Source organism: Cibotium barometz, chromosome 49, assembly GCF_041138505.1.
Source record: "Cibotium barometz isolate CiBa-2024 chromosome 49, ASM4113850v1, whole genome shotgun sequence".
Taxonomy (NCBI): Eukaryota; Viridiplantae; Streptophyta; class Polypodiopsida; order Cyatheales; family Cibotiaceae; genus Cibotium; species Cibotium barometz.
Genome location: NC_141094.1, coordinates 4,849,376 through 4,993,554, shown reverse-complemented (window position 1 = coordinate 4,993,554; position 144,179 = coordinate 4,849,376). Strand labels below are relative to the sequence as shown.

The 144,179-nt window shown below is 39.7% G+C and overlaps 1 protein-coding gene across 2 annotated transcripts; it reads right to left on the bottom strand.

Moving 5' to 3' along the window:
• Positions 1–81,486: 81,486 nt before the first annotated feature.
• Positions 81,487–138,748, bottom strand: LOC147610218 (transcription factor ORG3-like). 2 transcript variants are annotated; one of them, XM_086786309.1, is made up of 3 exons: positions 138,342–138,748; positions 81,775–82,131; positions 81,487–81,632 (listed from the first exon to the last, which is right to left on the bottom strand). In XM_086786309.1, the coding sequence occupies exons 1-3, from the start codon at positions 138,540–138,542 to the stop codon at positions 81,561–81,563; spliced, it is 630 nt and encodes a 209-aa protein (XP_086642435.1). In that variant the 5' UTR covers positions 138,543–138,748; the 3' UTR covers positions 81,487–81,560. The 2 variants fall into 2 exon arrangements, with proteins under 2 accessions (XP_086642435.1, XP_086642433.1); XM_086786307.1 differs by lacking the exon at positions 138,342–138,748 and adding an exon at positions 82,306–82,709.
• Between the last annotated feature and the right edge of the window lie 5,431 nt (positions 138,749–144,179).

Genomic DNA, 144,179 nt, shown 5'->3' with positions numbered 1-144,179 from the left:
ACCTCTTCAAAACTCAAGGCTCCTTCTCAGTCCTTCTCTGCGCCCAGCTGCGCTGGCTGCGCTTCCTGCAGCCTCACACCATAACACACCCGGCGTCTTCTCTTCGCTCCCAGGGCCCCCACACGCGAGCCCACACGTCGGCTCTTCAGCACTCACGCCTGCATGCTCCTCACAAACACTGAGAGGCCCCCACTGCTGCTATCCTCTCGCAGCTTCCAGCTGCGCTCTCCCCTCGCCTCAGAACCCCCAGAGAGTCTCTTTCCTCTCCCACATAACTCGGTGGCCCCCTACCCTTCCAGCTGCGCCTGCAGGTTCCAGAAGCACCCCAGCTGGCGGCCCACTTGATCTTCCACGCCACCTTCCAGAAATAAGGCCACTTTTATTTTTCCTAATTTATTTAATCTTGAAAATTGGCCACCCATATTGCTTTCACATTGAAGCTCAAGCATACTATCCACACCAATATTTATGGCCCAAGCTTCCATACACCTTCAAACACAGCTTCGATGCCCTTGTATTTTGACGTGCCCACACGTATCAAAAAGCCGCGCACAAATACGAGCCATCGAACAACTGATACTGCCTTCAGCCGAGCACGCTCCTGACAAGCGACACTCTCAGAATTTCACCATTTTCCTGCATATTCACTTCCATCAAAGCCAGAAGCCTGACTGCCGCATCCACAACGCCCACACTGAGTCAATGGGTGCTCCCATGACTTCACCACAACACGAACAACACTCATGTACACATGTACAAGTTGAGTCGGAGGTTCCCAAAAAACTACACACAGCGTCTTCCCCCCTTGAGGTTTCAAGTGACCAATCAGCTACTCCCTAAAACTTGGTATGAATGTGAGTAACTATTCCACCAATATGTGTATTGGCTAGCCACTTCAAATCTTCCCATAGATCATATGGGTGGTGTTCTGCCTCTATGAGCCTTCTTGGGTAATCTACTCGTCGTCTTGCTGATGTGCTTTGGCACATTCTTTCAGCCCTGGTGTCTCCACACCTTTCATTGGTCGTTGCATCTTGATTAGCAAGGCCACTTTGCCTTATTTTCCTTCCTTGGGTTGTGATTCTGACCACCAACAAATTGGCCTCTGCTTTTTCGGGTGCTTTTTTTGGTAATGCCTCTGCTTTTCCGGGTGCTTTTTTTGTAATGCCTCTTTGGCTTGCTACTCCTCCACCCAAATAGATACTTCCGTCTCTAAACTTCGTGTTGTTCCTACAAGTGACTCCTTTCTACAAGTGACTCCTTTCTACTTCCCCTTCTTATCCCCAAGGTTGGTTCTTGTGCCACCTCTAAAGCCTTGGGTTGCATGGCTCTGGTCATCACCATGGTTGATGATTCGGCCCCCTGTGTGGTCGGCCAAAGTAATTCTTACGCCTCCATAGCTTGGAATTCCACCGCATCAATGGGGTTAATTAAGTACAGAAGCCTGTGTGCTCCCTCTAATTTTGCTTTATGCTTTTTCCATAGTTCACTTCTAGTGGCCATGGCCATGGCAATAAAAGCATGTAAAGACAGACCTTGCAGAACCAGTGGCATCTTGGGGAGGAAAGTTTCAGTGGGGGTGGAATTGGGATATGTGGAACTGATCGAGCATAGCCATGGGTTGGGTGGCTTGGACTACGGCCACCGCTAGAGGTTGGAAGGGGCTCTCCTGCCATTGTAGTGGCAGGCTTCATGTGTGGTCATCCTGGAGATGGTGCACCAGAGTTCATTCAAGCTGCATTCATCGGCTCCACACCACATGTCTGACCAGATAGTAGGATTGGGATTCACACCTTCTCACTGGCCAACTGAGCCATGGTGGCTGTGCAACCAATTCCTTGGTTATCTTCCTTGCCTTCTTGCCCTTGGACCTAGTCCTGCAATGTTCCTCCTCCTCTTTCGATTCCTCATTGGCTGTGGAATCATCGGAATCATTCTCCTCATCCAAAGATCTAGATGAGGACTTCTTGGATGACTTACTTTTACTCTTGGACTTTTCCTTGCTTTTTTCCAGGCCTATTAATACCCTCTCTTCAAGCTGCTCCTCCATGGTGATGGTAGCCAGGTCAACACTAGCAAATGGAGCATTTGAGTTCTTGCTGAGGCCCTTCATGAAATCAGAATTGAGAATTTCCTCCGTGGGCCAATTAGCTGCATCTAGCCTGTGGATGAGTTTCTAGAACTTTGCAGCATAATCTTCTTATATCATTCTCCTCTAGTTCATTTTGCACATCTTATCTAGCACATGCACAAATGTCTTGTCTTCTTTGAAGCATTGAAGGAATGCATCCTGGATGGCATCATAGGTGGGAAAATGGACGTACTCATACTGAGCAACCCAAAGAGCGATACTCCTCTAGAGTGTGGGAAACCGAGCCAGGTACATTGACATGCCAAGCAGTGTCAAACATCAAGATGTGAGCATCTGCATCATATAAGGATTTCTCGCAAAATTTGGGGTGCTTTACATTAATAGCTGGTTGGTGCATGGTGTTGAGGTAGTGAAGGAGATGAGGCTACAGGGGTGGTAGTGTTGGTGTTGGTGGTGGAAGTGGTATTAACAGTGGTGTGGTGAGGTCGGGGTAGTAGGGGTGAGTGGTTCTTCTTCTAAGTAGGATGCGGGTTGTTCAAGCTCAGATTCATTGGGTTGGTCTTCAAGATTGGGTTGGTCTTCAAGATTGGCAAACAAGAATTGTCAAGCTTGGTTGTGCTGCAAGTAGCAGCTTTCACGTGCTGACATGAGATTCAAACACTACAGCAATTAAGCGCAGCAAAGCGAAATGGCAATAACAAGAAGCAACAAAAAACATCATGGTCACCAAAGTATTGACAAGGGAATATGACTGCTTATTCCCATTACAACCCTGAGGGTGAGCAATCCCATTCTCCGAGCAACCTTCTCCGAGCGAGGTGAAAATTAGAGCCAAACTTGGCAATAAACCCCAAACAAATTGTTATTTTTTAACTATATTTTACAACACAAATGCAATTAGAAAACAATGCTTCACTTTCGCTTCTCCAACAAGCATGAGACATATGCACTTACATAATATCTCTCCATTAACCAATTGAAAGACACCAAAACTGCATGAACCACCAACACATAAAACCGATCTATATCATAGTGCATATGTAAGTGACCTTTCTTACATAACCACCACAACTACATTGGAAGATCCCAAAATTGCATGAACCACCACCACACAAAACCAATCCATAATAAAGGCAGAGAAAACATTGTAACCACCCAAAACTAAACCACACAAAACATTCTAACAATCCCATGTCCTATATACAGACCCCAAAAAGGCATAAACATCCAATGAAACATAACCACATTCAGTCGCGCTCTTTCAAGATGCGACATTTGATCGCCTTCCTCCAAGTGCTTGAAACAACTCAATTTTTGTTAAAGCTACCTGGTGAATAAACTTATAAAAGCAGTCGCATCCAAACCAAGGACCTGCAAGTAAACAAATTACATGTGCTTGCATGGAATGTAGTTCCATACCATACATTGCAGAAGCACTCCTAGATAGCGGTAGCTCATAAGCAACATATCCACCATATGATGGGGGAAACTTATCCATTCTATGTATATTGATGGCACTATGTAATGCAACATGCAAACTACTATTGAGAGGAAGATCCCTAATAGCATCTAACACACTCAAAACATTTTCTTTTTCAGCAATATTTTTATCCTTGTCAACAAAAAGCTTATAAAATTGAAACATATCTGCATCAAGCTCAAAACCCATTTCACCTATATTTAGCCAAACGGGGTCCAGTTTCAAATGCTAAGAGCTTAGAGAAAGGGGCTTCAGTGCAATCGAAAGTCCAGCCATATCAAAATAATCACAGACTGTAGATAATTTTAGCTCAAAAAATCTATCATTAGAAACTAGGCATAGTTTTTGTCTTGAGTTGGAGCCATACATAGTAATATTCCTACTCATTGTATTCTTCATAATCGCAACAAACTGTAGATAATTTTAGCTCAAATAATCACAGACTGTAGATAATTTTAGCTCAAAAAATCTATCATTAGAAACTAGGCATAGTTTTTGTCTTGAGTTGGAGCCATACACAGTAATATTCCTACTCATTATATTCTTCATAATCGCAACAAACAGTGGGAGAAAAATGGCACAGAACAGGCTCAAAGAAGCTCAACCTAGACTTTCAAACTAGGTGGTGAGGATAACACAGTTACTCCTCAAGAACTCATTGAAGTCAAAGATTTGTCCTATGTTCCACATGAACCTAAAAAGGTACTTGAATTCAGGGGAAGAAAACTTTGTAGTCGCCTAGTCCCTGAGGTTAAAATTAAGTGGAAATACAGGGAAATTGAGGATTCGACTTGCGAGTTAGTTGAGAACGTTCAGCGCAGTTTTCCTTCTTTTCATTGTTGCAACAAGAGTGCAATGTTTTGAGAGAGGGGAAGTATGTTATGTGCACATTATATGTGCATATACTAGGAGGCTAACCCACCCCTAAGCATGTGAACATGGGAGCATGGGAACATGCTCTAGTGGGGCAAGGGTTAGGTCTAACCTTGGGTTGAGGTTAGGGTCATGAAACCAAGCTAGGAGGCTAACCCACCCTAGGCATGTGAACATGGGAGCATGGGAGCATGCTCTAGTGGGACAAGGGTTAGGTCTAGCCTTGGGTTGAGGTTAGGGTCAGGAAACCAAGGGTCACACATGGAAATGGAGAGTCAAGAGTCACTTGAGAGCCCTCCTATATAATGGGGGCATGGGGAATTCTCAAGGGATGTAATCTGGTGTAGAGCATTGTGTCTACTCACTTGCCATTTCAAGTTAGAGCTAAGTGCTGTTGGAGTGAAGTCATATCTCTTGTTGGTATAGGACACTAAGGTAAGATATGTGATACTTCATTGTATTTATGTGTGCACCCTTGGGCTCAGGGATGGTTGGGTGGATGAGTATATGCCTGATTCATGCATGTTTATGCATGGTTATTAGCTAGAGAGATCTTTAGGGTTTTAACAAGGCCTAATATACTAGTAAAGAAGGTGATGCTTTGTTGATGGTATCTTGGCCCTAGGGCCAAGCTAGGGCCAAGCTACGAGCAAAGATGATGTATATTTTTCTTGGTTGAGTATATGCCTGATTCATGCATGTTTATGCATGGTTATTAGCTAGAGAGATCTTTAGGGTTTTAACAAGGCCCAATATAGGTGATGCTTTGTTGATGGTATCTTGGCCCTAGGGCCAAGCTACGAGCAAAGATGATGTATATTTTTTCTTGGTGGCTTGGCCTTAGGTGGCTTGACCCTAGGGCCACACTAGATTCTCTTGTGTGGTAGCTAGATTTTGTTGGGTTGCCAAGGGCCATTCTCTTAAGATTTCATGCTAGAATGGCCCTTGGGCTCATCTTTGCATGTGCATGGCAAGAGTGACTCTTGATGCAAGAGCCATGTATATTTTTTCTTGGTGGCTTGACCCTAGGGCGCCAAGCTAGATTCTCTTGCATCAAGGGTCACTCTTGCCATGCACATGCAAAGATGAGCCCAAGGGCCATTCTAGCATGCAATATTAAGAGGATGCCCCTTGGCAACCCAACAAAATCTAGCTACCACACAAGAGAATCTAGCGTGTCCCTAGGGCATGGCCATAATAAATAAATCTACAAGCAAATATGGTGTTGCTTTGTTGATGATAGCTTGGCCCTAGGGCCAAGCTACCGACAAAGAGGATGTAGATTTGTTCTTGGTGGCTTGACCCTAAGTAGCTTGTACCTAGGGCCAATCTAGGTTTCTCTTGCAAGGGTCACTCTTGCCATGCACATGCAAAGATGGGCCCAAGGGCCATTCTACCATGAAATCATGCGAGAATGGCCCTACAGAACCTAGAAGAATCTACCTACCACACACTAAAGAATCTAGCTTGGCCTTAGGGCCAAGGTACCATCAACAAAACAACACCATCTTTGTTGATGGTACCTTGGCATTAGGGCCAAGGTACCATCAACAAAACAACACCATCTTTGCTTGTAGATTGGACCTAGGTCTAATCTAGGGCCAATCTACCACCAAATTGTTGAGAGGTAGCGATTGCGTTTGTGCAATGCTACATTGATGGGTGATGAGTGACTTGTGGAACACGGATTAAGAGGGATTGTTGAGAGATGTAATTGCAGTGTTGTGTGTATGTGGGAAAGTACCCTAGAGGTGCAAGATATTGTGGTAAGATAAGAATGCCACATGTAATATTGTATGGTGTGTGAGTGTTGACCAAAAGAGTGGAAAAGGGAGTGCCATATGGATGATGATGTGTAAAGTGGGACAAGGCTATGAAAGATCCCTATCCCCACCGCGCAGAATTCATGGGTGCTAGCAGCGGAAGTAGCACTTCTTGCACAGGGTAGGGTCCTCACTCGGGGCCTCACCCACGGATATCCGGACAAGAGACTAATCCCTCGGTTCTTCCAAAATCGAATCCGGAAAAACTTCCCTCGCTCGGAGAGCACAGGCAATTCCTCCAAGATATTTTTACTCTAACGTAGGCAAGAGCCTTAACTAACTGAACCGATCTAACTGAACCCGTAAGTCCCATAGTCAAATGAAGGAAAAGATTGCACTTAGATCATAGAGGCCAACGCTTTTTTTCTCATTGAGAGGCACAGCCGCCGTTGATTCTTTTCCATAGAACAATTTTTATCTGGGATTTACTTCATCTATCGTACCATAACAGAATTGAGTCTCAATTTAGGGATCCATCAGCCTAGCCTAACCCCATCCAGTGTCGTGGGTTAGCCAACGCCCAACCACTATAGTGATGGGATCCATTTAAGATTTTTGGTTAGGTTTTATCCCGGGTACCAAGGAAAAGAGTTTCCAGGCCCCCTAGCCAGATATTCATGCAAACTTAAAACTAGTCACACCACTTACACACCCAATATGAAATTGCCTTTTTCATAGATTTAGCTGTCTTTAAAATAATATTTTAATGAAACTATAGTATCACTGATCATAAACCTCCAAAATATCCGGTTGAATCCTAATTTCCAATTTTCCCTTCATCGGTGTACCTATGGCATCATTGGCAACCAGAAAGCTCACAACCTGTCCACTCAGGGGCCTTTTTGATAGTTTAATGAAACTAAAGTATCACTGATCATAAACCTCCAAAATATTCGGTTGAATCCTAATTTCTAATTTTTCCTTTATCGGTGTACCTATGGCATCATTGGCCACCAAAACGCTCACGACCTATCCACTTAGGGGCCTTTTCGATAGTTCCTAGCTCATAGTAACCAGCAATATTTTTAATTATAAAAATAAAAATGGAATCTTCATTGAAGATCAGTAAGATCAACCAACAGATCCATATTAAAGATCCATGGACTCATCCGTTGAGGACCAGTAAGGTCAATCAATCAAATATCCATGCCCGAATTGAGAAAACAACTCTTACTCCTTGTTCCAATATCTTCCAGGATGCATGTGTGGGTATCTTCGGTGACCTAGAGCCCGAGCACCGTCTGGTCAGCACCCTCTAGGATCCTTCATAGGCCACCTAGCGCTTCACTCATAGGCTGCTTCCTTGGTCCCTCATCCACCGTACCGGAAGCTCACCATTTAAATTGAACCGAGGCTGGTCAAGACCTCGGCTGACCTTGCTACGCAAGACTTCCTCCATTGATTCTCCGTCAGCTATTGCAACTTTATCAAATTAGATCTCCACGACCTCACTCACAAGACTATCAAAATGCTTCCCCAGCATTCTTCACATAAAACAGTCATTTAAAACAGGTCATAAATACAGTTTCTATAATGAACTCTCGTCTTTCCATATTCTTCCACATCAATTCTCATTTATTTCATACATATTCCTATTCTCATCACGTCATTTTCCATCTCATCACATCTTTTCTCATCCACATCAGATCTCATCCACTCGCATCTACCCGTATCCACATCTCATAACATCATATTCGTTCACATCACACATCATATCTATGGGTTGTTGCAAGATCAGGGTGTCCAGTTTTATCCAGTTTATGCTGGATTGGGACAATGCTTGGAGAGAAAACTTTGAGGGGCAAGGTACTTAAAATGGGATCAAGCAAATAATAGAAAATACGCTTGTCCTAAAATTAACCCAATATAACTTAAATTAATATAAATTAGTCTAATTAATCAAAGTTAATAAAAATATGATGAAATGATAAACAAATGATCTTTCCATACTTAGAGTGATCCAATTTATTTTTCCCATAGATGCACCATTACAAGTACACTAGTCCCTATAGGTTTTAGATGATTCACATTAAAAATGTAATTTTACTAATTAGATTATTAATATTTACAGGCCTTCTTATAGTCTGGAAGAATTTTGAAAAGAGATCATTAAAAATCCAACCATTGGATTTGTAATTTTTACTAACCACAACATTCTACTAATGTCTCAGTATCTACCCACTCTTTTGTCTACAAGATTGAGGACTTTAAGTGGTAGCTATTGTGGATACAAAAAGTGGCGTATATTATAACACTTTAAAGACCTTGAAATATTTAAAGAAAATAGACAAATATCTTAAAATTTTTGCGAAAAATCAAGTTAAGCTCCATATTATGTGAAGATCTAAGGTACAAAGTGGGAATCTCATATGAGTTTATATGTAAAAGCTATTAGCATTTTATGGAATGAGTTCAAATTTGGGAGTATATACATTGAATTTGTACCTAAGAAAATGAGGACTTTTGACTATCTAATTCTTAATCAAATTATGCAACTATATTTCTAACTTTGAATATGAGGTTCTAACAAAAGAACTTGAAACGAAATTCCTTCATTTACTAGGAGAGATTAGCCACTAAAGGTAAACAAATGCCTGTTTTTTTATTGTTTACAGGGTGCCTGAGTGACAAAACTCAGCACCCTGATCTTGCAACCACCCCTATCTCCATTTACATCACACATCATATCTATCTCCATTTACATCACATCACATTCATTCATATCCATCACATTCATTCGTTCATTCGTTCATATCCATCACATTCATTCGTTCATTCGTTCATATCCATCACATTCATTTGTTCATATCCACCACATACATTCTCATAACCATCCCATCACATACATTCTATCCACATTATATCACATCACTTTTATCCACATCATATCTCATTCATACACATCTCATCTCATTCATCCACATCCATCCAATTGTTCACATGTACGACTTCTCACATCTATCCATACATTCTTATCTATCACTTCACATCCACATCACCTCTATTCACATCACATCCATCCATTCATTCATTCACACCTATCTGATTCTCATCATCTCTATTCACCTCACATCTCATCACCTCTATTCACATTCATCCATCCATTCATTCACATCTATGTGATTCACATCACATCTCATCACATCTATTCACCTCACATCTCATCACTTCTATTCACATCAATCCATCCATCCATCCATTCATTCATTCACATCTATGTGATTAACATCACATCACGTCCATCCATCCATCCATCCATCCATCCATCCATTCATTCACATCTATGTGATTCACATCACATCTCATCACCTCTATTCACATCTATGTGATTCACATCACATCTCATCACCTCTATTCACCTCACATCTCATCACCTCTATTCACATCACATCCATCCATCCATTCATTCACATCTATCTGATTCACATCACATCTCATCACCTCTATTCACCTCACATTTCATCACCTCTATTCACATCACATCCATCCATCCATTCATTCACATCTCATCCATTCATCCATTCATTCACATCTATTTGATTCTCATCACATCTCATTACATCTATTCACCTCACAGGTTTGGGTCCTCGATACTATTGCGTGATGAGATCAAGGCATGGTGGGTTTTCTGAGCGGGTCTTCTTACTTGCGTGTTTTCTTCCTCACCAGAAGATATGCCTTTATCCCATTTTCGGCTTGCCTCTTAGAGGTCCTTTTATTAGGTCACCTCATACCAATGAGATAGGTGCTACAATAACCGGCCGAATTATTCCCATAGATGAGTTACCTTATACGTGTGCAGCTTGTGAGTGCTGCTTTTGTGACCATATGATGGATGGGCTTATGGAATTGTAAAAAGTTCTTCTATCTTTACTGTATATGTTCCAAGAGTGAATGAAGTTGAAATCTTGTTCTTGTCTTGAGTCTTGCTCTCTTTGAGACTTTTCTTGGTGGTTACTCTTAATTAAATTTTCTCTTAGTCTCATTTTCTGGCATCTTGCGGGATTACCCCCAAATTGCGAGATGAGGGCATCTCGCGTTTTTCAAGTGGGAGAGAATGTAAGATTCCTCCACAGCCTCTCAAAATGTCCAGCATCTTCCCCTTGTAATCAATCCCCTCTTCAGAAATATAAAAGATCTTGTCTGTGCCTGTTTTGACTTAGAGAGAGAAAATATTCTAGAGAGAGAATATTCAAATTTTGAATATTTTTAGATAGAAAAATTTCTCATATTATTGAAATGAATTTCCCTGAAACAGAAATTCAAAAAGAACTTTCCAATGTGCAATTGAAATTAATTGGAAATGGGTATAAAGGACCTTAGCCTAAGGGTCTAGATTTTCAGAAATTTTTGGATTTTGGTCTAATTAAGGTTCCCATGGGCCAGTAGGATCAATCCATGTGTGGGGAGGAGATAAATCCAATTTGTAAAAGAAGATACCCAAAAATGAGTAAATGCTCACATAAGATGGAGTTGACTATGTACAAGGTTTATTAGTAAGAAACTATGAGTAATATCAAAAATATGAGATATTTTGGGTATAATGATTCCATTTTGACACATATGTAAGGAAGGGGAGTCCCTTTAATGAGGTGTCTACTTCACATGTGCAATTGAGTTTTAAATCTTCAAAAATTATGATATCTTTATCTCTCCTCTCTCTTGAACCAAACCAAATAAAAATGGAACCAAACCGAATCAAAAAGGAACCAAACTAGCTCCAAATCTAGTCCAAATTCAACCAAACTGAAATCTAGAAAATTCTATAAATTAGTTAGCTTTGGTTAGAGCTTCCCTCTCCTATAAATAGAACATGAATCCTTTGAAAAAAATAGGAGAATTTTACTATACTAGAATTATGCTGAAATAATGCTAATTTTTACTGTTCTCTGAAATTCTCTCCAAATTGGAGAAATTGGAGCTTCCCTCTTTCTTCAATCCCCATTGGTGGCTCCATCAACATACTAAACCAATTGATTGGTTGGGGGCCTCTACCGTGAACAAAGAATCAAGTAATTTGTAAGGTAAATGGTGAATTTTGATCTTTTTCTACAATTTCTCAATGTTTCTCTCTTCTCAACCCCTCTCAAGCTTGAGAAGCTTAATTGGAATGGTTTTTTATTGCTATTGAAGTTAATTGATGTGAATGGTAGTGAAGAATTACATAATTTGATGAATGTTATTGAAGTTAATTGATTAATGATAGTAAAGAATTACATAAATTTTCATTTATGCTTAATTCTAATGGTTTTTATGTAATTTCTCTCTCTCTCACTCAAGAAATGGTCATCCTCATGACCCATTCTCAATCCAAATGAAGCTTTTCATAAAGCTTTTCCTTAATCCAAGATTAATCTATGCTTGAGGCCAAATTAATGACTTTTTCTATGCTTTTAGTTTATGTATTTCATGAATATTGATGATTCAATCCATTATGGGTTCATGATCCAATTAGGGATCATTTTAATCATTTCCTTAATGATAAGCTTTATCCTTCAAAGTAATTTGAGATTTATCAGTCATAGCAGCGGAGCTATGGTAAATTTTTTATAAAAATTACACATAAAATAATTTCATTCAAAGCATGAAAAGATGACTTCCTACCATATTCTAGGAATTATCATCCTAGATTAATTGAAAGAATTTTATTGTAACCATGAAGAATTTTTTTTAATGTTATGCATAATTGATGAATTAAGAAAAAGAGGATTTCTAGTAATTAAATTTTATGCTAAAAGAGTAGTTCCTATCAATTCTATACTCTAAAAGTATCTTTTTTATGCATAGAAGATACATATTGATTATTATATTTGGATTTCATGCATAGAGGTATGCACAAAAGATTATTATTTTAATGTAAAAGTATTACTTTTATCATAATTGGATTTCATGCATAGAGGTATGCGTAAAAGATTATTATTTTAATATAAAAGTGTTACTTTTATCATATTTGATTTTCATGCATAGAGGTATGCATAAAGGATTATTATTTTAATGTAAAAGTGTTACTTTTATCATATTTGATTTTCATGCATAGAGGTATGCATAAAGGATTATTATTTTAATGTAAAAGTGTTACTTTTATCATATTTGATTTTCATGCATAGAGGTATGCATAAAAGATTATTTTTTAATGTAAAAGTGTTACTTTTATCATATTTGGATTTCATGCATAGAGGTATGCATAAAAGATTATTATTTTAATGTAAAAGTGTTACTTTTATCATATTTGGATTTCATGCATAGAGGTATGCATAAAAGATTATTATTTTAATGTAAAAGTGTTACTTTTATCATAATTGGATTTCATGCATAGAGGTATGCATAAAAGATTATTATTTTAATGTAAAAGTGTTACTTTTATCATATTTGGATTTCATGCATAGAGGTATGCCTAAAAGATTATTATTTTAATGTAAAAGTGTTACTTTTATCATATTTAGATTTCATGCATAGAGGTATGCATAAAAGATTATTATTTTAATGTAAAAGTGTTACTTTTATCATAATTGGATTTCATGCATAGAGATATGCATAAAAGATTATTATTTTAATGTAAAAGTGTTACTTTTATCATATTTGGATTTCATGTATAGAGGTATGCCTAAAAGATTATTATTTTAATATAAAAGTGTTACTTCTTTCATATTTGAATTTCATGCATAGAGGTATGCATAAAAGATATTTTTTTAATTCTAAAAGTGTGATTTTCATCATAAATGGATTTTATGCATAAATTAGATGCATAAGAGAAATTCTTTTATTCTAAAAGTGTAATTCCTACTAAATTGGATTTTATGCATAAATTAGATGCATAAGAGAAATTCTTTTATTCTAAAAGTGTAATTCCTACTAAATTGGATTTATGCATAAATTAGATGCATAAGAGAAATTCTTTTATTCTAAAAGTGTAATTCCTACTAAATTGAATTTATGCATGGAAAGATGCATAAAGAATTTATTTTAATCCAAAAGTGTCATTCTCATTTAAAATGAATTTGTGCATAGGAAGATGCATAAAAGATTGATTTTTATTTCGAAAGTGTTATTCTCTTAAAATGGAATTTATGCATAAATAGATGCGTAAAGAAATCTTATATCAAATATAAGAATTCTCTTGTATTCTATAAATAGATATTAGGATGTGATAAGATGTGTATGAGATGTGATAGGATGTGATAAGAGGTGTATGAGATGTGATAAGATGTGATAAGATGCATATGAGATGAGTTAGGATGTGATAAGATGAGTTAAGATGTGATAAGATGTGTAGGGGATGAGGTAAGAAGTGTATGTGATGGGATAAGATGTATATGGGTTGTGATAGGGCGAGAATGGATGTGATGTAAAAGAATAGATGTGAAGACATATGTGGTTATATGAATGGGAATGTGGAAATGGATGTATGAATGTGAATGTATGGATGTTAATGTGGATGTGGATGTGGATGTATGGATGTGAATGTGGATGTGATGTGGATGTATAAATGTAGATACGGATGTGGATGTATGCATGTGGATGTGGATGTATGGATGTGAATATGGATGTATGGATGTGAATGTGGATGTGGATGTGGATGTATGGATGTAGATATGGATGTGGATGTATGTATGTGGATGTGGATGTATGTGGATGCGGATGTATGAATGAGGATGTGAAAATGGATGTATGCATGTAGATGTGGATGTATGGATGTGAACGTGGATGTGGATGTGGATGTATGGATGTGGATGTGTATGTATGAATGTGAATGTGAATGTGGATGTGGATGTGTATGTATGAATGTGAATGTGAATGTGGATGTGGATGTGGATGTATGTATATGGATGTGGATGTATGAATGAGGATGTGAAAATGGATGTATGCATGTAGATGTGAATGTATGGATAGGAATGGCTCCTTTTGCATTGACTTTGCAACAGATAAATTTGCATCCTTGGAAATGTCACGAGAAATCTTGGGCGGGCAATTTACAATTATCTTTGATCTCCTAAACCTAAATTGCTGATGCAGTTGAGGGGTCACTTTAGTCGTATTTAGAGCCTACAAGCTTTTTGCAGCACTAATGGAGTGTTGACCAGAGATAATCCAATATTCAACTTTATGAATATCTTCTTTTGCGAGTTTATCAAGGGGTTGTTTCGTAGCACAATTACAGGGCATCAAAATTGCAAGTATCTCATCCTCTTGCTTTGGGTCCTCAATAAAGTCTTGGATCAAAATACGAACCCAATCCTTATTTAACCTTCTATACACATAGTTTGAAGGAGCAGGATAACATTTCATCACATCAATGCTGCTGAAGACCTCATTTAGACCAAAGGGATAATATTCCTTCTTTATTTCTAATGAGATCATTGCTTTGCTGCCCTTGTTTGGAGTCTCAACCTCCATTAGCTCGTCATCGGACGCATCTATCTCCTTTGAACCACTTGTTGGTTTTGTCCTTTGCCTCTTTGAAGAGATTTCTTGAAAATTATAGAGTTCTTTGCCTCAACCTCCATTAGCTCATTATCGGACACATCTATCTCCTTTGAACCACTTGTTTGTTTTTTCCTTTGCCTCTTTGAAGAGATTTAATGAACCTTTGTGGAGTGCTTTGCTCAACCTCCATTAGCTCGTCATCGGACGCATCTATCTTCTTTGAACCACTTGTTGGTTTTGTCCTTTGCCTCTTTGAAGAGATTTCTTGAACCTTTGTAGAGTGCTTTGCCTTTCTCTTCTTTGCAAGTGCTTGCTCCTCTTCTTGCACCTGAGAGCCTGCCATGTCTGCTATTGTACTTACATCAAGGACTTTTGTTTTGTCACCCTCCTTTTTATGTTTTGAAGAAGTTGCACCAGCATTTCTAGATGCTTCAAGTGCACTCTTCACTATGGCCCTACCTTTTTTCTCCACAATTTTCCTAACTTGAGTGGTTGTTGTCTCCTTTTCAGGTATGGACTTTTTTCATGAATCCAAAGCCTTCTTTGCATGCCTCACCGCTTTCACCAGGTCCTCTACATTATCCACCCCTGAGTCTTCTTGATTGGAAAAGTCAATGATCTTCAATCCTAGCTTTACAATAGAATTGTCCTTTCCTAGTTTACTGCCAGTCATGTCTCCTAGGTGAAAAGTGTCCAATGATAAGCAAAACTTATTTGCTTTTGTAGTTTGTCCTTCTTCTAGCAATACATTGCATGTGAAGCATGGGTTTGCTCTTGCATCCACATTATCCTTAGCGCCTACCACAATACCCATATCTCCATATGATGTATCACCTTGAGACAGAAACAAATGGAGGACTCCTTTGAAGTTTGCACTAGCATCGTAGCTATCCACAAACCATTTTGCTCCTTCTTTGGTACTCAATTCAAAGGTTTTATCCACCTTAATTCTAGGAGTGACACTTTTAGCTTGAGTTGTTGTTTCGAGAGCATCCAGAGTAAAGATTGGTGCACCATGTGGTTGCGAGGTAGCGGGCGCTCTCTGCTAGCTTCCATTCCTGTGAAGCAGAAAAAACGTTTCAAAACCTTAGAAAAAAATGGATTTAAATGCTACATATCAAATCAAAACCTATCAAACTTAAGAAACTTAATGCATGCTACAATTATTGATGCTTCATTTAGTTTTCTCTAATAGCGGGGGCCTCACTTGCATTTACTTAATCCATACAGAAGCTCGACTTAAGCTAGAGCCTAGATCCAAGTTGTGCACTCATATGCTAGGTGTATGCTAGCATAGAGAGGTAAGGTTCAAACTCAAGTTTGAGCCTTAAGGCGAAGTTCCATGTATGGGAGGCTTGAACTTAAGCTGGAGTCTAGATCCAAGTTATGCACTCATATGCTAGGGGTAGTATATTGGAGCCTTAAGGCCAAGTTCCATATATAGGGGAAACCCAAACTTAAGCTAGAGCCTAGATCCAAGTTGTGCACTCATATGACAGTGATACACCAGCATATAGAGACAAGGCTCAAGCTCAAGTTCGAGCCTTAAGGCCAAACTTTATGTAGGAGAGGCTTGAACTTAAGCTGGAGCCTAGATCCAAGTTGTGCACTCATATGCTAGGGATACGCTAGCATAGATAGGCAAGGCTCGAACTCAAGTTGGAGCCTTAAGGCCAAGTGCCAGCATGGAGAATGAGCCTTGCATGGAGAATGAACCTTAACACATAAGTTCCATGTAGGGGAGGTTCGATCTTAAGGTGGGGTCTATATCCAAGTTGTCCACTCAGATGCTAGGGGTGCACTAGCATGGAGAGCAAAGGCTCAAACTCAAGTTCAAGCCTTGAGGCCGGAGTACACAAGCATGGAGAACAAAGGCTCAATCTGAAGTTTGAGCCTTAAGGCCGGTGTACACTAGCATCGAGAGCAAAGGCTCCAACTCAAGTTCGAGCCTTAAGGCTAGTGTACACTAGCATGGAGAACAAAGGCTCAATCTGAAGGTCAAGCCTTAACACCGCGGTGTACTAGCATGGAGAGCAAAGGCTCAAACTCAAGTTCGAGCCTTAAGGCGGGGGTACACTAGCATGGAGAACGAAGGCTCAATCTGAAGATCGAGCCTTAAGACCGGGGTGTACTAGCATGGAGAGCAAAGGCTCAAACTCAAGTTCGAGCCTTAAGGCCGAGGTACACTAGCATGGAGAACGAAGGCTCAATCTGAAGTTTGAGCCTTAAGGCCAAGGTACACTAGCATGGAGAACGAAGGCTCGATCTGAAGTTTGAGCCTTAAGGCCGGGGTGCACTAGCATGGAGAGCAAAGGCTCAAACTCAAGTTCGAGCCTTAAGGCCGGGGTACACTAGCATGGAGAACGAAGGCTCAATCTGAAGTTTGAGCCTTAAGGCCGGGGTGCACTAGCATGGAGAGCAAAGGCTCAAACTCAAGTTTGAGCCTTAAGACCATGTGCACTAGCATGAAGAGCAAAGGCTCAAACTCAAGTTCGGGCCTTAAGGCCGAGGTACACTAGCATGGAGAACGAAGGCTCAATCTGAAGTTCGAGCCTTAAGGCCAGGATACACTAGCATGGAGAACAAAGGCTCAATCTAAAGTTCGAGCCTTAAGGCCAGGGTACACTAGCATGGAGAATGAAGGCTCAATCTAAAGTTTGAGCCTTAAGGCCAAGGTACACTAGCATGGAGAGCAAAGGCTCAAACTCAAGTTTGAGCCTTAAGACCGGGGTACACTAGCATGGAGAGCAAGGGCTCAATTTGAAGTTCAAGCCTTAAGGTCGGGGTGCACTAACACGGAGAGCAAAGGCTCAAACTCAAGTTCGCGCCTTAAGACCGGGGTGCACTAGCATGGAGAGCAAAGGCTCAAACTCAAGTTCGAGCCTTAAGGCCGGGGTGCACTAGCATGGAGAACGAAGGCTCAATCTGAAGTTTGAGCATTAAGGCCGGGGTGCGCTAGCATGGAGAGCAAAGGCTCAAACTCAAGTTTGAGCCTTAAGACCGGGGTGCACTAGCATGGAGAGCAAAGGAGCAAAGACTCAAACTCTAGTTCCCTTAAGGCCGGGGTGCACTAACATGGAGAGCAAAGACTCAAACTCAAGTTCGAGCCTTAAGGCCGGGGTACACTAACATGGAGAACAAAGACTCAATCTAGGTTGAGCCTTAAGGCCGGGGTGCACTAACATGGAGAACAAAGACTCAATCTAGGTTGAGCCTTAACACATAAGTTCTATGTAGGGGAGGCTCGAACTTAAGGTGGATTCTATATCCAAGTTGTGCACTCAGATATGTGACACATATACCATGTTTATATAGGGAACCCTTGTCATTTAGATTATATAATGTGCTCAAAGATCAGTTTTATAGGTTTTCGACATATGTGAAGATACAAAAGAGAGCAGCAAGAAGTGCAAACAATCTACAACGAGCAACGATTGACAAATGGCACACGTAGCATGTAATCAAGTAAGCGTTTATATTGATTACTGTAATCAATTAAAGAAGGGCTTGTTGTGTAAAGTATTCAATTAGATGAGGGAACACACGAAACGTAGATGGGCACACGAAAGTCTCCGATGTCGCATAGACGTGACGGATGCTTGAAGTTTCCGATGGCATGTGGGCGTGATGGTTTTGCAGGAAACAGAGGTCAGAACCAACGCAGACGTGTCGATTGTGGGAGGAAAAGAAACTGTTTAAAACGCAGGGCGGTTGAGCGATGCATATGATGGCATGCACGTGGGGGGAAGGGGGGGAAATTTGAATTTCAAAGTTGGGGGGGAAGGGGGAAATTTGAATTTCAAAGTTGGGAGGAAGGGGGGAATTTCAAAGGAGAGGGGCGGGTGGCGGAGCGCCACGAAGGGGGGAATTTCAAACAACGACGGGTGGTGGAGCGCCGCAACGAAGGGGGGAATTTCAAACGAGAGGGGCGGGTGGTGGAGCGCCGCAACGAGAGAGACAGGATGGGGCGGCAGCACTCGTGCGGCGAGGAGGGAGACGGGATGGGACAGGCGACAGCAGCACGAGACTTGCAGATGAAAGCTACAAAGATGGATCCCACTACTCTTTTGGGGTTTTTCGTAGCTTGTTTTACTTGCTGAATTGCAAAATACCACATTTCAATCTCTCTCTCTCTCGGACACCACATTGAGGCCCAGAGCAACTTGCTGGCTGCCCTCCCCCCCCGAAGGAATTTTATTGCTCATAGAAATTCAGTTCGTACAAGTCTAATGCACAGGCTAAATTCATACGTGAGGATAACTCACAATTTTTGTTACATTTAGAAGTGAATTTATTTTTATGCAAAAAGAGAAATTTTCATGATATTTGAGATCCAAGTAATTAAATGGTAAAAGAAGAATTTTTGGCATAATTCAAATTATGAGTATTTATCAAAAGTAAAATTTTGAGCATTATTAATTTTATTGAAAAATATGGGTAGAATTATACCTCCTCTGGTGTATAAGGCAATAGTCTGAGTGCATCCTCACTATGATATGGCATGGGTCTGTTATGGTTAAAGCTGGTAATGATATGTGGATTTTGGTGAAGGACAAAGTGTTACTTTAATTCAGAGACCATGTGATATCCTTAAAGGTTCTTTTGTGAGTAAAGGTTTGGAAGAAGTATTGTAGCAAAAGCAAAAGTTGGAGAAGGAGTTAGCAGCATTGGAAGAAAATATATGTTTGAAGACTGCAGCACTGGTTCGACACAGGAAACTAGGAAAATTTTGAATCTGGATGATCAGAATGTGAAGAAAACTAGTAATTTGGATAATCATGTTCAGAAGCATGTGAAAAAGATAGGGAAGGAAATTGAAGCTGATGAGTTTACAAGCTTGGTTAGTGATTTTTTAATAGATTTATATTATGACTCTATTGAGCATGCACAGTTGGTTAATCTAGGTGGTGTGCAGGAATTAGTTAATCCAGGTGGTGTGAAGGAATTGGTTAATCTAGGTGGTGTGCAGGAATTGGTTAATGGGGATTCTCAGGGAATGTCTACTACTGCTGAAAATGCTGATGATGGAGGGGACATGCCTTTGGAGCATATGGAGAAGTAGATGAAGCATATGGAGAAGTAGATGGAATGGACATGCCTTTGGAGCATATGGACAAGTAGATGTTTCACATTCTCTTCATCAAGACATTAAGAAATTTTAGAAGTCATTTGAAGGGCCTTTTAGAGAGAAGAGAGAAATAGAGCGCAACCAATGAGGAAGAAGCAAACGTAATGTTGAAAAATAGCTCAATTCATTAAAAAATTTCAAAAAATAGTCACGTTCACATTCAATGAGGGTATCTTAAAAAAAACGATTGAGTACACATTCAATGCGGGTATCTTTTTCAAATGAGGTAGAGTTACTTTATTAAATACGGCTTACATCATCATTGGATAAGAAAAAGAACTTCCAAGCTAAACTTTGTAGACACTTGAGTCTATACATTTCTTTTGATGGTATTTTGATGTAGAATTTGATGCTTTTGATATCACCATTGCATCCAGAGCGGCCAAAAACCTCCGACTTTTGAATCACTTAAATCAGACACCTGGAGAGGCAAAAACGACCAAAAGAAGGGGAGAAGAGGCTTGTGCAATTTGGCGGGCATAGAGGCCTCCATTCCAACCTCCATTTGGAATGGAGGCCTCTATGCGCGCCAAATCGAACAAGCCTCCAAATGGAGGCCTCTATGTGCGCCAAATTGCACAAGCCTCTCTTTCCCTTCTTTTTGTTGAAAGAACGGTAGAGGGGGAGGAGACACACACACAGGAGCAAACCCTAATGTATATTGCAAACCCTAACCATAGAGAGAAGCCATCTCCACTCTCACACAAAGCATAATGCACTAATCCATAATCCACACAACACACAATGAGTTGTGTCCACACTCTACTAACCCTAGCTAATGTCCACACACTATGACCAGCTGGACACGCGGTCATTTATGTCTCACACATGTTCCTACCTAATCTTCCAGCACATAGCATAGCTGGCTCACACTGACATCGAGCTTGAATCTCAACAGCCCCTCTCAAGCTCATGATGTACTGCCGATGAAGATGTAGATGAGCTTGAATCTCAACAGCCCCTCTCAAGCTCATGATGTACTGCCGATGAAGATGTAGATGAGCTTGGGATATCAAGACTCTCAACACTCCCCCTCAAGCTCATCCCATGTACTCCCAACATAGTCCGGAAGTACTCAAACTAGACCTCCTGTCATATGCGCTATCTGCCCAATTAGCATCTGTGTAGCCATGTATGTCCAAGCTTTTACCACTCTCATAAAATAAACCATAATGTGTTGTGGTCTTCACATATCTCATGATGCGTCTCACTGCATCCAAATGTTGTTTCTTGGGGCTCTGCATAAACTGGCTTACTAGCCCCACATCATAACTCAAATCCGGGCATGTGATAGTCATGTATATGAGACTACCAACCATCTTCTTGTACATAGAAGGATCATCCAATTCCTCACCATAATCAGCCCGCAACTTCACATTTTGCTCCAATGGTGTACTCATAGGCTTACACCCTGTCATGCCATACTTTGCCAACATATCCAATGCATATTGGCGCTGTACTAACCAAGTACCTGCATGATCTTTGACCACTTCAATTCCAAGGAAGTATCTCAACTCACCAAGATCTTTCATGTCAAATTGCCTACTCAAAGCTTTCTTGACATGCATCACATCTGCACCATGATCACCTGTGATAATCAAGTCATCCACATAGATGACGAGTAAAACAATCCCATGCTCTGTCTTCTTCACATAGAGTGAAGAATCTGCTGTAGAAATCTGAAAACCAAGTGAGATAAGATATCTGCTCATCTTATCACTCCAAGCACGAGGTGCTTGCTTTAGACCATATAATGCCTTTTTCAATCTGCATACGTGAGTGGGATATCTAGGGTATACATACCCTTCTGGCTGTACCATGTACACTTCCTCTTGTAGATCTCCATTCAGAAATGCATTTTTGACATCCATCTGATGCATTTCCCAGCCATTAGCTGTAGCCATAGCAATGACCGCTCTCACTGTGCCCATCTTAGCCACTGGACTAAACGTCTCATCATAGTTCAATCCTTGGGTCTGTGCATAACCCTTTGCTACCAATCTTGCTTTATGTCTTTCAATAGAACCATCAGATTTGCACTTCACTTTGTAAACCCATTTATAGCCAATAACATTCTTGTCCTTTGGTAATGCAACCAAGTCCCATGTATCATTACGGACCAATGCGTCCATCTCAACATCCATTGCTTTCTCCCATAAATGCTCTCTAATTGCCTCTGTATAGCATGTAGGTTCCACATGCTTCACCATAGATGTCATATATGCATAGTGCATAGCAAAATCTCGATATGTCAATCTGTCAACGGGATATCTGACCCTCTGGGATCTCCGCAATGCATGCGGGTCACTCTGTACACCTGTAACTCTAGCATGTGGTGGCACATATCTGTCCTGCCTAGCACCAGGTGTGCGTAAAACAGGTATGCCAAGCTCCTCATCCAAACTCTCTGAACTAGATGACTCATAACCTGTGATTCCAATTCCTTCGACTTTCTTCTTGCCTTTATCCATAGCACTACTCTCAGTGCTCACACTCTCATGCCTCAAACGTCCTGACCATGGACGTACACTGCTACTCTCAGCCTCTGCTCTGCTGGCCCCCCAGACATAGTAGTAGAACTAGAACTTGCTTGAGGTGGCAAGTTCACAGGCACAAATAGCCTCAAGTGACTCAATGACTCCCTCATCTTTTGCTTTGTACCAACTAGCAAGCTCATCAAACACCACATCTCGTGAGATGACCACTTGTCTAGTTTGTGGATTATAACATTTGTAGGCCTTTCGATCCTGTGCATATCCAACAAATACACATTTCTCTACCTTAGGATCCAACTTCCTTCTTCTTTCATCAGGCACATGTACATAAGCTATGCATCCAAAAACTTTGAGATGTCCAATGTCTGGCCTGTAACCTGTAAGCCGCATCTCTGGCGTGCTTCCGTAAGTGTTTTGTTTAATATATATACTGCAGTAGCACATGCTTCTGCCCAATAGCAATCTGGCATGCTCTTTTCATTAAGCATCGCCCTAGCCACTTCACATATGACTCTATTCTTTCTCTCAGCCACACCATTCTGCTGAGGTGTATACCTGCAAGTCAATTGTCTTCTTATTCCATGCTTCCTCAAGAAATGCTAAAAATCTTTTGAGGTGTATTCACCACCTCCATCTGTCCTCAGACATTTAATCCAACAGCCATATTGCTTTTCTGCAAAAGCTTTGAAATCCATGAACTTTTCCAACACTTCACTCTTCTCTCTCAGAAAGTATATCCATGTCATCCTGCTAAAATCATCTATGAATGTAACATAGTATAAACTGCCTTTGATAGATGGATTTTGTGCAGGACCCCATACATCACTATGTACTATCTCAAGTGGCCTGTTACTCATATTTCCTTCTCTAGGAAACCTCGACCTTGCCTGCTTTCCAAACTGACAGGCTTCACAAACATGCATATGTCCATCATATTTGAACCTAGGCAATCCATTGACAATGCCTCTTGTTTGCATGTTCTTTAATCTCTGTATATTGACATGTCCAATCCTCTTATGCCACATATCAATGTCCTGTAAGTACCACATTTTTACTTTTGGAGAACATGGCTGATTTTAGCTCAAGAATTCCAGCATCCAGCTTAAACAATCTGCCTTCTTTCTTGCCTTTAGCAATCACTCTACATCCATGTTTGAAGTCCTCAACGAAGCAACCATGCTCGTTAAACCGAACCTGTAATCCCTGTTCCACCATTTGACCAACTGAGGCCAAGCTTTTAGTGATCAAAGGCACATACAGCACATATGACATAGACTTAGTTTGACCATTGTGCATGACCAATGGTACACTTCCAACATGTGTAATGACATGCTGGGTATCATCACCTGTCTCCACATAGCCTTTTACATCCATAGGCTTCATATGCTCAAACCATTCACCATGACATGTCATATGGTTTGATGCTCCTGAGTCCATATACCATGTGTCATCATTCTCAGCATTTGTCGTCATAGAACCCACAACATGCTTCATGGAAGACAAATGATTTGCAGTTCCATCATTACTGCTTGATGCATAGTTTCCACCATGTTGTGCATAATTTCCACCATAATGACAACCACGTTGTGCTCTACCCCCTCTCAAATCATTCTGTTTGCGGAAACAATCTCTCGCCATATGACCATATTTGCCACAATAATGGCATTCCACATCTTGCATAGAATTTTGTTGGCCTTGCCAACGTCCTCTTCCATGGGGGTTACCTCTGCCTCTCTGAGGTGCATATCCACGACCACCTCGAGCACCATATGAAGGCTGAAAATTCTGTTGTGGAGGCCTGTCCTGCCATCCACGACCATTACCACCACGTCCACGTGATGCGAATCTCCCCCTGCCTCTAAAGCCTCTCTGTGAGTAGAAAGCTTGATTTTTGCCATCATCATGGCTAGTAGATGCATCCAGAAATGAATCACTGAGTTTGATTTCCTCAACCAACAAGAGTGAAACCAACTCATCGAAGTCGGGTAAACCTGTACTCCTCACGGAGATAGATGTATCAAATGATTTATATTCCTTGCCAAGACCACGCAAGGTAATATCCACCAAATCATCATCAGGCATGGGGGCATTTATTGTGGCCAATGCATCTGCAAATTTCTTGATTTCTTGCACATAATCATGTATGCTCCTTTTATTCCTTTTCACATTATGTATCTACTGCCGCAACTGAGACTTGCGAGCACTCGTATCTGTACCAAACATCTTGACCAAAGTATCCCATGCATCTTTGGGATTCTCAGCATCCTGTATGTGTATGAGCATAGCATCAGAAATACATATAGACAAATAATGCAGCACTTTGAATGCTCTCTCTGACCATTGCTTATGAGCAATAAGCTGCTGCTGTGTAGGTTGTCGAGGTAGCTCAGGCTCAGGCTCAGCACCTAGAATGAGATTCCAAAATCCTTTCCCTTTCAAGAAACTCTTTATCCTGTACTTCCATGCCTGGAAGTTCTTCCTATCCAGCTTTTCACCAACAATCTGAATTGGATTATCCGACATGTTTGCTCAATGCATACACCTTCCGCACACTTCAAATTTGTAAATGAGCCTTCCTCAGCTCAACCACACTCCAATGAATGTTCCAGATACTCCAAGGTATCCAACAAACTCCAAATTTGATGTAGAAAATCAACCTGTAATTATCCAAGATGAACTTGCTCACGCAGTCCGAGATACCCTGCTTTGATGTGCTTCCACGGCTCCAAATCACAATGTAGTGGTGCAATCAAGTATGGGAAACTTGCATTGACACCTAAACAACCTCAATGTAGAGTATCAACACCATCTGACATGTGTACATATCAATTTTTGAAAACCCCTTTCTCTGTTTTTAGAAAAACTAGAAAAACCAAAAAAACCAATAGGAAAATGGCTCTAATTTCTTCAATATTTGACCAAATTGAGCAACCAAGCATTCATTAGCTTAGCAATAGTGTCCATCAACTCCATGTAAGAGGAATTTGTCCAATTGTAAAAGACCAAAGATTAATTGCTCAATTAAAAATGCTCTGTTTCTCTGCAACCAGTGGACAGCCTGTTTTAATCAGCTCATTCCCAGCTCAATTAGGCATAATTGACCAAACAAATCACATATCCCTCTTCTCCAAAGTATAAAGCATCCAATTGCTAAAGAAATTGTAGAAGATATCAAGCACCCAATGAGAAATTGATCTCCTCGTAGGCAAAAAATACAAAATCTGCTCTGTTTTCACAGTTCTGGCTGCGCCGCCTGCATATGAGGGGTTTGGGAAGGTTTGAGATGCTAAATGATGATGACTATAGGTGCCCAACACACCTAGGCATGTGTGTGACCCAACAATGCTTTGATTTTTACCAAAATCACATTCCAAATGCATCAATTTTGGGCTTCCTTCTCTCTGTTTTGTGAGAGCTCAAAAACCAGAGATTTTCACACTTTGAAATGAATTTAAATTGCTCCAAAATTTGTTCAAGGCTTGCATATGGGTTGCCAATGTTGAGATATCGAGCTCATCTAGTGAGGCGGTGGCCACTGATGACCCGCCTGTGGGATAGGCCCCACACTTACACCACTGGCATGGTTGGTGAGATCTTGGGAGATATGCGGCCAGTGGGATGACAGGCTGTGTGACAGCCATTCTAGAGACTGGCATAGTTATAGCGCCAGCTCATTTAGTCGGGTTCACACTATAGAGAACCCGTGTATGTATTGGTTGAGTACCTTTCATATTATGAGTACTCTTATTCTTATATATGGTGTGTTGAGTGTTGAGTAGAGAAAAAGAAGATTTCAGCCTCTCACTTTGTGTGTTCTCTATTAGGGTTTTGTGAGTGTGTGTGTGTGCTTGCAAGAGCTCAAGCTCTCTTCCCCCCTACATCTTTTCATGGTATCAGAGCCTGGTTCGTGCTAAGGGCTGAGCTGCAAGCAAGAGAACCATAGGAAGCGGTACGAAGGTAAGAGCTTCAACTACTCTTCCCTATTGTGTTGGTGACTACACCCTTGTCGGGAGCTCTACGGGAGGCACCGGCAAACAGTCTCTGATTGAGGAGCTTTCTTCGCGGGAGTAAAGCTATAGGGCAACTATATAGTCCTTCGGACTGAAATTTCAGGGCCGAAAATGCGTTTCGAGCGCGTCTGGACCTCTGTTTTTCAGAAAGCAAGCGATTTCGAGCACTGCGGGTAAGTCATCGATTCTCTACAGAACTCTGTTTTAAGAACTGCAGGAAGACAGATTGACTGTGCAGACACTGTGGGTGCTGCAAAGAGGTCTACAGTTGCCATTGGGTGTATGTATGCACATTGAAGTCACTGGTTGTGACATTTGAGAGTACTACAGTACCGCTGTGCAGAAAATACAGCATTTGTGCAGGAAAAACCAGAGTGCAGTTTCTGGTAAAATTGTGTGTTTGGCAAGATGTCTAATGATGGCATAACACAGATTGTGGCTGAGAAGCTGGATAAGAATAACTTCCATGCTTGGAGGTTCAGGTTGCCGAATTTACTAATGGAAAAAGGCTATTGGGACTACATAGAAGGTGAGCATGAAGAGACACCGGAGATACCGACTGCTGCAGATGTGAAAGAATTTAAAGACTGGAACCAAGGAGCCAGGAAGGTTATGTATTGGCTCTCCATTAGTATACAGGACACCATGATTGGGCATATTCAGGATGCTAAGTCCCCCAAGGAGGCGTGGGACACCTTGGTAAAGCTCTATGAAACAAATACCAAGGCACGTAAGATACAGTTGAAGAATGAACTTCATACTGTGGAGAAAAAGAGCATGTCTGTGAATGACTATGTGCTGAAGATAAAGGGTATTGTGGAATCCCTTGCATCTGTTGGTGTGTCAGTAGATGATGATGACAAGGTGGAAGTCTGTCTACGTGGTCTCGGGCCACAATACAAGGCGTTTAAGACGTCTATTCAGACTCGGGAAAATATTCCCAACTTTACAGATTTGGTGTCTATGCTGATTATCGAAGAGAAGAACTTGGGTGAAGACCAACAGTCTTCACAAAGTAAAAACAGTTCAGAGCAACAGGCCTTCTACACGAGTTCAGGAAGAGGACGAGGTAGAGGAGGCCGTGGACGCGGTCAAGGAGGTGGCCGAACAGGTAATCAAAATTATGGCCAGCAGCAGCAGCAGCAACAACAATAGTCCCAGAATCAGCAACAGCAACACGCAGGTGGAAGAGGTAAATTCAGAGGCAGGGGGAGTCAAAGAGGCCGTGGAAATTGGCAAAGGCAATATAATGATGCACGTGAATGCTATTATTGTGGTAAGCCTGGACATGTGCAGGCAGAATGTTATAAGAAGCAGGCTGACATGCAAAATGGGAAAATGCAGCAAAACAACTATGCATCCTCAAGCAGAAATAATGAGGATAATGAAATGTTGTTTGTTATGCAGCATGTTGTGAATGCCATGTCTGAAAATGTTGATGCAGCACAAAAAGATAATGTATGGTATGTGGATTCATGCGCTTCGAACCACATGACGAGTCATGGGGAGTGGTTTAAGGAGATGAAAAACCCGGAAAGACCAGGTTTTGTGGAAACAGGGGATGACACTGCTCATCCAATTGCCCACGTTGGAGATGTGCCATTGTCTATGCAGGATGGCAAAGTGAAGTACCTTGTAGATGTACTTCATGTACCGAACATAACAAAGAATCTGGTTTCAGTTGGCCAGATGATTGAGTAGGGTTTGCAGGTTCGATTTAACCCTGATGGGTGTTATGTTAAAGATTTCAAAGACAAGTGCAGGTTGGCAAAGTGAAGTACCTTGCAGATGTACTTCATGTACCGAACATAACAAAGAATCTCGTTTCAGTTGGCCAGATGATTGAGTAGGGTTTGCAGGTTCGATTTAACCTTGATGGGTGTTATGTTAAAGATTTCAAAGACAAGTGCAGGTTGGTTGCAAAAGGCAACAGAGTGGGCAGAATGTTTACGTTGAATGTAGACATGCCTGAAATGAGTGCTGCAATGTTTGCAAATGGTTCAGGAATTGTTGCAGACACAGACATATGGCATAAAAGAATTGGACATGTGAATGTGCAGAGATTGAAGTCTATGCAGACAAAAGGAATTGTGACAGGGCTGACAAAATTTAAAGTGGAAGGTATGCATAAAATTTGTGAAGCATGCCAATTTGGGAAGCAAACAAAGCATGTGTTTCCACGTAACAGATATGTGAGCAGAAATGCACTAGATGTTGTGCATTCAGATGTATGGGGTCCTACGAAGACCATATCTATGGGAGGCTGTAGGTACTATGTGACTTTCATTGATGACCACACAAGGAAAGTGTGGGTATATTTCATGAAAGAGAAGAGTGAGGTGTTCACTCACTTTCAGAACTTCAGAGTTTTGGTTGAAAAGCAAACAGGGAAATATGTAAAGTGCCTAAGGTCAGATGGAGGGGGAGAGTACTTCTCCAATGAGTTCTCTGAATTTTTGAAGAAGAATGGTATTCGGAGACAGTTCACATACAGATACACTCTGCAGCAAAATGGAGTTGCTGAGCGAAAAAACAGGCACATCGCTGAGATTGCGCGAGCATTGATGGAAGAGAAGAATATGCCGCATTGCTATTGGGCTGAGGCTATTTCTACAGCAGTATACATCATGAACAGGACTCCAACTGCAGCCATACATGATGTAACTCCAGAGGAGAGGTTTACTGGCAGAAAACCAGATTTGTCTCATCTGAAAGTCTTTGGATGCATTGCATATGTGCATGTGCCAGATGAGTTGAGAACTAAGCTGGATCCGAAAGCTGAAAAATGTGTGTTTATTGGATATTCCCTTGAGCAAAAGGGATACAGGTGTTATAACCCTGCTACACGTTGTCGTGCCACGGCACGTCTATGGTGTGAAACCATGCATGTGAGGCTGTTAAATACAAATCCAGATGCATGGGATTAAGTGTCTGTGTACATATGGGATGTATGGCGTGTGGAGGGTTTTGCTTTTGAGGGCATCGCCAGGTGTACAGGTGAAACGGTTTGGTGTTGAGCTTGTTACAAGCCTGTCCGGTGAGAGGTCAGCTGGGGATGGTTTCAGCTGCTCAGTCGTCTGAATTTGTGGGCGCGTCCAAATACAATGGGCACTCGTGAGTCAGTATATGGAGGCATGGATATTAACACTGAGACAGAGGATTTTATGGTACATAATGGTTGCGGTCTTGATCGTATGCTTTAGATGGCAAGGTTGTATATGCAGTAAGGATACCGAATGAAGCCTTTTGATGTGGTGTGGGAAACCTTAGCAAGGATAAAGGTTGATTTTTTTTAATATGGTTATTACTTGAAATGTAAATGTGTGGGATGATAGGCGCAGTGGAAAAATTAAAAATGGAAAAAGCTTGATTATAGCTGCAAAAGGTGGTATGGGCCGACGTCCTCGCGGGGAAAGAGAGGAAGTTGCAGGCGGCGCTTATCTAAGGGGCTCTGCAGAAAAAAAAACGAGGAAAGGGGAACTCTCTGGTGCAATTACAAAGGATAGCCGCTGCAGACAATAGGGAAGGAAGGTCGCTTTGTTCTTGAGGCTCTGTGGGCGGCTGCAAGAGAGAGCAAAGAGAGCGTGGGGGCTCTAAAGCGTGTGCTGCCAGCGCAAGTGGAACGCGGTGGAGGAGCCAGTGTGTAGCTGCTGCAGGTATATGAAGTGGAGCCTCCCGTGTGCATAGTGAACGTGGAACGCTGTGAGGCACAGCTGGCGTCAAGACGTGCGAGTTGGTTGGAAGCAAAGGAGACAGCGCAAGGAGAAAGAGAAAGGTTGGCGCTGGGGGTTCAGGCTGGCGACCATCATCAAGGAGCGTGTGTGACGACTGGTGGGCTGGCGTCTACAGGCAGCAAGGCAGGTGGTGAAGGCCACCGTTTGGGCTGAAGCGTGGAGCCTCCCGTGTGAAGTGCAGAGAGGGCTGGAAGGTCGCAGAAGGCCGGTGGCTGGGGAGCCGCCTCTGGAAAAGCGGGAAGGTTTGAGCATGCACTACTAGTCAGTGTGCTGCTGAGCAGCAGTGGAGATGAGCAGCAGTGGAGATGCCCATCAATGCAGGGATACTCTGGAAGGACTGTGGCACAGGCTACCAGAAGGAACATGAGAGCGTCTAAGAGCACATGAGGTTTAGGAGCTGCTGTGCTGGTGCTAAATCGAGAGGTCTGCAAACTCATAAAAGTGTGCAAGCAGGTCACTCCAACGTAAAGAGCAGGACAAGATAACGTATATGTCAAGAGGGAGCCAGCGATGCTAGACGTTGGTTTACTACTCTGGCCAGAGGAATCAGCCGTCAACAAAGGGAACCATAAGATGGTTGGTTTGGTCATGTATATGAGGTGTCTTTGTTTGCTTTGATTTTATAGTTTGTTTGATGTTGAGCCTCTGATGCTCCATGATGGCCATGTATATCTTCATGTGAATACCACAAGGTGATGCCCCTTGAAGAAATAAATATTCTGTTTCTTTGCTAGAATTTGAAACTACTCTCACAGCCAGACACCCAGTGTGTTCCCGGCTAGACCGCACACGTCACGACAGCTTTGGTGAACCCGACGTGAAACCGTTGGGGTGAGAGTACGTAGAGATGGCTAGCAAAATGGAGCATTTATATGCAGAAATGAAAGAGCTTGAAGAGCGGTTCAGGAATATTGAAGAAGAAAAGCGAATTCAGGAAGCCGTGGAAATTGTGATGCAATTGGTATATGACAGGGTCAATATATTTGATGGTTACGATCCAGAAAGCTATCTAAGGTGTTACGAGACAGAGATGAAGGATCAAGGGGTTCCAGAAAACATGATGATTGCATCTTTTGTATACCTTGTAAGTCCTGATTTAAAAGATGAAGTGCAGGAACTAGTAGAGTATCACTGCAAACGATGGAGTGATTTTGCAGATGCACTTATTTATGCGAGTTCCAGGTATAATGTGAGCTGTGATAGTGTTCCAGCAACAATCAGAGCCAATTTAGAAGTGGTTGTTGATGCATGTCTTATGGAGGACAATCAATTGCTATTCAAGGCTGATACAGAGATTGTGGAGGTTGTTTATGCTAAATTGGGATTGCAAAAAGCCATTAGTGAGCAACAAGGCCTTCACAGTGCAAAAAGGGATGCTTTGCTAACAGCCTCATAAAGATGCAATGGGTGAACTGTGCAAGTATAATCTGTTTTCTGAGGGTGCAGACATACAGGGTCCTATGATCATACCACATGATGTATGTATGCCTATGCTTGAGGAGACACTTGATTCAGAGAGCTTCAGGACAGGTGTTTCGAAGGGTATTCCTCAGGTGTCGTATCATATGTGTGATGAACAGCAGGAACCAATGCTTCTTGTTGAAAGCATGATTGCAGAGTTTGAAGGTCTAAGACAAGAAGAAGATGCTATCATTACTGCATTCTTATCTGGTTATGATGCTTATAAGCAGGATGATGTACATGAATATGCAGACGGGCCACAAGTATGTGTGATTGATTTAGAGGGGGTGAGTGATATGGGTGATTCCAACAGTGATGTTGCTTCTGAGGCTGGTTGCCAAGGTTCTTTGGATTTGGGTTATTCTGGTATGCTAACAGGGTGTTCCAACAATAAACAGGGTGATGCTATGTCATCAGTGTCAGGGTTACCTTGCAACCACATTTGTGAGCAACAATCTCGAGCTTGGAAGCCTGTTTATGATGATGATTTGGAGAGGGAAATTGAATCTGTCTTTTTGGATCATGCAGGGTTCAATGATATACAGATTCAAGGGTACTTGGGTGAGGGACCCATAGTTCTAAGCCCATCTGCAGACATGTATCAAGAAATACTGGGAGATAACATGCAAGATATGCAAAGTGTGGTCACAGAGCCTCAAGAGGCTGCATATGAGCAACCAAATGGATATAGCTATAGGGGTATGAATGTTCATGATAATCAACATGTGGGATTGCAAGATGATAATGGCTTCAATGCGATTGATCCTGGATTGGATGCTATCTTAGATGATGCATTGGATGATTTCATGGTATATAATAGATCCCCATCAGCTTTGGGCTCTTCTATGCTTGATGCTAGTCAACTGTTGGTTGCAAGTGAGGATGTGCATGTGTTATGTGAGCCAAATGATTGTGATGAGATTGATTCAGATCTGGAGGCTATTCTCGATGATGCCTTGTTGGATTTTGTATGTGTTGATGCTTTTCCGTCTTTGGATGAGAAGAATAAATGTTTATCAGTGGGGTGAGCTGGATCCGGGCATGGTAGATTTGGATGGGATGTTACCAAATGTGTGTTCCATGCTGTTAATGCAGTTGCTATTTGGTGTGGCCATACAATATGTGGTGCAAAGGCTTCAAACATGGCCTGAGGAAAATTTTGAAGCAAATCATTTTGAAGAGCATCCCACTTTGAATGATGAGGATAATTATGCATATGCAGAGAATCTAAGTGAGGATAGGGCTTCATATGAGCAAAGAATATGGCACATATGCCAAAGGCGATTGGTATTTGATCCAGGTGGGAAAGCAGAACCATTTAGATGTGATTGCTGATGCTTGTACATATACCAATGTTGGTGTGCAAATAATGCCTGGGCAGTGAGTTCCAGGACCTGTGTGGCACATACCAGAGGATGTGCAGGTTTAGAGGGGGTGGATGTCGTGCCACGGCACGTCTATGGTGTGAAACCATGCATGTGAGGCTGTTAAATACAAATCCAGATGCATGGGATTAAGTGTCTGTGTACATATGGGATGTATGGCGTGTGGAGGGTTTTGCTTTTGAGGGCATCGCCAGGTGTACAGGTGAAACGGTTTGGTGTTGAGCTTGTTACAAGCCTGTCCGGTGAGAGGTCAGCTGGGGATGGTTTCAGCTGCTCAGTCGTCTGAATTTGTGGGCGCGTCCAAATACAATGGGCACTCGTGAGTCAGTATATGGAGGCATGGATATTAACACTGAGACAGAGGATTTTATGGTACATAATGGTTGCGGTCTTGATCGTATGCTTTAGATGGCAAGGTTGTATATGCAGTAAGGATACCGACGAATGAAGCCTTTTGATGTGGTGTGGGAAACCTTAGCAAGGATAAAGGTTGATTTTTTTTAATATGGTTATTACTTGAAATGTAAATGTGTGGGATGATAGGCGTAGTGGAAAAATTAAAAATGGAAAAAGCTTGATTATAGCTGCAAAAGGTGGTATGGGCCGACGTCCTCGCGGGGAAAGAGAGGAAGTTGCAGGCGGCGCTTATCTAAGGGGCTCTGCAGAAAAAAAAACGAGGAAAGGGGAACTCTCTGGTGCAATTACAAAGGATAGCCGCTGCAGACAATAGGGAAGGAAGGTCGCTTTGTTCTTGAGGCTCTGTGGGCGGCTGCAAGAGAGAGCAAAGAGAGCGTGGGGGCTCTAAAGCGTGTGCTGCCAGCGCAAGTGGAACGCGGTGGAGGAGCCAGTGTGTAGCTGCTGCAGGTATATGAAGTGGAGCCTCCCGTGTGCATAGTGAACGTGGAACGCTGTGAGGCACAGCTGGCGTCAAGACGTGCGAGTTGGTTGGAAGCAAAGGAGACAACGCAAGGAGAAAGAGAAAGGTTGGCGCTGGGGGTTCAGGCTGGCGACCATCATCAAGGAGCGTGTGTGACGACTGGTGGGCTGGCGTCTACAGGCAGCAAGGCAGGTGGTGAAGGCCACCGTTTGGGCTGAAGCGTGGAGCCTCCCGTGTGAAGTGCAGAGAGGGCTGGAAGGTCGCAGAAGGCCGGTGGCTGGGGAGCCGCCTCTGGAAAAGCGGGAAGGTTTGAGCATGCACTACTAGTCAGTGTGCTGCTGAGCAGCAGTGGAGATGCCCATCAATGTAGGGATACTCTGGAAGGACTGTGGCACAGGCTACCAGAAGGAACATGAGAGCGTCTAAGAGCACATGAGGTTTAGGAGCTGCTGTGCTGGTGCTAAATCGAGAGGTCTGCAAACTCATAAAAGTGTGCAAGCAGGTCACTCCAACGTAAAGAGCAGGACAAGATAACGTATATGTCAAGAGGGAGCCAGCGATGCTAGACGTTGGTTTACTACTCTGGCCAGAGGAATCAGCCGCGTCAACAAAGGGAACCATAAGATGGTTGGTTTGGTCATGTATATGAGGTGTCTTTGTTTGCTTTGATTTTATAGTTTGTTTGATGTTGAGCCTCTGATGCTCCATGATGGCCATGTATATCTTCATGTGAATACCACAAGGTGATGCCCCTTGAAGAAATAAATATTCTGTTTCTTTGCTAGAATTTGAAACTACTCTCACAGCCAGACACCCAGTGTGTTCCCGGCTAGACCGCACACGTCATGACAACGTGAGTTGAGGGTAAGCAGGGATGTTGTGTTTGATGAGATGAGCAGCTGGTATGTTGCTGAAAAAGAAGCTGTTGGGGCTGATGTGAGTGGAAGTGTGGTTGCACAGAATGCAGGTCAGCAATCACAGTCTTTGAGTGGACCAAGAGAGTCCTCATCTAGTGGGTCTATTGATAGACCATGGAGTGGCAGGCTGCTTCATAATACCAGCCCTGCAAATGTGATTACTACATCACGTAAAGGAAAAGAGAAAGTGGTTGAGCCCCTTGGTATGCCTGACATTTCTGCAGGGCATTCTCATGTTGATGGAGAGTCTAGTGGCTCAGATATGAGCCTTGATGAGGAGCTTGGGATCCCAGCTATGAGAACACCTGGTGTAAAGAAGGCTATGGAAGCCATGAATGAAAAGCTGCGAAGATCAGGGAGAGTGAAGAACCCTGTGCAGAGATTTACATATGATGGTTATGTGGCACATCACTATGCATATATGGCAAAGGTTGTGCAGGTTGTTGAGCCCACATGCATTGATGAGGCTGTTGGAAATGTGTGTTGGGAGAAAGCTATGGATGAGGAGATGGATGCACTATATGGAAATGAAACTTGGGATTTAGTGCAATTACCTGAAGGCAAGAAAGCCATTGGATGCAAGTGGGTGTACAAAGTTAAACATAACAGTGATGGAAGCATAAACAGGTACAAGGCTAGATTGGTAGCCAAAGGATATGCGCAGACATATGGGATTGATTATGAGGAAACTTTTAGCCCAGTTGCCAAGATGGCAACGGTGAGAGTTGTGATAGCAGTGGCTGCGTCAAAGCAATGGTCTTTACATCAGATGGATGTAAAGAATGCATTCTTGCATACGGATTTGCAAGAAGAGGTGTATATGTTGCAGCCACCTGGTTATGAGGATGTGGGTCACCCCGAGTATGTTTGCAGGTTGAAGAAAGCCTTGTATGGCTTAAAGCAAGCACCAAGAGCATAGTCTGACAAGATTTCTGAATATCTTGTCACTATTGGCTTTCATGTAGCCAATGCAGATTTCTCGCTATATGTGAGACATGGTGATAGAGGAGTTGTGCTTGTTGTCATCTATGTAGATGACTTGATCATTACGCGGGACCATGATGCACAGATCTTTGATGTAAAGATCTTGCTTAGACAGAAGTTTGAGATGAAGGATCTGGGGGAGCTCAGATATTTCTTAGGCATTGAGGTGATTAGGTCACCACATGGTATTGGATTACTGCAGAGACAGTATGGCTTGGACATGTTGTCCAAGTATGGTATGACAGGCTGTAAGCCTATTTCTGTGCCATTGGATCAGAATGTCAAGTTGAGTGCAGATTCAGGAGAGATCTTGGAGGATCCTACTATGTACAGGAGCATAGTAGGAAGTTTGATCTACATGACGATCACCAGACCAGATTTGAGCTATGCTGTTGGGTTGGTGAGTCAGTTTATGCAGGTTCCACGGAAACCGCATTTGGATGCAGTGAGACGCATACTGAGGTATGTGAAGTCTACTTTGCATTGTGGACTATTCTATGAGACTGGGACAGAGATATGTGTACATGGGTACACAGATGATGATTGGGCTGGTAGTATCTCAGATAGAAGATCTACCAGTGGATTCATGTTTTCTTTGGGGAGTGCTGCTGTGACTTGGAGCAGCAAGAAGCAGCCTACGGTTGCTCTATCGAGTACAGAGGCCGAGTACAGAGGAGCTGCTATGGCAGCATGTGAGGTAGCTTGGTTGAGAAAGCTACTTGCAGATTTGGGTCTATCAGTGGATAGACAAGTTGTCATTTTTTGTGACAACATTAGCAGTATACAGTTGGCCAGGAACCCAGTCTTTCATGCTCATACGAAGCACATAGAGGTCCACTACCACTTCGTCAGAGAGAAGGTCTTGGCAGGAGACCTTGACCTTGTTTATGTCAGCACAGAGGATCAGGTAGCTGACATCTTCACCAAAGCATTGGGTACAGAAAAGCTCCGCAGATTCAGGGCTTCGCTTGGTGTACATGAGATGGAGTTGAGCTCGAGGGGGAGTGTTGAGATATCGAACTCGTCTAGTGAGGCGGTGGCCACTAATGACCCGCCTGGGGGATAGGCCCCACACTTACACCACTGGCATGGTTGGTGAGATCTTGGGAGATATGTGGCCAGTGGGATGACAGGCTGTGTGACAGCCATTCTAGAGACTGGCATAGTTATAGCGCCAGCTCATTTAGTCGGGTTCACACTATAGAGAACCCGTGTATGTATTGGTTGAGTACCTTTCATATTATGAGTACTCTTATTCTTGTATATGGTGTGTTGAGTGTTGAGTAGAGAAGAAGAAGATTTCAGCCTCTCACCTTGTGTGTTCTCTATTAGGGTTTTGTGAGTGTGTGTGTGTGCTTGCAAGAGCTCAAGCTCTCTTCCCCCCTGCATCTTTTCAGCCAATACATCCCTCTTTGTCAAATACATGTGTCTTTTGCCAGTTTTACATGTATTTCCACCATACATCAATGTTCCCAAGCTTTAATGGAAAGCTTCAAAAACTAGAATTTCTCTTTGCTTTGATTTGCTCTATTTTACTTGTTTTTGCCTGTATCACCTGCAATCTGCTCAAGGGTGTTTAGAAGACCTTACCTGGTAGGCCAAGCTCTTAGATCTGATAGTATTTGGTGTGCTCCAAGCTTCACAGCTCCAATGGCAAGCTTCATAGCTTCTTTTCACAGCTTCTTCTCCCTCTTCTCTTCACTCACTCATAAACCCTAATAAACAGCACAAGGCTCTGATACCATGTTGAAAGAACGGTAGAGGGGGAGGAGACACACACACAGGAGCAAACCTTAATGTATATTGCAAACCCTAACCATAAGGGAAGCCATCTCCACTCTCACACACAAAGCATAATGCAGTAATCCATAATCCACACAACACACAATGAGTTGTGTCCACACTCTACTAACCCTAGCTAATGTCCACACACTATGACCAGCTGGACACGCGGTCATTTATGTCTCACACATGTTCCTACCTAATCTGCCAGCACATAGCATAGCTGGCTCACACTGACATTGAGCTTGAATCTCAACACTTTTGGTCGTTGTTTTTGCCTCTCCAGGTGTCCGATTTAAGTGATTCAAAAGTCATTTTTTGGGAGTTTTTGGTCGCTCTAGATGCAATGGTGATGTGAAAAGCACCAAATTCTACACCAAGCTGCCAATAAGTGTAGACTATTAGGAGAGTAGCATCAAATTTTTGGAAAAGGTGCCATATGATGACGTAAGTTCCCTTTGCAAACCCAAAAAGTTGAGAGCGACTTGTAGCTAGTGCACATATTTCAAAACCTTGTTAGATCCATTTTTCTATAACTTGCGACAGTTTCTTGTCAAGAACACATTTAATGAGCGTATCTTTTTTTAAAAAATTCTAGAGAGAGAAAATACGAGTTTGTGAATTTCTTACAAGGCCCTAGAAATGACCTCCAAAATTTCCTAATGATTAATAAGCCATTAAGATTGTTTTAAATACAATTTGCTAGAAAACCATGCAAAAGGATTGGTTGGATGGGCATCGATGTACTTGGATGCTTTTCATTGAGGAGGATAAGCTTGACCAGACTAATTATTAATTGTGGTTATATATGATGCACCATGTATTGGTTACCAAAGGGCTTTGCAATGTTGTTATTGGCATTGAGGCATACCCTATCTTGCCATCGTAGGATTTGGATGGTGACACTAGTTCAGATATAACTATGGCATCTGCCTCTACAGCCCCCCACAAATAGAAGAAGCTAGGTGGGATGGTAGGGATGCACACACGCATATATTTGTGGAACTCTCTATGAAGAGAAGCATTATTCCTCATATTCTCCCATGTAAAACGACCAATCATGCTTGGGATGTGATTGCTACACTTTAGAAGATGTGTAACAAGACATGAATGTGGGAGATTTAAGGGATAAGTTCCTTACAAGGATTAAAGATCTTAGGGAACAGTAGCTTAAATATGTATTGATGAGGCCTATGTGGACCATTCATTGATTGGTGTCTATTATTATCATAGCTTTACCAAATTCATACGAGCATTTTTCATCAACACTTTGTCTCATTAACCCAAACCATGCCCTCATATTTGATGAGTTGGGTGAAACTCTCTTACAAGAAGAACAATCTCGGCAAAATCAAACTAGTATGCATATGGGAGATCATGAATTCATTGCTAGTCAAAAAGGTAAAGGTGAAGCCTTTTCTTAGGGTGGCTATAAGCTAAAGGAAGAATCAACCTTGTCTTCTAGAAAGGATGTCGAGAAGGGGGGTGATAAACCTAAGAAGAAAGGAAAATGCAACTACTATTGGAAGCCAGGCCATTGTATCAAATGAATGTAGAAGAAGGCTAGATAAGAAGAAGAAAGAGCTCGGGGGGGGGGGGGGGGGGGGGGGTCACTCATAAATATGTAAGCATAGCACGTGGGTTCAACAAAAGAGATTTTTAAAATCCCATTTTTACACATGTTTTACATACAAAAGGGTACCTGGTGCTCTCTATTAGGGTTTTGTGAGTGAGTGAGAGAAGAGGGAAAGAAGTTGTGAAGAAAGCCATCGGAGCTTGGAGCAAAGAAGAAGCTTGGAGAACATATCTACTCAATAGATTTGAAAGATAAGGACAATGGGTAAGCAAAGCTAAACACCCTTGAGAGGATTACAGGTGCTTTAACACAAGCAAAGCAAGATTTGAGTTGCCCAAAGCAAGTGGAAATTCTATTTTGCAAGCTTTGATGGAAAGCTTGAGAGCTTGAATGCAAAGAGGAAAATGTATGTAATAGGTGAAGGAAACATGTATGTGGCATTGGTGAATGCAATAGCAACTCATATGCAAACCCTTACCTAATATGGAGCAAATCTATACATTTTACAAGAGGAAAAATTATTGTTTTGGAAGCTTCACAAAAACACATAACATATCCCAAAATTGATGCCATTGGAGGTGATTCTCGCACAAATTGGAAGCATTAATGTATTGGGAGAACGTATAGGGTCTTGGCTAAGCCCTAGAAACCAGCATTGGTGAGTACAAATCACTCAAATCTCTCTAGGAGTAGGTGACGCTAGAAAAACAGGTCCTTGGAGCATTTTTAAATCATTTCTCTCATGATTGATGCCTCCCAAAGCTATATGAATGGTGTGAATGCATATGAAGTTTAGAAAATGTGTGTATCTGATCTTGGAAAGCTTTTCAGACATTTATTTGTGAGAAATAACAAATCCAACTTCTATGTAAATAACACTTTTATATAAAAGAAAATCCTTTTATGCATCTATTTATGCATCCATTTATTTGTGAGAAACAACAAATCCAACTTCTATGTAAATAACACTTTTATATAAAAGAAAATCCTTTTATGCATCTATTTATGCATAAAAATCAATTTTTATGAAAGTAATACTTTTATTAAAAAAAATCTTTTATGCATCTATTTATGCATAAAAATCCATTTTGATGAAAGTAACACTTTTATAATTAAAAAAATTCTTTTATGCATCTATTTATGCATAAAAATCAATTTTGATGAAAGTAACACTTTTATAATTAAAAAAATTCTTTTATACATCTATTTATGCATAAAAATCAATTTTGATAAAAGTAACACTTCTATAATTAAAAAAAATCTTTTATGCATCTATTAATGCATAAAAATTAATTTTGATGAAAGTAAAACCTTTATAATTAAAAAAACTATTTTATGCATCTATTTATGCATAAAAATCAATTTTGATGAAAGTAACATTTTTAGAATAAAAAATTCTTTTATTCATCTATTTATGCATAAAAATCAATTTTAATGAAAGTAACACTTTTATAATAAAAAAATTCTTTTATGCTTCACTTTATGCATAAAAATCAATATTGGTGAAAGTAACACATTTATAATAAAAATATTTCCAAATATGCGTCTTTCTATGCATAGAATTTAAATCTAATGAAAATCACACTTTTATTTTTTTAAAAAATCCAATATGCATCTTTCTATGCATAGAATTTAAATCTAATGAAAATCACACTTTTATAATTAAAAATATCCAATATGCATCTTTCTATGCATAAAAATTGATTCTAATGGAAATAACACTTTTATAATAAATATATTTCTAATATGCATTTTTCTATGCATAGAATGAAAATAACACTTTTAGAATACACAAACGGTGGAGATTACTCTTTTTGAATAGTAAAAGGTAAAACCTATTTCACAAAATTTAAGAAAATTTTGCCATAATCTCCTTTGTATGGCTGACCATTTTTCAAAATTTTTCATTCTCAAGTTACTTATAAATTATCCCAAATGGTTTAAAGCATTCTAAACTAATCAAATTCTAAACTAATCAAATTCCACTTTTTAAAGAGAAACAATATGAGAAGTTTAATTCTAACAATTTGATTACATATCTAGGATAAAGAACGGTTGAATTCAAGAATGAAAAGAGGGGGGAAGCCTTTCCAACAAGGCATAACATCATTTTTCATTTTAAAGAAAATAAAAATTAGAAAACCATTAAATGGAATAAAGAAAAAGTAGGATTTCTAGCTTACATGAATTTTTGTGAGATTTCCTTTAGCTTGATGGTTTGGGGGATCTTCTCTTGTTTACAACAAGAGTGGCCACCAATTCTTTCGAAGAGGAAATGGTAAAAAACTAATGAATTATCAATAAATTCACTGTTTTTAGCTCTGGGAGGAGTAGAGTAACAGTGCATAAAACACTATTAAGCTTCTACAAAGGGGAAGACTTCTATTTATAGGAAAAAGTGAGTTTCTAACCAAGCAAACTAATTCTAGAATTTTCCAGATCAGCTTGGTCAAATTTTGACCATTTTTGGGTCAGTTTAGTTCACTTTTTGGATCCAATTTTGAATTAGGAGAGAGGAGGGATGAAATATCTAATTTTATTAATTTAAAATTCAAAAGCAATGATGGAAAAAAGGTGCCTACTTCATGAGGGGGAATCCCCACTCTGAGAGGTGTCAAAAATCAAATTTTTAACTATTTTCCTTGGTCCTTAGTCCACTCTTCATCTTATGTGAACATTTACTCATTTTTTAGGGGGGTTTTTCTTTTATTTTCCAATTTATCTCCTCCCTACATTTGGATTAATCTTATTGGTCCATAGGAACCTTAATTTAAAATTTTTAGAAAATCTAGACCCTTAGGATAAGGCCTTTTGAACAGATCATAATTTGTTTCTAATGCACTTTTTGAAATTCTTTTTGAACTTTTGTTTCGGGGGAATTTATTTTGATAAGATGAGATATTTTTCCATCCAAAAATATTTGAAAACTGAATCAGAAGATTTTCTCTCTCTAGGCCAAAACAGGTAGAAACAAGATCTTTTATATTTCTGAAGATGGATTTGATTACAGGGGAAGATATTGAACTTCTTGAGAGGCTGGGGAGGAATCTTACATTCTCTCCCACTTGAAAAATGCGAGATGTCCTCATCTCGCAAACTGGGGGTAATCCCGCAACAGTTTAGCTTCTTTCTCCCAGGTGGCATCTTCAAAAGGATAGAATTGCCCTTGGGTTGAAGAAGTTAAGATTTCATCATTAAGCACATGATTCGGGCTTGGTACATACTTTTTAAGAAGGCTGACATGAAATACATTACGTACTTTGAGATGAGGAGGCAGAAGAAGCTCATAGGCTAAGTCACCTACTTTCTTAGTAATTAGATATGGCCCACAATATCTGGGGGATAACTTTGTATACTTCCCAAGAGATAGAGAACTTCTTTTGGGGTGTACTTGAATGAAGACCATATCTGCTTCTTCGAATTTTCTGTCTGTCCTCTTCTTATCTGCATATTGTGTCTATCTACCACCCTAGGCAGCTTTTATATCTTTGCGAATTGATTGCATCTGCTATTCCATGTCGTTGGACATCTCGACCCTAATCAATGGGTCAGACCAAGTTAATGGAGTTAAGCAATCTTGTCCATACAGAGCTTTGAAAGGGCTCATCCCAATACTTTGGTGATAAGAAGCATTGTAGGCGAACTCGACTAGGTGCAGATAACTTAGCCACTTCTTGGGTTCCCTGCCACAGCATGACCGAAGTATATCTTCGATTACTTGGTTTACTCTTTCTGTTTGACTGTCGGTCTTGGGGTGCTAAGCTGTGCTGAGATCCAAGAAAGTTTCTACTGCTTCGAAAAATGCAGTCCAGAATCTTGACGTGAATTTGCGGTCTCGATCACTTACTATTCTTCTAGGCAGGCCATGCAATTTGAAGATTTCCTTGAGGAACACTCTGGCCACATCCATTGCAGTGTAGGTTTCTTTTATTGGAATTAGATGGGAAACTTTGGTTAGTCTATCAACTACCACGAAGATGGAGTTGTAACCTCATTGCACTGAAGGTAATCCAGTAATAAAACCCATAGTGATGCATTCCCACTTCATCTGGGGGATGTCTAATGGATGTAACTTCCCAGGCATTTTTACTCTCTCGGCCTTGACTTTCTGACATGTCAGACATTGACGTACATGATTAAGTACATCCTTTTTTAGTCCAGGCCAAAAGAAGCTTTTCTTTTCAGACACGTTGGTTTTGATGAAATATGGATGTCCTGCAAAATAAGGCTATCATGGGCTTCATTCAAAATTTGATGCTTAGTTCCCTCATCATTGGGAATGCATAGCCTGCGATTATAATATATAATTCCATCATCCAGGCTGTACCCTTGAACTCGGTTCAACTCCTATGGAGTTATGCTTTCCTGCATAAGTAGGGTAGCAATAAGGCCAAAGAATCTATCCTGCATGATCTTCTCTCTTGCTTCAATAATCAAAGGATTTGACACTACAGTAATTCCAAGCAAGGAGGCTTTTCTGCTGAGGGCATCTGCTACCACATTTTCTTTGCTTGGGAGGTACTTGATTTCAAAATCAAATTCCTGCAGGGTTTGCATCCACCTTCTTTGGCGCATGTTGAGATCCTTCTGAGTGAAGATCCACTTTAAGCTTTGATGATTTGTCATCATCAAAGTGAATCTTTGACCCAGTAGGTAATGTCTCCACAACTTCAGGGCATATACTACTGAAAGTAGTTCCAGGTCATGGTGGACAGCATAATTCCTCTCATGCGTTTTGAGTTTTCGGGATTCATAGGCCACTGCATGACCTTCCTGCATGAGTGCACCTCCCCCAAACGAGGGCATAACCACTGACATCAGTTACTACCTCAAAGGGTAGAGAGAAATTTGGAAACGTCAGAACATGATTGGTTACCAAGGTGGTCTTCAGCTTATCAAAAGCACTCTGGCACCCGGCAAACCATTGAAATGGGGTATTCTTCTTTAGAAGATTAGTCAGGGGAGAAGCTATGAGAGCATACTTTGGTATAAAAATTCTATACCAGCCAATCAAATCTAAGAATCCCCTAACTTCTCTCACTGTTTTTGGTTCAGGCCAATCTATGACTGCTTGGACTTTTGTGGCATTTGGAAAAATTCCATATTTGGATACCAGAAAGCCCAAGTATTCAACATGGTCGGCAGAGAAAGTGCATTTGCTCTTTTTTGCAAAGAGTTGGTGCTTCCTTAGAATCTCAAGAACTTTTCTGACATGAGCTTCATGGTCAGCTGCATTCTTTGAGCAAATCAGAATATCATCAAAGAAAACAAGAACAAAATCATCCAAGTATTCTCTGAGAAATTTTTGCTAATAGGCGATTGAATGTAGCTGGGGCATTTGTCAATCCAAATGTCATGATAGTGAATTCATAATGCCCATACCAAGTATTGATGGCTATCTTCGGGATAACTTGCTCATTAATCCTGATCTGATAATACCCTAATTTGAGATCTATCTTTGTGAAGATCTGGGCTCCACTTAGCCTGTCCAACACTAAAAGCTCACCAATTCTAGGGATAGGATACTTATTCTTAACTGTCTTGAGACCTCTGTAGTCCACAAAGAGTCTTAGCGTTCCATCTTTCTTTTTCTGAAAGAGAACTGGCGGACCCCAAGGTGAAACACTGGGTCTTACAAACCCTTGTTCTAATAGCTGTCTAAGTTGTTGCTCGAGTTCGATGACTTCAAGAATTGGCATTTTGTACGTGCGTAGCTAAGCATCGAGGGTCAATTCTATCTCATGATCTACTTCCCGGATTGGAGGCATCTCTGTTAAATCTGTTGGGAATAAATCATCATAATCATTTAACCATTCAGGTTCTTTAGCTTTTAACTTTGTGTCTACTGGATTCATTTTGACAACATAAATGAGCTGCTTCTTTCTAAGTCCTTTTAGTAATTTAGAAGCCTTTACTAATTGTAGGCTTGGGGATCCTGAAATTTCGGTTCCTTGAACTTTATTTTGGTGAAGGTCACGGAAGGAAATGGTTCCATTATGACAGTGAATGTCAGCTTGATTTTTGTGGAGCCAATCCATTCCAAGGATCCCGTCCGAAAACTCCCAAAGGTATAACTCTGAACTGGCAATCAGTTAAATTCCCATCTAGATTGAACTGAATACGATCTGACTCAAGGTGAGTTAAAAGAATCTTCCCACTGGCCAATTCAACTTGCATAGGTTTCCCTGATTTCTATTCTAAGACTAGCTTATACAAGTATCTTGGGGAAATGAAAGAATGAGTACTGCCTGAATCAATCAAAATCTTAAAAGGCTTACCCTGATACTTAGTTGGAGTATGGATGACTGAGAATTGGCGATTTGGCCCTTGGTTTTCAATTGCTACATAAATCTGTCCTCTTTCCTCTTCCACTACTTCTGCTATTGTGACTGCTCTGGCTGCTGCAGTCTGAGGTGGAACTCTTTCTCTTTGGTTGTCCCAGTTCTAGGAAGGAGTTCTGAGGCTACTCTCTAGACACAGGCAGATGGCTGAGCTGGAGTTCTCCTGGGATTGCCCTGATTTTGATGAGATGGTGACTGATAGGAAGAGGTTGGTCTTTGCACTCTCGGTCCTTGACTTCCCTGTCCCCTTGACATGGCAGGAGTCGGGCAGTCTTTCAGCGCTGGTGACCAAAACCCTGACATACAAAACATCGGTTCTCACTTCTAAGCTCATCCCTCTGAATCCTTGAAAGAGGTGGGGCTCTTGAGAAAGTGTTATGTGGGAAGGGTCTTCCTTCACTTCTGAATCTCCGAGTATCCTGATTCTGATTTGGGCCTTGCTGCCTCTTTGGGGGAGGAAAGTTTGAAGTACTTCCCGGGGTTTGGAATCTTTTAAAGTTAGAGGGTGCAAGCTTTGGCGGGACCTTAACAACAAAGGCTTTGGCAAAGTCCTTTGCCATTCTTATTGCTTCGGCCATTGAGACAGGTTTGGCATTCTTTACTAAGGTGTCCAATGGCTCGTTCATTCCTCGAATGAACCTGGCCCATCAGCTGCTCTTCATCCAATTGTGGAGAATATTTGAGGAGAAGGGAAAAAGCTTGATGGTACTCTTCAATTGTCCGGCTATCCTGCTTTAGTTCCAAGAACTCATTCAATTTAGTTTCAAGGAAGCCTGGACGACAAAACCTCTTTGTGAGGTAAGCTTTAAGATTGGTCCAGGTCTGGGTATTCCAGTTGAGACGGTTAGTCTCGCAGTGATTCCTCCAGGTGACATTGGCCGTTTCCACAATCTTTAACCTAGCGAGAGCTATCTTGCTTCTCTCATTGTAGCCAGTTACATCAAAGTATTCTTCTATAGCCTCAATCCAAATTTTCACTACTTCACCTAACTGCTCCCCTACCCTTGAAGGGACCAGGTTGGGATCTGTGCAGTGCTTTTTGAACATCTGGATCTTACTCTTCGTCCGGTTAGAGGATCCTGTTGTCTTGCATGGGCCGCGCGCCTCATGACTCTGACAAAATGAGATTTTTGTCAACTTAAATTTGACAATAGAGTTATGACTATTTTTTGGAGATTTATCTTTAAATAGATAATTATTTCATCATACTTCTTGAACAAGATTAACCATATTGACAATCATGAAGGTAATTTGGATTTTTATTTTTATTTTTTACAAAACCTCATTTATTATCAAAAGTTTTTGATATATACATAGAGCATCATGGCTCCCAAAATCACTGCCTCAATCGCGTACGCATAAAGAAGCTAAACTGCGAAGGAGACATGCCATGGTACACACGATTCACTACAGAAAGAGGTGCTATAATTCTATTTCTAAGGATAAAGCGGATAAGAAGCCTCAAAACTCGACATGAAATTCTGAAGTTCCTAGGTGAATGATTAAAGAGTTGTACATGCTAAACAAACCTTAGCCTTATCAGAATCATGGCTAAGGAAATATTTTGCCTGAGCCTCTGCTGACGCTGATTGGTGTACTGATATTAATACATCGTCCTCCAAAGCACCACATATACCGCCGTGCTCTACAGGATCAGGAAAGTAAAGACTCTCAGAATGACGTGCGAGTCTCACTGTGCTTACTCGGGTCATAGCAGAGTTGATGAGGTGCTTGAATGCAAAGGCTATCATATCTTGACTCTGGGAGAGTTTAGGAATGCCAGATAGATTCGGGGTATCCATCTATAAATTTCTAATTCAATTTATGAGTTTTTAATTTTTGAAGTTTATTCAACATAATATTAACAAGCGAAAACATTATTTCCCAGATTTACTTTAAAATTTTAAGCGATTTACGTAAATTTACAACAGCGCTCTGATACCAACTGTGAGATCCCACTGCCCCCTCCGCACACCGGATTCCCGGTAGCTGGCACAGCGGAAGCAGCTCCCTCATGCGCACGGGGCAAGGTTTCCCACTCAGGGCCTCGCCCTCGAATGTCTGGGCACGAGACTAAGGTGGTGGTCATTCCGAAAACCAAAATCGGTAAAATTTTCCATGCCCGAAAAATGGGGACGATTCCACCATTTTGAATTTCTTAACAAATTTTTCTAATGAGGTCAAGATATTGAACTAACCTTCATATCTGAATAAACGAGATAGAAGGGAAACTATTATAGACTTAACTTGAAGTGATCTATGCTTTTTTCCTAAATGAATTAGGCACAGCCCCGTTGATCTATTCATTTGAGAAGTCTTCAGGTTATTACTTAACTATTCGAGTTCTAAGCGTATTCCTATTAATCAATTTTATTATTAAAACTCTACTGATTCCAGAGCCTAACCCCATCCGGCCCATGGGTTAGCCACCATCGCCCATGGGTTAGCCACCATCGCCCAAAACCATTGGAATTGGTAGAACCAGACAAGTACTCACCCGCCCATAATTGAATGCCTTTCTTAACTTTTGCTTTAGAATACAGATACGCACACACTTCTCTTTAAACTTTAACTTATAAAACAATCCATTGACAAAGAATTATTGGTTACAGATGTCATAACTCAAAATTTCCATTCAATCCTTGTTTCTCAAAAACAGGTATCACTCTGGACTCTCCGTCGAGACCAGCTGTGGTAAGCGACGTGATCCAGTAAGATTACAATATTTTTTCGTTATCATACATATGTATCTTCCACGATATACACATGGGTGTCCACGAGCCCATGCATCGCCTGGTCAGAACCCTCCAAGATCCTCCTTAGGTGTCCTGGCACTTCACTCAAGGACCGCTTTGTCGGCCCTTGCCCATCGTACCGGAAGCACACCATTTTTCACCATACCAAGGCTGGTCAAGAACTAGGTAGGTCTTTGCCGCGTGAGCCATCCTTTGAACACTCCCCGCCAGCTGTTGCAACCAAACTTCCCTTAGAAAAACACATATACCAAATGCTCCCTCCAGCATTCTGGCGTAAGACAATCCTGTAAGAAAAACCAAGTTTCTATGCAAGTTTTCAGTTTTGAGTTTCTTTTGAATACAATGAGTATATCTTAAATCCATATCCCAAGACTTTCTGATCGCAGGTCTGAATTCCAAATAGAATTCTTTAAATTCTGTAACCCTGATCCTCATATCAAAATCAAAGGGTCTCAACTTAGTTTCAGATTCGGTGGGTGATTTGAGTGAATTTTTCTGAACTGGTCACATCGTCTTTTCTTGAAACTGACGAAGGAGTTATGTCTTGGTCAAAGTTTGATTTTGGGTTCGAGTCTGGTAAGGTCCTTCTTCCTGAACTACCTTTCTCGAAAGGGGTTGAGATTTCAATTACTATTATTTTGAATTTCATTCATTGAATATTTGCTTTTTAACTGATTTCTAAACTAATCACGAATTCCTATGAAGAATAAATTAATCATTTATCTAAAATTCTGAACTTCGATAGTTTTCTTTTCTGAGTTTTCTCATTACTATCCGAGAGAATATGAAATGGTAGAATTTTCTCTCACAGAGTATTTACTTATTCATTTACCAATATTCATGGGATTTAAACATTGGATTAAAGATAACTCTTATTTTGATATAAAAATTCTGCATGTATCTATTTATGCATAAAATCCAACTTCTATGGAAATAACACTTTTATTTAAAAGAAAATTCTTTTATGCATCTATTTATGCATAAAAATCAATTTTGATGAAAGTAACACTTTTATAAAAAAATTTCTTTTATGCATCTATTTATGCATAAAAATCCATTTTGATGAAAGTAACACTTCTATAATTAAAAAAATTCTTTTATGTATCTATTCAGGCATAAAAATCAATTTTGATAAAAGTAACACTTTTATAATAAAAAAATTCTTTTATGCATCTATTTATGCATAAAAATCAATTTTGATGAAAAGTAACACTTTTATAATAAAAAAATTCTTTTATGCATCTATTTATGCATAAAAATCCATTTTGATGAAAGTAACACTTTTATAATAAAAAAATTCTTTTTTGCATTTATTTATGCATAAAAATCCATTTTGATGAAAGTAACACTTTTATAATAATAATTATCCTTTTATGCATCTATATATGCATAAAAATCCATTTGATGAAAGTAACACTTTTATAATAAAAAAATTCTTTTATGCATCTATTAATGCATAAAAATCCGTTTTGATGAAAGTAACACTTTTATAATAAAAAAATTCTTTTATGCATCTATTTATGCATAAGAATCAATTTTGATGAAAGTAACACTTTTATAATAAAAAATTTTCTTTTATGCATCTATTTATGCATAAAATCACACTTTTATAATTAAAAAAATATCCAATATGCATCTTTCTATGCATAGAAATTAATTCTAATGGAAATAACACTTTTATAATAAAAATATTTCTAATATGCATAGACTGAAAATAACACTTTTAGAATACACAAACGGTGGCAATTACTCTTTTTGAATAATAAAAGGTAAAACTTATTTCACAAAATTTAAGAAAATTTTGCCATAACCTCCTTTGTATGGCTGACCATTTTTAAAAATTTTTCATTCTCAAGTTACTTAGAAAGTATCCCAAATGGTTAAGAGCATTCTAAACTAATCAAATTCCACTTTTTAAAGAGAAACAATATGAAAAGTTTAATTCTAACAGTTTGATTACATATCTAGGATAAAGAAAGGCTGAATTCAAGAATGAAGAGAGGGGGAAAGCTCTTCCAACAAGGCATATCATCATTTTTCATTTTAAAGAAAACAAAAAATTAGAAAACCATTAAATGGAATAAAGAAAAAGTAGGATTTCTAGCTTACATGGATTTTTGTGAGCTTTCCTTTGGCTTGATGGTTTGAGGGATCTACTCTTGTTTGCAACAAGAGTGGCCACCAATTCTTTTGAAGAGGAAATGGTCAAAAACTAATGAATTATCAATTAATTCACTGTTTTTGGCTCTGGGGGGGGAGGGGTAGAGTAACAGTGCATAAAACACTATTAAGTTTCTACAAAGGGGAAGGCTTCTATTCATAGGAAAAAGTGAGCTTCTAACCAAGCAAACTGATTCTAGAATTTTCCAGATCAATTTGGTCAATTGTTGACCATTTTTGGGTCAGTTTAGTTCACTTTTTGGATCCAGTTTTGAATTAGGAGAGAGGAGAGATGAAATATTTAATTTTATTGATTTAAAATTCAAAAGCAATGATGGAAAAAAAGTGCCTACTTCATGAGGGGAAAAAAGTGCCTACTTCATGAGGGGAAATCCCCACTCTGAGGTGTCAAAAATCAGTTTTTAAACTATTTTCCTTGGTCCTTAGTCCACTCTTCATCTTATGTGAACATTTACTCATTTTTGGGGGGGATTTTCTTTTATTTTCCAATTTATCTCCTCCCTACATTTGGATTAATCTTATTGGTCCATAGGAACCTTAATTTAAAATTTTTAGAAAATCTGGGCCCTTAGGATAAGGCCTTTTGAACAGATTATAATTTGTTTCTAATGCACCTTCTGAAATTCTTTTTGAACTTCTGTTTTAGGGGAATTTATTTTAATAAGATGAGATATTTTTCCATCCAAAAATATTTAAAAACTGAATCATCTCTCTCTAGAAGATTTTCTCTCTCTAGGCCAAAACAGGTAGAAACAAGATCTTTTATATTTCTGAAGAGGGATTTGATTACAGGGGAAGATACTGGACTTCTTGAGAGGCTGGGGAGGAATCTTACAATGACCCTAGTTTTTCTCTCAGTAACACCATTTTGTTGCGGTGTGTACCTGCATCATGAAAGCTACCTTCTAATGCCATTCTTCCTCGAGAAGTCCTCAAATGCATGTGAGGTGTATTCACCACCTCCATCTGTCCTCAAGCGTTTGATCGAAAAACTATATTTCTTTTCTGCAAATGCTTTAAAATCCATGAACTTTGCTAACACTTTTCTCTTCTCTTTGAGAAAATAGATCCAAGTCATCCTACTATGATCATCAATGAAGGTAACATAGTACTTGATGCCACTAATGGATGGGCTTTGTGCAAGCCCCCATACATCACTGTGAACAATCTCAAGTGGCCTGCTACTCATGTTGCCTTCTCTAGGGAATGGCAACCTTGCTTGCTTTCCAAACTGGCAAGCATCACATACATGCATACTCCCATCATATTTGAATCTGGGCAGCCCACCAACTATTCCTCTTGCTTGCATATTCTTCAACTTTTGTATTTTTGCATGCCCAATACATTTGTGCCACATCTTAATATCTTGGACCACATTACGGCTTTTAGAAAACATAGCTGATTTCAACTTTGGAATACCTGCATCTAATTTAAATAATGTGCCTTACTTCTTGCCCTTGGCAATAACTCTACAACCATTCTTAAAGTCTTCAATGAAGCAACCATGCTCGTTGAATCATACTTGTAATCCTTGCTCAACCATTTGACCAAAAAAAGCCAAACTCTTTGTAATGGAAGCCAAACTCTTTGTAATGGAAGGCACAAACATCTGATATAGACTTCACCTTGCCATTTTGCATCACCAATGGCACACTCCCAACATGAGTGATAGCATGCTCAGTGTCATCACCTATCTCCACATATCCTTTTTCATCCATTAGTTTCATGTGCTCAAACCACTCACCATGGCAAGTCATGTAATTTGACGCTCCCGAATCCATATACCATTTATCATCACTGTCTCCATGTGTCATCATGGAATCCACTACTACATGCTTCATATGCAAACAAGTGATTTGCACTACCATCATGTGTCATCATGGAATCCACTACTACATGCTTCATATGCAAACAAGTGATTTGCACTACCATCATGATTGTTGGATGTAAAATTAACACCATGTAACTCTACCCCCTCTCAAATCATTCTATTTATGATAATCATGATCCAGGTGACCAAACTTTCCACAATAGTGACATTTCACATTCCACATAGATGATTGTTGGCCTTGTCAACGACCTCTTCCACAAGCATTACCTCGACCTCTTTGAGGTGCATAACCACAACCACCTCTAGTACTAAACGATGGCTGAAAATTCTGTTGAGACTATGGTGACCTATCTTGCCAACCACATCCACCTGTATGCCCTCTCGGACTAGATCTTCCCCTGCCTCTAGCACCTCTATGAGTATAAAATGGTTGATCCCTTGCATGTTCACTAGTACTAGGATCCTTTGCAGATCACCTAGTGCTTCACTCATAGGCCACTTCCTTGGTCCCTTTTCCACCACACCAGAAGCTCACCATTTAAATTAAACTGAGGCTGGTCAAGACTTCAGTCGACCTTGCTACGAGAGACGTCCTCCGTTGACTCCCCATTAGCTGTTGCAACTTTATCAGTTAGGTCTCTACGACCTCGTTCACAAGATGGTCAAAATGCTTCCCCAGCATTGTTGACATAAAACAGTCATTTAAAAACAGGTCATAAATACAGTTTCTATAACGAACTCTCGTCTTTCCACAATGTTCCACATGAATCCACATTATTTAATCCCCATCCATTTCATATGTATTCCCATTCTCATCCCAATCACATCATTTTCCATCTCATCACAACATTCCTCATTTAATCTCATCACATCTCATCCACTCACATCTACCCATATCCACATCTCATCACCTCACATTCATTCACATCTCATCCATTCATATCTACCCCGATCCACATCACATCCATTTCACCTCACATCTCATTCATTCACATCTATCCCAATTCACATCTCATCCATTCACATCATATCTCATTCATTCACATCTATCCCGTTTCACATCACATCACTTCACATTCATTCACATCACATATCATTCATTCACATCTCATCACATCCATTTCACATCACATCTCATTCATTCACATCCCGATTCATATCACATCACATCTCATTCATTCACATCTTGATTCATATCACATTACATCACATCTCATTCACTCACATCTATCCATTTCACATCACATCATCTCCATTTCACATCACATCATCTCCATCCATTCACATCCATCACATCACATTCATTCATATCCCCATCACATTCATTCTCATCACCATCCCATCACATACATTCTATCCACATTACATCACATCACATCTATCCACATCATATCTCATTCATCCCATCCACCTCATATCTCATTCATCCCATCCACATTACATCACATCACATCTATCCACATCATAACTCATTCATCCCATCCACATTACATCCCATCCACATCATGTCTCATTCATACACATTTCATCTCATTCATTCACATCCATCCAATTGTTCACATGTACGACTATCCACATCTATCCATACATTCACATTTATCACTTCACATCCACTTATATTCATGTCACATCACATCTCTTTGCGTCACATCACATTCTTTCACATACACATCCACATCCATTCTTTCACATACATCCACATCCATTATTTCACATACACATCCACATCCATTCTTTCACATACATCCGTATCCATTCTTTCACATACATCCATTCTTTCACATACGCATCCACATCCATTATTTCACATACACATCCACATCCATTCTTTCACACACACATCCATTCTTTTACATACACATCCACATCCATTCTTTTACATACACATCCACATCCATTCTTTCTTCACATACATCCACATCCATTCTTTCACATACACATCCATATCAGTTCTTTCACATACATCCACATCCATTCTTTCACATACACATCCACATCCATTCTTCACATACACATCCACATCCATTCTTTCACATACACATTCACATCCATTCTTTCACATACACATCCACATCCATTCTTCACATACACATCACATCCATTCTTTCACATACATATTCACATCCATTTTCATCACATACACATCCACATCCATTTACTTCCCATTTCACCCTTTCACATATTCTCTCTTCCCATTCTCATCTCATCATTCACATCCACATCCATTTACTTCACATCTCATCCACATTCATTTTCATTACACCACATCCTATCACATCCCATTTACATCTTATCACCTCTCATTTACATCTTATCATATTCATTGACATCCTATCGCATCCCGTTTACATCTTATCCATTCCACATCCTATTCCCATTTAGTAGCTTTTTCTACTTTGATACTGATAATGGGACTTTTTCTAAATTTTTTCCAATTGCTTGGCTTAGATAAAGGTTCTTTTTCTCGAGGACTATTTTCATATTCCTTCTCAATTCCTCAATTGAATTATATTCAATATTCCTCTTTTGAATAAAAGAATTCATGGGATTTACAGAAATCAATTCTACCCATATTTCCACTTTTGATAAATAATCATAAGTTGATCTCAAATACCATGGGAATTCCTCTTTTTGCATTTTATTATTTGCATTCCAATGTCATGGGAATTCCTCTTTTATCATCAAATATTTCTCATAAAATAATTTCATCTAAACTAAAATACCCATTAATTCAATATGATAGGAATTTCTCTTTTCTAATCTAAATGATGGAATTCCAAATGTCATAGGAATTCCTCTTTTTGCATTTTATTATTTGCATTCCAATGTCATGGGAATTCCTCTTTTATCATCAAATATTTCTCATAAAATAATTTCATCTAAACTAAAATACCCATTAATTCAATATGATAGGAATTCCTCTTTTCTAATCTAAATGATGGAATTCCAAATGTCATAGGAATTCCTCTTTTTACCATTTAAATATTTCTCATAGATAAAATAAATTTATCTAAAATCCATCTTTGAATTTAAATAAAATATCCAATAATTTCAATATGCTAGGAATTTCTCTTTTCCCATCTAAATGATGGAATTCCAAATGTGATGGGAATTCCTCTTTCATCATAAAAATGAATTACTAGAAATTTCTCTTTTTGCTAATTAACTATTTATGCATAAACATTAAAATCAATTTTTGCATGGTTATGATGAGAATTTTTCAATTAACCTAGGATGATTAATCCTAGAATATGGTAGGAAGTCCTCTTTTCATATTATGAATGAAAATGATTTATGTGTTATTTTTTCATCAGAAATTTCGCCATAGCTCTGCTCTGCTATTACTGATAGTTTTCAATAACTTTGAAAGCATAAAGTTTAGTAATACCATATGATAGAATAACTATTATTTGGATCAATATCCAATTATGGACTTGATTCCCAAGTTTTCCATAAATTAAATAGCATAAAAGAATTAAAAAAAAAGCCACTTCTTTGGCCTTAAATTTGACAAGTATAGAAATCACTTTTAGATTTGAGAATTGCTTCATGAGAAGCATCATTTGAATATAGAATAGGTCATAGAAATGACCATTCTTTGGAGGAGAGAGAGATATGCTTAAAAAACATTCTAATTTAAGCATAAATGGAAACTTTATAATATTTATCACTAAAATTAATTAGAGAGCTTCAATTGCATTAAAGAGCCATTCAATTGAATGCTTCTCAAGCTTGAGAGGGGTTGAGAAGTGAGAAACATTTCGAGATTTAAGAAAAAAGACCATAAACCACACTTTACCTCTTAATTTGCTTTATTCTTTAGTCAATGGAGAGGCCCCCAACCAATCAATTGGTTTGGTATGTTGATGAAGACTCCAAGGAAGGTTGAAGAGAGAGAGGAGCTCCAATCTCTTCAAGTTGTAGAGGATTTTTAGAGGATAATAGAAAATATCATTATTTCAGTATAATACTGGCATGGTATAGTTCTCCTATTTTTTTTTCCAAGGACTAAGGGTCTATTTATAGATGATGGAGGCTTCTAACCAAGTCCAACTAGTTTTTAGAATTTTTCGGGTTCAGTTTGGCTGAATTGGACAAGATTTGGACTAGTTTGGCTCCCTTTTTGATTTGGTTTCCAGGAGAGAGGAGAGATAAAAATATCTTATTATTTTTGAGTTTAAAACTCCTCCACACATGTGAAATAGGTGCCTCTTTGAAGACCCCCTTCTCCGTACCAAGGTGTAAAAAATGTATCATTATACCTAAAATATCTCCTTTTTTTTGTAATATTCATAGTTTTTTTTACTAACAAACCTTGTACTCAGTCAACTCTTCATCTTATGTGGGCATCTACTCATTTTTGGGTATTTTTCTTTTATAAATTGGATTTATCTCCTCCCCACACTTGGATGGATCCTATTGGCCCATAGGAACCTTAATTGGACCATAATCTAATTTTTTTTGAAAACCTAGACCCTTAGGCTAAGGTCCTTTATACCTATTTTTAATTAATTCCAATTGCACATTGGAAAGTTCTTTTTGAATTTCTATTTAAGGGGAAACCATTTTAGACACTAGGAGGATTTTTATATCCACAAATATCTCAATTTTGGATTACCTTCCTCTAGACATTTTCTCTCTCTAGGCCAAAACAGGATCTTTCTTTTATTTCAGAGAGGGGAATAATTATAAGATTAGAAGGGGAGGTTCTTACAACTGTACACCTCAAAAGCTGGAGGGAGGAATCTTACAAAGGAAGGGAGAGATCCTCTTCAAGGTCCTCTTGAGCACCACCCGAGGAGGAGGACACCTAAGGAGGAGTTAAGGGGAGCACTCTCTCGACAAGCATACAGACAGTCGGGGACATACTCTCACAGAAGTGGACACTCTCTGGTGTATCACCTGGAGTTCTAGCACAATCCTTTTATCGGAACGGAGTCTCCCTTGTAGCATTCCTTTTTAGTATGTGATGGTAGTGTTGTGCTCTATTTGGTGTTTTGTCTATCTCTTTGTGTGAGCGAGGTGAGTGAGATGTGAGTGGTGTGTGTGGTGTGAGTGAGAGGCTTGTAGGCATACTGCGGTGTTAGGTGGTGGTCGGAAAGCATGGTAGACAGTGTAGAGCAGCCTAGGTCTTGCATGTCTAGCGAGTGAGGTCGACTTATCCTTGGCGGGTATACTTCCCTGAGAGGATCCATGCTCCCTTCTCCCCCAACCATAGTGTTTGTGGCAGTTGTCTTTGAGTTCCCTAGAAAGGACCGGCGGAGTCATCCACAGTTTAGACAAAATTTTGGCAATCACGGTGGGACTCTCCTAGAGGTCAAGGATAGTCTCAAATTTTTTTTCTTTTTCTTTTTTGGTGATTTTTGATCGTGGTGAGAGGAGTGTTGTGTATGCCTCCAAAGACTAGAGCTTCTGGAGGTGATTCACCCCTTGATTCTCCTCTTTGAACTAGTCGAACTAGTAGTAGGGTTCTTCCTCATTCCCTTACTCTTCCCTTAGCATCTTCCTCTTCTAACCCTATGGTAGCTCCGGGGCCAAAGAGCCATTGGCTACTGTCCTTAACTGTGTGCAAGTTAATCTACCAACCTTCAAAGGTACCATCACTGAAGATGCGAAAGACCATGTGCGGCGGTTCCTCACTATGTGTGACTCAAGAGGTCTCAACCGAGATGATGCACGCTTGGTCTTTTTCCCAACCACGCTGGAAGAAAGTGCCGATTGGTGGTACAATCAATTTCCCATCAATCACTTGGCTACAGTTCTTGGCCACCTTTTGGCCAGGGAACTACTTTGACCTCATCACTCAAGAGCTCAACCAACTCTCCATGAAGGCAGGGGAGTCAGTGGCCCAACTTGTCACAAGAGCTAAAGTTTTGGTCGCTTGGCTACTACCCCAAGATCCTGGAAACTACATGCTACAATAGTGGGTGCTTTGAGCACTCCCTACTCAAATGGCGATGAAGATGAGAGAGATGTCTCCACCCCAAGGCACTTTGCAAGACTTCCAAGACAGAGCTACACAACTGGAGAATGCTCGCCTCATGGCGGAGTGTAGTACCTCTTGGCCCCCAATTATCCTCGACATGTCTTCGGCTCCTCCGATCGTTCCTCTAGCCCTGATGATGGTAGCTTCTACATCCGCTTCCATGGACGAGCTAGCCAAGCTCAAGAATGAGCTTGAAGATTTCAAAAGGTCACAACAAGAGGACGTGGTTGCGGCAGCACTCCGGAAGGAGATTGAGCAGCTCAAGGTCAAAGATCCCAAGAGGAGTCCATGGTGCTCGGTCTGTAGCCTACAAGGCCATCTTCCAAATGATTGTCCCTCCAAGAAATATTGCTCATTTTTCTCAAAGGCGGGCCATGAGGACAAGGAGTGTTACTACCTCAAGGGACTTTGCCTTATGCAACAACAACTTAAGCAAGGTGCCTCCCCACTTAATCCCTTTACCGAAGACTACATGGTGACCCCCACCAGTAGTGCTTCAACTTCTTCCCAGGCTCCTAACAACCAACCAAACCCAACACCCTTCTTGAACCCTCAATCAGCCCCCCAATCCCAAGCTTATATTAACCCTGTTGAGATATCGAGCTCATCTAGTGAGGCGGTGGACATTGATGACGTGCCTAGGGGATAGGCCCCACACTTATGTTAGAATTCGTGGTGCTCATGCTAGATCAACTATGTGGAGAGAGACTCATGAAATACAAGAAAATATCTTGCTTATTAAGTTGCTCAAATACAACCAGGCTTCTTACTCCATACAAAATGCCTCCTAGCTTCACCTTCAAATAGGTGAGCTAGTGTACCTTAAGTCCCTTCACACACACACCCTTCTCCTCCCCTTTTACATAACCTTAGTCTCTTAATACCCCCCCTCAATACCAACTATTAAAGAAATTGGAATAGGTGGTATTGGACATAGGTTACCTTTATAACATTAGGCATACAAGGTTAGGAATATAGGTGTGGTTACATTGAGATTTAAAACAATTTCTCAGTGGAGTTAGAGGTCAATACAAAGTTAGCCTTTGACTCTTTGTTAGGACATTTAGAAGTGATGTGTCCCGTTTGTTTATATTTGTTACATTTCATTTTGTTGGGATATTTGATCCAACAATTATTTGCCAAATGACCCACCTTTTTACAATGGACACATCTTACTTTGATTACTTGATGTGACAAAGCTTGTTTGATATTTGATAAAGTTATTGCATTTAAAGATTCATCTCCTTCCTTTGGCCTCTTTTCTTCATCAAGACAAGATTGAATGACTCCTTCAAGGGTGGGATTAGGTATGTTCTTCAGGGTGGTGACTAAGGTTGGGTACACCTTCTTGACTGCTTTTAGCAAAATAGCCACTGCATCATCTTCATCCATTCTCGCATTCACTGATGCAAGTTGAGCCATAAGGCCCTTCAAGTGTGTTGAAGGCATAGTTCTCTTAGGTTGAATGTTGCTTAGTCGGATATTTAGTAAGTCGGATATGTTGCTTAGTCAGATATTTAGTAAGTCGGATATGTGCTAAGTCGGAATTATAAGTTTGTGTTGATGAACCCCAACAAAGTGAGAGATGAAGGCTCCAATGTTGTCTCCCTCTTTGAGTTCCAAGCTAAAAAATTCAATTTTAAGTGAGATCTTGGAATTCTTACCACACCACGAGCTCCATAGAGCTTATCAAGCTCATCCCATTTCTCCCTTTGCAGTCGGAAGCTAGTCCACATGGTGAATGAGAGCCTCATCAAGATGAAGCATGATGATGGCTTGTGCCCTGTCATCATTTCAATATCTTCAGCCTTAGTTCGATCAATAACCTTAGTGCCGGAGATGAATGGCCAAAAACCTTTGGACATCATCTTGTATTTGACTTGCCAAGTGTGGAAGCCCTCTCTTGAGAACTTCTTAATTTGGGTGTTGTCCTTTGACATTGGGTATTGAAGGAGGTTACTAGAGAGTAATGGGTTGATTTATATGAAGAAGAAAAAACAAGAAATTTATGATATTTTGGCTTAAGTAGAAAGAGAAAGGCTTATGAGAGTGCAACAACCCTTAATCAAGCCAAGGATGTTGCATAAAAAGGAGATTAAGATGGTAAATTTTATGGTTTAGCACTTACGATTTGTGCCCAACCACTAATTTTGATGGAGATTAACTTCATTAGTGTCAAGGAACACTTTGTTTGGTGATTAAAAACATCATTAGTATTTAAAAATATGATTAGTACTTAAGAGAACATTTTTAAAAACACGATTAGTGCTTAAGAGTACATTTCTAAAAACACGATTAATGACACTTGCATTGGTGAGTTAGATTCACCATTAGTGTTTACGAACACTCTTAGTGTTTAAAAACACTTTGGAATGACTCTCCTCTGTTGGATTAGTAGCCTTATTAGTGTTAATCAACACTATTAGTGCTTATAAGCACACTTTGAAAAGTTTTGTGCACTTGAAGATGATGTTGATGATGGAGCTTGATGAGAATGAGGCTCATGATACCTCATGGTGTATGGCCACCACTTCAAAATCAAAAATAGGATCAGCCCAACAAGCCCTCACAAGAGCACTTAGGTGATTAGTGCAAAGAAGAGGAGATTAGTGAAAGAGAATCACTATTAACAAGCTTGAGCAGTGAAACAGTAGGCGCCTGGTTTTTCTGGTTGTAGTGCATGCGAGGAGCAGCCATTGGGGCTAAAAATGAAGCTGTAGACTCCTGAGGCTATGGGCTTCAAAAGCCCTAAGCCCACGTAGCCTATTATGCACTGCAGACGTTGAATTCATGTATGGCATCGACGGTAGCCAGGAACTGCACCGGCCTACATAGGCGGCAATGCCGCAACGGAGAGAGGGTGATTCGGCTGATGAGCTATATGAAAATGTCCGCTGGATGTCCTCTCTCTGTTGCGGCAATGCCGCAAACGGAGAGAGGGCGATTCGGCTGATGAGCTATATGAAAATGTCCGCTGGATGTCCCTCTTTACTTTGTTAGTTGAGAGCTTCCCAAGATTTTGCCTCCATGAGCTGCTAGAGCTCCTCCACTGGCAGGAGGTTAAGCTCCACACAAGAAAAAGTGATAAATTTGACCTATTCTACACCACAAAAAGGCCTAATCAACCAAAGCTCTAGATACAATGTTAGAATTCGTGGTGCTCATGAGATAGATCAACTATGTGGAGGAGAGAGACTCATAAAATACAAGAAAATATCTTGCTTATTAAGTTGCTCAAATACAACTAGGCTTCTTGCTCCATACAAAATGCCTCCTAGCTTCACCTTTAAATAGGTGAGCTAGTGGACCTTAAGTCCCTTCACACACACACACCCTTCTCCTCCCCTTTTACATAACCTTAGTCTCTTAATAACTTACACCCACTGGCATGGTTGGTGAGATCATTGGTGATATGCGGCCAGTGGGGTGACAGGCTGTGTGACAGCCATTCTAGAGACTGGCATAGTAATAGCGCCATCTCATTTAGTTGGGTTCACACTATAGAGAACCCCAAGATGTATTTGGTTGAGTACCTTTTCATATTGTGTGTACTCTTATCTTTGTATATGGTGTGTTGAGTGTTGTGTGAAGAAGAAGAAGATTTTCAGTCTCTCACCTTGTGTGTTCTCTTTTAGGGTTTTGTGAGCGTGTGTGTGCTTGCAAGAGCTCAAGCTCTCAATGTTGCTAAAGCTTGGTTCATGCTAAGGGTTGACCTGCAAGCAAGAGAAGCACATGAAGCAGTACGAGGGTAAGAGCTTCATTTACTCTTCCCTATTTATGTTGGTGACCTACACCCTTGTCGGGAGCTCTACATGGGAGATACCGGCAAACGATCTTTGATTAAGGAGCTTTCTTCGCGGGAGTAAAGCTATAGGGAAACTATTATACCCTATCGGACCAAGTTTTTTGTGCCAAAAACACGTTTCGGGCACGTTAGGACCTTCGTTTTTCAGAAAGCAGGCAATTTCGAGCACTCCGGGTAAGTCATCATTTCTATGCTTTGTTTCGGGCACGTTAGGACCTTCATTAGGACCTTCGTTTTTCAGAAAGCAAGCGATTTCGAGCACTCCGGGTAAGTCATCATTTCTATGCTTCAGAACTCTGTTTTAAGAACTACAGGAAGACAGATTGGTTGTGCAGACGTTTTGTGTGCTACAAGGAGGTCAACACTTGCCATTGGGTGTATGTATGCACATTGAGGTCACTGGTTGTGATATTTAAGTGTAGTACAGTACCGCTGCTGCAGAAAATACAGAAGTTTGTGCAGGACAAACCAGAGTGCTATTTCTGGTAAATTCGTGTGTTTGGCAAGATGTCAAATGATGGCATAAACCAGATTGTTGCTGATAAGCTTGATAAGAACAACTTCCATGCTTCGAGGTTCAGGTTGACAAATTTCTTGATGGGAAAGGGTTACTGGGACTACATTGTTGGAAATCATGGATCTAGGACTAGGCTAGCCTATGGAGGCTCAAACATAATGCTAAACATGATTATAAACAAATGACAAAAGTAATACAAAGCAACACAAGATGCACTTACTTGACCAAGAGATTGTGTACTTGAGAATGAGTTGTTGTGTTACATTACATTGAAATGACCCTTTATATAGGTCCAAGTACCATATGGGCTTTGCCTTTGCATGTGGGATAACTCCTAGCCTTCACCACATTCATCCACATCCCTTTGACCTTGTCTATGATATGACATAGATCACTTTTTCTAACACCCTTCCTTGATCATGGCATATCATAATGCCCTTCCTTGCTTCTAACATTACATGAAAGAAAAGCTTAACTCATAAGGAGTATAGCTCTACAGTACATAAAAGAAAATGACATGACATGAAAAACATTCCTACATGAAAACATTCCTCTCCCATACCCCATCATCATCATAGCATCATCATTATCATATCCATGGACATTGTGCCTCATGTGCACCATCATGTGTTGAGCATGGAGACCCAACTCCCATCAATCCCCCCCTTGTGGGCTACATGGCCAACGTAGGAGAACTGTGAGCATACATCATATCACATGACCTACATCATCGGTGGTCAGAGGTGAACATACATAAACATTTGGGTAAGAGAGGGCATAATTCATTCGTCATTATGACATAACATAGACAGCATCTTGTTCATCTTCATTGACATCTTTGTCTTTGTCTTCATCCATTCTTGCGTCTTCATCTGCATCTTTCCTAGAGTACACATACTCCCACATACATGTGCCCCATACATGACATGCCGGGCACCACATATTTCAACACCCCCCCTTGGTGCCCAATTGGATCTCATCCCAAGAGATAAGTGCACATGCACATGACACTCACATAGTCACTTAGCCTACATCATGGGTGGCTAGAGGTGACATACATCAACATAAATATGGAACATAGACATCATCACATCCACATATGGGCACATCTTAGCCAAGGGTTGCCCGACTCCGAGGCTGCCATAAACATCATCATACATCCATACATGCATACACATAAACATGAAAAGTGGTTTTGGAGGACTCCGACTCATCATGGGTGCAAGATGCCGCTCTTTTTCCGACGGTGTTTCCATGGCTCCGAGACTTGGGTCTCGCGCAAGAGAATCACCAATAAAAAGCTCGATGCAAAATCTCATTCCAGTGCATATAACCTTGCCGGTGTCGTGGACGCATTCGGTGAAGTGCAATGAGAATGAGTAAAATGAGAATGAGTAAAATGTACGACTGCCTTCATTTCCACTCCCATGTGAATGGCCTCTTAAATTACTTTAAGGTTTTTAAACCTTAGTCTCAAAAAATAATAAAGAGAGCTTTTATTTCAAATGCAAAAAACGGCCAGATTCGCTGCGCTGATTTCGGATCTGTCAGCTACGCTGATTTCGGATTTGTCAGCTGCGAGAAGCCCTTCGTGTTCGCGGTTAATGGCCCGTAATCTTCAAGTGCCTGACCGGACTACAAGAACTGCGAAGGTCGCCAAGGTTATGGCCAAAATCTCCCTGTTTTGCCTCGTTTCTTGGTTTTGTGCAGGTCCTGGTGCTCTCGGAGACGTCTGGAGGCGCTGAGAGACACAGATGGTGGGAGAGGTGGCAAGCATGCGTGCGTCACCTCAGCTTGTGCCTCAGGGCATGTTTGAGAAGGAGCATGTACTACGAAGCGCAGATTTGCTTCTGAGCATGTGCCTGAATGCACTGGCGGAACCCGTAGCAGCTCTCTGCCTTTCAGTTTTGCCAAGCTTAGCTTATGCCAGGTTTGAACATGGGGACACTGGTACCTCTGATGCTGGATAAGGATCTGGTCAACTGCCTTCTTCTACTGCTTCACGAAACTCTCAAACTCTTCTCTTGATGAGATGAATGAAGGCTACTCTACTATCTCTCTCTCAAAAAGAAAACTCTGTCTCAATGCCCTAATGAAGACTAAGGATCTCCTAGACCAAATCTATAGCTCCTAAAATGAGATCCTAATAAAACATGTAAAGGAGGAGAGAAACCCTAATGCAATGCTAACTCCTAATGAAACCCTAATGATGCAAAGACTAATGCAATAATTTTGCTATTCCTTCTTCTCAATGGCACTTCCTTTTGCGGGTACCATATTGAAGAGAAATGGCAAAACAACTAAACTAAGCTAAGTCATAGCCTGCCAGGCTCTGATACCATGTTGGAAATCATGGATCTAGGACTAGGCTAGCCTATAGAGGCTCAAACATAATGCTAAACATGATTATAAACAAATGACAAAAGTAATACAAAGCAACACAAGATGCACTTACTTGACCAAGAGATTGTGTACTTGAGAATGAGTTGTTGTGTTACATTACATTGAAATGACCCTTTATATAGGTCCAAGTACCATATGGGCTTTGCCTTTGCATGTGGGATAACTCCTAGCCTTCACCACATTCATCCACATCCCTTTGACCTTGTCTATGATATGACATAGATCACTTTTTCTAACATACATAGAAGGTGAGCATGAATAGGCACCGGAGATACCGGAGATCAATTCGTTCGCTGCTGCTGCAGATGTGAAAGAGTTCAAGGATTTGAACCAAGGAGCCAGAAAAGTTATGTATTGGCTCTCTATCAGTATATAGGATACCATGATTGGACACATACAGGATGCCAAGTCCCCCAAGGAGGCATGGGACACCTTAGTAAAACTCTATGAAATGAATACCAAGGCATGAAAGATACAGTTGAAGAATGAACTTCATACTGTGGAGAAAAAGAGTATGTCTGTGAATGACTATGCATTGAAGATCAAGTGTATTGTAGAATCCCTTGCATCTATTGGTGTTTCAGTAGATGATGAGATAAGGTGGAAGTCTGTCTATGTGGTCTCGGGCCACAGTACAAGGCGTTCAAAACGTCTATTCAGACTCGAGAAAACATTCCCAATTTCACAGATTTGGTGTCTATGTTGATTATAGAAGAGAAGAGCTTGGGTGAAGACCAACAATCTTCCAAAAAAAAAAAAAGCTCGGAGCAATAGGCCTTCTACACAAGTTTAGGAAGAGGATGAGGTAGAGGAGGCCGTGGATGCGGCCAAGGACGGTCCCAGAATTCACAACAACAACAACAGCACGTAGGTGGAAGATGCCAATTCAAAGGCAGAGGGAGTCAAAGAGGTGGTGGAAATTGGCAAAGGCAGTATAATAGTACACGTGGATACTTTTATTGTGGTAAGCCTAGACATGTGCAGGCAGATTGTTATAAGAAGAAAGCTAACATGCAAAATGGGGAATTGCAGCAAAACAACTATGCAATACACGTGGATACTTTTATTGTGGTAAGCCTAGACATGTGCAGGCAGTTTGTTATAAGAAGCAAGCTAACATGCAAAATGGGGAATTGCAGCAAAACAACTATGCATCCTCGAGCAGAAACAATGAGGATAATGAAAGGTTGTTTGTTATGCAGCATGTCGTTAATGCCATGTCTAAAAATGTTGAAGTAGCACATAAAGATGATGTATGGTACGTTGATTCGAGTGCTTCAAACAACATGAGAAGTCATGGGGAGTGGTTTAAGGAGATAAAAAACCTTGAAAGACCAGGTTTTGTGGAAACAGGGGATGACAGTGCTCATCCAATTGCCCATGTTGGAGATGTGCCATTGTCTATGCAGGATGGTAAAGTGAAGTACCTTGCAGATGTACTTCATGTTCTGAACATAATAAAGAATCTGGTTTCAGTTGGCCAGATGATTGAGCAGGGTTTGTAGGTTCGGTTTAATCCTGATGGTTGTTATGTTGAAGACTTTAAAGACAAGTGCAGGTTGGTTGCAAAAGGCAATAGAGTGGGCAGAATGTTTACATTGAATGTAAACATGCCTGAAGTGAGTGCTCCGATGTTTGCAAATGGTTCAAGAATTGTTGCAGACACAGACATTTGGCATAAAAGAATCGGACATGTGAATGTGCAGAGAATGAAGTCTATGCAGACTATATGAATTGTGATAGGGCTGCCAAAGTTTAAAGTTGAAGGTATGTAGAAAATATGTGAAGCATGCCAATTTGGAAAGCAAACAAAGCATGTATTTCCACGTGACAGAAATGTTAGTAGAAATGCACTAGATGTTGTGCATTCAGATGTATGGGGTCCTACGAAGACCATGTCTATGAGAGGCTGCAGGTATTATGTGACATTTATCGATGACCAAGAGAGTCCTCATCTAGTGGTTTAGTTGATAAACCATGGAGTGGCAGGCTGCGTCATAATACCAGTCCTGCAAATGTGATTAGTACATCACATAAAGGCAAAGAGAAAGTGGTTGAGCCCCTTAGTATGCCTGACATTTCTACAAGGCATTCTCATGTTGATGGAGAGTCTAATGGCTCAGAGATGAGCCTTGATGAGGATCTTGGGATACCAGCTACTATGAGAACACCTAGTGTAAAGAAGGCTATGGAAACCATGAATGTAAAGCTGTGAAGATCTGGGAGAGTGAAGAATCCTGTGCAGAGGTTTACCTATGATGGTTATGTGGCACATCACTATGCATACATGGCAAAAGTTATACAAGTTGTAGAGCCCACATGCATTGATGAGGCTGTTGGAAATGTGTGTTGGGAGAAAGCTATGGATGAGGACATGGATGCACTATATGGAAATGAGACTTGGGATTTAGTGCAATTTCTTGAAGGCAAGAAAGCCATTAGATGCAAGTGGGTGTACAAAGTAAAACATAACAGTGATGGAAGCATAAGCAGTGTACAAGGCTAGATTGGTAGCCAAAGGATATGCACAGACATATGGCATTGATTATGAGAAAACCTTTAGCCCAATTGCCAAGATGGCAATAGTGAGAGTTGTGATAGCAGTGGTTGCATCAAAGCAATGGTCTTTACATCAGATGGACGTAAAGAATGCATTCTTGCATGGGGATTTGCAAGAAGAGGTGTATATGTTGCAGCCACCTGGTTATGAGGATGTGAGTCACCCCCCGAGCATGTTTGCAGGTTGAAGAAAGCCTTGTATGGCTTAAAACAAGCACCAAGAGCATGGTCTGACAAGATTTTTGAATATCTTGTCACTATTGGCTTTCATGTAGCCAATGCAGATTTCTTGTTGTATGTGAGACACAGTGATAGAGGGGTTGTGCTTGTTATCATCTATGTAGATGACCTGATCATTACAGGGGACCATGATGCAGAGATCTTTGATGTAAAGATTTTGCTTAGACAGAAGTTTGAGATGAAGGATCTGGGGGAGCTCAGATATTTCTTGGGCATTGAGGTGATTAGGTCACCACATGGTATTGGATTACTACAGAGAGAGTATGGCTTGGACAGGTTGTCCAAGTATGGTATGATAGGCTATAAGCCTATCTCAGTGCCATTGCATCAAAATGGCAAGTTGAGTGCAGATTCACGAGAGATTTTGGAGGATCCTACTATGTATAGGCGCATAGTAGGAAGCTTGATCTACATGATGATTACAAGGCCAGATTTGAGCTATGTTTTTGGGTTGGTAAGTAAGTTTATGTAGGTTCCTCTCAGAAGCCGCATTCGGATGCATTGAGACGCATACTAAGGTACATGAGGTCTACTTTGCATTGTGGACTATTTTATGAAATTGGGACAGAGATATGTGTACATGGGTACATAGATGCTGATTGGGCTGGTAGTATCTCAGATAGAAGATCTACTAGTGACTTTATGTTTTCTTTGGAGAGTGCTGCTATGACTTGGAGCAGCAAGAAGCAGCCCTACGGTTGCTCTATCTAGTATATAGAGGCCGAGTACAGAGGTGCTGCTATAGTAGCATATGCGAGGTAGCTTGGTTGAGAAAGCTACTTACAGATTTGGGTCTATCAGTGGATAGACAAGTTGTCATTTTCTGTGACAACATTAGCAGTATACAGTTGGCTAGGAACCTAGTTTTTCATGCTCACGCACGAAGCATTTAGAGGTCCACTACCATTTTATCAGAGAGAAGTTTTTGGCAGGGGACGTTGACCTTGTTTATGTCAGCACACAAGATCAAGTCGTTGACATCTTCACCAAAGCATTGGATACAGAGAAGCTCCGCACATTTAGGGCTTTACATAAGATGGAGTTGAGCTCAAGAGGGAGTGTTGAGATATCGAGCTCATCTAGTGAGGCACTGGACCCTGATGGCCCATAGGCCCCACACTTACACCACTGGCATGGTTGGTGAGATCATGGGTGATATGCGGCCAGTGGGATGACAGGCTGTGTGACAGCCATTCTAGAGACTGGCATAGTTATAGCGCCAGCTCATTTAGTTCACACTATAGAGAACCCTAGTATGTATTTGGTTATCTTTTCATTTTGTGTGTACTTACTACTCTTATCTTTGTATATGGTGTGTTGAGTGTTGTGTGTACTCTTATCTTTGTATATGGTGTGTTGAGTGTTGTGTGAAGACGAAGAAGATTTTCAGCCTCTCACCTCGTGTGTTCTCTTTTAGGGTTTTGTGAGTGTGTGTGTGTGTGCTTGCAAGAGCTCAAGCTCTCTTCTCCCCTGCATCTTTTCAAACCCTGCCCCTGTTGGTCCCTCCTACTTAGCTACCCCACATACCCTTTCCTCCCCATGGCTACTTTTGTATAAACCCCTCCATTGCCGCCCCAGACCACTTCATCTCAATAGGGAGCTCAAGTAGCCACGGTAGCATACACCAATACCCCTCATCCCGGAACAACCCTAACATACAACCCCCTGCCTATGCAAATGCCATATCAAGCAAGCACTCTCCCAACCTATCAGCAGTACCTCCCACCAATGCTTGTCCCCCACAAACACCTCAAGTCTATCAAAACCCACCTCCGCCGATGGTCTATGCGGCAGCCCCTCAAGTACCTCCGGTCGTTAACAACACATATAGGGCTCGGCCTAACCAAAGGTACCCCAATCGCCATCCTCCCAACAACCCCACCACCTGACCTCTTATATGCTATCGTTCAATGCATGGTACTAGAGGGCTTGCCCCCATGCCTCCATTGCCCAGAGAGCCGAGACCACTACACCCGGGATTGTCAAAGAACCCCATTGGTTAACATGGTGGAAGTTGTGGTGCCATCTCCCAAGGTTGACACTCCAATAGTGGCAATGGTGCCACCTCCCACTGCGCCGACACTCCAATAGTGGCGGCCGTCACCCATCGGGTCCCAAAGGAGCCCCAAAGACACCAACTCCTCTCCTTAATGGTGCAATCTACCCATCCATTGTGGACCAAGCTTATAAGGAGGCCGTGGAGGAATTCATTCAAACACCACCCATGGAGAAGGAAGCAGCGCCTACCTTGGTCATTCCCCCAACCACCACACCTTCAAAGGCGGATGAGGAGGTTACCCAACACAAGGTTAGTAATTTAAGTTGGGAGGAAAAGTTGGCAAGAGTAAAGGTGGAAATTACCCTTCCTCGGTTATGTGGTTTGGGGCAAGGAAATAGGAGAGCACCTCTTAGGCTTGGTCCAACATTGGATAGATCCAAAGGCAACTAGGGGTGAAGCCACATCTAGTAGTAGTGGGCGACAGTCGCCCAAGAGGCAACAAGCAAGGGTATGCCTCACTGTCCCAGGAGTGGCCGATCATCAAAGCCAAAGGGTGATAGTCTCCGTGTGGGAGGAACTCAAATTACAGGAGCCAAAATGTTTACGCAAGAGAACTTGAGAAGAAAGTAAATTTAAGATGGGGTTGTAATTTAAATTGAGCATATTTAGAGATTTAGTGAAGGGTTATTATCTAATCGTAAGTAATGAGTTTGGGGATTATTTGTGAAAATGAAATGTTTGTTTTAATGAGTTCTAAGATCCTATAAAATTTCATCTCATGATTGGAAATTATTTAACGGTACTTACTTTGTAAATTAAACGGTACTTACTTTGTAAATTAAACGGTACCTACTTTGTAAATTAAAGGGTACTTACTTTGTAAATTAAAGGGCTCATAAGTGGTAGTTTAAGTTTTTAGATGTGGTTAAATGAAAGGAACTTGTTGGTTTTGGCATTAACCGTGCTTACGTAAGTGTTATTCTAGAAAGTCTTAATAAATATTTATGATTAACAAAAATGATTAGCTAAGCTTTATGGATATTAATGAGAATTCTTTGGACTACGAGTTAAAAGCAAGCAAAGGCACAAATCATTAAAATTAACAAATAAATCTACGTTCTTATAGAGTAACAACCTAATACTTGGATGGTTAGTAGCCCATTTTAGTGAAATTTATTTAGTGGGTCATTTTGGGTGCATTCGTTTGGGAGACTAACACGTGCTACAAAAGAGTAGGATAGCATGAGTATTAGTGAGTAGGTAAATAGCGAAGGATTAGATCTAGAATGAGTAAACAAACTACCAAGCAATGCTAGATTATCCATAGTTAAGAGCCTACATAGATCAACTTGGAGTGTTTATATTAGCTATCCAAAGAAGAAGAATAACGCTAGTGAGGGGATTCGAGAAGACAACACAATACGAGAATTGAGTGACAACGAGGGACAAACAAGTGAGCAAGGGAATGATAAGAAGGGATTAAATCTCTGCATAAATGTCTATGACTTAGAATATATAGAAGATTCCGATATTAGTCACTTGGCTATTCAATTAGCCACATATTAGGATCCGGGGATTGGTAGATAAAATAGAACTAGAGACCATTGTATTTTCCACTTGCAGTGGATATTGGAGAGGACCTAGGCCATTAACAGTAATTCCTTACTACATACACTTCAAGGATTTCAAGAAATATTTTCCCTTGTGTAGTGGTATGAAAGTAGACCTTTCCCTAGACTAAACAAGAATTAGAGCCAAGGACGAATCATGGGTAGTACTCCCTCTAGTGTAAATGGGAGTGGTTCTCAATATTGGGACCTAATACTTTCAAGCCCTGTGAGTGGTGACAATGTTGGTTATCAACCCGATCCAATCAAGTAAGAAGGTGAGAGTAGCACAAAGAAAAGAGAGGATAGTGTCCATACATCTTTACCAACAAGTGTACAAAAGAATCTTAGAGATTTCAGGGATGGCCCAGAATTTTATCTTAGGAAACTCTTTAACTTACCTAAAACAAGATCCTTAAGCTTCTTTAAAGAAGAGGAAGATTTTGGTTTAAATCCTCTATGCCCACGCCTAGAGTAGCAATAAGTCTACTAATAGATTTCACTCAGTATAGTGGTTTATGGGACGAAGATCCCAATTCCCACATACAACAATTCAAAGTTACATGTGTGGTTAATGAGATAGTTAATGATGATAAAAAACTACACCTTTTTCTAGCCACACTTAAAGACGAGGCTGCTAGTTGGTATGGTAACTTAGATGTAGCTTCTAAAGCAGCATATAATGCCTTATCACAAGCTTTTCTCGTAAAATTTATAAGGAAAGGCTTCCAATAACGTCTAGCCCAACAATTAGATTACCCATCCTAGGGTATAAACAAGAGCATAGACCATTACATCAAGAGGATGGAGATGATTGTGAGGAAAATGGGAGCCAATGCCCCAAATGAGGAGACCCAAAAAAAAAGATATATTGATGGGTTACACAACATAGAAGCTCAAACTCATGTGAGTTTAAGTTGTCCCCTACCACCTTAGGGGATGCAAAACAAGAAGCTAGATAATGGGAGGAAGTGCAATTATTGAGCCAACAAAGGCAATGTGAGCTGATACAAGATTCTAGAGTCCCCCAACCAACTTTTGCTACTTAAGTAAAACTAGTCGACCAAACACAATCCTATGGAAGGCCTTCCATGTGGCTGGAGAAAGTATACAAGGATCTACTCCAATAAATCATAACCCATCGGCCTATGTACCACTAAATCCTTATGTGACAGCATATGCCTATATGGTGCAAATGAGTACCCCTCAAGCAATTTTGAGTGAGGCTTGTTGGTATCCAAGCACTTTCGTGATTTCAAACCACCTAGTTGGCTCTGGAGGAGTAGACACTAATGTAGCTGTGCCCAATGCAATAAGCCAACGCTAGGATGTTGAGCTACCATCTGCGTAAGTGCAGGGAGATTGAGCATAAATGTAAGCAGGTTAGTTCCTATGGCTATCCCGATTCTAGACAGTCTTCCACATCCAAATAAGAATGACTTAATACAAGATTGAACACTAAATAGATAAAGATGAATAGATAGAGAGCAACAGTAAGACAAGGTCCAATCCATTTTTGAGTACTACAATACAATGCCTTAGAAGAAGTCTGCTGAACTACTCACTCAACTCTCTTGTGTTCCTATGTGATATTGTTCCTCTCCTCAGGGCCTGAGTAGACCCAACATGAATCTCCCTATCCAGTTAGTAATGCATTTCCTTCTACAATCTTACCCAGGTAGACTAGATCCACTCTCACTCTTCTATCCCCTTATCTAACTAATCCCCTTTTCCCCATTACAACCACGGGTACTACCCATTGATCAAGAAGCTATTACCAGTTTTTTGAAAAACAAGAATGCCCAGTTTGTTGCACAATGGTCTGTCCAACAGCGATCTGGGCGGTGGCCAAATGGGCTAGTTGGCCACCAACACTTGGCAATCATAGTGGATGCTGCACTAGCTGTGAAGCCCATGGTTTCTATTCAAAAAGAAATTATGCTTGGATTGCCACTTAGTCTGGACCCTCATGTCCAGATTTCTTTTACGGCCTATTCTTGCCATCTTCTTTTGGTAATGCCCCCTAAGATGAACTTGATAGGGCGATTGGGGTCATATCATGGCTCATAAGTCCTCTTCCTTCTGCTTACCCAGGTGTGCCCTATGCCAGTCCCTTTGTCAGCCCTCCAAAACTACACATCAATGGGTCGTGCCTTTGGATGCCTCACTCTCCTTGCCTTGTGCATTTCTTCCACAATGATGCCTGCTGGCAAAGGTGTGGGGTTCTGTTTGTTCTGGGTTGGTGTTCCTATAGGTTTAGACTTAAGAACCTTCCTTTTCCTTTCTGCTTGTTGGCTCCGTTGTGGCAAGTGGATTTAGTAGGGTCACTCTTTGAATGAGTTTTTTCCTTCTCACCCAAATTCGTGAGTCATAAGAAACCATTGCTTCCATGTACTTCTGTGGATGCTAGGGAGGGGATTTAGCAAGTCTCTCTTTGAATGAGCTGTTGTCTTCTCACTTGGATCCGTGAGTCATAAGAGACCACTACTTCCATGTACTGCTCTAGATCTGGGGGAGGGGCTTCTTCCTTATCCTGATGCACCTACTTAAGAGCTGCCTTAATCCTGCCTTTCTGTCTTCGACACTTCCAACTAGTTCATAAATTTTACAATCTCCTCCTAGTTGGAAAGTCTTCGGAAAACTGTGTGTTAGGCTATCTGAATTAAAGTATGCATACATTTAAGGGTAGTCCCCTTCCAGAATCCCATGCTCTTTTGTTCTAATTCCTCCTGGACCCTTCTTTGTAGATCTTCTTTCGCACCCCTTTCCCTTTTTGCCTAGCCTTGGAAGTCTTCTATCATCTTATCTTTGGCTCAGACTTCCTTGGCATGCACCATCCTCATAGCATCCATCTGCTCCTGTTGCCATAGCATCCATCTGCTCCTGTTGCCATAGCATCCATCTGCTCCTCATAGCATCCATCTGCTCCTCATAGCATCCATCTGCTCCTGTTGCCATATATAGGCGGTGATGTGTGTGAACACACTTAGGACCGCCGGGGCACTTTTTCCCTCTTTAGGAGGTTTTTTCCCCCGGCTTGTATATACGCCCATCATTCTAGGGCTAACTTATCTTTTGTACATTGACACAATCTAATACATTGTGTCTTGTGTGCATTCTTGCTTCTTCTTCTCCAAGCTTTGTGTGCTTTCCTGCAACCCTAATTCCAACAATTGGTAGCAGAGCAGGCATCGGCTCCTAGGGCTACGCCGCCAGCACCCTCCAACTCACGTTCTTCGATTGAGGTGAGCTTTCACGAGCGCTTGCATTTCAAGTTCTACACAGGTGTTTTCGTCATTTTGTGCAGAAATTTTGATAGTGCAGTTTTCTACAAAACAGGCATACGTACTCTATTGTGGACCGTGCTACATAGCACGAGTTGTTTTTTGTTCAGTCTTTGCTTCATTACAGGTAGCTTTTGCATCAGTTTCAGTCAGTGGCCATGGCTGATAACAGCAATGATGTATTTCGCATGTTATCTGCTGTGATGACAAATTGGATGGAGACAGCAACTACCCACTTTGGGCAAACATGATGCAGCATGTTTTGGTTGCAAAATGAGTGTGGAACATTGTGTAGGGTATGGATGTACGTCCAGGTTCTGTGGATGTAGGATCTGTTGAGGATGTTGCAGGTTCTAGCAGCTCTACTGTTGCTATTGTTTTACCCACTGCTGAACAAGCTCGTTGGGATGGTAAAGATGCGTAGGCTCATGCCTTGATTGCACTTTTGGTCAAACGTAACATCACCCCACATATTCGTTCAGCTAAAACAGCAAAACAGGCTTGGGATATACTAGAGCTGGTTTGTATGCAGGTCGTAACGAGGCAAAAATCTCTTACCTGCGTAAAGAGCTAGAATTGAAGATTATGGAGGAAGATGATGACATGAATGTTTTTCTTGCTGAGATTAAAGATCTCAAAGAATAGTTGATTTTTGTAGGTGAGATTATTCCTGATCATTCTCTTGTGCAAACTGTTCTTGATGCTTTACCTGAGACATATCAGACTTTTGCTTCTACGTGGAGACTTCTTACTGAGGACAGACCTGATGCTGTCAAGTATGATACTTTAGTCAACAAGCTCTTACAAGAAGCGCAGTCCAGGCAAAACAGGGCCAGGCAGCGTGCAGTTGATCAAGCATTTATTGCTGCCCAGCAGCAGAGAAGAAGTGGTAAGGCAGCCCCTTCCACTGTTTCTTCTCCTATTAGTAGGTCTGCAACTTCTTCTCCTTCCACAGGTAGCAACAATAAGTCTGAGAAGGCTCTTGATAAAGGCAAGGAAAAGATCAGGTGCAACTATTGTAAGGCAAATGATCATGTCATTAAGAATTGCCCTAAGCTAAAGGCTAAAGAGGCAAAGAAGAAAGAGTCAAATGCAGCCACAATAGCGGATGCTTCTACAAATGCAGATTCTGTAAATGTTGTGCAGGATACAGAATGGGCGTTTAGCGTGTATTGCCAGTATGACCCATCTGTACATGATGCATGTTTGGCAGTTTCTGTTGACTCTAATGTATGGTATTTTGACAGTGGTGCTAGAAAGCACATTACCTCACATCGTGATATGTTCACTTGTCTTGAGGCTGTCTCTAATGGGAATACTGTCACATGTGCCAATAATGCTTCTTACCCAGTGAAGAGCATTGGTAAAATTATGCTTACTGCTGTAAATGGCAGCACTTTCACACTTTCAGATGCTTTTATGTGCCAGGGATAAAGAAGAATCTATTGTCTGTCTCTGTGCTTGCTAGACTTGGACTTGTAGTCAAATTTGTGGATGACAGATGTACTGTTCATGATTTGACTTCTGGTGATACGATTGTTGCATCTGGCACCTTGTTTCGTGGGCTGTATAGGCTCAATTCTTATGACAAGTGTGTGGAAGATTCAGCAAATGCAGTTTCTGATGAAAAGGCAGTTTCAGATGCAAAACTATGGCATGCTCGTTTTGGTCATCTGAACTTTGCTAGTTTGCTGCGTTTGCAGAAATTTGATATGGTTGCTTCATTGCCCCCTCTTCCCTCTTGAGGCATCATTGAAACATGTTTGTGAAGGCTGTATTTTGGGCAAAATGCAGCGTTCTGCGTTTCCAAAGGATGGTTCTGTGCGGGCCACTCGCAAATTGCAACTTATACATAGTGATGTATGTGGGCCTATGCAAACTCCGTCATTTGGTAAACACTTGTACTTCGTGACTTTCATTGATGATTACTCAAGGCATGCATGGGTATATCCACTGAAGGCAAAGTCCGAAGTGTTTTTGTGCTTCAAACAGTTTTTTCTTATGGTTGAAAATGTATCCTATTGTACTGTGGGCACCCTTCGTTCTGATCGAGGGGGGGAGTACTTGTCTAAAGAGTTTGATGCATTTCTGGCTAGTCGTGGGATAAAACACCAATGTATAGTGCCATATACCCCTCAGCAAAATGGTGTTGTTGAGAGGAAAAACAGGTCACTTATGGAGATGGCACGATGTATGGTCAAGAGCCAAGCTTTGCCACATGCGTTTTGGCTTGAGGCTGTCATGTGTGCTGCATATATACTCAACAGGTGTCCCACTAAGGCCTTGCAGTCTATTACTCCATATGAAGCTTGGCATGGTAGGAAGCCTTCTATTGGTCACTTGCGTGCCTTTGGTTGCTTGGCCTATGCTTTAGTGCCTGTGCAACAACGCAAAAAATTGGATGATAAGGCTGTCAAATGCATTTTTATTGGTTACAGTGCTAAGATCAAGGGTTACAGATTGTATCATTCGTAGTCAAAGCGTATCTTAATTAGTCGAGATGTTGTTTTTGTGGAAGATGCTGTGCAGCCCTTGTTATCATGTACCAAAGAGATAGGTGTGAGCTCACGGGATGTATTTGATACATTGTTGCCTCTGTTTACAGGTGGGAATTCAAATGTAAGTCCTAATGAGGTAAATATTCAGCCTATGCAGATTTCAAACGACATCATAGATCAGCCTATTTCTGATGCAGATTTACAGGATGTAATTTCTCAGGATAGGGCTGAAAATGAGCATGCTAGAGGTATACCTAAATGGCTGGTGCAAACCTTGCGTGATAGTAAAATTGATGCACCTATATCTAGTCGTACTCGTTTAGGTTTTCAGCATGCCTCTTATGCATCAGATTGTTATGCTTTGGCTGTGTCTAGTATGTGTGAAGAGGAAGAACCTTTTTCATTTGATGAGGCACAAAAATCAGAAAATTGGTTGGCTGTAATGTAAAGTGAATATGATGCTATAATGAAGAATGGTACATGGTCTTTGTGTGATTTGCCTATTGGTAAAAAGGCCATTGGATGTAAGTGGGTTTTTAAGTTGAAACGAAAGCCAGATGGCAGTGTTGATCGCTATAAGGCTAGACTTGTTGCAAAGGGTTATGCTCAAGAAAAGGGCATTGATTTTGATGAGACCTTTGCTCCCACTTGTCGTATGACTACCATTCGTAGCATTTGTGCATTGGCAGCTCATAATGGTTGGAATGTACATCAGTTGGACATAAAGACTGCATTCTTGAATGGAGATTTGCATGAGGAGGTGTATGTATCGCAGCCTCATGGTTTTGTTCAAAGAGGGCAGGAAAACAAAGTGTGCAGATTGAAAAAGGCTTTATATGGTTTAAAGCAAGCTCCACGAGCTTGGTATGAAAAGATACATGCATATTTGACTACACATGGTTTTTAGAATAGTCCAACAGAAAGCACTTTGTATGTTAAATGTGTGGATGATGTACATCTAATCATTGCTCTCTATGTCGATGACATGCTGCTCACAGGACCAAATGAAAGTCATATTCCTGATTTTAAGGCTGATTTGAATGCCTCTTTTGAGATGTCAGATTTGGGGCATTTGCATCATTATTTAGGGATACAATTTAGGCAGTGTGATGGAGGTATTGCTTTGTGTCAGACAAAGTATATTGAGACATTGTTGCGGAGATTTGGCCTTGAAGACTGCAAGCCTATTGCTACTCCAATGGAGACAGGTTTAAAGTTGAGTCTTCATGATGCTGGAGATCACTTTGATGTCACACTCTATCAGACAGTTGTTGGTTGCCTCATTTATGTATGCATTACGAGGCCGGACATTCAGTTTGCAGTCTCACAGATGAGCAGGTTTATGCATAGCCCAGGGTCTCAGCATTGGAAGGCAGTTAAACGCATCTTTCGCTACTTGAGTGGCACCATACATCTTGGGTTGTTTTATCCAAAGGGGGGATCATTGCTGCCAGATTTACATGCTTTTTCGGACTCAGATTGGGCTGGTTCTTGCTATGACACAAGAGTGTCCACAAGTGGTTTTTGTTTCATACTCGGTAGCTCATGCATATCTTGGTTGAGCAAGAAGCAACCTACTGTGGCCACTTCTAGTTGTGAAGCTGAGTACAGGGCAGCTTTCATAGCTACGGTTGAGTGTGTGTGGCTCAGACGGCTTACGGCGGCTGACTTGGGTGTTGGACAGGAGTCTGCCACCGCTATCTTCACTGACAGTCAGAATGCATTGGCAGTTGCGAGAAACCCAGTTTTTCATGCTCGCACAAAGCACATTGAGGTGCATTATCACTATGTCAGGGAGAGACTCTCAGCAGGACATATCAGCTTGGCCTATGTGCCAACACTATGTGCCAACACAGGACAACCTCGCCGATCTTTTCACAAAGGCGCTTCCTCGTGAGAAGTTCGAAGCTTTCCACAAAGCTTTGGGCTTGCTCCCCTTTGTGGATTGATCTACTTCGGGCATGGCACTCCCCTATACATGAGTGCCAGCTCTCGTTCACACCATCACTCCCAGGGGGGATTTGTTGCCTTATATATAGGCAATGATGTGTGTGAACACACTTAGGACCGCCGGGACACTTTTTCCTTCTTTAGGAGGTTTTTTCCCTGGCTTGTATATACGCCCATCATTCTAGGGCTAACTTATCTTTTGTACATTGACACAATCTAATACATTGTGTGTTGTGTGCATTCTTGCTTCTTCTTCTCCAAGCTTTGTGTGCTTTCCTGCAACCCTAACACCTATGTGCCAACACAAGATAACCTCACTGATCTTTTCACAAAGGCGCTTCCTCGTGAGAAGTTCGAAGCTTTCCGCAAAGCTTTGGGCTTGCTCCCCTTTGTGGATTGATCTACTTTGGGCATGGCACTCCCCTATACATGAGTGCCAGCTCTCATTCACACCATCACTCCCAGGGGGATTTGTTGCCATATATATAGGCAGTGATGTGTGTGAACACACTTAGGACCGTCGGGGCACTTTGCATACTTACATACTTTTCAACTTGCAAGCCCATTAACCAACATGCATGCATGGCGAAAGCCCACAAGAAAGTATGTAAGACTAGAGTCCCCAAGTATATCATGTAAGCATGCAGACTTCCTAGCTTACCTCCTTACAAACGTCTTGGCTTGCATGCTTACAAACTTCCCTACCTACTGGCATGCAAACAGGCTTGAAATTTTCCTAGCTAGCCTTGTTGCTAGCATTATAATATAACCTAAGTATATGCTTTTGGATTGGACTTCCCAACTTGCATGCTAACGGGTTAACTTGTTGTAAGCTTTGTGGATCAACTAGCTTGCAATCTAGTTAGCACACAAGCATGCAAGTTAATTTGCTCACAAGCATGTAAATTGAAAAGTCTACAAGAATGCAAGGTAGCAAAAGAAAACATAGATTAGAGTTTATTCTCCATATTCCCAAAGTGGATATGGATTACTTGGTTTACAAGTTTCGAAGGGAGTTATTGTCTTAACACTCTTTTCTGTACAAAAACTTTGTAGGTGTCTATGGACTAACCCATGGCCAGCTAGCATAAGAGGGGACTCACATGAACATACTAACCTGGTTGCTTATCCAAAACAACCCACAAGGTGAAATAATAGCCATATGCTCTTCTTAGTCAATAAGCATGCAAAGAAAAGGTAATCAAGTTCTCATAAATTAAATCAAAACTCCATCTTGGATTTATAGTTGACTTTTCAAACAATCATTCTTGCCTTACTTCAAGCAGATTCACATTTTGGTACTATGAGACCAATGTGAATTCCTACTTCTCTAATCAAGTCTTAAACTAAGAATTTGTTGTGTTAATCAAAAGTAAGAATACTCATTGCCAACGAGCTTCTTTTTTTTCATTGTTTCAAGAGTCATGGCAATATGCTTACTATAAAGAGCATCCTTATCATTGGAAAAAGCTTACAGATTTGAAATTGCTTGAGATTTGAGCATCTTGTCCAACATGTGAATCCCATGGCTTAGAGTACTGGATATATTATATAGTGATGTCTCCGATCATGAACAATACACCTATCATCAACAAATCTAATCTCTAGCCGTGCCCTAGCAATGGTAGAGACTGACAACAAAAAGGTTGTTTTAAGGCCTGACAACAAATAAAACTTTTGAGAGACTGATTGTCCCATCAATTGAGAACAACCTTACCAACTCCTTTTACCTCATATACAAGGAGTTATTTGTGCATGTGACTATTCCTCCTTGAAGAGTAGATTCAAGTGAGGAAATAAATCACACTGAGTGTTTCAAATTGTATAGGTTCTAATAATGCATAAAAAAGACTAATATAGACTTATTGTATACACCTAAGCAAGTATTACGATTATCTTCTTGAGAGTTTTCTTCGAGAGAGTGAAAACCCTGTACAAAGTTATATTATACGATGTCCTAAGCTTGAATTATTTGATGTATCTTCTAGCTCGGCCACCTGGTGGTGTGAGAGAAGAAAACACAGACTAGAGTTTATTCTCCACATTCCTATAGTGAATGTAGTGGTTACAAGCTTGCATGGGAGTTATCATCTCAACACTATAGAAACACTTTATGGGTGTCTATGGACTAACCCATGGGCATCTAGCATAAGAGGGAACTCACATGAACATACTAACCTGGTTGCTTATCCAAAACAACCCACAAGGTGAAATAATAGGCATGTAACCTTTCAATTAGTCAATGAGCATGCAAAGAAGAGCTAATCAAGTTCTCTCATAGACTAAATCAGAACTCCATCTTGGATTCGTAATTGACTTTTCAAACAATCATTGCTGGCTCGCTTTTTAAGTAGATTCAGATTTTGGTACTATAAGACCAATGTAAATTCCTACTTCTCTAATCAAGTCTTACACTAAGAATCTGATGTTAATAATAAACAGAAAGAACTGGTAGGACATACTCATTGCCAACAAACAACGAGCTTCTTTTTTTTTCATTGTTTGAAGAGTCATGGCAATATTATTACTATAAAGAGAATCTCGATCATAATTTGAGAAAACTTAGAGGTTTGAGATTGCTTGAAGGTAAAGCTTTGATCTTAACTCTTCAATAGGAAAGTCGGCATGTTGTACCTGTCATCATTGCATTTTATAAGATGATTAAGATAGATGCACTACAATCATGGTTTGAAAATAAGTCTAAGATCCACTCTAAGAGCCATTGTCAACTCAATCATTTAGTTTTACTTTCATGTAAAGAATTTTGTACTCGCACCTTAGCTAGAATAGCATATAGTGTTGTCCCTTGGTGTTGTGACCGGTTAGCATCTAATACTTTGAGTCCCATGTGCTCTAGAATGTGCAATATGTTGGAGAAAGAGCCTTGCATTGTCTCATGGCAACCAATGATGATGTTGATGATGTTATCTTTGGCAAGTGTAAGCTCGATATGGGGTTCTTCACGGTTTGGATCATGATTCCAAAAATTACTAGTTCGCCTCTTCATTGCTTGAGTCTGAATGGACTTGATTGCTCTTAAGCTGCATGCTTTTCGTTGTAAAAGATGGAGTTGTTTCTCAAGAGAGCCAATGTATGCGCAAGTGCATTCGATAAGTAAGCATCGATCGGCAGACTGAGAGATGATGAGAAAGAAAGAAAAGTTGAACTCACAAAGTTAACAAAGGCAAGATGCTTTGCTAAATCGGGGCTAAGTGTTGCACAATTTACACTATAGAGATTCAGAGTTTGAGCTTTAGTAGGAAAACACCTTATATGATGTGTATGACGATGGCAAAAATATACTCACGGATGGTGCTTCGCTTGCGGGAAGCAAAGCACGCAAGCTATGGAAGAGGCGAGTTATTCGTTTCTGTCGCGAGCATTCCGAAGCCACCACGGATGATGAAGATTTGCGACGTGATCTGGGAGCGTCAGGGAGGAGAGGCGACATGCAAGCGCGTCGAGCGAACGCAAGCTGCTCGTCTTCGACGTAGGATCCGTGCTTCATTGAGTTTAGGTCTGCTGCTGCAGGAGGTGCGATACTGCTGAGATTTACGCAGGAAGGGGAGGAGTCAATGGATTAGAAGGCCAAGCTGGATGATCAGTTTCATAACTAAGAGGGTCGTATCAGACCAACTGTGCAGATCAAGCTCACTTCGAGCTGTGAGCGCCTGATCATGCAGGGAGCTATGATAAGCAGCCCGCCCGCCCCGCGGCCATGGCAGCGGATGTAATAGAGTGCGTGCCCGCCCAATTGTATATAAAACCTCTCCATCTGTGTAGCCACTCCAAAATAATGCAACACCTGCTCCTTGCCTCTCGGGAGAATTTAAGTAGTCCACCGCTACTTCGTCTTTTTCCAAAAAAACAATGTAAACAAAAAAAGCGTTTCTTTTAGAGCTCGCGTACAGTAAGAACATTTCTTTTTTTTTTTAAAAAACAATTGGAAAAAAAAACGCACATCACTACATAAATCATATTTCAAATAATATGGCTTCTTTGAGATTTAAAGTGTTAAAAGATAAGGATAGCCGAAAGAGCTAATGTAGTACGTTGGTAAGAATAGGATAGGTTACTAGCATTGCGGTAGAGCAATTGGTGAAGCGTGTATGTGTTTGGGGCGTAAGGCCTCGTGATCGAGTCTTACTTCCAGCTTAGCTCTCATCCGTAAAAAGGACACTGCTTGGTACAAATAAAAATCTCGCATTACAAAAAAAAGAAAGAATAGGATAGGTGACCTACTGGGTGGTGGTAAGTGCTAAAGATATAAAGTGTTAAAAGATAAGGGCAGCCTAAAGAGCTTATGTAGTTCGTTGGTAAGAATAGGATACATCGGGCCTCGAATCCTCTTTTTTGTTAATTTCCTTTACACACATATTGGGTGGTACTTGGAAGTGGTAAGTGATGTGCTAGTCAATGTAGGAAAAAGTTTACAAATCCATTGCCATGCATTAACCTTGATCCAAAACTTCATGGGCATGCATCTTCTTCTATAAAGCAATAGAAAGCATCCTTTCTTTTTTATTTTTTGGCCTCCGATGTGTGGCTAGAATGAATGACGTTTTTTCTGATATCAATCCATATCTATCTCCACAAGAAATTTATCTTCATCTTTATCCCACAGATGTTGCCACATGTAGACGGGCTGGTAGGGTTGACCAAAATAATACTCCTTATAGGTGAGATAATAGGTTGCAGCCCTTACTCGATCATGGACTTTATGCCAGAATGCAACCTGAATGGCTTGTCGTTCCTGATTGAAAGGTAAGTTTCAGGCCACTCTCCATTTTTATTTGCACATTATTACTTATAATTAAAAATTAATTTTGCAAACATGAAAATTTTACATCTCTTCATTCCAAAAAACGTATTTATGTACAAAGAGGTTTGCCATCAAGCCAACAATTCTCAAGTCTTGCTATCATGGAGCACTGGTACATGCAAATAGACATGCCAACCAAATGCGCTCAGAGGCATGCTTGGCATTAGGAATCGTTTGGACTTTAAAAAGGCCCATCTAACTAATTATTAAGAAAAACAATGGGCTAGCCAACGAGAATGTTGGGATTCCATGTCCATGTAGCATAGATCTATTTGGAAGATTTGGTCTCAAACCTCTCAAGATCAAGCAAGTGGAATATAATATTCGAGCCCCACATTTAAAAAATAGAGAGATGTTAGATGTACCTTGTGGTTCTCACCTCAAGGGGTGCACTACTAAGAAACCCTATGTATAACATGTGTTCAAGGGGTATTAAAAACACCCCTTACCTGTGAATTTTTTATGAATACAATGACCCCTTTTTTCTTTATAGATTTATGGGTTTTTTTTTCCAAATGCATTTTAAAAATCCCTTTTGTAAATATATTTATGTAAATCTACCTTAAAATATTAAAGTAAAAAACCCCTTCATTTGAACTCATGTGTTATACTTACATATTTTTAGGTGAACCCCCCGAGGTTCTCACAAAAAGTCACATGGGAGTTTGAATTACGAATTTCATTTCATATCCATGTTTTAATGCTCAACTTTCTACTTTCGAGTTTCCCCCTTTTACATTTCTCCCCTCTTCCATTTTCATATCCATGTTTTAATGCTCAACTTTCCACTCCCCCCCCCCTTTTTATATTTCTCTCCTCTTCCATTTTTCCCCTTTTTCTAATAAGAAGGAATTCAATTTCACCATATCTCATGCTTCTTTGCTTCTTTCTCTCACTATGATAAGGAGACAGCTGATGTAATAGAGTGCTTGCCTAAGAAATTTATTAAAAGCAAAAAAAGAACACAAAAAAGAAAAATATATAATAATTAAAAAGCATTAATAATATATAATAATTAAAAAGCATTAAAAAAGAATATAAATATGTAATGCGTGCATCAACATAACAACCAAAAGAATTGTTAATAAGCATTGAAAGGGTAACTTGAATGCAGGTCATGGACTTCATTTGGATTGACATGAGCGTACCCTTTGTTGAATGCAAACTACATGGAATGGTACTATCAACAAGGGGAGTTAAGTATCCCACCTTTTCAGACCCACTCATGTTATTTATACGCGACATTGGGAGAGAGATGCTACGAGAGTGCATTTGTTAACTTGTTTTGTTTGCAATTCCATCCCATTGCACCATGCCCTACTTGTAAACTTCGCATGCTATCTGTAGCATCCCATTTATGTTGGCATTGCTGCACATGTTTTCGATGCTATGGGACAAGACTACTTGAATCTATGGTAGGAGAAACCCCACCAAGACATGATGACATTAGCGTGTCCTACCTGTCTTAGAGGGCCCTATCAAGTACAAACTCAACAAGAAGAACTTATAGAGAAATGGCAAAGGAGAAAGGTGTTATACACTCACACCATCATTATATGACATAATTTTACCATTTGTTTGTTCCTTTTGTGAGATAGTTTATAGATTTCAAAGATACCTTCCATGGACAAAGTTGCCTTAGTCATTTACTAGTCATATCCATGCCTTTCCATAGTTAAGAGGCACTTACACCATTGCCACGTGACCACCACGGGACTAAATCTCTTAGAACCACTCAATCACGAGGAAAATGACGCTTGTGACAAGGGATTTCATTAACGTCTTCACAATTTCGTGATCACGTTAACAAAACCTGTTATTAACATATTAAAACTTGTGATCACATTGTGTATTCACATGACCTGAGCAATGACCTGCCAAAACCTACTAGTCCCGTAACCCCACCGGGTTTTTTTGTTTCCCGGCAGGCCCGTCGGGAAACAAAAGAAACCCGACGGGGTTCTGTCATGTTTATAAACATTGCCCGACACCCATCATGCAACTTTTGGGGAGATAGTCCTTGTTTTGGGGGCGTGATATCTCTCCTCAAAGTACTTGTAGAGCTCTCGAGTTGCTAGAAGTGTCCTCTTGGGAGGAAGAACGTCCTTATCTTACAGGCTGTCGTCTTTCCTTGTAGGCACTCCTAAGGCTATTGAGCCACTCGTCCTTAGTTCTTTGAATTGGGGGCAGGGTGTGGTTCGTAGCTAATACTTGCGAAGATTTAGGGACAAGGTTGGAGTCATTCAGCTTTGCATTTGAGCTACGTAGGTAATCTACCTCATTCTGCTTTATGAATGGTTTGATGGAGCCAAGAGTACTACTTAGGGGCTTGTATTGGTTCTTGATACTTGATATAGTTTAGAGTAGACAAGGGTCTATTGTCCTATACTAGAGTATTGGGCAAGAATAGATCTTTGATTTTCTTTGTGAATGTTATAGGAGGTCTATTGTCCTATACTAGAGTATTGGGCAAGCATAGATCTTTGATTGTGTAAAGTATCCTTAATTGGGTACAAAAGGCATCCTTCATTGGGGGTGCAATGTGCATTGTATGCATGCTATCAATTATATGTATCTTAATCTTAGAACACACATTTATGCATTCGTCTTGTCGTGATGCTAAAGGTTTAGCAAGGATTAATATTTATGGCTATGTAAGTATCCAAATAAAATAATTCATGGTCTAAAAACTTTCAGTCATCCTTTGCATTTAGCATGAATCATCATGGATATCTTTATTTTCTAAAGTTAAAACAATAAACTACGTGTATGATGATCATCCTTCATTGGGGGTGCAATGTGCATTGTATGCATGCTATCAAATATATGTATCTTAATCTTAGAACACACATTCATGCATTCGTCTTGTCGTGATGCTAAAGGTTTAGCAAGGATTAATATTTATGGCTATGTAAGTATCCAAATAAAATAATTCATGGTCTAAAAACTTTCAGTCATCCTTTGTATTTAGTATGAATCGTCATGGATATCTTTATTTTCTAAAGTTAAAACAATAAACTACGTATATGATGATCATCCTTCATTGGGGGTGCAATGTGCATTGTATACATGCTATCAATTATATGTATCTTAATCTTAGAACACACATTCATGCATTCGTCTTGTCGTGATGCTAAAGGTTTAGCAAGGATTAACACTTATGGTTATATAAGTATCCAAATAAAATAATTCATTGTTTAAAAACTTTCAGTCATCCTTTTCATTTAGCATGAATCATCATGGATATCTTTATTTTCTAAAGTTAAAACAATAAACTACGTATATGATGATCATCCTTCATTGGGGGTGCAATGTGCATTGTATGCATGCTATCAATTATATGTATCTTAATCTTAGAACACACATTCATGCATTCGTCTTGTCGTGATGCTAAAGGTTTAGCAAGGATTAATATTTATGGTTATGTAAGTATCCAAATAAAATAATTCATGGTTTAAAAACTTTCAGTCATCCTTTGCATTTAGCATGAATCGTCATGGATATCTTTATTTTCTAAAGTTAAAACAATAAACTACGTATATGATGATCTTTTGAGTTTGTGAACAAGTTAATGAAATCCTTTCTCATTGTAAAAACTGATTGTACAAATTACCCTACATATTAGAACTGTGGATAAAATTCTCCATATATGAATGCTGACATTGGAAATAACAATAGCTATGGTAATGTCCGAAATCAGAGTGTATGAAAGATCACGCCCGATGAAGCTGTAGAGACGTCAAATTGGTCTAGACAGTAGAACTGTGGGTGCAATCTTTGAGAAGGTAGACAGAATGAGCATGTCAAATCTTGGTCCTACAGAGCTTAATAGTGTTGGCACATTTTCTCCTTTCACCTCCACTGGTATGTTCTCATAAGCATCAAAGTGGACGACGTGCATATCAACTGCATCTGCTTTGACCGCAATATCTAGCTCACTAGGATTTAGAATTGACATGCTGATTCTGCCCATTGCCCGAATTCGGCCGTGACCTTCATACAAACTCTAATTGCGGGCATTACCATAGTTGTTATTTCCAATGTTAGCATTCATATATGGAGAGTTTCATCCATAGTTATGATTGCAAACCTCATTGTTTTTGTAGTTAGACCTTGCAAGATAGTTTCGAAGTAGTTTTGTGTTATGTGATGATCTTTTGTGTTTGTCAGGATAGTTTTGAAGTAGTTTGTCTGCTGCTGCTGATGTATGTTTTGTAATACGTGAGTGACTTTGTTGTTTTTTCATTTGTGTATTCATTGTTATATGCTTGCCTGAATAGGTTATTTGAGATGGAGGACAATGTTGGATCCAGTGACACCTCCAATAGAGTCCAAATTCCAAATAGTAGGAAAAAAAAGGCACCTGGGATAGAGTGGCAATATGCAATTAACGTCGGTGATCGATTATAGATTGGGAGTGTAAGCTATGCCATGCAGTAAAATCAGGTGGGGCACCTCGACTAAGAGAACACTTTTTAGGCGGAGCGAAGAAAAAGTCATGTACCCACCCCTCTGCACCTACAGTGGCCAAACGCATAAAAGAAGAAATTCAAAAGAAAGATGCAAGAAAACATTACACTACTACCGTTAATGTATCAAGGCAACAAGAACACTGTTGTTCTAATCATCAAACTCCAGCTACATCGCCTGCTTGTACTCCGAACATCAATGTGCAACCAGAAAGTAATCTACCTAGTGCATCTTCCTGCAAGCGGAACTTTGACGTAGGAAATATACCCATGCGTCAAACTTCATTGCAAGAAAGCCTACGTCAAGGTCAGCTCGATGATGCACAACTCGCCCTTACTGAAGCGATTTACTTTTCTGGGAGTGCTATGATGATGGTGGCCAGTGAGCATTGGAAGAGAGCATGGAAGAAAATTGGTGAGTTTGGACCAGGGTTTTCACCGCCTACGTACCATGCTATGCGAAATGATCTATTAGAGAAATGTTATGTGCAAGTAAAAGAACATGTACAAAGAATAATTCTTAGAAATATAGAGCTTTCTGGATGTAGTATAGTAAGTGATGGATGGTCCAATGTACAAAGAAAACCATTAATTAATATAATGGTTATTTCACCTAGAGGTGAGACTTTCATCCGTGCCGTGGATTATGCTGGTTCAATCAAAACTGGGACTTACATTGCTCAAGTCATTGGCTCTGTGAGATAGAGGAAGTGGGTGCCAAAAATGTAGTCCAAATCGTCATGGACAATGCAAAGAATTGCACGAATGCATCCAAAATCCTAAAGCGGCACTATCCACATGTTTTTCCGGTAAGCTGTAATACTCATAGTTTAAATCTTGTATTAAAATATTGGTATAAAAGTGATGATACCAAATGGTTTGCCTCAATCGTCGACACTGCAAGCTTATGAGATTCATGCTCAAGAGACAGAGAGTGTTAGATATTTTTCGACCTCGCATTGTCAGTTATGTTAAAGCTTCCAGCGGAGACTAGAGAGAGAGGGGGGGAGGAAGAGACAGAGAGTGTTAGATATTTTTCGACCTCGCATTGTCAGTTATGTTAAAGCTTCCAGCGGAGACTATAGAGAGAGGGGGGGAGGAAGAGAGAGAGAGTCGTGAGACAGATAGAGAGAGAGGAAACATTAGATGACATTTTCAATAGTTTTGTGAGTTCCTAAAGAGAGGAAAATAATGTTTAGTATTGTTTTATATTTTAAGAAAATAGAGAGAGAAAAGGTAATTTATTAGGGATTATGTATATTTTAGGAGAAAAAAAAGAACTCATCTACACACCTATCGTGAGGACAGAGAGAGAGAGAGAGAGAGAGTTGTGAAGTGTATCATGAGAGAGAGAGAGAGAGAGTTGTGAAGTGTATCGAGAGAGAGAGAGAGAGAGAGAGAGAGAGAGAGAGAGAGAGAGTTGTGAAGTGTATCATGAGAGAGAGAGAGAGGGGGGGAGGAAGAGAGAGAGAGATATATATTCATTTTACGAGTCACAACATCATGAAATTAAACTTAAAGACAATATGATGTAAACTTTGATCCATGAAATACTCATGCCGCGTTACCAACCAAGTATCGCATGGATCACACACAATAAAAACAATACAAGCCGCATCAAGCAAATTTACGACATTTTTCTGATCATGTTAACGATCAGATGTCACAATATGCAAAAAACAATATGCACTAGTGGACAACACCAACTTGCCACGTTAACGACAAAAGGCCGCCCGAATCTATGGGAATATGAATAGGATACGGACATACACTGGCCACGTTACCGACCATATGCCCGCATTTGACAAAGGGAAGGGAAGGGAAGGTGACATTGCATAATGATACTAGGCTTGCCGCGTTACCGACTAGTACCGCTACGGCGTGCCATACTTACCATAGGACACAAACCAGCCGCGTTACCGACTATGTGCTCCACGATAAGCACCATTCCGAAGAATGGCCTTACACACACACACCCCTCGTGTGGCGGACCACCCACATCCTGCCGCGCATTGCGACCATGGGCGGCTGTCCACACGAACACACACACACCCACACACATCCACACACACACACACCCACAACTGTCATTACCTGTGTATACTGTCAACAATGAATTCCCAAAGGCCCCCTAGGCCCGTATATATACAAAAATGTAGCCCGCCGGGCTAAATGAGACCCCGGCGGGCCCGCTGGGATTTTAAAATTCTCGATGGGACCGTCGGGTATTGCAAAAATCCCGACGGGATTTTAGCCGGTTACCAGGGAACCTCCCACCGGCTTTTTTGGGAACATGTTAACATGTTAACATGTTAATAACATGTTAACACATGTTATTAACAAAAAAAAATTGTGATCACGTGAATATAAAATCATTGCTTGTGACATATTATCACCACATGCTTACTAGCTATGGCTATTCGATGACGAGATCTTGGCTAAGAAACTTTAAGTAGTTTTAATTTCCATAATTTATCTAACATTTTGGTTTTGTGTGTAGAGTTCACCAAGTTTTATGTGTAGAGTTCACCAAGTTTTATCACTAAAAGTTTTAGAAAATAAATGATTGTAAAGAACAACACAGTCTTTTGCTACTTACACTCACTTTGTGCTATTTCTTTCTTAATTATTTGTTGACGAGTGTGTAAATTAGTTAGCAACAACAATAAATTGGTCTAAATTTCCTATAGTTTTCTAGTTTATTATTATATGCTAGGATGCTTTACTTGAATAGTAATGTCCTATCAGGCTTAGACACAATTAGGATATGCCGAAGGAGTATGCTGACTTCTCTTTAACTTACTTCTAGTACAACCACTCTAGTTTATTATTATATGCTAGGATTCTTTACTTGAATAGTAATGTCCTATCGGGCTTAGACACAATTAGGATATGCCGAAGGAGTATGCTGACTTCTCACTTCTAGTACAACCACTCTAGTTTATATTCTAGCTTTATAGGTGGGTTGTAAGTGGGAGGGTTATAGTTTACTTTAATATTCTTACGATATTACAAACTTAAAAAAAAAACAAAAAACAAAAAACAAAAAATAGAAACCGAAAAACAAAAGACCAAGAAGATAACCATCGCCATGCAAAATGCTTGGTAGGCCCTTTGGACACCCGTGAGACGATGCCTTGGGGCTGAAGCCTAGGTCCTCATGGGGTGGGACCTCGTGTCTAAACAATGATAAAAGGGTTAGAAGAGCCAAAGAAAAACAAACAAAAAAAAGAAAAAAGAAGAAAAATAGTATTGACAATAAAACATTTCCCTGCCACATAACAACTTCACATATAGAATAGATATGATTGGGTTGGTTTAACTAGAAAATAATATAGAGACTAAGGTCATAACATTTGTAGGCATGCTCTTAATTCATGTTTATGTTTTGATAGATTGGTCCTATTCCATAACCTAGCCCAAGCAATAATGATTCATTTTAGTAGTAGCAAACTTAATAGATAAAGACGAGTTGTATTTGTGCGATATGTGCATGTGCAATTATAATTGCTATGTTAATGTTCATGTTTATGTGTCTACTTCAATAACATTTCACTGTTGGTGGTCTTCTTGTCTTGTAGATCTAATGAAGGCTGGTCTACATGCAATTTCCTCCATATGGCATCAACTTATCTTCACCAACAGACACCGAGGACGGAATCTACAATAGGAAGAGGGGTATGTTATTCACCTTGGTTAACATGATTTTAGACACCACTCGGAAACCACAAACATGCATTATACTCATTTGCACGAAGTTTGACCGCTTAATTCGATGGTGCCCTAAAACCTGTCTATGGCCATACGTGACATGTTGCCAAGAGGCAAGAGGTTCCCAAGGATAAAGAATGAATAAGGTACTATGAGAAGTGTATTTTCATATTGTAGAAGGCCAAATTATGAGCCAAGATTTGCATATTGCATTGGGCATCTTGAGTGGACACACTTTGAGTGAGTGTAAGCACTATTACCTTATATATATATTAAATTTCTATCATAATTGAGGAATCTCCCTACTTTACTCTATTACTTGTGTTTAAGAGCCTCTTGTGATTAGCTAATTAGTAAGCTTGTGGTTATCTAATTAGTGAGCGTGAGAGGTGAGAGAGAGTGATTACCTCAAGACTACCCTTCTTGGGCGAGGAGAGGAGAGAGAGCCAAGATTCCCCTCCACGGACGAGCCTTAACAGTTTTGATATCTTCTTGTTCTTGATATTCTACTTGAGCTTCTCCTTTTGGTAATTCTTGCAGAAGTAGATGTTAGCACCATATTAGATAATATGAGAAAAATCTTGCATTTTGGGAATTTTAAAATTGAGAGGTTTCATATAATTTGGCAAATTCCCACTTAATGTGGGGAAACATACATAGGCATAGAGATCCATATTTGTAAGTTTATTGATAGATCATGTAGGAAGGTGGTGTTAAAAAACATCATAACGAGGAAGTGGTGTTTGTCTCGTGCATAGACCTTCATCAATTAGATTCAGCATTGAAAAATATAAAATAGCCAAATATCAACACTTTCAAGTCAAAAAGAACATCATAGGCACAAATGATGGTTCGTATTAAGTGCAAAAAAAGATACAAAAAGCATAACTATAGCACCACAAAATTGAGTCACAATTCTACTACTGCTTAATGGGGGCACCATCAAGGTCGTCCCCGTATGGATCATGCACGCTAGCGAGACAGAAGCCTTCTTGCGCTTTTTTAGCTTCCCTACCTAGTAGCTTGATTCTTGTATATGGCCCTGGTTTTCTTGGTCTCCATGACCAAATAATTGGATCAGCCATTTCCCACACTCAGGGGGTGCACTACTAGAAAACCGTAGGTATATACACATGCATTGAAGAGGTATTAAAAAAACCCCTTCACTATAATTTCCCCCCCAATAAAACAACCCCTCTTTACTTATGAACTAACGGATTTTTTTCTAAAGTGGAATTAAAAAACCCCTCCTGTTAATGTAATCCTATTAATTTTTCTCAATGTATCTAATTAAAAAACCCTCTTGCTGAACTCACGTGGTACATTAACATCTTTTGAGATGAACCGCCTGAGGATCTGCCTTGTTCTCCATCCAAAACCCCTTCCACAACAATCAGTGTAGGCCTTTGCATCTATGATACCATTCTTCCTTGCACAAGGTCGCAAGTAGTGTATCAAAAGCTTCTTATAGTTTGGTGACATCCTATCCATATCAATCTCCGATTTAGCCATAGCAAGCCAAATGGGATAGATGTCTCTATTATCTAGGTGCAACAATATAAAGTCCCCTTGCTTAACATCATGCATTGGGTTGAATTCTTCCCTTGGTTTTTCTGGTTGAGGGCCACAATAATGATCATTGTGCTCTTTGTAACCTAAGAATCTTTTAGTATCCATTTGAGCATCCACATCATCCAGCTATTGGGAAGATTTTGGCCAAAAATTGTATACAATCTATCCTCTGATGCTATTTGTTTCTTAAGCTCTTGGATCACATTATTCCAATAATCTATCATAGGCCTATAATATCTTGGCACACATGAACCATTTCTAAGATTTTGCCAAAATTTTATGTAAGATTTTATTCCTAGTATCACATCTTCATGCCCCTTTACATACTCTTCCATTGGCAATAGAGGTGTATTTCCTAGTGGTAGCATCAGTTTGCCTTCATTGTCTTTCTTCCATAGTGGGATACCTCCCCGACTAGGTCTCCAATCAACTATAGTCTATCACCATATGCACTTTATATTGCATTATCGGTGTGTCCTTCTTCATGAGGAACCAAAATCAAAGTCTTTGAGTGGCCTATAAGTGCTTCTTTCCCATCACAATGGTAGCTATTACAATATCTCTTGAAGTTGGGGACTTCTGTAAGCAAGAAGGGCGCATGAGAGGAAGTTGGGGTAGTCCTTAACATATCCATCAAATGTGGTAAAGTAAAGTCTAGCCAACTCTCAATTTCTCAGAAAACCTACTAAACATTGCATCTATGTCCTCATGTGTGTGCCCCACTGTTAAAAATCCCAATTGGACAACCTTGAAAACACCCATTGCAATAAGAAGAGACAAATATACAAACAACTATCGATTTTTGTTTTCACTTGCACAGTTGTCTAGCTAATGTAGGAGCAAGTTCTCTGGAAACTTACGGAATGAGGAAGCCCCACTGGCACCCTCATTTTCAAATGGTTGGTCCATTGGAATGAGCATTGGTGTGGTTGGTGATCTTGATACTATGCGCCCTGCATTGGAAGAAGAACAACTTGCATGAGCTACTTCAAAAGGTGGTGTGGGATACCTAGTTGTGGAAGTGGCATGCACATTATCACCTGACACCTATTTAATAATAGGCACTTTACCATCATTGATATTGTGGTAGTCTAAAGCTTCCCTTGAGTTCAAAACACCAAGAAGTGAAACATTACTTCTCGGAAGCCCATTTTTTTCTAGATCACCAAGAGGGTGCTTATCCATCCTCTTTAAGTTATGTAAACAAAATGCAATGGAGCCAACAATGAGACTGGGGTTAGATGACCATAAACCATTTAGTGCAAAGTGCCCATAATGACCCTCCCCATTCGCACGGGTGATCATACCAATCAATTCCACCTATAGTTGCCATGTCCAATTTGTATCCTTTGGTACCATCTATAGTCTAGGAATGGCTATCTTCTTTTGATCCATCTTGTTGTGGATGATGCATAAATATTTGTTTGGTTGTGTTTCTGAAAATGTACGCCATCCGTAGTACAAACTTCTGCAACTTTGTTATTGATTCATGTGAATGCTCCTTTCCTCCTGATCCTTCCTCTTTCTTGTAGACTTCGCTTGGCTACCATTATAGCCTTGAGTGAACTACACAAGTTGCACTTGGAGAACTCACTTTTCTTTATCAAGGCCACGTGTGGAAACTATTTATTCCAAATTCTCCCAGAAGGAGACTTGGATAGCTTTTTGTCATATCCGAGTTGATCAAGTGTTGTGTTGATCTCATCTAATATGTCCACTTGCTTATATGTTTCTAGTATCCATAACTCAATATCCCTTAAATCATCCAACATAGTTCTACTCTTGTTAGGCATCTGCTGTAAGTTCATGTCCACAAAGTCTTGACTCAAAAACCAACTATACAATGATGCAAAGGGAGTGATTTAGGAATTAGGGAAAAAAGTTCAAATTACCGAGGGGGACAGAGATGGCCTTCAAATGTTAGTCGACAGTATTCCAAACGAAGCCGCACTCCACAAGGCACTCGTAAGCAATGGATTCAAAAGGAATTGCTAGCAGCACAAGGCTATTACTAGGGAAATACAATACTATGGGTGCCCAAATCCCACCCAAAGCCCATCTTTGAAAATACCTTCAGAAACAAAGAAAGGGACATTAAGAGAAACCAAAGACAAATCCCGGCTAAAACAAATGCTAGGAATGCATAAATTTTGGTTTGGAGAAAGAAGCCAATTCAACAAGATGAACTAAAGATAGCAAACCCGCCACTTGTACACACCATAATAAAGGAGCTAGGCAATGTCACTGAGAAAAAAAAAAGGTGCAACAAATGAACACATATACAAATCCCAATCAACAAGATTTAGTACTCTTCAATTGGATGGAGGTAAAGATCAAGCACTCACACGGAGTAAAAATGATTGTAATAAAACAACAAATGCCTAGAAGTGCCAAAGTACCCTTGGTTCCCATGGCAATAAACAAATGAAAGTACAAAGGTATCCATTATTCAAAAATGGATACAAGGTCAAAATGGGTTAAAATGAAAAATGATCATTCACTTCATTCAACCAACTTTTGATTGCATTATTGAGTGTTTGAGCATGAAAGGAATGTAGGATATCAACCTTGCACGCACTCTATACAAAATGGTTCACATCTCATGAACTAGTTCCAAATAGTTCACGACTTGAAATAGTCCAAATAGTTCACATCGTGAACTGGTTCTCAATGGTTCACGTCATGAAATGGTCACTTTTTCTTTGACCAATCATGGGAGGCCACGTGGCATACTCCATTAAGGTAACCGCCCAATCTCTGAAAACCGTGCCATAAAATCAAAATTCTTTCCTTTTTTTGTGCATTCTGCATCGTGTGAAATCCCCAAGCTTGCATCTCCACGCCTTCGATTTATGACTGATCATCTGCCTACACAATCGATATATCCGAGTTAAGGTGGGAGCTTGTGCCTTGTCTTCACATTTTCTTTTCGTTTTTTTGGTTCTTTTCTTCTTGAACATAATTGAAATTGCATGATAGGAAAGTCATACAAGTATAGGAAATATTTAATTGCATAAGTGTGTTTGATTTCTTTCCTTGTTTGCATAAACCTACATTCTCATCATTTCAAAAAATCCCGCAATCTCATTTGTAACTCTGCACTCTCACGGTTCTACATTTTCACAAAATTTGCATACAAATGTTTTGTTCCTTTCCCCTAAACATGACATAAAACTACACTCGCCAATTAACTCTCAAATAGGGTAGATGCACAAATTGTTTCACAGGTTTACACCCTGCAGTCTCACGGTTCCAAACTGTTTCACGGGTTTACACCTTGCACTTTCACAGTTTTAGCCTGTTTCATGACTTTAACCTATTTCATAGAAAATAGTTGCATGGGTTTCACACCCTACACTTTCATGGTTTTAGCTTGTTTCATGAATTTAACCTACTTCACAGAAAAACTATTTCACATGTTTTATGCCTTGCACTTTCACGGTTTTAGTTTGTTTCACGACTTTGACCTATTCCACGAAAAAACTATTTCATGGGTTTCACATCCTGCACTTTCATGGTTTTAGCCCATCTCACGACTTTAACCTATCTCACAGAAAGATTGTTTCACGGGTAAAACCATCTCACAGTTTTAGCCCATCTCACGGTTTTAGTCCAACTCAAGGAAGGACTATTCCATGACTTTAACCTATTTCACAGAAAATAGTCTCACGAGTTTCACACCTTGCACTTTCACGGTTTTAACCCATCTCACAGAAAGACTGTTTCACAGCTTTAACCTATTTCACAGAAATACTGTTTCACGGGTTAAACCATCTCACGGGTTAAGCCATCTCACAGTTTTAGCTCATCTCACGGAAAGACTCTTTCATGGCTCTAGCCTATTTCACGGAAAATAGTCTCACGAGTTTCGTACCCTCTCATCTCATGGTACATAAACTTGCACTCATACGATGTGCACCTTCTTGCCTATACATTCATACCTCCCTATTTTCTCACACCACTAACACACTTCTCATCAAATATAACCTTACACACACTTCAAAAGAAAAAGAAGAAGAAGAAGAAGAGAAAACAACGAGGCATAGACATATGCTCTCACCGGTCGCATCAAACTGACCTTCTTCTCATTCTTACAGATGTCAACCTCAACTACCTCTTACCCAGAAGCGGAGGGAACTCTGACCGTAACACAAGACTAACACAATATCAGTGATGGTAAAGTGCCTAATATTAAATAGGTGTCAGGTGATGATGTGCATGCCACTCCCACAACTAGGTATCCCACACCACCTTTTGAAGTAGCTCACGCAAGTTGTTCTTCTTCCAATGCAGGGCCCATAGTATCAAGAGCACCAACCACACCAATGCCTAGTTCCAATGGACCAACCATTTGAAAATGAGGGTGCCAGTGGGGCTTCCTCATTCCATATGTTTCTAGAGAACTTGCTCCTACAGTTGCTAGAAAGCTGTGCAAGTGAAAACAAAAATCGGTACTTGTTTGTATATTTGTCTCTTCTTGTTGCAATGGGTGTTTTCAAGGTTGTCCAATTGGGATTTTTAACGGTGGGGCACACACATGAGGACATAGATGCAATGTTTAGTAGATTTTTTGAGGAATTGAGAGTTGGCTAGACTTTACTTTACCACATTTGATGGATATGTTAAGGACTAGCCCAACTTCCTCTCACACGCCCTTCTTGCTTACAGAAGTCCCCAACTTCAAGAGATATTGTAATAGCTACCATTATGATGGGAAAGAAGCACTTATAGGCCACTCAAAATCGCTTTACCACTAGGAAATACACCTCTATTGCCAATGGAAGAGTATGTAAAGGGGCATGAAGATGTGATACTAGGAATAAAATCTTACATAAAATTTTTGCAAAATCTTAGAAATGGTTCATGTGTGCCAAGATATTATAGGCCTATGATAGATTATTGCAATAATGTAATCGAAGAGCTCGAGAAACAAATTATAGCATCAAAGGATAGATTGTATACAAATTTTTGGCCAAAATCTTCCCAATAGTTGGATGATGTGGATGCTCAAATGGATACTAAAAGATTCTTAGGTTACGAAGAGCACAATGATCATTATTGCGGCCTTCAACGAGAAAAACCAAGGGAAGAATTCAACCCAATGCATGATGTTAAGCAAGGGGACTTTATATTGTTGCACCCAGATAATAGAGACATCTATCCCATTTGGCTTACTATGGCTGAATTAGAGATTGATATGGACATGATGTCACCAAACTATAAGAATCTTTTGATACACTACTTGCGACCTTGTGCAAGGAAGAAAGGTATCATAGATGCAAAGGCCTGCACTGATTGTTGGAAGGAGTTTTGGATGGAGAACAAGGCATATCCTCAGGGGGTTCATCTCAAAAGATGTTAGTGTACCACGTGAGTTCAGCAAGAGGGGTTTTTTAATTAGATACATTGAGAAAAATTAATAGGATTACATTAACATGAGGGGTTTTTTAATTAAACTTTAGAAAAAAATCTGTTAGTTCATAAGTAAAGAGGGGTTATTTTATTGGGGAGGAAATTTTAGTTAAGGGGTTTTTTTAATACCTCTTTAATGCACGTGATACCTACGGTTTTCTAGTAGTGCACCCCCTGAGGGCAGATCCACGAGTGTGGGAAATGGCTGATCCAATTATTTGGTCATGGAGACCAAGAAAACCATGGCCATATACAAGAATCAAGTTATCAGGTAGGGAAGCTAAAAAAGTGCAAGAAGCCTTCTGTCTCACTAGCGTGCATGATCCATACGGGGATTGCGTGGGGCAGGGTCCTACACTCGGGGCCTCGTCCACCCACGGATATCCAAACAGGTGACTAATTCCTCGGTTCTTCTAAAACCGAACTTAGAAAAACTTCCCTTGCTCGAAAAGCACAGGCGATTCCTCCAGGATAAAATTTTACTCTTACGTAGTCAGGGTCATTACTGACCAAACTGATCCAACCGAACCTAAAGTCACTTGGTCAGATCAAGGAAGAAACTTGCACTTGGATCATAGAGATCAACGCTTTTTTCCCCATCGAGAGGCACAGCCGTTGATTCCTTTTTCTATGGAACAATTACTATCCGGGATTTACTTCATCTAGCGTACTACAATAGAAATTGAGTCTCATTTTATGGATCTATCAGTCCAACCTAACCCCATCCAGTCCCATGGGTTAGCCAACCGCTCAACCACTGTAGTGATGGGATCCAATTAGAAATTTGGTTAGTTTTTGTCCTGGGTACCAAGGAAAAGAGTTCCTAGGCCCCCTAGCCAGATTTTCAAGCAAATTTAACTCCAGTCACACCACTTACACACCCAATATGAAACTGCCTTTTTCTTAGATTCAAATGTATTTAATTCAGTCATTTAATGAAATCATAGTGTTACTGATCATAAACTTCCAAGTATTCGGTTGAATCTTAATTTCCAGTCATTCCTTTCATCAGAGTATCTATGGTATCATTGGCAACTAGAACGCTCACCACCTGTTCACTCAGGGGCCTTTTCGATAGTTCCTAGCTCATAGTACCCGACAGATAATCACTTATAAAAATCAAGATGGAATCTTCGTTGAAGATCAGCAAGATCAACCAACAGATCCATATAAGAGAGCTATGGACTCATCAGTTGAGGACGAGCAAGGTCAATCAACCAAATCCATACTCGGTTTTAGAAAACAACTCTTACTCCTTGTTCCAATATCTTCCACGATGCACGTGTGGGTATCTTCGGTGACCCAGATCCCGAGCACCGTATGGTCAACACCCTCTAGGATCCTTCGCAAGTAATCTAGCGCTTCACTCATAGGCCACTTCCTTGGTCCCTCATCCATCGTACCGGAAGCTCACCATTTAAATCGAGGTCAAAATCTCGGCCGACCTTGCTACGCGAGACGTCCTCCATTGACTCTCTGTCTCAGCAGTTGCAACTTTATCAATTAGGTCTCCACGACCTTAATCACAAGACGGTCAAAATGCTTCCCCAGCATTCTTGACATAAAACAATCATTTACAAACAGGTCACAAATACAATTTCTATATTGAACTCTCGTCTTTCCACATTATCCCTCATCAGTCCACATTACTTATTCCACATTCCATTCATATGTGTACTCATTCTCATCCAATCAAATCATTTTCCATCTCATCACCTCAGATTCATTCACATCACATATCATATATTCACATCCCAATTCACATGTCATCACATCTCATCCATTCACTCATATCGACGACACATCATTTCACATACACATTCGCATTCATTATTCTACATACACATCCACATTGGTTCATCCACAACATACATCCAATTCCACATCCGCATTCATACATACACATCCATATCCACATCCATACATCCACATCCACATTCATACATTCGTATCCACATCCATATCCATACATCCACATCCACATGCATACATCCATTTCCACATCCACATTCGTATATCCACATCCACATTCCATATCTACATCTATACATCCACATCCATACCCACATCCACATTCACATTCACATCCATACATCCATATCCACATTCCACATTCATAAATCCATATCCACATTCCACATTTATACATCCACATCCACATTCACATTCATACATCCATTTTCACATCCTCATTCATACATCCACATCTACATACATACATCCATACATCCACATCCACATCCATACATCCACATCTACATCCATACATCCATTTTCACATCCACATCCACATTCACACATCCACATCCACATCCACATTCACATCTACATCCATACTTATCACATACACATACATCTTTCCTTTCACATACATACATCTACATCCATTCTTTCACATACATACATCTACATCCATTCTTTCACATACATACATCTCCATCCATTCTTCGTTCATTTCCATCTATCTGATTCATTTCACATCCTCATATCTATTTATAGAATACAAGAGAATTCTTATTTTTGATATAAGATTTCTTTACGCATCTATTTATGCATAAATTCCATTTTAAAGAGAATAACACTTTCGAGATAAAATCAATCTTTTAGGCATCTTCCTATGCATAAATTCATTTTAAATGAGAATGACACTTTTGAATTAAAATTCAATCTTTTATGCATCTTCTCATGCATAAAATCAAAATTGATGAAAATAACGCTTTTGAATTAAAAATCAAATTCTTTATGCATCTTTCTATGCATAAAATCAAAATTGATGAGAATAACACTTTTGGGTTAAAATAAATTCTTTATGTATCTTTCCATGCATAAATCCCATTTAGTAGGAATTGCATATGCATAAAATCCATTTATGATTAAAATCTCGCTTTTAATATTAGAAAATATATTTTATACATACAAATCATTTATGATGAAAATCACTCTTTTAATGTAAAAGAATTTCTTTTATGCATCTAATTTATGTATAAAATCATTTATGATGAAAATCACACTTTTAATATAAAAAATTATCTTTTATGCATATTTTTATGCATAGAAATCATTTATAATGAAAATCACTCTTTTAATATAAAAATATCTTTTATGCATAAAAAATCATTTATGATAAAAATCACACTTTTAATATAAAAAAATATCTTTTATGCATACAAATTATTTATGTTGAAAATCATACTTTTAATATATAAAAAAAATATCTTTTATGCATAAAAATCATTTATGATGAAAGTTAATTTTTTAATATAAAAGAAAATATCTTTTATGCATACAAATCATTTATGATGAAAATCATTCTTTTAATATAAAAGAATTTCTTTTATCCATAAAAATCAATAATGATAAAAGTAACACGTTTAAAATAAAAATAAATTTCTTTTATGCATCCTCTTATGCATAAAAATCAATAATGATAAAAGTAACACTTTTATAATAAAAATAAATTTACTTTATGCATCCATTTATGCATAAAAATCAATAATGATAAAAGTAACACTTTTATAATAAAAATAAATTTCTTTTATACATCCTCTTATGCATAAAAATCAATAATGATAAAAGTAACACTTTTATAAAATAAAAATAAATTTCTTTTATGCATCCTCTTATGCATAAAAATCAATAATGATAAAAGTAACACTTTTATAACAAAAATAAATTTCTTTTATGCATCCTCTTATGCATAAAAATCAATAATGATAAAAGTAACACTTTTATAATAAAAATAAATTTCCTTTATGCATCCTTTTTTGCATAAAAATCAATAATGATAAAAGTAACACTTTTATAATAAAAATAAATTTTTTTTATGCAAATAATCAAAATCCATCTTCTATCGATGAAAATGACACTTTAGAATATAGAAACCATAAGGATTACTCTTTTAGAATAATAAAAGATAATGAAAATGACACTTTAGAATATAGAAACCATAAGGATTACTCTTTTAGAATAATAAAAGATAATACTTATTTCTATATTTTTGAAAAAATTTGCCATAACCTCCTTTGTATGGCTGACCATTTTTCAAATTTTACTCTTTAAAATTAATTAAAAGTTCACCAAGAGTATTTAAATCATTCTAATGTAAACAATTTCTACTTATTTAAGAAAAACATTATAAAAAACTTGATTCTATCCATTAATCATTCATCTAGGATAAAGAATGGTTGGATTTACTAAAGAAGAGAGAGGAATGCCTTTTTTCAATGAGGCATAACATCATAATCATTTTAGAGAAGACAAAAATCATAAAAACCATTAAAGTTAAGCATAAATGGGAATTTATGTATTTCCTTACTACCATTCATCAATTAACTTCAATAGCATTAAAAAGCCATTCCAATTAAGCTTCTCAAGCTTGAGAGGGGTTCAGAAGAGAGAAACATTGAGAGGGGTTGAGAAGAGAGAAACATTAAGAAATTATGGAAAAGGATCAAAATTCACACTTTACCTTACAAATTGCTTGATTCTTTGATCACGGTAGAGGCCTCCAACCAATCAATTGGTTTGGTGTGTTGATGGAGCCACCAATGGAGATTGAAGAAGGAGGGAAGCTCCAATTTCTTCAATTTGGAGAGAATTTTAGAGAATAATAAAAATTATCATTATTTCAGCATAATTCTGGCATAGTATAATTCTCCTATTTTTTTACAAAGGACTCAGGTTCTATTTATAGGAGAGGGAGGCTCTAACCAAGATCAACTCATTTCTAGAATTTTTCAGATTCAGTTTGGTTGAATTTGGACTAGATTTGGACCTAGTTTGGTTCCTTTTTTATTCGGTTTAATCCAAGAGAGAGGAGAGATAAAAATATCACATTATTTTTTAGTTTAAAACTCATTCAAGCATGTGAAGTAGGCGCCTCCTTGAAGGGATTCCCTTTTCTTACACATGTGTCAAAATGGAATCATTATACCCAAAATATCTCATTTTTTTAATAATACTCATAGTTTTTTACTAATAAACCTTGTACATAGTCAACTCTTTATCTTATGTGGGCATTTACTCATTTTTTGTTATTTTTTATTACAAATTGGATTTATCTCCTTCCCACACATGGATTGATCCTATTGGCCCATAGGAATCTTAATTTAAAATTTTTCAAAAATCTCGACCTCTAGGATAAGGCCTCTTGAGCAGATTATACTTGATTTCTAATGCACCTTCTGGAAATCTTTTTGAACTTCTGTTTCTGGGGAACTTATATTAAAATGATGAGAAATTTTTCTATCCAAAAATATTCAAAATCTGAATAACCTCTCTCTAGACCATTTTCTCTCTCTAGGCCAAAACAAGCAGAAACAAGATCTTTTATATTTCTGAAGAGGGATTTGACTACAGGGGAAGATACTGGACATCCTGAGAGGCTGGGGAGGAATCTTACATTCTGTCCCACTTAAAAAACGCGAGATGTCCTCATCTTGCATCCACATCCACATTCATACATAGGCTGCTTCCTTGGTCCCTCATCCACTGTATCGGAAACTCACCATTTAAATCGAACCGAGGCTGGTCAAGACCTCGGCTGACCTTGCTACGCGCGAGACGTCCTCCATTGACTCTCCGTCACAGCAGTTGCAACTTTATCAGTTAGGTCTCTACCACGACCTCAATCACAAGACGGTCAAAATGCTTCCTTACATTCTTGACATAAAACAGTCATTTACAAACAGGTCACAAATACAGTTTCTATATTGAACTCTCGTCTTTCCACATTATCCCTCATCAGTCCGCATTGCTTATTCCACATTCCATTCATATGTGTACTCATTCTCATCCAATCACATCATTTTCCATCTCATCACCTCAGATTCATTCACATCATATATCATATATTCACATCCCAATTCACATGTCATCACATCTCATCCATTCACTCATATATCATATATTCACATCCCAATTCACATGTCATCACATCTCATCCATTCACTCATATCGACGACAACACATCATTTCACATACACATTCGCATTCATTATTCTACATACACATCCACATCATACATTCAATTCCACATCCGCATTCATACATACACATCCATATCCATATCCATACATCCACATCCACATTCATACATCCATATCCACATCCACATCCATACATCCATTTCCACATCCACATCCACATGCATACATCCATTTTCACATCCACATTCATACATCCATATTTACATCTATACATCCACATCCATACCCACATCCACATTCACATCCATACATCCATATCCACATTCCACATTCATAAATCCATATCCACATTCCACATTCATACATCCACATCCACATCCACATTCATACCTCCATTTTCACATCCTCATTCATACATCCACATCCACATCCACATCCACATCCATACATCCATATCTACGTCTATACATCCATTTTCACATCCACATCCACATACATACATCCACATCTGCATCTACATTCATACATCCACATCCACATCCACATTCACATCCCTACATCCATATCCACATTCCACATTCATACATCCATATCCACATTCACATTCATACATCCACATCCACATCTACATTCATACATCCACATCCACATCCACATTCACATCCATACATCCATACATCCATTTTCACATTCCACATTCACATTCATACATCCATTCACATCCATACATCCATTTTCACATTCCACATTCACATTCATACATCCACATCCACATCTACATTCATACATCCACATCCACATCCATATCCACATTCCACATCTACACCCATACATCCACATCCATTTACATCTATCTGATTCCTATCACATCTTATCACATATATCTATAGAATGTAGGAGAATTCTAGTTTATTGATATAAAGATTCTTTACGCATCTAATTAGGCATAAAGATAACTTTAGTAGGAATAACACTTTTATAAAAATCCTTTTATGAATTTTAAGGAAAACAACACTTTCCAATTAAAAATAAACCTTTTATGCATTTTACTATGCATAAATTCCATTTTAATGAGAATAACACTTTCAAAATAAAAATAAATCTTTTATGCATTTTACTATGCATAAATTCCATTTTAATGAGAATAACACTTTTGGGTTAAAATAAATTCTTTATGCATCTTTCGATGCATAAATCCAATTTAGTAGGAATTGCACTTTTAGAATAAAAGAATTTCTCTTATGCATCTAATTTATGCATAAAATCCATTTATGATGAAAATCACACTTTTAATATAAGAAAATATCTTTTATGCATACAAATCATTTATGAGGAAAATCATTCTTTTAATATAAAAGAATTTCTTTTATGCATCTATTCATGCATAAAAATCATTTATGATGAAAATCACACTTTTAATATAAAAAAATATCTTTTATGCATACAAATCATTTATGATGGAAAATAACTCTTTTAATATATAAGAATTTCTTTTATGCATCTAATTTATGCATACAATCATTTATGATGAAAATCACTCTTTTAATATGAAAATCACTCTTTTAATATAAAAAAATTTCTTTTATGTATCTAATTTATGCATAAAATCATTTATGATGAAAATCACACTTTTAATATAAAAAATATCTTTTATGCATACAGATCATTTATGACGAAAATCACTCTTTTAATATAAAAGAATTTCTTTTATGCATCTAATTTATGCATAAAATCATTTATGATGAAAATCACACTTTTATAATCAGAATAACAATTTCAATATACTTCCTTCTATGCATAGGACTGAATTCTAAAGAAAGTAACACTTTTTTAATAAAATATTTTTAGTATGTATTTTCTTATACCTAGGATGAAAATCAACACTTTAAGAATACTTATACGATGGGAATTACTCTTTTTGAGAAAAAAAAACCTATTTTACTCAATTTTAGAAAATTTTGCCATAACCTCCTTTGTATGGGTGACCATTTTTCAATTTTTAATTCTCTAAAATTAATTGGAAGTTCACCAAGAGTATTTAAATCATTCTAATGTAAACATTTTCTACTTATCAAAGCGAAACATTATGAAAAACTTGATTTTATCAATTAATCATTCATCTAGGATAAACAATGGTTGGATTTACTAAAGAAGAGAGGAGAATACCTTTTTTCAATGAGGCATAACATCATAATCATTTTAGAGAAGACAAAAATCGTAAAAACCATAAAATGAAATAGAAAAGAGAAGGATCTCCAACTTACAAGGAGCATTTGAGAGCTTTCCTTTGGCTTGATAGTTTGAGGGATCTACTCTTGTTTGAAACAAGAGTGGCCACCAATCTTTAGAAGAGGGAAGGTCAAAAACTAATGAATTATGAGTAAATTCACAGTCTTTGGCTCTTGGGAGAAGCAGGGTAACAGTGCAAAAACAATCTATGCCCGGTTTCAAAAAACAACTCGTACTCCTTATTCCAATATCTTCCTTGATGCACGTGTGGGTATCTTTGGCGACCCAGAGCCCGAGCACCGTATGGTCAGCACCCTCTAGGATCCTTTGCAGGTCACCTAGTGCTTAACTCATAGGGCGCTTCCTTGGTCCCTCATCCACTGTACCAGAAGCTCACCATTTAAATCGGACCGAGGCTGGTCAAGACCTCGGTCGACCTTGCTACTCCAGACGTCCTCCGCCGTCAGCTGTTGCAACTTTATCAGTTAGGTCTCCACGCCCTCATTCACAAGACGGTCAAAATGCTTCCCCAGCATTCTTGACATAAAACAGTCATTTAAAAACATGTCATAAATACAGTTTCTATAACGAACTCTCGACTTTCCACATTGTTTCATATCAATCCACATTACTTAAACCACATTCATTTCATATGTATTCCCATTCTCATCACATCATTTTCCATCTCATCACATCTTTCTTCATTTATCCTCATGAGATCTCATCCACGCGCATCTACCCATATCCACATCTCATCACATCATATTCATTCACATCACATATCATCCATTCACATTTATCCCAATTTACATCACATCCATTTCACATCACATCTCATTCATCCACATCTCAATTCACATCACATCACATCACATCTCATCCATTCACATCCCATATTATTCATTCACATGTCATCACATCTTATTCATTCACATCCTGATTCACATGACATCACATCTTATTCATTCACATCCGGATTCACATCAAATCACATCTATTCACGTCCATCACATTCATTTACATCACATCCATTTACATCCATCACATCACATTCATTCATATCCATCACATTCATTCTCATAACCATCCCATCCCATACATTCTATCCACATTACATCACATCACATCTATCCACATCATATCTCATTCATCCACATCCATCCAATCATTCACATGTACGACTACCCACATTTATCCATACATATCCACATCCACATCCACATCCATTCTTTCACATACACATCCACATCCCTTTATATCACATCACATCCTTTCACATACACATCCACATCCATTCTTTCTCACACACATCCACATCCATTCTTTCACATACACATCCACATCCCTTCTTTCACATACACATCCACATCCATTCTTTCACATACACATACACATCCACATCCCTTTACATCACATCACATTCTCTTTCACATACACATCACATCACATTCTTTCACACACATCCACATCTATTATTTCACATACACATCCACATCCATTCTTTTGCATACACATCCATATCTATTTTTTCACATACACATCTACATCCATTCTTTCACATACGAATGCATATCCCTTTACATACACATCTATATCCACATCCACATCCATGTACTTCCCATCTCACCCTTTCACATATCCTCTCATCTCATTCTCATCTCATCATTCCCATCCACATCCATTTACTTCACATCTCATCGTCATTCATTTTCATCACACCACATCCCATTCACATCTTATCGCTTCTTATTTTCATCTTATCCCATCCATTCACATCTTATCGCATCTTATTTTCATCTTATCATATCCATTCACATCCTATCCCATCCCATTTACATCTTATCACATCCATTCATATCCTATCGCATCCCATTTACATCTTATCACATCCATTCACATCTTATCGCATCCCATTTACATCTTATCACATCCATTCACATCCTATTCCCATTTAGTAGTTTTTACTACCTTGTTACCGATAATGGGACTTTTTCTAAATTTCTACCAAATACTTGGTCTAGATAAAGATTCTTTTTCTTGACAACTATTTCCATATTCTTTCTCAATTTCTCAAATGAATTATATTCAATATTTCTCTTTTGGAATAGAAGAATTCATGGGATTTACAAAAATCAATTTTCACTTTTGATAAATAATCATAAATGGAATTATACTAAAAACTCCTCTTCTTCCCATTTGATTTCATGGATCTCAAATACCATGGGAATTCCTCTTTTTGCATTTAATTATTTGCATTCCAATGTCATGGAAATTCCTCTTTTATCATCAAATATTTGTCATAAAATAAATTCATCTAAAATAAAATACCCATTAATTCAATATGCTAGGAATTTTTCTTTTCCAATTTAAATGATTGAAATTCAAATGTCATAGGAATTATTCTTTTATCATTTAAATATTTCTCATAGATAAAATAAATTTATCTAAAATTTATCTTTGAATTTAAATAAATTATCCATTAATTCCAATATGATAGGAATTTTTATTTTTTCATCTAAATGATTGAATTTCAAATGTCATAGGAGTTCCTCTTTTATCATTTAAATATTTCTCATAGATAAAATAAATTAATCTAAAGTTCATCTTTGAATTTACATAAAATATCCATTAATTCCAATATGCTAGGGATTTCTCTTTCCCCATCTAAATGATTGAATTCGAAATGTCATAGGAAATCCTCTTTTATCATTTAAATATTTCTCATAGATAAAATAAATTAATCTAAAGTTCATCTTTGAATTTACATAAAATATCCATTAATTCCAATATGCTAGGAATTTCTCTTTCTCCATCTAAATGATTGAATTCCAAATGTCATAGGAATTCCTCTTTTATCATTTAAATATTTCTCATAGATAAAATAAATGTATCTAAAATTCATGTTTGAATTTAAATAAAATATCTATTAATTTCAATATGCTAGGAATTTTTCTTTTTCCATGTAAATGATTGAATTCCAAATGTCATAGGAATTCCTCTTTTATCATTTAAATATTTCTCATAGATAAAATAAATTTATCTAATTTTAATCTTTGAATTTAAATAAAATATCCATTAATTCCAATACGCTAGGAATTTCTCTTTTTCCATCTAAATGAAGAATTACAAATGTCATAGGAATTCCTCTTTTATCATTTAAATATTTATGCAAAAAGATAGATTTAACTAAAATTCTTTTATAATTTTTAAATAAAATATTTATTATTTTAGTATTCTAATTTTTTCTCTTTCCTCATTGGAATACATGGATTTCTATTGTCATGGGAATTTCTCTTTTATCAAAAAAATGAATTACTAGAAATTCTCCTTTTTCCTAAATCAACTATTTATGTATAAACATAGAAAATAAATTTTCCATGGTTATGATGATAATTATTCAATTAACCTAGGATGAATAATCCTAGAATATGGTAGGAAGTCCTCTTTTCATATTATGCATGAAATTGATTTATGTGTTAATTTTTCAGGAATTTTGCCATAGCTCCGCTTGCTATTACTGATAATTTTAGTGATAACTTTCAATAATTTTGAAAGCATAAAGTTTTAGTGAAACAATATGATAGAATAGCTATCATTTGGATCAATATCCAATTATGGACTTGATTCCTAAGTTTTTCCTAAATTAAGTAGCATAAAAGCATTAAAAAGGCCACTTCTTTGGCTTCTAATTTGACAAGCATAGAATTTACTTTTGGATTTGAGAATTGCTTCATGAGAAGCATCATTTGAATATAGAATAGGTCATAGGAATGACCATTCTTTGGGGGGGAGAGAGATATATGCTTAAAAAACATTTTAATTTAAGCATAAATGGAAACTTTATAAGATTTATCACTAAAATACATTAGAGAGCTTCAATTGCATTAAAGAGCCATTTAATTGAATACTTCTCAAGCTTGAGAGGAGTTGAGAAGTGAGAAACATTTAGAGATTAAGAAAAAAGACCATAAATCACACTTTACCTCTTATTTTGCTTGATTGTTTATTCATTTGGAGAGGCCCCCAACCAATCAATTGGTTTAGTATGTTGATGAAGACTCCAAAGAAGGTTGAAGAGAAAGAGAAGCTCCAATCTCTTCAAATTGTAGAGGATAATAGTAAATATCATTATTTCAGTATAATACTCGCATGGTATAGTTCACATATTTTTTTACAAAGGACTAAGGACCTATTTATAGGTGAGGGAGGCCTCTAACCAACAAGTCCAACTAGTTTCTAGAATTTTCTAGGTTTAGTTTGGATGAATTCGGACAAGATTTGGACCAGTTTGGCTCCCTTTTTGATTTGGTTTGATCCAGGAGAGAGGAGAGATAAAAATATCTTATTATTTTAAAACTCCTCCACACATGTGAAATAGGCACCTCCTTGAAGAGCCCCCTTCTCCTTACCAAGGTGTGCAGTCAACTCTTCATCTTATGTGGGCATTTACTCATTTTTGGGTATTTTTCTTTTATAAATTGGATTTATCTCCTCCCCACACTTGGATTGATCCTATTGGCCCATAGGAACCTTAATTGAACTATAATCCAAAAATTTCTGAAAATCTAGACCCTTAGGCTAAGGTCCTTTATACCTAGTTTCAATTTATTCCAATTGCACATTGGAAAGTTCTTTTTGAATTTCTGTTTCAGGGGAAACCATTTTAGACACTAGGAGGATTTTTATATCCAAAAATATCTCAATTTGTGATTACCTCTATCTATTTTCTCTCTCCAGGCCAAAATAGGGTAAAATAAGATCTTTCTTTTATTTTAGAGAGGGGAATAATTATAAGATCATAAGGGGAGGTTCTTACACCTGTACACCTCAAAAGCTAGAGGGAGGAATCTTACATCCTACCCCACTTAAAAAAATGTGAGATGTCCTCATCTTGCAAACAAGAGGACAACTTTTTCCCTTAAGATCCAACTGATTCTGGGGTTCCTTATAGTCTGGTCAACCCAACAGAATCCTAGGATAAAGATCCCTTATATAGAACTCATCATCGGATAACAATTCATTCAGATCATATCATTCATATCCTTAACAAAATAATGGTCCATTAGACCAAAATTTCCATTTGAACATTCCTCCATGGGAATTTCAATTATACAAGTTTTTAATTTGTCATCCCTTAACTTGATCCACTGGGTCAAGTGTTAACAGTAGCAATCTGTCTCAGCACATCCATAGTGATTTGCTAAAGTCATTATTATCATTCCAATTACGAACATCATCACAGGGACTCGTTCCATTCATCCTCATTGTGGTTTTGCTCAGCTTATCGCTTTTCAACCAAAATTCAGGAATCATCATTTTTCAATCAGAATCCAAATCAACTCATCAGTTCTCAACCAGAATTTTAAAATCATATCAACCACCGTTGAAGACCAGCAAGATCAACCAACAGATCCATATAAAAGAGCCATGGACTCATCCATATAAAAGAGCCATGGACTCATCCATTGAGGACCAGCAAGGTCAATCAACCACGTCCATGCCCGGTTTTAGAAAACAACTCTTACTCCTTTTTCTAATATCTTTCTCGATGCACGTGTGGGTATCTTTGGCAACCCAGAGCCCAAGCACCGTATGGTCAGCACCCTCTAGGATCCTTCGCGGGTCACCTAGCGCTTCACTCATAGGCCGCTTTCTTGGTCCCTCATCCACCGTACCGGAAGCTCACCATTTAAATCGAACCAAGGCTGGTCAAGACCTCGGCCGACCTTGCTACACGAGACGTCCTCCGTTGACTCTCCATCTCAGCTATTGCAACTTTATCAGTTAGGTCTCCATGACCTCATTCACAAGATGGTCAAATGCTTCCCAAGCATTCTTGACATAAAACATTCATTTTAAAGCATGTCATAAATATACTTTCTATAACGAACTCTCTTCTTTCCGTATTGTTCCACATCAATTCACATTGCCTAATCCACATTCATTTCATATGTATTCCCATTTTCATCACATCATTTTCCATCTCATCACATCTTTCTTCATTTTTATCCTCATCAGATCTCATCCACTCGCATCTACCCATATCCACATCTCATCACATCATATTCATTCACATCACATATCATCCATTCACATCTATCCCAATTTACATCACATCCATTTCACATCACATCTCATTCATTCACATCCTGATTCACATCACATCACATCTCATCCATTCTAATTCTGATTCACATGTCATCACATCTCATTCATTCACATCCTGACTCACATGACATCACATCTTATTTAGTCACATCCCGATTCACATCACATCACATGTATTCACATCCATCACATTCATTTACATCACATCCATTTACATCTATCACATCACATTCATTCATATCCATCACATTCATTCTCATCACCATCCCATCCCATACAATCTATCCACATTACATCACATCACATCTATCCACATCATATCTCATTCATCCATATCCATCCAATCGTTCACATGTACGACTACCCACATCTATCCATACACATCCACATCCACATCAATTCTTTCACATACACATCCACATCCCTTTATATCACATCACATCCTTTCACATACACATCCACATCCATTCTTTCACATACACATCCACATCCCTTCTTTCACATACACATTCACATCCCTTCTTTCACATATACATCCACAACCCTTTACATCACATCACATTCTTTCACATACACATCACATCACATTCTTTCACACACATCCACATCCATTCTTTCACATACACATCCACATCCATTCTTTCACATACACATCCACATCCATTCTTACACACATCACATTACACTCTTTCACATACACATCCACATCCATTCTTTCACATACACATGCACATCCATATCCATGTACTTCCCATCTCACCCTTTCACATATCCTCTCATCTCATTCTCATCTCATCATTCCCATCCACATCCATTTACTTCACATCTCATCCTCATTCATTTTCATCACACCACATCTGTTTACTTCACATCTCATCCTCATTCATTTTCATCACACCACATCCTATCACATCCCATTCACATTCACATCTTATCGCATCTATTTTTCATCTTATCACATCCCATTCACATCTTATTGCATCTTATTTTCATCTTATCACATTCATTCACATCTTATCGCATCTTATTTTCATCTTATCATATCCATTCATATCCTATCGCATCCCATTTATATCTTATCACATCCATTCATATCCTATCGCATATCCCATTTACATCTTATCACATCCTATCGCATCCCATTTACATCTTATCACATCCATTCACATCCTATCAAATCCCATCTACATTTTATCACATCCATTCACATCTTATCACATCCCATTTACATTTTATCACATCCATTCACATCCTATTCCCATTTAGTAGTTTTTACTACTGTGACATGAAAAATTGATATCTTTCATTTTCAATTTTGTGCATATTTTGATGGTTTCTCAATGGTAATAAGGTGGAAGCTTGTCCAAGAAGATTGCGGCTCCCACAATGGAATAACGGCGTGGTGATGCGACAGCTTGGCGGCTACCCTGATAATAGCATTCTATCTTCAAATATAATGGTTTTGCTTTATTTAGGGTGCACACATTGTAAATGCCACAAGTATGCTTGATAAATACTTTGGTATGGTAGATAGGCTAGTGATGTGGAATAAAAGTGGGCCTTCATGCTCACATGGATTTTAATTGTATTATTAATATGGTATTCACCATAAGGCTACAAGTTGGGGAGTGTGGGAGGCATGTGGAGGATGTGTGTAGGTGCATAATTGGGAAAGATTCTTCTAGAATGCCTACATGGAAGAGGAGAATTCCGCCATGTGTAAGTGGGATCTTCACCTACATGCCACTTAGACTTGGCTATTATCTCATCACACTTTCAAAGTCAAAAAGTCTTCAATTTTATAATCAATAGAAGACTTAGCCTAAGAGGATAATTGATGGTGACATCTACCCTTATGTCACTGAAGGGTTGAAGATTTTTATGTTGTAATTTGTAACAATGGAAGAGAGGGTGATTCTCCACCTATAAAAGGAGTCCTCCTCTCCCTTTCAAATCAATGAATGAAGCCTCCTCAATTGAGCATTTTGTGTCATTGCCACTCTTATCTTTCAAACCCTTATTGAGACACTCTCTTTACATGTGAATATCTCATAATTTAAGCATTAGCTCCTCATGCTTAACCCAATTTTGGACCTCTTTGATGATTCATGATAAGTGGGATAAGGAGTTATTATCTTGGTGGGCTTGTGACTTCTCAAGGTAGCCCTTGCCTTATTGCCGCCCTCCTTTGGAGGTACCAATGGTTTTAGCGATAATGAGCATGCGGAAAGAGTTTGGGGACCATAGGTAAATCTTTATGATTGTCTCACTGAGAAATGTTAACCGCTACCGTCTAGCTTGAATCATGAAGGAGATGAAAGGCAAGAGGCTATGTGAAAATTGAGGTTTCATGCAAAGAGAGGGAAGTGCAGTTTTTGTGGTCCAATACCCAAATTTCAACCGGTAATTACTCACATCACTCGGGTATTGTTTCCTAAAATTGATCATATGGATAGAAAGCTCTTTATATGCTCTTTCCACTCATGTAACTAATTTCTTAATCCCTTACTTCATTGATGATCAGAATTTCTCCCAAAGTTGATAACCAAACCCTATGCTTTTGTTGGTGTTAACCTTCCTATTGCCAGATGCTTTTCCTGGGGGATGATAGTGGTAATATAGGTAGTGATGGCTTACTGGATGAAGTGCCCAAGAGCTCTCAAAAATGGCTTGCTGTGGATAAAGTGCCCACCAGGAGCTCTAAGAAATAGCTTGCTAGATGAAGTGCCCAGGAGCTTCCTATTCAATCATTTTTTTCTATAGCTCATTGGATGAAGTTTCCTAGGAGCCTAGTTGATTCATTTTTATTTATTTTGTATCTCTCCAGAAGGTTTGCCTATAGAAGGATCATTGTATGAGGTATGCCTTGTAGCCTACTTGCCGGATGTTTTTCTTGGAGGCTCACCTGTGTTTTCTTGGCATTCACCGGCCGGACCATCAAACTAGTCTAGGCAGACAAACTAGTCCAGGTAGAGGCGATGTCCTGCCCAAACAACACATGGACCACGTTCTGGCGATAGGAACTCTCGATAGGCATGCGATCCGTCTCGCTGAACGTCCAAGGACCACATATGTGATCCGTGGAGGTGCTTGAGCGGACCCAATTGGTTATGGGTCCTATCCTAGGGAATCAACCGCAGGAGGTCAGGTCTGAAAACCACTCATGAGGTTAACAGACGCTGCGAATTTCTTTCGACGAGTCCAGGATCGTGAACACTCACACTTTGCCTGCGAGTGGATGGGGTGGAAGGCTGGAAAGCAGGCAGGATTATCACACACTAGTCTCCGTAGATTGCGGAGGGGCCGAGTCAAGAGAGTGCGGGGTAGGTGGATGAGTCAGGAGAGTGCCGGGATGGTGAATTGAGTAGTGGGTAACCTGTGATGGGAAGCCAGTTCCTCCATACTCCATCGACCGCTCTGACCGCCATCACCGCCGGTGCCCTCTGACTACTCCGACCACTCTGACTGCCCGTCTCGGTGCCCTCCAATTGCTCCAATTACTCCAACCGCTTTGACCACCGTCACCGGCCGGTGCACTTTGACCACTCTGACCGTCAGTGCCCTCCGATTACTCCAACCACTTTGATTGCCATCACCGCCAGTGTGCTCCGACCACTCCGACCGTCGGTGCCCTCCGGCTGCTCCGACCACTCCAACCCCTGGTGCCCTCCGATGGCTCCGACCGTCGGTGCCCCCCCTGACCGCCAGTGCTCTTTGTCCCCTCTGACCGCTAGTCCCCTCCTTCGACATCTCATACTCCAACCACTCTGATTGCCATCATCGCCAGTGTGCTCCGACCACTCCGACCATCTGCTCCGACCACTCCAACCCCTGGTGCCCTCCGATGGCTCCGACCGTCGGTGCCCCCCCTGACCGCCAGTGCTCTTTGTCCCCTCTGACCGCCGCTGGTCCCCTTCGACATCTCATACGTGCATGGCCAACTTTGATGGCACTCATGGAGGCAACACCCCTCTCCCTTTCCCAAGGCGATAGGGAGAGATCCTCTTCGAGATCCTGAGCACCATCTTCCTTTCCCCTCTCTCTTTCCCAAGGAAGGGAAAGATCCTCTTTGAGATCCTCTTGAGCACCACCCGAGGAGGAGGACACCCAAGGAGGAGTTAAGGGGAGCACTCTGTGATAAAAAACAGAAGCAAGAGAGAGCACACACAAGAGAAGCAAACCCTAATCCAAATCCATCAATCATAAAGAAGGAGAGAAGCCATAGTCACCATCTCTCTCACACACACAAAGGAGAACACAACATAGTGTTATGTCCACACTACAAAGTAAACCTAATGTAATGTCCACACCACACATGACCAGCTGGACGCGGTCATAAACACACCACACGATATCTATCTACCATACTGTCACTCTGTCAGCACCCATGTGCTATCCTAGCTGTATACGAGCTTGACATTTCAACACTCCCCCTCAAGCTTGACATGTCCATCTCTAGGACTCCCAATCTAGTACAGAAATACTCGAACTTATCCTTACCAAGTGCTTTGGTAAAGATATCTGCAACTTGCTCATCTGTCTGCACATATGTCAAATCAACATGCCCATCTAGCACTTTCTCTTTGATGAAGTGATAGTGGACCTCAATATGTTTGGTCCTGGCATGATAAACTGGGTTGCTAGCAAGCTGAATACTACTCATGTTGTCACAATGAATGACAACTCTCATATCACTCTGTAACCTGACATCATCTACCAACTTCTTCAACCACATAGCCTCACATGCAGCTATGGCTGCTCCACGATACTCTGCCTCTGTGGTAGATAAAGCAACTGTAGGTTGCTTTTTACTGCTCCAACTCACAGCTCCACTACCAAGGCTGAAAACATAGCCACTGGTAGACTGCCTGTCATATGCACTACCGGCCCAATCTGCATCTGTATATCCATAGACATGCATGTCTTTTCCTGCCTCATAGAAAAGACCATAATGCACAGTAGTTTTGACGTATCTCAGAATACGTCTCATAGCATCCAAGTGAGGTTTACGAGGACTCTGCATAAACTGACTCACCAAACCAACTACATAACTGAGATCTGGCCTCGTAATGGTCATGTAGATAAGGCTACCAACCATTTTCCTGTACATGGTGATATCATCAAGCTCATCACCCAAATCAGCCCTAAGCTTCATGTTTTGCTCTAATGGTGTCAACATTGGTTTGCATGCTGTCATACCATACTTTGCCAGCATGTCAAGTGCATATTGCCTTTGCACCAACCATATACCCTTGCTTGTTCTAATCACCTCAATGCCAAGAAAGAACCTTAAATCACCAAGGTCTTTCATATCAAACTCTTTGCATAAAGAGGCCTTAACCTCATCAATGCCTTTCCCACAATCACCTGTGATAATCAAATCATCAACATAAATGACTATCATCACGATACCATCATGTGTCTTCTTCACATAAAGTGAAGAGTCTGCATTTCCGACCACAAATCCAATACTGACAAGATATCTGCTGATCTTGTCACTCCAAGCATGAGGTGCTTGCTTCAAACCATAGATTGCTTTCTTTAACCTGCAAACAAAAGTCGGATATTTTGGATGTACATATCCTTCTGGTTGTTCCATGTACACCTCTTCTTGTAGTTCACCATTCAAGAAAGCATTTTTTACATCCATTTGATGTAAAGCCCAACCTTTTTGTGCTGCTAGTGCAATGATAGACCTCACTGTAGCCATCTTAGCCACTGGGCTGAAAGTTTCATCATAATCAAGACCATAAGTTTGTGCATATCCTTTAGCGACCGGCCTTGCCTTATGTCTCTCTAGGCTGCCATCTGACTTGCACTTTACCTTATACACCCATTTGCAACCAATTGCATTCTTTCCTTGGTAACTCAGCCAATTCCCATGTATCATTTTTGTCCAAAGCATCCATCTCTTCATCCATGGCTTTCTGCCACACATGCTCTCCAATAGCCTCTGTATAGCATGTAGGTTCCACATGCTTTACCATAGATGTCATGTATGCATAGTGCATAGCAAAATCTCTATATGTCAATCTTTCCACTGGATATCTGACTCTCTGGGATCTCCGCAATGCATGCGGGTCACTCTGTACACCTGTAACACGAGCATGTGGTGGCACATATCTGTCCAGCCTAGCACCAGGTGTGCGTAAAACAGGTATGCCGAGCTCCTCATCCAAACTCTCAGAACTAGAGGACTCATAACCTGTGATCCCAATTCCTTCGACTTTCTTCTTACCTTTATCCATAGCACTACTCCCAGTGCTCACACTCTCATGCCTCAAACGTCTTGACCATGGACGTACACTGCTACTCTCAGCTGCTGCTGGCCCAGACATAGTAGTAGAACTAGAACTTGCTTGTGATGGCAAGTTCACAGACACATCTGCCTCAAGTGAGTCAATAACTCCCTCATCTTTTGCTTTGTACCAACTAGCAAGCTCATCAAACACATCTCGTGAGATGACTACTTGTCTAGTTTGAGGGTTATAACATTTGTAGGCCTTTCGATCCTGTGCATATCCAACAAATACACATTTCTCTGCCTTAGGATCCAACTTCCGTCTTCTTTCATCAGGCACATGGACATAAGCTACGCATCCAAAGACTTTGAGATGTCCAATGTCTGGCCTGTAACCTGTAAGCCGCATCTCTGGCGTGCTTCCATGAATGGCTGCTGTAGGTGTTTTGTTCAGGATATACACTGCAGTAGCACATGCTTCTGCCCAATAGTAATCTGGCATGCTCTTTTCATTGAGCATTTCCCTTGCCACTTCACATATGACTCGATTCTTTCTCTCAGCCACACCATTCTGCTGAGGTGTATACCTGCATGTCAACTGTCTTCTTATCCCATGCTTCCGCAGGAAATGCTCAAAAGCTTTTGAGGTGTATTCAGCACCTCCATCTGTTCTCAAACATTTAATCCAACAGCCATATTGCTTTTCTACAAGAGCTTTGAAATCCATGAACTTTTCCAGCACTTCACTCTTCTCTTTCAAAAAATATATCCATGTCATCCTGCTGAAGTCATCTATAAATGTCACATAGTATAGACTTCCTTTTATAGATGGATTTTGTGCAGGGCCCCATACATCACTGTGTACTATCTCAAGTGGCCTATTACTCATATTTCCTTCTCTAGGAAACCTCAACCTTGCCTGCTTTCCAAACTCACAGGCTTCGCAAACATGCATATGTCCATCATATTTGAATCGAGGCAATCCACTGACAATGCCTCTTGTTTGCATGTTCTTTAATCTCTGTATATTGACATGTCCAATCCTCTTGTGCCACATGTCAATGTCCTGCACAATCCCATTGCTCTTTGAAAACATGGCTGAGCTCAATTCTGGTATTCCTGCATCCAATTTGAACAACCTTCCTTCCTTCTTGCCCTTGGCAATCAATCTACAGCCATGCTTAAAGTCTTCCACAAAACAGCCATTCTCATTGAATCTTACTTGTAATCCCTGCTCAACCATTTGGCCCACTGATGCCAAATTCTTTGTGATGGATGGTACATATAACACTTCTGACATATTCTTCACATTTCCATCATGCATCCTCAAAGGCAGACTGCCAACATGTGTTATAAGATGCTGAGTATCATCTCCTGTGTATCATCTCCTGTGACCACATAACCATTTGTATCCAATGGTTGCATCTTCTCAAACCACTCACCATGACATGTCATGTGGTTTGAGGCACCTGAATCCATATACCATGACTCATCTCCTGCATTTTGAGAATCCATTGTCCCCATAATGTGCTTCATTGCAAAAAGGTGATTTGAACTCCCATCATTGTTACTAGTAGATGCATAATTTCCATGTTGTGGTCTTCCATTCCTCACATCATTCTGCTTTTTGTAACAATCTTTTGCCATATGTCCAAGTTTGCCACAATAGTGACATTCAATCCCATTCAAATTTTGTTGAGGACCTTGCCATCGTCCTCTACCACGAGCACCTGTTCCAAATCTCCCCCTATGGGATTGAAATCCACGACCTCCACGTGATCCAAATGATGACTGTGAATTCTGAAAATTCTGATTTGATTGTGGTTGAGTAGACCTATCATTCCAACCACGTCCTCCACGGCCTCGAGGGGTAAATCTCCCCCTGCCGCCTCGAAAGCCTCTAGATGAGTAAAAAGCCTGATTCCTTGCATGCTCATCATTGCTTGACGAGGATGCACCACCTGTAACACTCATACCACCAAGACCAAGCTTCAATTCTTCCATAATGAGCAATGACACAAGCTCATTAAAGTCTGGCATTCCTCCCAACCTTACTGAGATGGAAGTGTCAAAAGATTTGTATTCTTTGCCTAAACCACGCAATGTGAGAGCAACCAAATCATCATCATCCATTGGGGCATGGATTGATGACAAGGAATCTGCATAACCCTTGATTTCTTGAACATACTCATGTATACTCCTATTCCTTCGTGTTACACTGTGAATCTGTTGCTTTAGTTGTATCTTCCTTGCACCAGTGTCTGTCTCATACATTCGGCACAATATACCCCATGCTTCTTTCGGTGTATCTGCATCTTGGATGTGAATAAGCAAGGCATCTGTTACACATATTGAAAAATAATGCAACACCTTCGAAGACCGCTCTACCCATTGCTTATGAGCCAGTAACTGAGCATTATTTGGTTGAGGAGGTAGGTATGGCTCCGGGTCTTCCTCCGAGACAAGACTCCATAAACCTTTTCCTTTCAAAAAACTCTTCATTCAAAACTTCCACACTTGAAAGTTAGTACGGTCAAGCTTCTCTCCAACAATCTGTATCGGACCATCTCCCATTGTTGCAAAAATATAGTAGATGTACCCCTTTGACAAGTTGTATGCCGGACCTGTAAAGCTTCAAATCTCTCCAAATCACATCAAATGCTTGCAAATTGTGTGCATTAACATCCCACAATGATTCACCAACAATGTACACTCGATCAAAGTTGAAACCAAATGATACTTCTTCACAAAAAAAATTCTGGTTTTTTTCTCGCCAGTAACCAGTCAAGATTATGCTCTAAATCCTTCAAATCTTGTCCAAATTTAATGATTCAACTTGCATTGGCTTCCCAACACATTGCTCCAACATATCCTAGAAGGGTTTGATCAAATTCTTCAAGGTGAATGAGAACCACCAATTTTTGTAGCTCCCTGGTTTGCTTTTTTCTGCATCTGTCAGGTACCACCTCTCACTAAAAGTGCTCTATCTCCTTCAAATCTTATCCAAATTCAAAAATTTTTGAATCAAAAGTTTAGCAACTCATAGGTCTCTACTTGTACAAAAGTAATTAGGCCAATTTGATATAGACAAGGATTAATGCCTTGATTAAAAATGCTCTGTTTCTGCAACACAGTTCTGTACTTTTGCTAGTGACTGGTTATTGAGTTGAATGAGCTCCAAATCCTTCAAGTAAGCTTCCCAAATGTTAATGTCAGCTCCAAACAAGTATTTTCTAAGCTCCAAGTGACTTCAACCTCTTGTAAAGACCTTGTAATGATCAAATATGAGTGTAGATGATGAAAACTGTCCAAAATCTGCTAGAAAACACGCCGCCTGCTCCTGGAGCTCTAGGACAGAGGGGAAATCACCAATGAGTTGATAAACTTCTTAGCAATGACCTAATGCATCATGGGTATGAAGGGTTTGGCTCAATTTTGCTTCAATCTTCCGCATTCGATCCTCCACCGAGCATATATTCTCTGTTTTTGTAGGGTCCAAAAAACCAGAGTTTTTTTCTTCACAAATTGCCTGTAAAGCATCAATTTTCCATGCAATGATTTGCCCCAAAGTTGCTAATACATGTGTTCATTCACAATACATGAGAGCCTCAGTGTTTGCTTTGCATTTGATCCAATACATTTGCCAAGACACACTCCTTCATAAGCTTTCCATTAAAGCTTCAAAACAGAAATTTTCTGCTTGCTTTTGCACCTTTAATCTTCTCTTACACTTGCTCTTGATACCTGCAATCCGCAGAGGGGGTCTTGCTACACTTACCAATGGTCCTTAGCTCTCAGATCTGATGCCGGTGTGTGCTCCACAGCTTCTCCTTTGCTCCAAGCTCCAATGGCTTCCTTCACAGCTTTTTCCTCTTCTTCCCTCTTCTCTCACTCACTCTCACAACACAGCTAATGAGCTCTTGGCTCTGATACCATGATAAAAAACAGAAGCAAGAGAGAGCACACACAAGAGAAGCAAACCCTAATCCAAATCCATCAATCATAAAGAAGGAGAGAAGCCATAGTCACCATCTCTCTCACACACACAAAGGAGAACACAACATAGTGTTATGTCCACACTACAAAGTAAACCTAATGTAATGTCCACACCACACATGACCAGCTGGACGCGGTCATAAACACACCACACGATATCTATCTACCATATTGTCACTCTGTCAGCACCCATGTGCTATCCTCCAGCTGTATACGAGCTTGACATTTCAACACTCTGTTGGTAGCATACAAACAGTCGATGTGACATACTCTCACAGAAGAGGACACTCTTTGGTGTATCACACCTGGAGTTTTAGCACAATCCTTCTATCGGAGCAGAGTCTCCCTCTTGTAGCATTCCTTTTTGGTATTGTGATGGTAGTGTTGTGCTCTGTTTGGTGTTTTGTCCATCTCTTTATGTGAACGAGGTGAGTGAGGTGTGAGTGGTGTGTGTGGTATGAGTGAGAGGCCTGTAGGGGTACTGCGGTGCTAGGTGGTGGTCAGAGAGCACGGCAGACAGTGTAGAGCCTAGGTCTTGCATGTCTAGCCAGTGAGGTTGACTCATCCTTGGCTGGTATACTTCCCTGAGAGGATCCATGCTCCCTTCTCCCCCAACCATAGTGTTTGTGCCGATTGTCTTCGAGTTCCTTATCAAGGACTGGCGGAGTCATCCACAGTTGTCATACATTGTGACAACATGAGCAGCATACAGTTGGCCAGTAATCTAGTTTTTCATGCATGGACCAAGCATATAGAGGTCCACTATCACTTTGTCAGCAGGGAGAAAGTGTTAGGGATGGTACAGTGGATTTGAATTATGTGAAGACTGACTGAAGAACACGTTCCTGGCATATTACGAAGACACTTGGGAGATAAAAGTTTGAGTACCTCCGTCTCATGTTGGGAGTATATGCAATGAGCTTGAGGGGTAGTGTTGATAGCCCAAGCTCATCTTCATCTATGGATGTACATCATGAGCTTGAGAGGGGCTGTTGAGATTACAAGCTTGATGAGACAGCTGGATCCAGGCATGGTATGTGCTATCATCATAGACAATAGCATGTGTGTGGCAACAAATGGCCATGTCCAGCTGGCCACAGTGTGTGGACATTAGTTAGGGTTATTTGGTGTGTGAACACAACACATGTATTGTGTGGTTGTGTAGTTTTCTTCTATTATGCGTTTATGTGAGTGTGGATATGGCTTCCCTCTATGGTTATAGTTACATCAATCTATTAGGTTTTGCTTTTGTGTGTTTGTGTTCTCTCTCACTATCTGTCTTTTATCATTATATCGAGGCATTTCTCTTATTTATGCTTAAAACAGGTCGTAATTAGTGAATATTAAGAACTTCAACATACAATTTTAAAAATAATTTTAATAAGAGTTAGTATACATTAAGAGTGATGGAATTTCATGAAAATATAATGATGTTTAGTGGGTTCATTAAGCACTTAATCAAATCTGGCCAGATGTCATTAACAAAGGCAGTGCTTGAAAGATTAATAATAAGAAAAATTTTAGTTAAAAAGTAGAAAGAGTTTCATGAGAAAATTATATTCTAAATTTTGTAAGTTGTTTGATAGCAATTTATTATTTAAAGATTAATCTCCAAAATTGGTAGTATTTTAATAACTATTTCAAGAAAATGGGTTAATGAAGTGGGTCATTTATGATACTTAATGTGTTTTATCATCCTAAATATTCTCAACATGTTTAAGTGTTGTTTAGTTTTTCAAATTATGGTTTTATATGGTTTTGAGAAGGCTACAAAATTTTTAGGAAATTAGAAATAAATATAATATTATAGAGAATGAATATGGAAAATTAAGGGTATGTTTTTCCATTATAGTATGAGGTTTCTCTGATTTTTTATTTCAATTTTTTTAAAAAATAAATATTATTAATTTTGAATTAAAAATGATACTTTGTTGCAAAATTAATAACTCAATATGGTTAATGAATTTGGGGATAAAATAAAAAGAACATATGCTTTATTTTTCATAAAAAATGTTTACGCAGCAAGAGAACTTGAGAAGAAAGTAAATTTAAGATGGGGTTGTAATTTAAATTGAGCATATTTAGAGATTTAGTGAAGGGTTATTATCTAATCGTAAGTAATGAGTTTGGGGATTATTTGTGAAAATGAAATGTTTGTTTTAATGAGTTCTAAGATCCTATAAAATTTCATCTCATGATTGGAAATTATTTAACGGTACTTACTTAAACGGTACTTACTTTGTAAATTAAACGGTACTTACTTTGTAAATTAAACGGTACCTACTTTGTAAATTAAAGGGCTAATAAGTGGTAGTTTAAGTTTTTAGATGTGGTTAAATGAAAGAAACTTGTTGGTTTTGGCATTAACCGTGCTTACGTAAGTGTTATTCTAGAAAGTCTTAATAAATATTTATGATTAACAAAAATGATTAGCTAAGCTTTATGGATATTAATGAGAATTCTTTGGACTACGAGTTAAAAGCAAGCAAAGGCACAAATCATTAAAATTAACAAATAAATCTACGTTCTTATAGAGTAACAACCTAATACTTGGCTGGTTAGTAGCCCATTTTAGTGGAATTTATTTAGTGGGTCATTTTGGGTGCATTCGTTTGGGAGACTAACACGTGCTACAAAAGGGTAGGATAGCATGAGTATTAGTGATGAGCAGGTAAATAGCGAAGGATTAGATCTAGAATGAGTAAACAAACTACCAAGCAATGCTAGATTATCCATAGTTAAGAGCCTACATAGATCAACTTGGAGTGTTTATATTAGTTATCCAAAGAAGAAGAATAACGCTAGTGAGGGAATCTGAGAAGACAACACAATACGAGAATTGAGTGACAACGAGGGACAAACAAGTGAGCAAGGGAATGATAAGAAGGGATTAAATCTCTGCATAAATGTCTATGACTTAGAATATATAGAAGATTCCGATATTAGTCACTTGGCTATTCAATTAGCCACATATTAGGATCCGGGGATTGGTAGATAAAATAGAACTAGAGACCATTGTATTTTCCACAGTGGATATTGGAGAGGACCTAGGCCATTAATAGTAATTCCTTACTACATACACTTCAAGGATTTCAAGAAATATTTTCCCTTGTGTAGTGGTATGAAAGTAGAACTTTCCCTAGACTAAACAAGAATTAGAGCCAAGGACGAATCATGGGTAGTACTCCCTCTAGTGTAAATGGGAGTGGTTCTCAATATTGGGACCTAATACTTTCAAGCCCTGTGAGTGGTGACAATGTTGGTTATCAACCCGATGTAAGTCCAATCAAGTAAGAAGGTGAGAGTAGCACAAAGAAAAGAGAGGATAGTGTCCATACATCTTTACCAATAAGTGTACAAAAGAATCTTAGAGATTTCAGGGATGGCCCAGAATTTTATCTTAGGAAACTCTTTAACTTACCTAAAACAAGATCCTTAAGCTTCTTTAAAGAAGAGGAAGATTTTGGTTTAAATCCTCTATGCCCACGCCTAGAGTAGCAATAAGTCTACTAATAGATTTCACTCAGTATAGTGGTTTATGGGACGAAGATCCCAATTCCCACATACAACAATTCAAAGTTACATGTGTGGTTAATGAGATAGTTAATGATGATAAAAAACTACACCTTTTTCTAGCCACACTTAAAGACGAGGCTGCTAGTTGGTATGGTAACTTAGATGTAGCTTCTAAAGTAGCATATAATGCCTTATCACAAGCTTTTCTCGTAAAATTTATAAGGAAAGGCTTCCAATAACGTCTAGCCCAACAATTAGATTACCCATCCTAGGGTATAAACAAGAGCATAGACCATTACGTCAAGAGGATGGAGATGATTGTGAGGAAAATGGGAGCCAATGCCCCAAATGAGGAGACCCAAAAAAAAGATATATTGATGGGTTACACAACATAGAAGCTCAAACTCATGTGAGTTTAAGTTGTCCCCTACCACCTTAGGGGATGCAAAACAAGAAGCTAGATAATGGGAGGAAGTGCAATTGAGCCAACAAAGGCAATGTGAGCTGATACAAGATTCTAGAGTCCCCCAACCAACTTTTGCTACTTAAGTAAAACTAGTCGACCAAACACAATCCTATGGAATGCCTTCCATGTGGTTGGAGAAAGTACACAAGGATCTAGTCCAATAAATCATAACCCATCGCTCGGCCTATGTACCACTAAGTCCTTATGTGACAGAATATGCCTATATGGTGCAAATGAGTACCCCTCAAGCAATTTTGGGTGAGGCTTGTTGGTATCCAAGCACTTTCGTGATTTCAAACCACCTAGTTGGCTCTGGAGGAGTAGACACTAATGTAGCTATGCCCAATGCAATAAGCCAACGCTAGGACGTTGAGCTACCATCTGCGTAAGTGCGGGGAGATTGAGCATGAATGCAAGCAGGTTAGTTCCTATGGCTATCCCGATTCTAGACAGTCTTCCACATCCAAATAAGAATGACTTAATGCAAGATTGAACACTAAATAGATAAAGATAAATAGATAGAGAGCAACAGTAAGACAAGGTCCAATCCATTTTCGAGTACTATAGTACAATGCCTTAGAAGAAGTCTGCTCATGAACTACTCACTCAACTCTCTTGTGTTCCTATGTGATATTGTTCCTCTCCTCAGGGCCTGAGTAGACCCGACATGAATCTGCCTATCCAGTTAGTAATGCATTTCCTTCTACAATCTTACCCAAGTAGACTAGATCCACTCTCACTCTTCTATCCCCTTATCAAGGATCTAGTCCAATAAATCATAACCCATCGCTCGGCCTATGTACCACTAAGTCCTTATGTGACAGAATATGCCTATATGGTGCAAATGAGTACCCCTCAAGCAATTTTGGGTGAGGCTTGTTGGTATCCAAGCACTTTCGTGATTTCAAACCACCTAGTTGGCTCTGGAGGAGTAGACACTAATGTAGCTATGCCCAATGCAATAAGCCAACGCTAGGACGTTGAGCTACCATCTGCGTAAGTGCGGGGAGATTGAGCATGAATGCAAGCAGGTTAGTTCCTATGGCTATCCCGATTCTAGACAGTCTTCCACATCCAAATAAGAATGACTTAATGCAAGATTGAACACTAAATAGATAAAGATGAATAGATAGAGAGCAACAGTAAGACAAGGTCCAATCCATTTTCGAGTACTACAGTACAATGCCTTAGAAGAAGTCTGCTCATGAACTACTCACTCAACTCTCTTGTGTTCCTATGTGATATTGTTCCTCTCCTCAGGGCCTGAGTAGACCCGACATGAATCTGCCTATCCAGTTAGTAATGCATTTCCTTCTACAATCTTACCCAGGTAGACTAGATCCACTCTCACTCTTCTATCCCCTTATCTAACTAATCCCCTTTTCCCCATTACAACCACGTGTACTACCCATTGATCAAGAAGCTATTACCAGTTTGTTAAAAAACAAGAATGCCCAATTTGTTAAAAAACAAGAATGCCCAGTTTGTTGCACAATGGTCAGTCCAACAGCGATCTGGGCGGTGGCGAAATGGGCTAGTTGGCCACCAACACTTGGCAATCATAGTGGATGTTGCACTAGCTGTGAAGCCCACGATTTCTGTTCAAAAAGAGATTGTGCTTGGATTGCCACTTAGTCTCGATCCTCATGTCTAGATTTCTTTTACGGCCTATTCTTGCCATCTTCTTTTGGTAATGCCCCCTAAGATGAACTTTTGATGGGGCAATTGGGGTCATATCATGGCTCATAAGTCCTCTTCCTTCTGCTTACCTAGGTGTGCCCTATGCCAGTCCCTTTGTCAGCCCTCCAAAACTGCACATCAATGGGACGTGCCTTTGGATGCCTCACTCTCCTTGCCTTGTGCATTTCTTCCACAATGATGCCTGCTGGCAAAGGTGTGGGGTTCTGTTTGTTCTGGGTTGGTGTTCCTAGAGGTTTAGACTTAAGAACCTCCCTTTTCCTTTCTGCTTGTTGGCTCCGTTGTGGGCAAGTGGATTTAGTAGGGTCACTCTTTGAATGAGTTTTTTCCTTCTCACCGAGATTCGCGAGTCATAAGAAACCATTGCTTCCATGTACTTCTGTGGATCCTAGGGAGGGGATTTAGCAGGTCTCTCTTTGAATGAGCTGTTGTCTTCTCACTTGGATCCGTGAGTCATAAGAGACCATGTACTGCTCTAGATCTGGGGGAGGGGCTTCTTCCTTATCCTGATGCACCTACTTAAGAGTTGCCTTATCCCTGCCTTTCTGTCTTCGACACTTCCAACTAGTTCATAAATTTTACAATCTCCTCCTAGTTGGAAAGTCTTCGGAAAACTGTGTGTTGGGCTATCTGAATTAAAGTATGCATACATTTAAGGGTAGTTCCCTTCTAGAATCCCATAACACCATATTAGGGAATATGGGAATTTCTCACAAGTTTGGGACACGTGGTCAAAAGTTTGGATTAACCATAACTTGAACACCACTAATCCAAAATGAGCGCTTTATAGCTCTTTAGATTCTATTTTTCAAGCGCTTTCCAACGATAGGTCATATGATAGGGTTTTGAGAAACTTACAAACATGTTATCCATGTCCCCTTTTTTAAGTATTCAAAAATGGGAATTAGGAAATTCCCAAATTCACTAATATGGTGTTCCATGCTCTTTTGTTCTAATTCCTCCTGGACCCTTCTTTGCAGATCTTCTTTTGCACCCCTTTCCCTTTTTGCCTAGCCTTGGAAGTCTTCTATCATCTTATCTTTGGCTCAGACTTCCTTGGACCATCCTCATAGCATCCATCTGCTCCTGTTGCCATATATATAGGCAGTGATGTGTGTGAACACAATTAGGACCGCCGGGGCACTTTTTTCCTCTTTAGGAGGTTTTTTTTCCCGGCTTGTATATACGCCCATCATTCTATGGCTAACTTATCTTTTGTACATTGACACAATCTAATACATTGTGTGTTGTGTGCATTCTTGCTTCTTCTTCTCCAAGCTGTGTGTGCTTTCCTGCAACCCTAATTCCAACAATTGGTATCAGAGTAGGAATCGGCTCCCAGGACTACGCCGCCAGCACCCTTCGACTCATGTTCTCCGATTGAGGTGAGCTTTCACGAGCGCTTGCATTTCAAGTTCGGCACAGGTGTTTTTGTCATTTTGTGCAGAAATTTTGATAGTGTAGTTTTCTGCAAAACAGGCATACGTACTCTATTGTGGACCGTGCTACATAGCATAAGTTGTTTTTTGTTCAGTCTTTGCTTCATTACAGGTAGCTTTTGCATCAGTTTCAGTCAGTGGCCATGGCTGATAATAGCAATGATGTATTTCGCATGTTATCTGCTGATGACAAATTGGATGGAGACAGCAACTACCCACTTTGGGCATACATGATGTAGCATGTTTTGGTTACAAAAGGAGTGTGGAACATTGTGTAGGGTATGGATGTACGTCCAGGTTCTGTGGATGTAGGATCTGTTGAGGATGTTGCAGGTTCTAGCAGCTCTACTGTTGCTACTGTTTTACCCACTGCTGAACAAGCTCGTTGGGATGGTAAAGATGCGCAAGCTCATGCCTTGATTGCACTTTCTGTCAAACGTAACATCACCCCACATATTCGTTTAGCTAAAACAGCAAAACAGGCTTGGGATATACTAGCTGGTTTGTATGCAGGTCGTAACGAGGCAAAAATCTCTTACCTGCGTAAAGAGCTAGAATTGAAGATTATGCAGGAAGATGATGACATGAATGTTTTTCTTGCTGAGATTAAAGATCTCAAAGAACAGTTGATTTCTGCAAGTGAGATTATTCCTGATCATTCTCTTGTGCAGACTGTTCTTGATGCTTTACCTGAGACATATCAGACTTTTGCTTCCACGTGGAGACTTCTTACTGAGGACAGACCTGATGTTATCAAGTATGATACTTTAGTCAACAAGCTCTTGCAGAAGCGCAGTCTAGGCAAAACAGGGCCAGGCAGCATGCAGTTGATCAAGCATTTATTGCTGCCCAGCAGAGAAGAAGTGGTAAGGCAGCCCCTTTCATTGTTTCTTCTCCTATTAGTAGGTCTGCAACTTCTTCTCCTTCCATAGGTAGCAACAATAAGTCTGAGAAGGCTCTTGATAAAGGTAAGAAAAAGATCAGGTGCAACTATTGTAAGGCAAATGATCATGTTATTAAGAATTGCCCTAAGCTAAAGGCTAAAGAGGCAAAGAAGAAAGAGTCCAATGCAGCCACAATAGCGGATGCTTCTACAAATGCAGATTCTGCAAATGTTGTGCAAGATACAGAATGGGCGTTTAGCGTGTATTGCCAGTATGACCCATCTGTACATGATGCATGTTTGGCAGTTTCTGTTGACTCTAATGTATGGTATTTTGACAGTGGTGCTACAAAGCACATTACCTCGCATCATGATATGTTCACTTGTCTTGAGGCTGTCTCTAATGGGAATACTGTCACATGTGCCAATAATGCTTCTTACCCAGTGAAGGGCATTGGTAAAATTATGCTTATTGCTGCAAATGGCAGCGCTTTCACACTTTCAGATGCTTTGTATGTGCCAGGGATAAAGAAGAATCTATTGTTTGTCTCTGCGCTTGCTAGACTTGGACTTGTAGTCAAATTTGTGGATGACAGATGTACTGTTCATGATTTGACTTCTAGTGATACGATTATTGCGTCTGGCACCTTGTTTCGTGGGCTATATAGGCTCAATTCTTATGACAAGTGTGTGGAAGATTCAGCAAATGCAGTTTCTGATGAAAAGGCAGTTTCAGATGCAAAACCATGGCATGCTCGTTTTGGTCATCTGAACTTTGCTAGTTTGCTGCGTTTGCAGAAATTTGATATGGTTGCTTCATTGCCCCCTCTTGAGGCACCATTGAAACATGTTTGTGAAGGCTGTATTTTGGGCAAAATGCAGCGTTCCGCGTTTCCAAAGGATGGTTCTGTGCGGGCCACTCGCAAATTGTAACTTGTACATAGTGATGTATGTGGGCCTATGCAAACTCCGTCATTTGGTAAACACTTGTACTTCGTGACTTTCATTGATGATTACTCAAGGCATGCATGGGTATATCCACTGAAGGCAAAGTTCGAAGTGTTTTTGTGCTTCAAACAGTTTTTTCTTATGGTTGAAAATGTATCCTATTGTACTGTGGGCACCCTTCGTTCTGATCGAGGGGGGGAGTACTTGTCTAAAGAGTTTGATGCATTTCTGGCTAGTCGTGGGATAAAACACCAATGTACAGTGCCATATACCCCTCAACAAAATGGTGTTGCTTAGAGGAAAAATAGGTCACTTATGGAGATGGCACGATGTATGGTCAAGAGCCAAGCTTTGCCACATGCGTTTTGGCTTGAGGCTATCATGTGTGCTGCATATGTACTCAACAGGTGTCCCACTAAGGCCTTGCAGTCTATTACTCCATATGAAGCTTGGCATGGCAGGAAGCCTTCTATCGGTCACTTGCGTGTCTTTGGTTGCTTGGCCTATGCTTTAGTGCCTGTGCAGCAATGCAAAAAATTGGATGATAAGGCTGTCAAATGCATTTTTGTTGGTTACAGTGCTGAGAGCAAGGGTTGCAGATTGTATCATCTGCAGTCAAAGCGTATCTTGATTAGTCGAGATGTTGTTTTTGTGGAAGATGCTGTGCAGCCCTTGTTATCATGTACCAAAGAGACAGGTGTGAGCTCACGGGATGTATTTGATACATTGTTGCCTCTGTTTACAGGGGGGAATTCAAATGTAAGTCCTAATGAGGAAAATATTCAGCCTTTGCAGATTTCAAACGACATCATAGATCTGCCTATTTCTGATGCAGATTTACAGGATGTAATTTCTCAGGATAGGGTTGAAAATGAGTAGGCTAGAGGTATACCTAAATGGCAGGTGCAAACCTTGCGTGATAGTAAAATTGATGCACCTATATCTAGTCGTACTTGTTCAGGTTTTCAGCATGCCTCTTATGCATCAGATTGTTATGCTTTGGCTATGTCTAGTATGTGTGAAGAGGAAGTATCTCTTTCATTTGATGAGGCACAAAAATCAGAAAATTGGTTAGCTGCAATGCAAAGTGAATATGATGCTATAATGAAGAATGGTACATGGTCTTTGTGTGATTTGCCTATTGGTAAAAGGCCATTGGATGTAAGTGGGTTTTTAAGTTGAAACGAAAGCCAGATGGCAGTGTTGATCACTATAAGGCTAGACTTGTTGCAAAGGGTTATGCTCAAGAAAAGGGCATTGATTTTGATGAGACCTTTGCTCCCACTTGTCGTATGACTACCATTCGTAGCATTTGTGCATCGGCAGCTCATAATGGTTGGAATGTACATCAGTTGGACATAAAGACTGCATTCTTGAATGGAGATTTGCATGAGGAGGTGTATATATCGCAGCCTCGTGGTTTTGTTCAAAGAGGGCAGGAAAACAAAGTGTGCAGATTGAAAAAGGCTTTATATGGTTTAAAGCAAGCTCCACGAGCTTGGTATGAAAAGATATATGCATATTTTACTGCACATGGTTTTCAAAATAGTCCAACAGAAAGCACTTTATATGTTAAATGTGTGGATGATGTACATCTAATCATTGCTCTCTATGTCGATGACATGCTACTCACGGGACCAAATGAAAGTCATATTGCTGATTTTAAGGCTGATTTGAATGCCTCTTTTGAGATGTCAGATTTGGGGCATTTGCATCATTATTTGGGGATACAATTTAAGCAGTGTGATGGAGGTATTGCTTTGTGTCAGACAAAGTATATTGAGACATTGTTGCGGAGATTTGGCCTTGAAGACTGCAAGCCTATTGCTACTCCAATGGAGACAGGTTTAAAGTTGAGTCTTCATGATGCTGGAGATCACTTTGATGTCACAGTCTATCAGACAGCTGTTGGTTGCCTCATTTATGTATGCATTACGAGGCCGAACATTCAGTTTGCAATCTTACAGGTGAGCAGGTTTATGCATAGCCTAGGGTCTCAGCATTGGAAGGCAGTTAAACATATCTTTTGCTACTTGAGTGGCACCATACATCTTGGGTTGTTTTATCCCAAGGGGGGATCGTTGCCGCCAGATTTACATACTTTTTCGGACTCAGATTGGGCTGGTTGCTATGACACAAGAGTGTCCACAAGTGGTTTTTGTTTCATGCTTGGTAGCTCATGTATATCTTGGTTGAGCAAGAAGCAACCTACTGTGGCCACTTCTAGTTGTGAAGCTGAGTACAGGGCAGCTTTCATAGCTACGGTTGAGTGTGTGTGGCTCAGACGGCTTACGGCTGACTTGGGTGTTGGACAGGAGTCTGCCACCTCTATCTTCACTGATAGTCAGAGCACATTGGCAATTGCGAGAAACTCAGTTTTTCATGCTCGCACAAAGCACATTAAGGTGCATTATCACTATGTCAGGGAGAGACTCTCAGCAGGTCAGATCAGCTTGGCCTATGTGCCAACACAGGACAACCTTGCTGATCTTTTCACAAAGGCGTTTCCTCGTGAGAAGTTCGAAGCTTTTCGCAAAGCTTTGGGCTTGCTCCCCTTTGTGGATTGATCTACTTCGGGCATGGCACTCCCTTATACATGAGTGCCAGCTCTCGTTCACACCATCACTCCCAAGGGGGATTTGTTGCCATATATATAGGTAGTGATGTGTGTGAACACACTTAGGACCGTCGGGGCACTTTTTTCCTCTTTAGGAGGTTTTTTCCTCGGGCTTGTATATACGCCCATCATTCTAGGGCTAACTTATCTTTTGTACATTGACACAATCTAATACATTGTCTGTTGTGTGCATTCTTGCTTCTTCTTCTCCAAGCTTTATGTGCTTTCCTGCAACCCTAACACCTATGTGCCAACACAGGACAACCTTGCCGATCTTTTCACAAAGGCGCTTCCTCGTGAGAAGTTCGAAGCTTTTCACAAAGCTTTGGTCTTGCTCCCCTTTGTGGATTGATCTACTTCGGGCATGGCACTCCCCTATACATGAGTGCCAGCTCTCGTTCACACCATCACTCCCAGGGGGGATTTGTTGCCATATATATAGGCAGTGATGTGTGTGAACACACTTAGGACCGCCGGGGCACTTTGCATACTTGCATACTTTTCAACTTGCAAGCCCATTAACCAATATGCATGCATGGCGAAAGCCCACAAGAAAGTATGTAAGACTAGAGTCCCCAAGTATATCATGTAACCATGCAGACTTCCTAGCTTACCTCCTTACAAACATCTTGGCTTGCATGCTTACAAACTTCCCTACCTACTGGCATGCAAACAGGCTTGAAATTTTCCTAGCTAGCCTTGTTGCTAGCATTATAATATAACCTAAGTATATGCTTTTGGATTGGACTTCCCAACTTGCATGCTAACGGGTTAACTTGTTGTAAGCTTGTGGATCAACTAGCTTGCAATCTAGTTAGCACACAAGCATGCAAGTTAATTTTCTCACAAGCATGTAAATTGAAAAGTCTACAAGAATGCAAGGTAGCAAAAGAAAACATAGATTAGAGTTTATTCTCCATATTCCCAAAGTGGATATGGATTACTTGGTTTACAAGTTTCGAAGGGAGTTATTGTCTTAACACTCTTTTCTGTACAAAAACTTTGTAGGTGTCTATGGACTAACCCATGGCCAGCTAGCATAAGAGGGGACTCACATGAACATACTAACCTGGTTGCTTATCCAAAACAACCCACAAGGTGAAATAATAGCCATATGCTCTTCTTAGTCAATAAGCATGCAAAGAAAAGCTAATCAAGTTCTCATAAATTAAATCAAAACTCCATCTTGGATTTATAGTTGACTTTTCAAACAATCATTCTTGGCTTACTTCAAGCAGATTCACATTTTGGTACTATGAGACCAATGTGAATTCCTACTTCTCTAATCAAGTCTTAAACTAAGAATTTGTTGTGTTAATCAAAAGTAAGAATACTCATTGCCAACGAGCTTCTTTTTTTTCATTGTTTCAAGAGTCATGGCAATATGCTTACTATAAAGAGCATTCTTATCATTGGAAAAAGCTTACAGATTTGAAATTGCTTGAGATTTGAGCATCTTGTCCAACATGTGAATCCCATGGCTTAGAGTACTGGATATATTATATAGTGATGTCTCCGATCATGAACAATACACCTATCATCAGCAAATCTAATCTCTAGCCGTGCCCTAGCAATGGTAGAGACTGACAACAAAAAGGTTGTTTTAAGGCCTGACAACAAATAAAACTTTTGAGAGAGTGATTGTCCCATCAATTGAGAACAACCTTACCAACTCCTTTTACCTCATATACAAGGAGTTATTTGTGCATGTGACTATTCCTCCTTGAAGAGTAGATTCAAGTGAGGAAATAAATCACACTGAGTGTTTCAAATTGTATAGGTTCTAATAATGCATAAAAAATACTAATATAGACTTATTGTATACACCTAAGCAAGTATTACGATGATCTTCTTGAGAGTTTTCTTCGAGAGAGTGAAAACCCTGTACAAAGTTATATTATACGGTGTCCTAAGCTTGAATTATTTGATGTATCTTCTAGCTCGGCCACCTGGTGGTGTGAGAGAAGAAAACACAGACTAGAGTTTATTCTCCACATTCCTATAGTGAATGTAGTGGTTACAAGCTTGCAAGGGAGTTATCATCTCAACACTATAGAAACACTTTATAGGTGTCTATGGACTAACCCATGGGCATCCACAGCATAAGAGGGAACTCACATGAACATACTAACCTGGTTGCTTATCCAAAACAACCCACAAGGTGAAATAATAGGCATCTAACCTTTTAATTAGTCAATGAGCATGCAAAGAAAAGCTAATCAAGTTCTCTCATAGATTAAACCAGAACTCCATCTTGGATTGTAATTGACTTTTCAAACAATCATTGCTGGCTCGCTTTAAGTAGATTCAGATTTTGGTACTATAAGACCAATGTAAATTCCTACTTCTCTAATCAAGTCTTACACTAAGAATCCGATGTTAATAAACAGAAAGAACTGGTAGGACATACTCATTGCCAACAACGAGCTTCTTTTTTTTTCATTGTTTGAAGAGTCATGGCAATATTATTACTATAAAGAGAATCCTGATCATAATTTGAGAAAGCTTAGAGGTTTGAGATTGCTTGAAGGTAAAGCTTTGATCTTAACTCCTCAATAGGAAAGTCGGCATGTTGTACCTGTCAATCATTGCATTTTATAAGATGATTAAGATAGATGCACTACAATCATGGTTTGAAAATAAGTCTAAGATCCAGTCTAAGAGCCATTGTCAACTCAATCATTTAGTTTTACTTTCATGTAAAGAATTTTGTACTCGCACCTTAGCTAGAATAGCATATAGTGTCGTCCCTTGGTGTTGTGACCGGTTAGCATCTAATACTTTGAGTCCCATGTGCTCTAGAATGTGCAATATGTTGGAGAAAGAGCCTTGCATTGTCTCATGGCAACCAATGATGATGTTGATGATGTTATCTTTGGCAAGTGTAAGCTCGATATGGGGTTCTTCACGGTTTGGATCATGAAGGCAAAGGTTACTAGTTCGCCTCTTCATTGCTTGAGTCTGAATGGACTTGATTGCTCTTAAGCTGCATGCTTTTCGTTGTAAAAGATGGAGTTGTTTCTCAAGAGAGGCAATGTATGCGCAAGTGCATTCGATAAGTAAGCATCGATCACAGCAGACTGAGAGATGATGAGAAAGAAAGAAAAGTTGAACTCACAAAGTTAACAAAGGGAAGTAATATTCACATAGAGGAGGAACAAATGAAGTAGGATGCTTTGCTAAATTGGGGCTAAGTATTGCACAATTTACACTATAGAGATTGAGAGTTTGAGCTTTCGTAGGAAAACACCTTATATGATGTGTATGACGATGGCAAAAATATACTCACGGATGGTACTTCGCTTGCGGGAAGCAAAGCACGCAAGCTATGGAAGAGGCGAGTTATTCGTTTCTGTCGCGAGCACTCCGAAGCCACCACGGATGATGAAGATTTGGGACGTGATCTGGGATCGTCAGGGAGGAGAGGCGACATGCAAGCGCGTCGAGCGAACGCAAGCTGCTCGTCTTCGACGTAGGATCCGTGCTTCATTGAGTTTAGGTCTGCTGCTGCAGGAGGTGCGATACTGCTGAGATTTACGCAGGAAGGGGAGGAGTCAATGGATTAGAAGGCCAAGCTGGATGATCAGTTTCATAACTAAGAGGGTCGTATCAGACCAACTGTGCAGATCAAGCTCACTTCGAGCTGTGAGCGCCTGATCATGCAGGGAGCTATGATAAGGAGCCCGCCCGCCCCGCGGCCATGGCAGCGGATGTAATAGAGTGCGTGCCCGCCCAATTGTATATAAAACCTCTCCATCTGTGTAGCCACTCGCAACACCTGCTCCTTGCCTCTCGGGAGAATTTAAGTAGTCCACCGCTGCTTCGTCTTTTTCCAAAAAAACAATGTAAACAAAAAAAGCGTTCCTTTTAGAGCTCGCGTACAGTAAGAACATTTCTTTTTTAAAAAAAACAATTGGAAAAAAAAACGCACATCACTACATAAATCATATTTCAAATAATATGGCTTCTTTGAGATTTAAAGTGTTAAAGATAAGGATAGCCGAGAGAGCTAATGTAGTACGTTGGTAAGAATAGGATAGGTTACCAGTTGGTAAGATTAGGATAGGTTACCAGCATTGCGGTAGAGCAATTGGTGAAGCGTGTGTGTGTTTGGGGGGTAAGGCCTCGTGATCGAGTCTTACTTTCAGCTTAGCTCTCATCCATAAAAAGGACACTGCTTGGTACAAATAAAAATCTCGCATTATTAAAAAAAAAAGGATAGGTGACCTACTAGGTGGTAAGTGCTAAAGATATAAAGTGTTAAAAGATAAGGATAGCCTAAAGAGCTAATGTAGTTCGTTGGTAAGAATAGGATATATCGGGCCTCGAATCCTCTTTTTTCGTTAATTTCCTTTACACACATACTGGGTGGTACTTGGAAGTGGTAAGTGATGTGCTAGTCAATGTAGGAAAAAATTCACAAATCCATTGCCATGCATTAACCTTGATCCAAAACTTCATGGGCATGCATCTTCTTCTATAAAGCAATAGAAAGCATCCTTTCTTTTTTATTTTTTGGCCTCCGATGTGTGGCTAGAATGAATGACGTTTTTTCTGATATCAATCCATATCTATCTCCACAAGAAATTTATCTTCATCTTTATCCCACAGATGTTGCCACATGTAGACGGGCTGGTAGGGTTGACCAAAATAATACTCCTTATAGGTGAGATAATAGGTTGCAGCCCTTACTCGATCATGGACTTTATGCCAGAATGCAACCTGAATGGCTTGTCGTTCCTGATTGAAAGGTAAGTTTCAGGCCACACTCCATTTTTATTTGCACATTATTACTTATAATAAAAAATTAATTTTGCAAACATGCATGAAAATTTTACATCTCTTCATTCCAAAAAACGTATTTATGTACAAAGAGGTTTGCCATCAAGCCAACAATTCTCAAGTCTTGCTATCATGGAGCAGTGGTACATGCAAATAGACATGCCAACCAAATGCGCTCAGAGGCATGCTTGGCATTAGGAATCGTTTGGACTTAAAAAAGGCCCATCTAACTAATTATTAAGAAAAACAATGGGCTAGCCAACGAGAATGTTGGGATTCCATGTCCATGTAGCATAGATCTATTTGGAAGATTTGGTCTCAAACCTCTCAAGATCAAGCGAGTGGAATATAATATTCTAGCCCCACATTTAAAAAATAGAGAGATGTTAGATGTACCTTGTGGTTCTCACCTCAAGGGGTGCACTACTAAGAAACCCTATGTATAACGTGTGTTCAAGGGGTATTAAAAACACCCCTTACCTGTGAATTTTTCATGAATACAATGACCCCCTTTTTCTTTATAGATTTATGGGTTTTTTTCCAAATGCATTTTAAAAATCCCTTTTGTAAATATATTTCTGTAAATCTACCTTAAAATATTAAAGTAAAAAACCCCTTCATTTGAACTCATGTGGTATACTTACATATTTTTAGGTGAACCCCCCGAGGTTCTCATAAAAAGTCACATGGGAGTTTGAATTACGAATTTCATTTCATATCCATGTTTTAATGCTCAACTTTCTACTTTCAAATTTCCCCCTTTTACATTTCTCCCCTCTTCCATTTTCATATCCATGTTTTAATGCTCAACTTTCCACTCCCCCCCCCCCCTTTTTATATTTCTCCCCTCTTCCATTTTTTCCCTTTTTCTAATAAGAAGGAATTCAATTTCACCATATCTCATGCTTCTTTGCTTCTTTCTCTCACTATGATAAGGAGACAGCTGATGTAATAGAGTGCTTGCCTAAGAAATTTATTAAAATCAAAAAAAGAACACAAAAAAGAAAAATATATAATAATTAAAAAGCATTAATAATATATAATAATTAAAAAGCATTAAAAAAAATATAAATATGTAATGCGTGCATCAACATAACAACCAAAAGAATTGTCAATAAGCATTCAAAGGGTAACTTGAATGCAGGTCATGGACTTCATTTGGATTGACATGAGCGTATCCTTGTTGAATGCAAACTACATGGAATGGTACTATCAACAAGGGGAGTTAAGTATCCCACCTTTTCAGACCCACTCATGTTATTTATACGCGACATTGGGAGAGAGATGCTACGAGAGTGCATTTGTTAACTTGTTTTGTTTGCAATTCCATCCCATTTATGTTGGCATTGCTGCACATATTTTCGATGCTATGGGACAAGACTACTTGAATCTATGGTAGGAGAAACCCCACCAAGACATGATGACATTAGTGTGTCCTACCTATCTTAGAGGGCCCTATCAAGTACAAACTCAACAAGAAGAACTTATAGAGAAATGGCAAAGGAGAAAGGTGTTATACACTCACACCATCATTATATGACATAATTTTACCATTTGTTTGTTCCTTTTGTGAGATAGTTTATAGATTTCAAAGATACCTTCCATGGACAAAGTTGCCTTAGTCATTTACTAGTCATATCCATGCCTTTCCATAGTTAAGAGGCACTTACTCCATTGCCACGTGACCACCATGGGACTAAATCTCTTAGAACCACTCAATCACGAGGAAAATGACGCTTGTGACAAGGGATTTCATTAACGTCTTCACAATTTCGTGATCACGTTAACAAAACCTGTTATTAACATATTAAAACTTGTGATCACATTGTGTATTCACATGACCTGAGCAATGACCTGCCAAAACCTACTAGTCCCGTAACCCCACTGGGTTTTTTAGTTTCCCGGCGGGCCCGCCGGGAAACAAAGGAAACCCGACGGGGTTCTGACATGTTTATAAACATTGCCCGACACCCATCATGCAACTTTTGGGGAGATAGTCCTTGTTTTGGGGGCGTGATATCTCTCCTCAAAGTACTTGTAGAGCTCTCGAGTTGCTAGAAGTGTCCTCTTGGGAGGAAGAACGTCCTTATCTTATGGGCTGTCGTCTTTCCTTGTAGGCACTCCTAAGGCTATTAAGCCACTCGTCCTTAGTTCTTTGAATTGGGGGCAGGGTGTGGTTCGTAGCTAATACTTGCGGAGATTTAGGGACAAGGTTGGAGTCATTCAGCTTTGCATTTGAGCTACATAGGTAATCTACCTCATTCTGCTTTATGAATGGTTTGATGGAGCCAAGAGTCCTACTTAGGGGCTTGTATTGGTTCTTGATACTTGATATAGTTTAGAGTAGACAAGAGTCTATTGTCCTATACTAGAGTATTGGGCAAGCATAGATCTTTGATTTTCTTTGTGAATGTTATAGGAGGTCTATTGTCCTATACTAGAGTATTGGGCAAGCATAGATCTTTGATTGTGTAAAGTATCCTTAATTGGGTACAAAAGGCATCCTTCATTCGGAGTGCAATGTGCATTGTATGCATGCTATCAATTATATGTATCTTAATCTTAGAACACACATTTATGCATTCGTCTTATCGTGATGCTAAAGGTTTAGCAAGGATTAATATTTATGGCTATGTAAGTATCTAAATAAAATAATTCATGGTCTAAAAACTTTCAGTCATCCTTTGCATTTAGCATGAATCATCATGGATATCTTTATTTTCTAAAGTTAAAACAATAAACTACGTGTATGATGATCATCCTTCATTGGGGGTGCAATGTGCATTATATGCATGCTATCAAATATATGTATCTTAATCTTAAAACACACATTCGTGCATTCGTCTTGTCGTGATGCTAAAGGTTTAGCAAGGATTAATATTTATGGCTATGTAAGTATCCAAATAAAATAATTCATGGTCTAAAAACTTTCAGTCATCCTTTGTATTTAGCATGAATCGTCATGGATATCTTTATTTTCTAAAGTTAAAACAATAAACTACGTATATGATGATCATCCTTCATTGGGAGTGCAATGTGCATTGTATACATGCTATCAATTATATGTATCTTAATCTTAGAACACACATTCATGCATTCGTCTTGTCGTGATGCTAAAGGTTTAGCAAGGATTAACACTTATGGTTATATAAGTATCCAAATAAAATAATTCATTGTTTAAAAACTTTCAGTCATCCTTTGTATTTAGCATGAATCATCATGGATATCTTTATTTTCTAAAGTTAAAACAATAAACTATGTATATGATGATCATCCTTCATTGGGGGTGCAATGTGCATTGTATGCATGCTATCAATTATATGTATCTTAATCTTAGAACACACATTCATGCATTCGTCTTGTCGTGATGCTAAAGGTTTAGCAAGGATTAATATTTATGGTTATGTAAGTATCCAAATAACATAATTCATGGTTTAAAAACTTTCAGTCATCCTTTGCATTTAGCGTGAATCGTCATGGATATCTTTATTTTCTAAAGTTAAAACAATAAACTACGTATATGATGATCTTTTGAGTTTGTGAACAAGTTAATGAAATCCTTTCTCATTGTAAAAACTGATTGTACAAATTACCCTACATATTAGAACTGTGGATGAAATTCTCTATATACGAATGCTGACATTGGAAATAACAACAGCTATGGTAATGTCCGAAATCAGAGTGTATGAAAGATCACGCCCGATGAAGCTGTAGAGACGTCAAATTGGTCTAGACAGTAGAACTGTGGGTGCAATCTTTGAGAAGGTAGACAGAATGAGCATGTCAAATCTTGGTCCTACAGAGCTTAATAGTGTTGGCACATTTTCTCCTTTCACCTCCCACTGGTATGTTCTCATAAGCATCAAAGTGGACGACGTGCATATCAACTGCATTTGCTTTGACCGCAGTATCTGGCTCACTAGGATTTAGTGACATGCCGATTCTGCCCATTGCCCGAATTCGGCCGTGACCTTCATACAAACTCTAATTGTGGGCATTACCATAGTTGTTATTTCCAATGTTAGCATTCATATATGGAGAGTTTCATCCATAGTTATGATCATTGTTTTTGTAGTTAGACCTTGCAAGATAGTTTCAAAGTAGTTTTGTGTTATGTGATGATCTTTTCTGTTTGTTAGGATAGTTTTGAAGTAGTTTGTCTGCTACTGCTGATGTATGTTTTGTGATACGTGAGTGACTTTGTTGTTTTTTCATTTGTGTATTCATTGTTATATGCTTGCCTGAATAGGTTATCTGAGATGGAGGACAATGTTGGATCCAGTGACACCTCCAATAGAGTCCAAATTCCAAATAGTAGGAAAAAAAAGGCACCTGGGATAGAGTG

What these genes read in the sequence shown, in the direction of transcription:
- LOC147610218 (XM_086786309.1), bottom strand. Translation starts at nt 138,542, where the DNA reads ATGAAGCACGGATCCTACGTCGAAGACGAGCAGCTTGCGTTCGCTCGA. An exon ending in CCGCAAGCGAAGTACCATCC is followed by an intron (nt 82,132 to 138,341) that starts GTGAGTATATTT and finishes ATCATCTCTCAG; the next exon opens with TCTGCCGATCGATGCTTACT. An exon ending in TATATGCTATTCTAGCTAAG is followed by an intron (nt 81,633 to 81,774) that starts GTGCGAGTACAA and finishes CAATGATGACAG; the next exon opens with GTACAACATGCCGACTTTCC.